The sequence below is a fragment of the Phodopus roborovskii genome, unplaced genomic scaffold (assembly GCF_943737965.1).
Source record: "Phodopus roborovskii unplaced genomic scaffold, PHOROB, whole genome shotgun sequence".
Taxonomy (NCBI): domain Eukaryota; kingdom Metazoa; phylum Chordata; class Mammalia; order Rodentia; family Cricetidae; genus Phodopus; species Phodopus roborovskii.
In genome coordinates this window covers 22,639,452-22,781,353 of record NW_026126459.1, presented here as the reverse complement: position 1 = coordinate 22,781,353, position 141,902 = coordinate 22,639,452, and the positions used below count along the sequence as shown (strand labels likewise).

Genomic DNA, 141,902 nt, shown 5'->3' with positions numbered 1-141,902 from the left:
CCCTAAGAGGGTTCCGCTATGGACTGGGTAACAGGCCAGCTACAGCCCTAGGCTCCAACGGAGCTGGCTGCCTTAGGGCTCTGTAGTCCTGTCTCCTCCTTGCAAATTACTAAATTAAATTTGTTTGCTTGTCTTTGTGTGTGCTGTGTGGATAGTGTATGTGTGTGGTGCGTGCATGTGAGTGTCTGAGTTCACATATGGGTTCACATACAGAACCCAGAACAGGATATCAAGTGTCTTGGTCTATGTACCATTCTGTCTTATTACCTTGAGAAGAGGGTCTCTCATGGAAGCCCACTGTTTTGACTGGCTGGTTGGCTGGTGAGCTCCCAGAATCCTCTCACCTCTGCTCCTCAATGTTGGGGTCACAGGCATAAGCAGAATGCCTGCTTTATGTGTGGATGCCAGAGGTCTGATCTTAGGTCTCTTCTTGACACCCGCTAAGCTGTTTCCTTGCCTGTTTCTTTCACTTTTTAACTGATTGTAAACATTCCTTGCTGACCAAGTCAAGTCACTCTTCTCCCTTTGAAAATATCCGAAGCCACAAAGCCTCAGTGGGAGGACAGACACCTTGAGAGGTGACCATTCCTTCAGGTGCATCCCGTGTCTGGGTTGCTTGGTACCCACCTGGGAGGGGGCTCACACTTTGGGGGGCTCATACCTTGGGGGGGGCTCACATATTCTGGTCATTTTGCCCTCCATTCTGTCTGAGCTTCTCTCTCTCTCTCTCCCCGTCTCTCTCTCTTTTCTCTCTCAGCACCCACCCCACCCCACCCCACATCACATCACACACTTCATCGTGCCTGAGTGTGAACAGGTGGTGAAACCCAGGAATGTAGGGCATTAGCTGTGGCCTCATTTGTAAAATTGGGACCCTGAGTTGAGTCATCTGGCCTCGAACCAGAAGTCTATAAATCTGTCTCACACCAATGACTGTCAGCTGTTCCACGGGGAGGGATATATTTTTTTAAAAAAATTTTTAATGTGCTGATCAGACACTTGAGACAAGCCCTGAGATTTCTCCCACCTCACAGGTCCACACTGCTAGACATCATTGAAATATTCATGAGGCTTGCGGCTGCTCTTAGCTCAGGAGAAGTGGGGAGATGCTGAATTTGCTCAGTGCCTGTGGCCTGTCACACTGTGACACAGGAGCCTCTTGGCTCAGTGAAGGAGCTGTCATTAGCGCCACTTAACCTCAGGAACCCTGAGATGCTGAGATATGACTGCACAGGGGGTGGTCCTCAGAGCCCTTGCTTCTGACTGCTGAGCCTGGAAAGCTTGCTCCAGTCCCTTCCAAAGGCACAAGCCCTGAGCAAGTCACTACACCTCTGGAAGGCTGAGCTTCCAGTCTAAGATGGAGATCAGCAGAGGCTGCCCACCACTGGGAGATGGCAGGGGACACTTGTTATAGTTGACATAGCCTAGCTCAGGTGGAGTACCTGGTACGTGCTAGCTACTATTACCTTCATGGATCTAGTTGCATCATACAACTGGGTACTGAAGGCCTCGGGAAGAAACTGAGGTCTCCCACTGCCAAGGAAGCACTCCAGGGCAGCAGTGCCTACTAAGCCTTCCTCCTGTTTCCTCGGGACCTGAGGTGCCTTCTTCCTTCATTTACTTGGGAAATAACTTGTACACCTTTATCTTCACTGTCCACCATAGGCCCACAACCCAGTCAGTCCTGCCTTGCAAGCGTCAGTGGTTTGCTCACCTCCCCCTTCAGACCCTCCTTAAAACTTCTAAAGTCCTCTCCAGCCTACAGGCCCAGGAGGGGTCTGCTCACCTCAGAGCCTCTGCTGTGGGGCTCCCGCTGCTTCAGACCCTAGACCTGAAGGTGTCCCCGAACCAACCACCCCGTCCCACTAAGCCACTGTTGTTCTCTACCTCTAGGCAGAGGTTTCAGTATGAGTGTGAGTCAGTGTGGGACCACTATCCACTTTCCCCTCCACACTGCAGGGGGGCTTTTGCTCACTTGTGCCATCCCAACTCACCGTAAGGCTCACAGGCTGGATACTCCTAGCTGAATGAATGTACGCAAGTTCCCAGGCAACACATCATCATGATGTTAGGCCAAGGTATGCTGAGAAATGGTCTTGCCCAGCGACCCTGGCATCGCCCACCTCCTATGGGAACAGCAACCACGCCAGCCTCCCAGTCAAGCTGCTCCATCCATCAACTGTGAATGCTCTTCACAGTCAAGGTCGTGCACAAGATGTGGCCCTCTGACCTAGCCTGAATTTTCATTGTTCCCAAGTACTGCCTCCTTGGACAAGAACCAACCTACCACCTTCCACCTGTTCCTATGGAGCTAAATGCTTACCCAAGGAAATGAATTCCTCCTCCTCCTCCTTTTTTATCTTCTTCATCCTCTTCCTCCTCACCACCCTCCTCCTTTCTTCCTTTTCCTCTCCTATTATTGTGATTATTATTATTATATTATTATTATTATTAGAGAGAGAGAAAGAGTGAGTGTGTGTGTGTGTGTGTGTGTGTGTGTGTGTGTGTGTGTATGTTCGTACAGGCTGAGAAGGCCATGAAATGAGAAAAAAAAAACATTTATTAAATCCTGACCTAACCTCAGGTTAAAACTGAGGTCAGCCTGACCCTCATACACAACACTTACTGAACTTTTGCTAACCTGTTATTCTGCTTTGGCAACTACAAGGCTTTCTGCTCCACAATCAAACAGAAACACCATGGCTTCACAACTGTGCCTTATTCTATTAAAGTTCATTGTGCTTGCTAACAACCTTTACAGCTACATCAGTGGGATGTGCCAAACGTGTGGGTTTTACCTTTATTATTCTCACTCAGCTCAGGGCCTCTAGACTTGTTGTCACAGGAGTGCATTCCCCCAGCCAGGTCTGTGGAGCTCAATAAAAACATCCAATTCATAAAGAGCTCATCCTGGTCTCCTTCTCTTGGATAAGAACAACCTAGCTACAACAATCAGAGGCCAACTTACTTTTGGGAAGTGGTTCTCTACTCAATGGATTCTGGGCATCCAACTAAGGTCATCTGGCCTGCATGGCAAGTATCTCTACCTGCAAAGGTGTCTTGTTGGCTCAAGAAATGAATTACAGTGGTAGAATTTTGAGCCTTGTATTATGCTAGCAGCCTAGGGCTGGGAATGGGCCCTCGAATCCCACCTCTTAGACAGGTGTCTTTGTGCCTGTGGACACAGCAGCTGGTTAGCCTTCTGTCTCCCCTGGGAGAGGCCCTCTTCCTTCTGTAGTTAAGCACAAAGTTGGTGCCTCAAGCTTTCCTTCCTCCCTACCCTTATTTGTATGCCATTCTGGTCCCTGGGAGGCCTCCCTCCCTTCAGCTAATATACATGGATCAGTCTGTTGAGTCTCACTCTGTGTTTTGAGATGCAAATTAAAAAACCAAATGGGAAAACAGCCCATTTGCCACCAGGGCTTTTTATCCTTTACCTCACAGCTTCTCTCTCTCTCTCTCTCTCTCTCTCTCTCTCTCTCTCTCTCTCTCTCTCACACACACACACACACACACACACACACACACACACAGTTAGTGCTGCTGACTGGAATGTTGGCAGGTGATGTTGGTTTGATTTTTATGCAGTTGACCATAGTTGCAGTGAACTCATGAATGCAGTGACCATGTCATATCCAGAATAAAGCCGTCCACAGCACTCCCCCCACCCCACACCCCACCCCCGCCTTCTTCAGCTCTTAATGTTCTTTGGTGGCCAAGGCTGAGAGCAGTGCCAACCTACATTCTGATCATAAACGTTTAAACTGTGGTTTGACAACGTGCCCATTTTGCAAAACACCAGCAGTGGGTTTCCCCCAGGTCATATGACCTCCTGAGCTTTTGACCAGGTTTATAGTACTAGGAATGAATTGTCTTCTGTAGAGCAGGTCTCAGAGTCACTCAGAAAGGGGATGGTTGCCCCAATAGTCTTCATGCCACTATTGCACTGGTGGGCACAGCTTGCCTGGCAGGTCAGTATTGTAACATTCCGGATTCACTGCTGTGGGATGCCATTGATGACTTTTCTCCCTCAACAGCCTGCATAGCACCTTCGGGCACGATGGAAGCTCAACAGCAGGAAGTTTTCAGGCCAGTTCTAGCTTGGTTTCTCTATGTTCTTCAACCAAAATGTGTTGTGTTTTTAGCAATCAGGTCTTATAATCTAGCAATAGCCTACTAATCTGACCTTCCAACCCATCATAACATCTCTCTCTTTGGCATCACCCTGACATTTACATTGTTGGCAAGCATCAATCATGCACAGACAGCCATCCCTGCTAGACCTGACATTCTAGAGACTTAATCTATTTATAGCATGAAGTGCTAGGTAGTGCAGGGTCTAAGTTTCCAAACACTGATGAAGGTCCCCTGACACATAATAAAAGACATTTGACTGTGGGTCCCCTGTGGGGAGGTGGACAGGTATCCTATACCTCTGTCTCCTCAGCACATGGCATGGTCCCAGAGCATTGGGGGTTCTTAATGGATGGTTATGAATGAATGTTTGTTAGGCTTGCTCTGTTATGGGCACTGAACTGAGCCCTAAATATATGTCTTCTCCTTGAGTCCTCATAATCACTGCCTGTGACAGGCATGCAGAGTCTTACCGAGTAAGTGAGCCCTATAGGCTGGGATTCCTGTGGTCTCTCAGTTCTTAACATGCACTAGGCCTCCATTAATACTTTTTAGATGCTAGGTGTAGTGGTACCTAACTTCAATCTCAACACTTGGGAGGCATAGGGATTGCCTTAAGTTTGAACTTAGCCTCTGCCACCCAAATTTTTACTAATTTTTTTTTTAAAAAAGTCATTGGATAAGTAAGTTAATTGATGATCTTTACAGAGGAGGAAGCAAGTTCAGATAGGCCCTATAGTCATCTAAGGTCATTCACTGGGTAAGCGAGGAACAAGAATTCACACCCATGTTGATCTGATTTCAACCCCTATATTCTTGGTTATTGAACTCCATCAGGTATCAGGGACAGAGCAGAGACTGGAGGATCAAGACACACAACCTGTACCTTTCCAGCACATTCTATCTGGTAGAAAGGTACACAAAGTGACACACATGATGGAAAGGGAACTCATGGCCATTCTAGGAACTGGGAAGAGCTTGTACCAAGACCCAGAGGAACACAATGACTTGTCAAGGCTTTCACTAATGAGTGGCTAAGTCTGGACTAGGACATGGGTTCCCAGAAAACTCTCATATATGTATGTATGTATGTATGTATGTATGTATGTATGTATGTATGTTCTGCTTTGCAATGGACTTGAACCAGGCTAAAAGGGAGTAGAACACAGTAAATGGAACATCAGGTTGTAGAACAGAATGAATGGAACACCAGGTTGTAGGCAGAGCCTGGAGACCCTACTCCTGATTCAGTGAGGGTCTGCTCCAGTCCCACCTGCTGGCTGACCTCCTGCCAAAATTCTAGTAGATCCTTGGCTTGGGGCCAAAAGAATGGCAGGGACAGGAGTGTGGTCTCACATCTTGTCAGCAACTCCTGCAGTGGATTGAGGTGTCACAGTTTGCTAAGGCCTGAACTCTCAACACCCTGTGCTTTACAGACTGTATCTGGGGAGGTACGATGTGTCTTGAGAGGAGGGGTGAGGAGATAGGAATAAACACCCCAGCAAAGAAGAGCTGTGCAGTCAAATGCTCTACCACTGAGCTACACCCTTCAATGAGGACTCTGGCTGGCAGATAGCATGGGAATGTGTTCTTCATTAGGGATGCTGGGATGGGGTTCCTATGTTGAGCTTTGGCACTTGTGGGGAGCAGCCATGGATAAGGGGGGGGGCTGTCCACATGACATCCTGCCTGAGCTGCTCCTGCCTGTGAGTTCTGGCTACTGTGAGACAGTGGGGTCCGCTTCTGCACTGGTCCCTATCACTGGCCTCAAAAGTATGGGTAGGATTGGGGTACATAGAGAACCTTCTGCCCCAAAGGAAAGAAGGAAGAGGAAGAGAAGGAGGAGAGAGAGGCAAGGACACCAGCTCTCTTCTCTTCACCCACAGGGGGCAGCGAGGGGAGCAGGCGGTGTGTAGACCTGACAAGATGTGGTCTGAAGCCTTCCTACCTCTCTCTATCTGCCCCTGGCTGTGTGAGGACCCCTGCCAGTACCTTGGGTGCCTGGGCTGAGTACTCACTGTCCTCACCCTGGCTGGTCCTCCAGCAAGTCATGTTATTTTCAGTTAGTCACTCAACCTCTTGGCCTGGCACTTCCACATCTGTAAGGTGAGAAGTGGCTCTGTCCACACCTTCTTCCCCCTCCCTTCCCAAGCGCTGACCTCCAACAACCTGGCTGGCACCTGAGCAGAAAGCAGAGCTGGGCTGGGCCGCCACGGTGTGGGCCTGAAAGGAGCAGAGAGGAAGTGGCTAGGCTCACTCCTACCCCCAGAAGAGCCCAGAACACACCTGCCCTATCCCACCTAGTTATCCTGGTGGACAGCTTTGGGGGAGGGAAACACCTGTCCCTGCCACCCCTCTCCTGCCTCAGCTGATGCCTCTGTCTGCCCACCCTCTTCTCTCTCTCCAAGGATATCCTCTGAGGTTCAGTTATCATCCACATGCTATTCAGATGGAGTCTAGAATCTTAGATCCAGCCCAGGCTGAGGTCCTGCGAATGGGCTTCAGGGCAGGAAGCGGTGGCACACACAGGCTGCATGGGAGGTCCTGCCAGGGCCACTCTCTCACGTCAGTGAGGCTCCAGTTGGCCATCTGTGGGTCCCCTGAGCACAGCTCTTTCTCCCAGCTAATGGTGGCCCCGTCCCCAGAGCCTCTGCCTTCAGGTCTCCATCCCGCAGATGTCCCCTCTTTATACTTAGCCTCTTCCTGAGTCCGAAGAACCCTGTCCAGGCTTCTTCTAGTCTTAGAAAACTTGCTTGTCAGTTCTCAAGCCTTACAGGGAATTTATTAGATATGTGGCTCCATCCTAAGTGCTTTTCCAATCTGCTGGTCAGAGAAGCAGCCAGTGGCAACAGAAGTTAAAAGAGTCAGCCCACCAGCAAGAAACCCCTGTCAATCTCAGACAGGCAATGTCCTGAGCCCACAGACCCTGGAATGTCTTTAGCTTCTGCTGTGCCTTACATGTTTGCTGCTGTTATCTTTCCCTGGTGTGAATGGTGGTGGAGAGTTCCCCACTCCCTGCAATGTAGGGTGTTTATTTCATGTGAACATCCCAGTCTACTGGGCATTTTTACCTGTGTATTATTATGAACATAATTCCTTCCTAAGTGTACTGTCTGATTGATAATAATGATGTTAGTTTAAAGAGAGTTTTGATGGATAAAAATATATACAAGAAAGTGTCACACAGCTAGAACACATGAGTTCCTATGTGGCTTAGGTTAATGATTAAGAAAAACAATTGAGTCCCAGTAGCCCAGCTAGTTTAAATCCTTTTCATCTTAATGTTGGGAGATGAGTTCACAGGTTTCAGAGTGCATCATAGCTGAAACAAAGCTCTGAAAATAACTTAAAGTTAGACTAAGATGTTTTTGTCAAATAGCTTTGAGGTGAAAAACTCAAGAAGTCAATCTAAAGTTTTAGAAAGACACAGAGTTGAGACAGGGACTCCTTAAAGTCAGGAAACAAGAACAAAGCAGCCCAACTGTTACTAGCTGACCTATTTTCCTTGCTAGAGTTGGTTGGTGACCAAAGGAGATGATTAATTCCTTATACCCTTTTCTGCCCTCAATCTCCTGACATAAAAAACTATTGATGAGTGGATATGCACCCTAAAGATTTAAAGTAGAGCTCACTGATTCTTTTTCATATACAAAAGTTTAGCTTTGTGATTTCTTTAAGATTCTTTCTAAGCTCACCTTCAAGATAAGTAATAAAGTGATTGGTCCTTTGTAACTGCAAAATGCAATCTGCCAGTTAAAGATCTGACTGAAAAGAATACCTTGCTTGACAGCATTGTTAATCTATAACAAGTTGCCTGGGTAGGAATGTATGTGGGTTCTTGGGACAGTTTATTTTTTACCTAAAATATGTTTAATGATATAAGGGAGATGGAAAAATGCAAATTTTTTTACCATTTGTTTTGTATTCATTGTAATCATTCACTTAAAAAAAAAAAAAGAATGTAATCACACTGTAATTCCTATATTGCCTGAAAAACTTTGTTGTGATATATAAGCTGTAGAAAAAAAAAGTATAGAGTAGAAAGAACACAGAGAGAACATGGAAAGATGAGAGGAATAAAGAAGGAAACATCAAGAGAGAGTGTGTCTTTTTACCCAACCCCCTCAGATAGAAAACCCTTAGTATGCACTCCAAAGCAGTGGATTCCTTTCTAGCCCTGTGCTGCTGGAGGCTGTACCCCAGGCAGCCATACCAATCTTAACTTGCTTAGTTCACACTGCCTTCCATGCACAAATGAGGAAAATGAAGATCAAACAAGTGTACCTTCCCTAGGGCCGGAAGGCTGCTCTGGTCTCTAGGTAGAGCCTGTCATCGAAGCCACCAGTGTCTGCTGGCCCTGTCATCAAAGCCACCAGTGTCTGCTGGCCCTGTCATCGAAGCCACCAATGTCTGCTGGCCCTGTCATCGAAGCCACCAGTGTCTGCTGGCCCTGTCATCGAAGCCACCAGGGTCTGCTGGCCACCCCTGCACCCTCACCTTTCCCCTTCTCATCCCCACCACATGCTGCTTCAGACCAAGCCTGCCCCCTTGTTGAAGAAAATGCTCTAACAACAAAAACCACACCCCCAGTTCCATCTTTGTGAAGCCTGTCTTTGAACTTGTCATTACCTAACTCAGAGACCTTGAAATTCCCCCTATGTTCCCACCTCCAACAAGCATAAGAGCAACCTCCCATCAGGCTGCTCCCTGCTTTTTCTAGGTACTAGTTTCTCTTAGCTGTTCTGTCTTGTCTTGCTTGTGCTGCATTACTTTCTTCCTGCTCAGTGAAGGTTGGGGACCTGAATGGGATGGACTATGCCTTGCAGAAAGGCTGTTGGGAACCCTCCCAGAGTGTTTCACACTGAGAAGGACTGAAGCATGAGGAATGAGTGTCTGGTGAATTATGGCATAGCTGAGCAGCCTGAGAGTGGAAACTAAGGATTTCACTGAACACCATTGGTAGGAGCCTTAAGGCCATACCAATAGCTACCACCAAGGGCTAATTGCATGCTGGTATTCCCTTAAATCTTTCCATGTGTAGTTACCCAATCTGTCTTTGGACCACTGACTAACTAACACTGCCCCCATGTTTAAATAGTGAGGAAACTGGGACTCTGGGAAGGGACCTTGCTTGTCATGCAGCTCTGAAGTGTGCATGCAGGATCCATGTCTGGCCTATACTCTGGCCATCAGATGCCAGGGCACACAATGCCAGGGCCACTTGTGCTGGTGGTGCCAAAAAAAAAACCCCAGAGGTATATAAGGACTTTGCATAGCATTCCTGGTATACTTGAGTATTCTTGGAACACTTGCCTTTAGTTCCCAAATATTTACATCCTATATCTGTGCTGTACACCCTCAGGGACATAGCAACATAAAGCATCCCCAAATTACTCCTCTCTGTAACTGATATTCTAGTGGAAGATGGAGGTGGAGGAAAGAGAATTCAACAACAACAACAAAATGTAAATCTAAGGCACTCATTGCTACTGGGAAAAGTAATGATGGATTAGAAAAAAAGGGACAGTGCAATGTGCCTGGTGGGGCATTGTGACTATGAGACAGGAAGCAAGTGAGGAATGGAGCCTCACTGTGCCCTGGGCAACAGGCCCAGCAAGTGCAAAGGCCCTGAGCTCAGTCAGTTTGGTCTGATCAGAGAAGAGCACAGCCAGTACAACTGAAGCAGTGTGCATGGAGGATGAAGAGCATGTGTGATGCCCAGACAACACCATAGCATGGCTTGCATGAAGCCAGGCTCTGCATCATGCCAGCCATCTGAAAAATATTAATAGCAACAATCCATGGAGTGCATTTCACACACCTGCAACTCAAACAAACAAACAAACCCAATCAACTCTGCTACAGTAGGATTAATGCAGAGACAGACAAGGAATCCCAGTGCCCAGAGACAGCAGCTGCATAGGGTGCTCAGAAACTATGTAACAAGGGAAGCAGGAATGCAAGCCCAGAGAGGGAGAGGACTGGGTCAGCTTGAGCAGCAGTGCTAGGAGTCAGGGACCACTTGGTGGAGGAGGGCTTGAGCTGCAGGGCCAGGGGACAAGATGACAGGGAGAATAGAAAGCAATCGGCCACTCCTCCTCTCCAGGATTTATACCCCACCTCCTAGGAGATTCCAACCCTTCAAGCATCCTGCAGTCAGTGCCAGCCCTGGGGCTTTGGGAGACAGGAGACAGGAGCCATTTTGTCAAGGATTCCCCAGTTTCTCACAACTCCCACCCTGGCAGAACTTCCTGTGTTCAGTGTGCTCGTGTCACCATTACCCTGGGGTCTGCAATCAACGGAGGACAGAGTCCTGCTCTTAGCTTCCTTTTCTTTCCATAGGGACATGCTGCAGCTCAGCGAGGGTAAAGACCTTGCCAAGGTCACATAGCCAATAGGTGACCAAGTTGGGACTTGAGCCCAACATTGAGATTGTGAATCTCACAGGGTTATGAGGGAAACTGCAAAAAATAGGAATTGGTGTTGACTGAGCCCAGAGGACAAGGCTGAAGAAGGCAGCAGATGGGTTCTGGAATGGGGAGAGGGTGGAATTGGAGTGATGGAGGCTGAGAGAAGTCACACAGAGAGAGGCTTTGGTACAGAATTAGCCATGTCTCCAGAAATGCCTGTCTCAAGGTTGAGATAGAAACTACATCCTCCCAGATGTGCCTGTGAGGCCAGGGGTGGGAAAATCAGCACACGGGGAGATGACAGAGTAGACAAGCCATCATAAACTTTCTCACTCTGTGGGGAACGATGAAATGGATGATCAGAGGAATGCTGAAGATGGAGACAAATCCAGGCCATCCAGACAGGGAGGGGGAGCAAGGCTGAGGCTGGTGGCTGCTTGCTTTGAAATGAGGCCCTTTGCTGGCTCTGTGTACTGGCAGACAGCATCAGCTGGTCGGGTGTCAGGAGTCCTGGTGCCTCCTCCCACCCCCGCGGACCCATCCATCCACCTGCTGCTCCACTGTGCAATGATCCCCGGTCCCCTGGGTGGCTGAAGTGTGTGGGGGGAAGCAAGGGAGGTGAAAGCCACATGTATTGCCTGAGCTCTCAAGTCCGCAGTCTCCTGCGCCCTCAGCAGCATCCTCGCAGGCCCTCCCCCTCCCCCTGTGTGCGGATGGTATGCTCCGGTAAGCCTGGCCCGGCTGCAGTGGATGTTGCTAGAATCCACGAGGAGGAAGGAAGAGACGCAGGCAGGCTGCAGTGACCCAAGCGGCAACCCCTACTTCAGAGACCCCTTCCTTGAGAGAGGACAACATGACCCAGGGAAAGGTAGGGGCATGTCCCCTCTGCCTGTACCATCCTCTGTTCTCTGAACCCCTGCCTTCATGCCATTCTGAGAGAGCCTTCTGGATCACTTTTAGCACCCCCTCCTAGCTCAAGTGCAAAGGTCCTTGTGGTCTTTGCTGATGCCAGAGACCCAAACAGCCCATTAAGGAATGGGCCTAGGACTTTTTCCAACCCAGAGGTTCTCCTCTCCAGTCTCCCACCCCTTACTGTGATCACAAATGCTTCACAGGTACCCCAGGCCCTGTTATGAGCAGGCTTGGGGGGAGGGAAGGAAAGAGAGAGAGAGAGAGAGAGAGAGAGAGAGAGAGAGAGAGAGAGAGAGAGAGAGAGAGGAGTCAGTTCTGCTTGGGAGCTAGGGTGAGCCTTGAGTGGCAATGCCTGTGTGTATTCCTTCAGTGCTGGACCAAACCATCCGCTGGGTCATCCTTCACCCCCTCCACACCACCTCCCCACCCCCTTCATTATTCTCTCTGGGTATCAGTATACATCCCCTATGGTTGGGAGTTACTATGGCAACCCTGCATCAGGGTGTTCTGGTTTTTGTTTTTGTTTTGGTCAGACATGGGAACTAGATGGAATAAAAATGTATCCTCTCCATGCCCCCACACATGCACACATGCACACACCTCACACACACACACATACACACACATGTACACACGCACACATACACCAAGTTTAGGTCTGAATTACAGGGGAGGGGCTGAGCGAGGACTTGGGTAGTGCAGGCGGCTTATGTAACATCAACAGCCTGTGGAATTATACAACAGCTAGGGCCTAGTGTGAACGGGAGGGTCCTCTAGCCCTCTGTTTCTAGGTGCTAAGGATTGGTCAGGGGAAACAGGAGAAGACCGTTGCCTACACCCCTCTTTCCCTCTGATACCAGCCTCAGAGCTAATGGCGTATCTCCCCGGACCTGCAGACCCTCTTCAAAGGCCTCAAATGATGTCATTGGGTGATGCCACTAACTGCCATTGGCCAGATGTCACTTTTGAATGCCTTCTGTGTGAGGCGGGGGGGGGGGGCAGAGCTTCTGGGGGGCTAGGTGGAAGGTTAGAGGCTACAGCAGCTCCCTTAGGTGTGCCCCTTTCCGTCTATATAGTGAAGGGAGTCAGGAGCCTGGGCTCCGGGCGCCCCGTCAGGAGGCAGGAGACCCTGAGCTGAGCATGGGACAGTGGGGCCTCCCCTTCCACTCCCACCCGACCCTACCTGTCAGGAACCAGCTCCACTTTCTCATCTGGGGCACAGATGCCTCTGTCCCTCAGCCCCTTGCTCCAGCACCCCACAGGATGTCTTAGGGGTTGGAGTGCTACGAGCCACCCTCTATCCCAGCAGTCCCTGAGCTTCAGCAGGGACCTCTGCAGCCAGGCAGCAGTGGCGCTTTCTGAGGCCAGGCCTTTCTTTGGTGTCTCTGTCTCCACACACATTTCCCTCCCTGACTCTCACAAGCAACCATGTCCAATGTGGGCAGGGGGCAAATCTGAGTGTAAGTGGACTGGAGTTCCTAGTCTGCCCCGAGCACAGTTCCCCTGGGTCTCTCTTGGTTCCCTGTCTCATGGGAAGGAAGGGCCTAAAGCAGGTGTCTTCTTCAGCCCCTCCAACGAGGACGACACTCTGTTGGTTTGTTCTGGCTGGGAAAGGCTATTTCTGTGGGACCTGCTCTCCCTCTACCCTATAGTGTCTCCCCAACCCACCATCCAGTTTTTTTAGCCCAGCAGAAAGCAGCCTGCCCCCAGGAACTGAGCCTGAGCCCTGTATAGGTGCCACTTGTAGAACCTGGGAGTTTGGATATCACTCTTTCTACCTGATTCTGGATTTCCTCATTTTAAAATTGGCTGAATAGCTGGGCATGGTGGCGTCGAGCTTCAACCCCAGCACTTGGGAGGTGGAAACAGGTGGATCTCAATGAATTTGAGGCCAGCCTGGTTTACAGAGTGAGTTCCAGGACAGCCAGGGCTTCATAGGGAGACCCTGTCTCAAAAACAAACAACATCAAAATAATGATGATGTAAAATAAAATTAGCTGAATACAGTAAGCAAGCTGGGAAGACAATAAAATGGGAGAACACTTTGTTCAATAATAGGTTTCCTATGAGTCAGGACATTCCCTGGAGCACAAGACAACTGTAGGATCATAGAGGCCCAGTCCCTTCCCCAGGTGGCCCTATGGCCTCCAGGGGCACTCTCATGAACTTTCTGCTTCCTGTCTCATCTATCTTCTCCTTGGCTGGCCCCTCCCCTTTGAGCTCGGTTCTGGGGGCTCTGAACCTGGGGGTGGGTCTTGTCTGTCCCACTCCCTAGCACAGGTTGCAAGAGCACTCAGGCAGATTCCAGGAATCCAGAGACTGTCCCTGGGAACGATACTACCTGTATCATCTCTCTCTGCCTCTACTCTACAGCTCTCTGTGGCTAACAAGGCCCCCGGGAGTGAGGGGCAGCAGCAGACAAATGGTGAGAAGGAGGCTCCATCAGTGCCCTCAGCGCCACCCTCCTATGAGGAGGCCACCTCTGGAGATGGACTAAAGGCAGGGGCCTTCCCCCAGGCCCCCACAGCTGTACCTCTCCATCCAAGCTGGGCCTATGTGGACCCCAGTAAGTATCTCGGCAATGGGGCACGAGGAGTGCTGGGTGCCCAGTAGGGGGAAGTTGCCCAGACCCTGCCTGTATGATGTAGTTGTGCAGAACACTTGTTGGAGGCTTCGGAGGGCTCTTCTGAGGGTAGGTGGAAGAGAATGGATGTCTAGTTGGGGTACTCTAGAAGGGGGACTCTACAAATCACTGAGCTAAGCCAATTGGAGGTGATGGATAAGGGACAAAGTCAAGTTCTCATCTAAAAAGGCCCTCACAGAAGGAAGGGACACAGACTGGGGATTGGGAGAGATCCAAGAGATCAGAAAGGGTGGTGAAAGGCCATGCCCTGGCCGTGTCCTTGGCTGTGCTGGTGCCGAGTGGGGTGCAGTGTTTATATTGCAACTGGTCTAAAAACTCAGTGGGGCCAGGCTTCTATAAGGCCTAGGGTCCTCAGAGACTTACTTCCCTTCCAACTGCTGCCATTATCTTCCCATCTTTTCTCCAGGTTTTGCAGGAGCAGGCAGAGTGTGGGGTAGGTGTGTGGGAACTAGCCTACATGGCTGGCCAGGCATAAGGCACCAATATATTCACCAATAGTGACAGTTCTATGATCCCAGCAGTAGCACCTTGGCTGTCTGGCTGAGCCGCCAGAAGGACTTTGTCACTAGCTATGAAGAGGGATCCTCTAAATACTGAGCCCCAGGCTGGAGAGATGGTTCAGCAGGTAAATGCACCTTGTCACAAAAAATGACCACCTAAGTTCCGTCCCAGGATTCCAGGGCAGATGGTAGGAGAGAACTGACTCCTGAGAGTTGACCTCTGACCTCCACATGTGCTTCATAGCATGCATGCACCCATATTATAAACACGTGCACATATGTGTGCATAACCAGTCACACAGACACTTGCATATAAAAAGAAATAACATTTAAATTTTAATTTTCAGACCTTTTAGGGTTTATATGCTGCTCCTCTACTGCCCCTCCCCCACTATGACATTCCCATTGCCAGCAAAGTTCTAGAAGGGTCCTGAGGACAATGCCCCTGGCCAAGCCTTTGCTCACAGAGCCCCTGCTCATGAGGAGCAAGTGGCCACCATGGTCCATGTCTCTTCCAAAAATACCCCTCGGTCCAGAGCCCAGCTGCCTCACTCCAATGTGACATACTGGAAGGTCAATGAAGGTGTGGTGGGGAGTTCCATACCCTCTCGTTTCTCCTGCTTGATAGCTGGGGTGGGCACTTATTTAAGAAATATCTAAGGAGCTATGGAAGGGAGGCTGATCCTTGGTGGCAACAGGTGCCAGACATTTCTTAGTATAGCCTGAGAAATGTCAGATATGAGCTCTTCCAGGGGACACAGAGTCTGTCCTCCCTGAGGTGACTGTCAATGGACACCTGTCACTGTGCCTTGAGTGCCTGGGAGTCAGAGAGCTGGGTAGCTCCCTGCCCTACTTATCGGGCTGTCAAATACCCCCTTTGGCCCACCCCTGCGCACCCCACATCTGTCTTCCTGGCCCCTTCTTGCTCTCCCTACTCTGGCCCCAGGAATGAGCTATCTCCAGTCCTCTCCTCCACAATGGTTGGGTCTCTGTGGAACCAAGCTCCATCCTACAAATGCCCTTTCCTGCTTGTGTCCCCATGCCCCTCCTCCAGCTCCTGTGACCAAGAATCATCAAGGGCTGGCCAGTCTTCCTGGCTGAACCATCTTACTAGCATGGGGCTGAGGACTTAGGGGATCCCTCCTCATAGCCAGTGGCTAAGTTCTTGCAGGCAGCTCAGCCGGACAGCCAAGGTGCTACAGCTGGGATTCCAGAACTGTCTGTCTTGGTGAAGATGTTGGTGACTTATGTCTGGCCAGCCAGTCAGGGAAATTTTCCTGTTATCTATGCAGAGCTCTGAAGAGTGTTGTGCATTAGCATGTGAGGAAACAAAGCAAAGTATGTCCCTCAGAAGAGCACAGGGCAGGAAGGCAGGTAACTGAACAAGTGTGGTCAGGCTGAGAAAGTGGTAGGGAGGATTGTTCAGGTGAGGAATGCTGGAGGACTCCACTCACCCTGGCATTGTTAAAGGAAACCCAGTGTGGTGTTAAATGTCTATACCTAGCACTCAGGAGATGGAAATGGGAGAATCAGAAGTCCAGGGTCATCCTCAGCCACATAGTGAGTTCAAGACCAGCCTGGTCTGCTTGAGACCATGTCTCAAAAAAGAACTTGAACCTGAGAGATGAGCAGAAGAGTCATTGAAGAGCTCCAATAGGGTAGTGGCATGATCATCTTCAAGAGACCAAGGCAGAAGCTATTGCTGGGGGGGAAGGGAAAGATAGCCAGACCTGATGGGGGCCAGCAGAGGGAACAAGAGTAGATACATGATACATTCTAGGACTTGAGGGTGGCCCTAAAGAGGGACACAAGGGCAAAGGCAGTGTGGTCCCCACCAGGCACAGAAATGCAGACTTTCCATCTTATCTAATTTGGCCCCTGTGAAGTGGCTCGTTGTCCCCAGGAGACTCAGAGAAGGCTGGTGATGTGCTCTGGCTACATAGCTTGTCCCATGGATTGGCAGATCCACCTGTGGGTCTGTTGGGCTATGGGGTCTTTAGTCCTGCAAAAGCCAGAGCTTTGGGACCCCACCCACTGCATTTTTGCCTCCCTCCCCACCAGCCAGCCTCCAGTGGCGCTGGTTCACAGTTGAGCACCAGCAAGCCCAGCCCCTCACCCATGGGCGTTAAAGTAGCCAGTCAGGCAGGATCTTCCGTTCTCGGACACTGGCCTGGAGGACTGGCTGTCCCTTGTTGATGCACAGGAGCTGGAGTGTCCAGGGATGGGAATGGGGACACAAGAGAAAAAGGAACGTTTGTATGGTGGAGCTTTGGTCCCCCAGAGCCCCAGCTACCATGCCTCGAGGAAGAGGACAGGAGGTAGCTTGTTGCTGGGGCCAGAGCAGGGAGAGTAAGAAGTGATCCGAAACAGCTGTGCGGTGGGCAGGATGGGAGCCAAAGCAGGTAGTTGACTGTGGGTCTGGAGAGAAAGACTTCAGAAGCCTTGAAAGCCTGACATGAGGCTGGCATGGAACTCTCATAGCCTCCACCCACCCACCCACCTAGGCAGCAGCTCCAGCTACGAAAGTGGTTTCCCCCCAGGAAACCATGAGCTCTTCACCACCTTCAGCTGGGATGACCAGAAAGTTCGCCGGCTCTTCATCAGAAAGGTGACTGCCTCTCCCCTGCTCTGGGCTGGGGAGAGGGAGGGGAACGGTTTGGGGCCCCGTGCTGGACTCCTGGAAGGACCTTAGCCCAGCCTGTCTGAATGAGGTACCTTTCCCTTTCTCCTGCCATCCCAGCTCCTGGCTGCTCCTGGCATGTGCTTCCAAGGCTTTACCCAGGGTCTTTGCTCTATGTCCCCTGGGCTCCTTAGGCTGCTTCACCTGAGGGTCTGGTGGTGCCTTTATTGTCCCTCCACTTGTCTCAGTCTGCCCAGTGACCCCTATGAAGGAGGGTGAAAGTGTCCAACAGGTCGGTCTAGCTTCAGATGAGTCCCTGGGAACTGGGGTCTCTCAGAGCCCAGGGTTCCCCCATTGATCATCCCTTCCCTCAGGTCTATACCATCCTATTGGTCCAGCTGTTGGTGACCTTGGCTGTTGTGGCTCTCTTTACCTTTTGGTGAGTTGGCAAAATGGACCGGCATCTTCCAGGAGGATCGTGGCCAGACTTAGGGCAGGGGGACTCCATCAAACCTCTCTTGGGATGTATATGGGTAGATGAGGGGCAGTGATACCTCACGCTGGGAAAGAACATTGGGTTATACCACATGTGAAGTCCCCCAAACAGTGTTGGGTGGGTCCTCCAGCCACGGTGTCGCTTGGCTCTGCTCCACAGTCACCGGTCCAGGCTCCCCTAGTCCAGCCTGGCTGTCCGGACCCCAGTCTCCCCTCCTTTCTCTGAGTCCATGTGGGGCAGGTACAGATGTTGAACACAAACAGACCTGGGGCAAACACTAACTCTGCTTGCCTTTTTCTACAGTGATGTTGTGAAGGACTATGTCCAGGCCAACCCAGGCTGGTACTGGGCATCCTAGTGAGTATGCCCCTGGAGACCCCTTCCTAGAGATGCTGTGCTCCATTGATGAGTCCAAACCACAATATTCCCACACCCCAGGGGGGACCCCAAGACTCCTACCACGGACAGGGGCAACTTTGGAGTTGTTCAGATCTGACAGGACAGCTGGAGAGGGGGGTGACAGTCCCCACACAGGTTTGCAAGGGTGGGGCTAGGGCCCAGGATGGAGACAGCCAGTAAGTTGACCCTATGAGGGAAGGGGCTGGAACACTTTGACCTTCTCTAATGATAATGTTGCCACTCTTATTAACATTGTTATTAATTCTTATGAAATTATTAATCATAAGAGCCACCACTTAAATAGTGCCTAATTAAGGGCTGGGCATTGTTTTGTGTGCTGGATGTACAGTATTGCATTTGATTCTCAAATCTACTGGATATGATTACCTCAGAAAACCTTAAGGCTCAGAGAGGTTGGGTAATTCGCCCAAGGTCACACAGCTAGTCAGTGGTGGAGCTGGGTTCAAGTTAAGGCTTGTGCTCTTAATCCCTCTGCTTGGCAGTCTCCCTTCCACCCTCTAGCCACTTGGCTTCTACTAGGCCTATACTTTTTAAGGAACATGGCAGGTGACCTGCAAGAGGAGGCTGGCTGGAGATTGTTTAGGTGACTTGGACCCTATTTCCTGGTAATTAAGAAATAATTTTGGATATTTCCAGACCAGAACCATCCTAGACCCAGAAAATTGTTTTTTACTTGGTCCCTGTTGGCATCCAGCGTGAGCCAGCCCTGTATTGGGGCTACTGGGCAGGAGGCCTCTACCTGTAGGGGAAGGTAATGGGTGTGTGGTGTAAGCAAAGGAGTTTACACAGGAGTTGTCAGAGGTGTTTGGGGGGGGGGATTCACAAGATGGCCCAGGGCTGTGAGAGGATTGGCTGAAGCCGAAAGCATGGGGGTGAGGACACTGAGGTATGTTCCCTGCATTAGGTTCTAGACGGACAGACAGACAGAGAGAAGGCCTTCTCAGAGAGCAGTGGGGCCCTTGTGGGCCAAGTTTCAAGAAAGAGCATGGCAGAGGAGTGTGCACACTGACTGGCCCAGCCTGTTCTTCCATAGGGACCAAGTGCAGAGCTGGGCTCAGCCACCAGAGCCTAGAGTGGTCTTAAATCAGGCTGAGAGTTGGCATAAGTGAGGAAATGTCCCAGGATTCCAGAGGTGAAGACTTTCCTAGAGCACAGGCTGGCGGGGTGGTTGGCATCCCAGGAGGGAGATCTTAGTCCTGAGGAGTTGGGAGGCGCTGTGTATACAGCTAATGAGGCCCGAGGGACTGCCACCTTGGCCAGCCCACACAGCAGGTTGGCATGGCTCCTAGCACGTCAGTGCTGTCTGGTAGGCTCAGGCCCCCCTGAGACCTTGGAAATGATGTCCTGGACCTCTCTTCTGTGACAGTCTGTGGGGCTCCATGTTCTGGCTGTGTAGTGGCGGGAACAGCTCTGAGTTCATTGTACTAAGAGTACGGAGTGGTGGGAGGGAGCGTCTGGCCTTAGGATGGTGAAGTTCAAGTGGGAAACAGTGATGCTCTGAGGTGGGGAGTGGAGCAGGTAGAGAGAGGTGGGAGTGGGCGTGGACTGTGCTCTCCCGGGATGCAACTGAGCACTGATGTTGCTGGGAGCTCCACCACCAGGAAACCTCCTCTTCCTGCAGAAGGCCAACCTGAGGGTCTACCCTGCCCTCCACACCCCTCTACTCTCCCTGTCTTACCCACACACACAACAGGCCTCACTACCTCACCTCCAATGCATCAAATGCCCCCTGAGGGCTCCCTTGTTTGTCTCCTCTTGTTGGGACGGCATTCATAACAGGGAATAAAACAGCTGTTTTCTATTCATGAGGCACCATGCCAAGTGTTTGACATATAGTTTTCAACCCTACTTTTAATAACCCTGCAGAGCAGGTACTGTTACAATCTCCATTTCACAGACGAGGAAATCGAGGCAGAGAGGAGCCAATTCCAGGGCATCGGAGCCAGGTAGAAAGCTAGAACTGCTTAAGGACCACGCGATTGCTCACTGTGATCTGCTGGCCCTAGCCCTGCCTTTGAGGGCAAGTCAGCTGCGGGAAGGCCAATGGGTTTGGTTCCTGGTCTTCACCTGAGTCTCAGCCTCTATCCTGACACAAATGGACTGTCCCAGGCCCTGGAGCTGAGACTTCAAAATGAAACCAGACTGTTCTCACTCACACAACCCCCACCCCCACCTCCCTGCCCCAACAGCCTCTGGCTTCCTCAAGGTCCCTGTTGTCTCTTTCCGCTGGGTTCTTGCCTTATTGTCTGATTGCTCCCACTGAGCATGGTGTCTGTAGCAGAGCAGGGCCATGAGAGAAGAGCAGGCAGAGGAGAAGTGTGAGGCTAGGGCTGGGGTGGGGGTGGCTGGGGAAAGCTGTCAGCCAGCCTCTAATGACAGGGATGGTGAGCAGTATCCCTGTTCTACAAAGCAGGGGACTATGAAATCCTTGTCCGTGGCCACAGACTCATAACAGGCACGGGATTTCTAGTACCAGACTCCAAAGCTGTACCGTAGTCTTGGAATCCTACCCTTCCTTTGATGCTTCTCTGAAGTGTTGAGGAACTAGGGAGCCCAGAGAAAAGGACAGGAGACCCTTGCCCTCAGGAAGCTTCCAGTCTGGCCAAAGTGACAAGAGACACACAGCCAAGTATTCTGTTATTGTCATAGTGGTTGAAGTGACTGAGCAGTGGCTCAGGTGAGACCTTAAGCAGCAGAGTACTTTTTCACAGGAGATAGGAGGATTCTGCTGTCCCACATGTGCAGAGTAGGCAAGGTCCTGGCACCTGACATCCAATTGCAGCAGAGCCTCCAGGTTGTAAGCTTACATTCCTGTACTGCCTGTTTTGTTATTGCTTCTGTTTGGCTTTTCCATTTCATCTAGAAATATTTGAAGAGTGCCTGCTGGGTCTCAGGCTCCAGGTTAGCTGTCAGGAAAAGAAAGCAAGTCTCAAACTGGCCTCCAGGTGCTACAGGGTCGTGGGGCCGTGTGAGCTGAGCTGGCTGAGGAGGGGTGCAAGCTGCAGTCAGAGTTGTGTCTATGCTGTGGAGGAAGCATGGTGGACGAGGGAGACTCTGTCCTGCCAGCAGAGTGCTAGACATGTTTTCAGGGTACAGAACAGGTTGTGATGAGAATCCGGGAGAGGGGACCAGGTGTGGCGACAGCAGAGCCAGGGGTGGGTGGACTGTGCTGCAGGCATTACTAAGTGTCCTGGGAAAAGGTATGATCTGGTCGGCCTGTAGTGTGGAGGGTAGAAGGCTGGGCTGAAGGCTAAACAGAGAAGAGAAAGAGGTGACCTAACTTCAAAGGGAGGTGGCAGGGATGGAGGGAAGAGTGAGGTCTCAGTGGGAGGGTGAACAGATCCAGGTGATTAATTGGGTGTGGCAGGGTGAGCGCCGAGAATGATGCTGAGGCCTCTGGCTGGGTGGCTTGATGGTTGCATGGTGCCCTCAGCAGGGGGGGTTCAGGAGCAGAGAGAAAGAAGAGCTCAGCTCTGTGCCAGTGAGTCTGATGCACTTCTGAAAAGCTACTGTTGCCTGGAGCATCTATTTGGCTGCCTAGTGTAGTGCTGAGAAGGGAAAATGGAAGCCCATCCTAAAGTACGGGTTCATCCTTTGGGTGAACCAGCCTACCTAGGTAGAGGGGGATGGGAGAAGTCTCCCTTGAAGAAACCAGCTCCTTCAGAGGCTCCCTAAGAGAGACTGAGGAGGAGTGTCCAGGAAGGGAGGAGGGAACCCAAAAGTGTGTCATTGTGGAACCAGGGAAGCAATAGGAGTGAGCAGACATTGAGAAGTCAGGTAGTGTAAGAACCAACTGAACGCAACAAGGTCACCCTGATGTGACCAAGCCAGCTCTCATTATGTGGGGCTGAGGCCAGGTTGTTGGGCTGGTTGAGGAGATGGAGAAGAAACGCTGTAGAGAATACAGAGAGTCCAGAGTTGCTGGAGCTAGAAACAGGGAAGATGCTGAGTGAAGATGAGGAGAGGCCAAAGAGGTTGACATGGGAGAAGAGGTGATTTCCCCCCCAGGAGTGTTAAAGTAAGCCATCGCCAGGCTTGAAGGCTGGAGACCCAAAACCCAGGTTGGGGGTATTGGGCTGGGAAGGGATGAGGACAGGGAGTCTGGCAGCGCCACGTGAGGTTTTCAGGTGATGGGCCAGGAGCCACAGGAGCCGCACCTCATTATCTCAGATCTTTCTGGAACATAGCAGAGAGTGAGGCAGTATGGGAGTTGGGGGAAGGAGGAGGCTGTCTGGAATTGCTGTTACGGAGGGCGGACGAGATGCTGGAAGGGTGGGGAAAGAAAGGGCTGCAGGGCCGTGCTGAAGGCCTGTTGAGGGTGGAGGCCATGCATTGGTAGCTGAGCTGTCTGGGGAGCTCATTCTCTATTTTCCATTGCCTGGTCTTTGCCCATTGCTTTCTAGAAAACTCTCAGCAGTCAACTACCCTCTAGCCACTTCCCACTGGACACGGCTACCTGATTCAGAAATTGATTCTACTACCTGCTCTGTCGGGTGCTGGCAGGCCAGTCCATGCTGATCCCATAGCCTGGCAGGGTAGAGCAATAAAAAAGCAGCTAACAGGAAGGCTGCAGGTAGCGATGAGAGAGGCGGCGCATAGCAGTGGTTAGAAGGCAGCTACCTGCACCCGCAGCACCTAGCTGTTAGTCCTGCATCAACAGGATAGTTTCATGACCTTGGACAAGATGCCTGACCTCTCTTGTAAAGGAGACCATAGTCTATGGAGAAGGAAGAACCATGTCAATATTTATTAAACACTGTCAAAACAAACATCAAACCCACTTCCCCTGGCCTATGTGTAAGTTTCAGGCCAGCCAGAGGTACATAGTGAGATCTTGACTCAGAAAAACTGTAAATAAATAATAAATAAAAATCTGCCCAGCACACAAAATATATTCTACAATAGCTTTTAGCTTGCTTTATACTTACCTACTGTTCTTGAGGCAGGGTCTCACATGGAATGGACTGGCCTTAGACTCCCTTAGTAGAGCAAGATGAGTCTGAATCCCTGATCCTCTCACCTGTACCTCCTGAGAGCTGGGATTGCATCACCACATCATGATGCCTGGCATGAGCCCTTGTGTGTGTGTGTGTAATGCATGCTTATGGGTGTGCACATATGTGCCTACGGATCGGTATGGGTGTGCATGTGTGCATGTGCATATGGATACTGGAAGCCAGTTTTGGGTGTTGTCCTCAGGAGAGCCATCCAACTCCTTTGAAACAGCATGTCTCATTGGCCTGGAGCTCCCCAATGAGGCTACAGTGGCTGGCGATCAAGCTGAGCCACAGAAAGCCTCCTCTCTGCATCTCCAAGTGCTAGGATTCCAAGAGCATGTTACCATGCCCATGCCCAGCATTTTCACCTGGGTTCTAGGGACTAAAGGCAGGTCCTCACGCTTGCTGGTGACTCACTTCCCCACTGAGTTACCTCCCCAGCCCCTATGTGTGACCGAGTGATCTACTCAGGCCCGGGCGATAAGCTTTCTAACTAAGGTTTCTTAGCCAGATGGGGTGATACAAGTCCGAAGTACCAGGACACTAAAGACTGAAGTAGGAGGATCACTGAGAGGTCAAGGCTAGCCTGAACTACACAGTGAGACTCTGCCTCAGAAAACACACAAACAACAGCAAAGGTCTTTGCTGTATCTCCCAAGATTAAATGTTCTAGAAGTAGGCTAGCCCCACCCAACTACCACTGTCTCTTTGGGGAATTGGGCTACCATCCTGCCCATTGCCCTGCCCTAGGATGACCATGCCCTTCCCTCTGCTCTTACTATCCTGCCTGATGAAGTCTGGGTAGGGGTAGAAGCTTAGGATCAACTGGGACTAGGTAGAAGGCCTCAGGAGAGACCCTCTGACTTGTTCATCTGTCTCTCTCTCTCACAGTGCTGTGTTCTTTGCAACTTACCTGACTCTGGCTTGCTGCTCTGGACCCAGGTATGACCATGATTTGGGGGCTACTTGTGGGACTGTTAGTAGGACCTTAAAAATCTGCTCTGAGCTCTGCCTTCCACCAGGGGGCTGTGCATCCCCTAAAGGGCCTTATCCCTCTCTGTCAAATGAGCCAGGCCCTTCACTTCGTGCCCCTGCAGTGGATAGGCCAATGGGGGCATAAGAGGGTTTGAATAAAGGGAGATTCCACAAAATGCACAGAGCCTTGCAGGCTGGAGTGTCCTCTGAGGCCCATGGCTTACCTTGCAGGAGACACTTCCCTTGGAACCTGATTCTGCTGACCATCTTTGTAAGTGACTGGGGTGAGCTGGGGGACAGATGCTGAGTGGGGATGGAGGAAGGACAAAAGCAGCATGGGGTTTGAAGGTCAGAGAGTCTAGACTGGAGATATCCAACATGAGGTTCCTGGTGCAACAGAGATGTTGAGCCCCTCTTCTACCAGAACATCCCATCCTCCCTTTGTGAATGGGATGAAGCTCCCCCTCCCCCTCCCCCTTGTGTTCCCAGTCTTTTGTCCTGGGGAGATTGTGTGGGACTTCCAGCCAGTTAGGATAATGAAGGGTAGGGGTCCTCCCAGGAAGAGATAAAGAGACAGCTAGCCTGAGGTGCCTGTGAGCTGTCCAGGGAAACTGTTAAGTGGGGCCTCGATCTTGAACAGAAACCTGTACACAATAATGCTATCTCAGTGTGAGGATCCTGTACATGGGATGGAGGCCCAGGCTCGACCCTGAGAGTGCCCGGGTCCCCAAGTCCACATGCAGTAGCAGTCCTTACCCTGCTCTCCTTTCAGACCCTGTCCATGGCTTACCTCACTGGGATGTTGTCCAGGTAAATGGGGCAGGGTGTCCTAGGCAGGCATGCAGCTAGGGTCTGGCCACACCTGAAGGGAACACTCGGCAGATCCCATCTTTCTGGGGAGCCATTGGCTAGGGAAGGGACTTGAGCAGACAGGCCACTTTGGCCTAGAGTCACCTCCTTAGGCACTATGTGGCCAGTGATGGAGTTGGGATGAGGACTGGAGGACAGTAAAATGATGCCACCTACTCTGTGGCTTTAAAGCCCCCCCCCCATGGTGTAGTTACCTGCAAACTGCCCTCAGACACCAGCATAAACATACCCCACTGGGCCTATTCTAGACCCTTCACCCCATTAATGAGCATCCATACAGAGAAGCCTGGGAGAGTTGAGAAAGGATGGTCCTGGGAATGGGATGGGTTGGGCTGACAGGTCATGAGGAGAGCTTCCTGAAGAAAAGGGTGGACCTGTGAGGAGGGTGGTGGGCGGGAATCCTGACTTGGTGCCTATCCTCAGTTACTACAACACCACATCTGTGCTGCTGTGCCTGGGCATCACGGCCCTCGTCTGCCTCTCAGTCACCATCTTCAGCTTCCAGACCAAGGTCAGCCCTGGGCCTGTGGGCAGAGGAGGGCAAGTGGATCAGGGGTGGGCACGTGGGTCAGGGGAGGGCACGTGGGTCAGAAAAGGAAGATGGGTCAGGGGAGGGCACGTGGGTCAGAAAAGGCAGATGGGTCAGGGGAGGGCTCATGGGTCAGAGGGTCAGGGGAGGGTGCGCGGGTCAGGGGAGGGCGCATGGGTCAGGGGACGGCTCGTGGGTCAGAGGGTCAGGGGAGGGCACGTGGGTCAGGGGAGGGCGCGTGGGTCAGGGGAGGGCGCGTGGGTCAGGGGAGGGCGCGTGGGTCAGGGGAGGGCGCGTGGGTCAGGGGAGGGCGCGTGGGTCAGAAAAGGAAGATGGGTCAGGGGAGGGCTCGTGGGTCAGGGGAGGGCTCGTGGGTCAGGGGAGGGCGCGTGGGTCAGAAAAGGCAGATGGGTCAGGAGAGAGAACATGAGTTGGGAAGGGCAATTAGGTCAGGGGTCCAAGTGGGGCTTAGGAGAGGAAGAAGATACACCTGGAAGAGGGCTATCCTGAGTTGTGGGAGTGAGCGCGGAATTCGTGGGTCTCAGTCTCTGGCCAGCACACCGCTGAGGCCCAGTACTGATGACCCCTGTGCCCTGCAGTTTGACTTCACGTCCTGCCAGGGTGTGCTGTTCGTGCTGCTCATGACCCTTTTCTTCAGTGGACTCCTCCTAGCTATCCTCCTGCCCTTCCAATACGTGAGTCTCCAGCCTCCGGGCCCCTGGAGAGGGTGGGGAGGGCCGGGTGCCCGGGAGCCCTGTTCTTCTACCCCTTCAGGGCAGGCCCGGGGCCAAAGCCCCGCAGCCCGCCACCCTGCCCAACCCTCCTGGCACCTGCCCTAGGTGTGTTGGCAGCATACACAAGCAAACAAGGAGGCTTTTCTTGGCAGGCCTGGACCCCTGCCCAGCTCCATGAGCCACATCCGGGCTTCACTTTCCCTATCCTCCCCTGCAGGTGAAGGAAGGGAAGGGGGAGAGGGGCCATAGCTGAGAAAGATACCCTGAGGCTCCAAGGACACCCCCCAGGGGCTCAGGGGACCCCCCGGAGGACCAGCCAAACCCAAAGAGACAGAATCTCCAGGCAGAGGGGAGGAGGCACTGGGGCAGGGCCAGACTCTCTACCCCCATCTCACAGACCACCCCCACCGGCCTGCCTGGAAGAGGGCCACCAATGCTGGGGGACAGACTGGGGACATGACAGGTGGTTTGAGTCCTGAGAACACAGGAAAGAAAGCATTGGGTTATTGGAGGCTCAGTGGTGGTCTCTTTAGCCACATTAGTACCATTGCATCTTGGCTGCCAAGCGGGGATGGCATCATCCCCTCTAACCTACCTTCATCCTGCCCAGCCCCAGCCTCCAGGCGGGGGTTGGCACCTAGTGTAGGATGTCAAGATTGATTCTGGCATTTCTTTGGCTCTTCCCGGGATCCTGTTGACGAAGGGAGGGACTGGAGCTGGCCTGGGGGCCTCTGTATATCTTTGATGGGGAGGGGGCTACAGGAAGGGGCCTCGGGACTTCAAAGAGCCCTTTATTGACCCACACTGAGCTAATGGGATGCCTGTGTTTCCAGGGATCTTCTGGGAAGTTTTCTGGAAGGGCTCCACAAAGGGCAGGGCTAACATGGCACCTTATAGTTGTGGAGTTTGCATGCACAATCAGGGTGAGCACGAGCTGGAAAGGGCACTGTTCCTGCCTCCTGAGCCAGGCTCCCCATGCCTGTCTGGCAGAGGCTCCAGGCACCTCCACCTCCATACTCGCTCTGAATTCAACTGACTTCTTCCACCTGAGTCCTTGCTCCCAAGGCAGGGACAGAGAGCTCTCCATGAAAGGGACACACAGCCCCCCAGATGGATACAGCAGGGATGAATGAGGGCAGCAGGGGAGCCTTGAGCCAGAAGGAGGAAGATGACAGTCAGATAGGATGAGTCACCCTTGACCAGCCTGAGCCTGGGGCTGTGTTTGGAAGAAAAAACTATCAGGTCTGTGGGAACTCCCTGCAGGTGTCCCCAGGATTACCCTGGGGTCTGTCTGTCCTACTACACTGTGAGCACCTAGAGAGAGCCCCTCTCAGTCCTGGGGAGAGTGATCCTGTTCCTCCATCCTCTGGACTGAGTCTTTCCCCAACCCTTGGCTCTTCTGCCAGCTGTCCTTTTCACACACTAAGCCCATCCTTCCTGTGTCCACAGGTCCCCTGGCTCCACGCCGTCTATGCTGTGCTAGGAGCTGGGGTGTTCACATTGGTGAGTTCCGCCCAGCTTCTGGGGCCCCCTTCTCCGCCCATGACTCCTTCACTCTGTATTTTCCTCACAGTCTCTCTGGAATGTTTTTTTTTTTCCAGCATGGGGGTGGGGTGGGGGTGGGGTTGCTGACACAGCACCACATTCAGGGATTCTGCCCTGTGTCCAAAACGTGTTGTCTGAGGGGGTACGGGAATGTGAGAACAGCAGGGTCGAAGGTGCCAGCCACTGCAGGACTGAGAGGGGCAGAGCTCGAGGAGATCCTACTTTGTGGACCAAGGTAGTATGGTCCCAGGACAGTCTGGGAAGAGTCACAAACCTGGTGAAAGGCTCCATTACAAATTCACTTAACAGGAATAGCTAACCTATGTATGTATTTATTTACTTACTTGCCTTTTTAAAACAAACTGACCTCACTGGTTGCACAAGCCTTTAATCCCAGCAGAGGCAGGCAGATGTCTGTGAGTTCTAGGCCAGCCTGGTCTACACAGTGAGTTCCAGGGCAGCTAGGACATTATACAGAGAAATCCTGTTTCGAAGAATCAAAAACAAACTAAACAAAAACAAGTTGGCCTTGAACTTGCAACCCTCCCACCTCAGCCTTCTGAGTACTGGTGTGAACACCTGGGGCTTAGCTAATACTGAGCACTAACTTTCCTGCAGCCTCCTGTCTTTTGTTCCTAGTTCTCACACCACACCTAGCAGAAAGGTTCCACTCTACTGAGATCACAGTGCAGAGGAAGCTCAGTGATATCAGATAACATGCCAAGGTCATCCTGGCATCCTAGGAAGTGGTAAGGCAAGGCTGAGAACTTGGATATCTGGCTCCAGGGGCCTATTGAAAGGCAGAGGCCAGGTGTGAAGCTCCTAGAAGCAGATGCTCAGACCAAAACAGATATCTGCCCAAGGCAGCACAACATATCCTTTGGCCAGATAGGCCCCGAGCACTGAGCATGTACCCCAGGATCACACAAGAGACAAACTGGTATCCATGACATGTTCACGGGAAACCATCCAAAAAGACAAATATTGCCAGTTACACAATGGCCAGACCTCCTCCCTCTCTAGTTTGGTCAGCTCTAAGTGGCTGTAGTTCCCAGTTTAGTTACAAATTGAGAGTCGTGGATAACAAGAATGTCCAGTACATCCCAAGGATGCAGATAACCTTGATATAAGAATTGCCTCTTCCACGTATCCCTTATGGTGGCGCACACTCGTAATCCTAGGGTTTGGGAGGTGGAAGCAGGAGGATCAGAAGTTTAAAGTCATCCTTGGCTACTTAGAGAGTTTGAGGTTGGAAGTACAGCAAAGGGAAGCCAAGCACCTTCCACATCAGAAGCCCTAGGGCTAAGCTGTCAATCTCTACAAGTAAGAGCCAGATCTGAGACAAGACTCAGAGGTGCTGTGCCTATTTAGGGCCGTTCCCAGTGTCAGCACTGGAGTTCCCACTTCTAGGGAACCCCTACATCCTGAATAAAGGGGGGAGCCTGGTTTCCCTGGTATGCCTGCTTCTGTTCCTGGACTAGCATTCCTTCTTTCAGATCATATTTCCTCAAGCAGAGATAATTGCAGAGAAGAAACGGGAGGAAGGCAAGAAGGCAAAAGCAGGGCCACAAACCCAGGCAGTAGCATCAGAAGGCCCCAGAGAGCTGTCATGACGACAGACGGGAGTGGGTCAAGCCAGGGTGAGGGGTCTGGTGGAGTTGGAGGAGAGTGGGCATCTATGGAGGGCTGGGCATGCACTTTGCTTCCCGAGGGTTGGGCAGCAAGCATGGAAACAGTGCGAGGAGGCTATGCGTGTGCGTGCGCGCACGCGGCAGGGCTGGGTGGATTGGTGCTAAGCCTTTAAGACTGCTTGATAATCTCTTGTGTTGTTAGAATAATCGCAACCACCTGTCCCACCCATGGTGCTCTGTAGAACACTTTCACAGCCATTGCTTCATTGCATCTCTATCACAATCCAGGGAAGGAAGCAAGCTGCCATTCTAAGAACCACCTTGCTCGCTGGGGCTGGCAGTCTCATAGACAGTAAAAGGACAGGGGTGTCTGGTGTCCAGTGCCTCTGTGGTCACCTGGGGAAGAGGTGTGTCCCCTCCCCGCCATCATCTTCATATATATCGCGTGTTGACTTCTCGACTAGACCATCTAAAGAGAAATAAAAACCACAAAATACTCTCAGCCCATGTCTCCCTGAAGCCCTTGCCCACTCTCTTTCCCCATATACAGCAAAAACTTTCAAACCTGTGCTCCTCCCCCACAGCGCCCGCCCCTCAGCCTCCCTTCCTCCAGCTGTCTGCCCCCATTCTCTCTTGGGTGCCTTTCTAACGCTCGGGACTGAAGGAAGGCTTTGTGCAGCCTAAGCATGAGCTCCTGCCGCTGAGCTTGCCCCGAGCACACTGAGCCCTCTGAAGAGTGCTGCCATCTAGTTCACGGGCAACCTCCATGGGGCCAAAGCCAGCAGCAGCCTCTGCCCTCCTGGGCCCAGCTCAGCAGAATCTGACTCACTCATTCATTCTCCCAGAAGCACCCTCCAGGCCTCATGCTTCTGTTTTTTTGTTTGGCAGGCCCTGCCATGTCCTGCCCTGGGTCCACCACCCCCCCAGGAACCCAAACAGCCTCAGTGTGTTGCACAGTATGACTGTAAATTCAGCTAGACTAAAATGTTCAGTAGCCTTGTCAGTATGCCCAGTCCCAGTCTAACAGAGCTTTATCCTCTAACACATGCAAACACCTTTTCCTGGGTCCCTGCTTCTGGGTTCTTCCCACAGCCTTTCTCCTTGTTCCCACTCAGGACAGATTCCTTGCCAGCTCTACTCCTTTCCTAACACATCACACTCCCCACCAGGTCTCATGGCTCTATCCCTCATCAGAGCCTAAACGCTCTGCTCTGCCAAGCTTCTTTCCCAGGGTCAGTTGCAGTTGCCTCCCACCAGGCTTGTTGCATGTCCCCCAAAGCTTCCCCCATCCCGGTCCGTTCACATCTCTGGTCCAGCTAGCAGGCAGGAGTGAGAGCCCACATGCCCCTGCCCTTGGCATCCAGCAGCTGGTTGCTTCCCACAGGCCCTCTTTGACTTCTTCCTCCCCCACTCTGCTGTGTCCACTCAGGTTCCTTGCTGCCTAGTTCTAACAGGCTCCTTCCGCACCGCACCCAGGGTTCCACACCGGATCTGCTCCTCTGTCCCCTGAGACTCCCAGCCGCTACCCCTTCCATGCTCTGTTTCCTTCACAGCAGAGCAAGCGCCCCCACACTCATGTCCTGCTCCCTCCTCCTAGATTCCCAACTCTAGCTAGCCCATCTGTCTCTTCCTCCTCGACACACTTCGGGTTCTTCTGATCTGTTTGGTTTTCTGACTCAAGGGGGATTTAAACTCCTTGAGAGTGGGGTTCACCCACCACTCTGGTTTTTTCACTGATGTGGCTTCAGCACCTGGAACGGCACAGTATACAGCAGATATCCGCAGACGCTTATGGGGTGAATGGGTACCTGAGGAGTGAGGTGGGGCAGGGCATGTCTGAGGTGCTGGGACAGCTCAGTCACCCAGCTGATTATGCACTGGCCTGGCTGCCTCCTGTGAGTCACAGGGAGGAGGAGGAACTTTGGTGTCCAGTGACCCCCATAATGTCTAATTCAATCAGTGCATCCAAAAGCCTTAGTTGGGGTCATCTTGAAAATTACATAAAGAGTAGTAGAGAGAGCACATGGGCGGGCCCTTCTGCTTAGAGAAGGGAAGACACCCTTGGGTGTCATGACACGTTTCATTCAGCAGCGCCCCAGAAGATCCCCGTGCCTTCTCATTAACCCCTGCATAGTGTCCTGTGCTGGCCCCTACTGGCTTCTTCAGTAAGGGACCCTCTAGCTCAAGCCCAGTGCCTCCTCATCTCCCACTTAACCTTTTGTGGATCAGTGACACATGGGACCCTTTCTCTGCTCTGCAGTCAGGCAAGACAGGGGGTACACGACACCCCCACCCCTGGCCTGATTACTGCCTCATCCAGGATGTGTGAGAAGAGTCAGATGAGGCCTTGAACCCTCCATGGGACCTTTCTTCTCTATTCCCACCAGCCTGGGCTTTGCAGAGACTGAGAACATCCATTGAGTCTCCCAGACCTCAGCTCCCACTCTGAGATTCTTCCATCTTTCTGTGTGGGCCACCTGGCTTGGAAGCAAAGGCCTCACAGGGTCCAGCCTTGAGAAGCAAGTCCCTCCTAGGTCTCTCCCATATCCAACCTTGGCACATTGCATCTTGACCCCTACCCCTTTCTGGATGCCAGGACTGCAATGCCAGTAGAGAGTGTGAGTCAGCTGAAAGGTATTGGCTCTGAGTGGTTCCACCACCCTCTCCCCTCGAGTGTCCTCTCCTTGAGTGCTTTCTTGAGAGGTTAAACCCATGGGCCAGGCTGGGGTAATGGGGCAGAGCTGTGGGGCTGGGCAGAAACTGTGCAGGGTGGGGACAAGAGTCTAGCTATTCTGTCTCTAGCAACAGCTGAGCCTTCAGGGTCCTACGCCTGGAAAAGCTACTTTAACAATGCCCGGCCTTCTCTGGGGTAGCTTAAGGTTTCCCAGCCACCCAAAGCAGGAAACCCAGATAAGAAATTAGACAAAGGGCTTAAGAAGTCAAGTGCACTAGGAAGAGAACCTTGCCTCCTGACCCAGTGCAGCCTGTTCAAGGACCTTGGGAGCCACTGAGAGTAAACACAAAAAAATGGAAGTCCCCACATTTTGGAAAAATCAGCGAGTAGCCAAGGAGATGGGCCAGAGGTTAGGAGGCCAGTTGACAATAGGGCTGTGTCTCTACATCAGGGAGAGGGTTGTGTGTCAAAGACTGAATGTTGTGAGGCCTGATTAGTGTGAATGAAGGGAAGTTTTCTCTATGGGGTACTAGACCCCCAATTTCGGGTTGCTGACCCCTATTGTACTAAGCCATCTGTTCTTAATCCCTCCTGAGGCCCAGAGAGAGCATTTGTGTACGCGTGCGCGTGTGTGTGCGCACACACACACACACTCATACACACACACACTTACCACACTCACACACAACCACATACATACACATGCATCCTTACACACATGCATACACTCAAATATATACACACATACTCATACTCAACACACTCATACTCTCACACGCGCACATGCACACATACACACACCACACTCACTCACACATACATACACACACATGTACACACAAAGAGTATCATAGTCCTCTTGATTCAGCCCTGCTCATTACAAGGTAGGGAAACAGAAGTAGGGGCTATGGACCTACAGAGGCCCTCATAGCCTGCCACCCCCAGAGGAAGCTCTAGAATGTTAACTCCATCCAGCCCCACAGAGGTTCTGGGCTCTCTGATACAGTTTAAGCATCTTGGAAGTTTAGGGGAACCCTCTAGCCCCTCCACCATTTCACCTCTCACTTGGTCTAGAGAGAACCATAGTGTAGGCCCGATCTTCCCCAAATCAACGCCAGCCACACAGGCCCAAGGTTGTCAAAACTCATTTTCTTGTTCTGAGAGACTATATGAACCTCAGAGTTTGTGAAGACTTTCCATTCTGTCACCCTTCTTCTGCTACAGGAGATGCTATCTCCCCAAGCCATGTGGAAGCTGCTGGCTGGCTCTGAGGTAGGGGGAGGGTGTGGTGAGCTGGCTGTTCTAGGTCTACTTCCTGATCTCTGTCACTGCATTGTCATCTCCTAAGACACTAATCCTCAACACCCTCTTCACCCCTGAATGGTCCCAGCAGCCTGCCAGGTGGAGGAGAAAGGAATCCCTGTCCCGGGGGCGGGGGTGGGGGTGGGGGTGGGTAAGGAGGCTGCAGAAACAGAGAACTCACTACACCCACCAGCCACACAAGGCAGGGCAGCAAGACAGGCATCCCAGCTCTTGGGTCCAGCATGCTGCTCTCCACGGCAAAGCCAAGCAGAGACATGATGGGCAGGGCCAATGGGCATGTAGAAAGGAGAAACCCTTCTGCTAGCCAGAGCACCACCACCAAGCCACATCCAAGGCCTTGTTCATCTTTACCACACCTTTGGCGAGCTTTGTACTTCTCTGTACCTCTCTTGCTTCATCTGTAAAATGGACCTAATTTCCCATACATTCACAAGTCTATTGTGAAGGCCATATGCAATGGAAATAAAAAGAAAGTGAGCACTTGGTACATGGCAGCCTTTACTGTCATTCTCACGTTAGGTCCAGGCTTGGGAACCAGGGCACCATGTTTGAAATGTTTCTATGGCAAATTCTAGCTGTGAGGGCCACTCCCATTAGGAGAGATCTCTCTGCTTCTGTTTCTCTAGGTGGGGCCGGTGATAGAACCTACTACCCCTTAGGGTGGCTGACTATGTATGGTGCTTAGGAAGAGCAGGGTATATGGCCAGTTATCAAAAACCCTTACCTGAGAGGAGCAGTGAGCTGCCCAAGGTCAGAGCCATGCTGTAAGGTCTCCCAGCCTGTGCTCTCAAGCTGGGCTTTCTAGTCTCACCTTCTCTGCTGTGGTCACTTTCACCCTGCTCCTTCACGGGCCTGCCTGGAGGTGTGGAGGTTGTCTGTGGTTTTTGATACTTCTGATACCTTAATCAGAGAAGAGAAAGACTCCCCTTTGGTGTCAAGCAACAAATGGGGCCTGGGCCTCCACTCAGCAGCCTATCCCCATTCCCCTGCTGCCCCACACTGCCTGCAGCCAGGCAGGAGGCACTGAGGTCTTGACAGGCCAGCCTCTTTTGTATGTGTGTGCATGTCTGTGTATGTTTACATGAGTGTGTGTATGTCCGTGTGTGCCCATGAGTGTGGAGCCAGATGTCAGTGTAGACAACAATCTTAATTGCTCTTGAGCTCTCACTGAACTTGGGACTAGCTCACCAATGCTGATAGGCTAGCTCCAGGGAATCTTCCAGTCTCTTCTTTCCCAGCACTTGCAATTCTGAACACATGACATGCTCAGTTTTTCTTTGTGCTGGGGATCCAAACTCGGGTCCTCAAGCTTTCTCTTTACTTTTAATAGCTCAGCCAGACCCACAGACCCTGGCAGCTTCTCTTCTTAAGAATCCAAAGCCCTCCAGGGGTGGCTATGTATACTTGTAATCCCAGCACCCAGGAAGGAACTGGGTGATTTGAGAGTTGGAGACCAGCCTGGCCTACATATCAAGATCCCATCTTAAAGAGAAAGTGGGTAGTAGAGCATCCCAAAGGCCAGAGTCACCCTCTAGTTCTAAAAGACGGGACAAAGCACCAGAGCGGCTCAGTTCTCTGCACCGTCTGACTATGAAGTCTGTGTTTCTCTGAGCAAAGGGTTTTGTTTGCACCTCTTCTTACTTTTTTCTTACAGCATACACACACATGTGCACACACACTCTGTGTGTGTGTGTGTGTCTCTGTCTCTCTCACACACACAGAGGCATTCACACATACCAAGATGTGTGCACCCCACATTGCTTCCCTTGGCATTTGGGATCAGCACACTGGAGCTGTCCTCTTGACTGTGTGGTGAGGACAAGTTGGTTATACTCTGTGCTTCAGTCATGTCAACTAGCAATGAGGACAGGGATGTGACATTTGTCACAGAGGCATATGTGAGTATTTAAAAACCAGTCACAAGCCTGTCTTGTGCTATTTTAATCCTTCTGTATATAAGTTATGCTTCATAATATATGAATATATCTACTCCTGGGTTACAGCTTTTGAAAATCTTACATATGGATGAAACACACCTTTTGACCACACTCCTTGCCTTCCCTGATGGTGACCATGATGGGAAGTTGCTCTCTGCCTAGACTGTTGTATAGATACACTTGCGCATGGGCTCTCAGATCACACATGTACTTTTATGCAATCGTGTGATAAGGACTTTTCTGCGGCTTGCTTTCTTCTCATGGTAGCAGATACCAGAGATATTTCTGCCTCAGTGCTGCGTCAGTTTCAACTGGCCCCTGTCAAGACTGGGTGGTTTCCAGTAAAGCTCTGTTAGAACCCGCCCTGCAAGAACGGCCCAAGGCTCCTGCACTGCGCTGGCATTTCTGTAGGAGAGACCTGGGCCACACGTTCTTTTTTATGCTGCTCAACACATTGCAGCCCCAGCTTTTTACATTCAGCCGTTGTCTGCTGATGGCCTCGCCACGGTGTGTGTGGCTCTCCCAGAGTGCTTCAGCCTCACCTCTGAGCCACGTTTGAGGGAGGTTCAAGCAACAGATATAAGCTTGATTCCCATTGTAGCAGGGTAAGGCCAGCTATGTGGCCAGAGTCTGTGTGGATCAGTGTCTCTCAACCTGTGGGTCATGACCCCCTTTGGGAGGGTTGAACAATGGTTTCACGGGGTTTACATATCAGGTTACATATCACTAGTTATGAAGTAGCAATGAAATAATTTTATGGTTGAGGGTCACTACTGTATTAAAGGGTCGCAGCATCAGGAAGGTTGAGAACCACTGGTGTAGAACAGGGGTGTGATGGGGTTCCAGCACTAGATACATAGCCATCGACAAGCCATTTTCCTCTCTAAGACCCCTGACCTGAATGGTGACAATGCTCACCTGCCAGTGTACACAGGGCCAGTGAGCTGAGATAATGTATTAGCACAAGGACTGTCACACACTCTACGTACATTACTCATATCCTAGCCCTGCACTGCCTCTGACAATCCTGTGCTGTCCTGCAAGCCTGTGCTCAGTTGGCTTCCAGGTGTCAACAGTTGACCTTAGTTTGCAACTGGTATATTAACTGTAAACAAGGTAGCAAGCTGCGGGCTCAGAAGGTTGGCAATGCTTTGGTCACCATGGAGTTGCTAGCTGGTTACTTTCCCCCTTGTAATGAATGCTTACAATGGGATTTTTAAAAAATCATTTTACATTTATTTGTGAGTGTGCTTGTGCACAGGCATGTCACAATGTGAGTGTGGAGATTAGAGGACAACTTATAGAAGTCATTTCTCTCCACTGTGTGGGTTCTAGGAACCAAATTCAGGCCACCAGGCTCGATAGCAAGTACCCTATCTGTCAAGCCATCTTGCTGCCCTTATGATGGAATTCTGATGATGTTTGTTGCCCTCATTAAACTGTCAGTTCTTTGAGGGCAAGTTTCCTGGACTATAGTAGGTGCTCAGTAAATGTGAGGGGGCACAAATAAGTAAAATGCTTCCAATTGGTGCTCAGGCACGAGGCTGCAGCTGTGCATGATAACCCCCAGGGGCAGGCCACCCCAGCTAGCACCATTCGGAGGAGCATCAGGGCCAGGGTCACACACAGGAGCAGCAGTCACTGCTGCTTTTTTTCCTAAGCCAGCTAGCTGTTGTGGGAGGCCACTGGGTGGGCGTTCCTTAGAGGGGCAGCCCCAAACCTGGCCAGGTCCAAGCCTTCTAGGTTGAAAGATTCTGTTTCATGGGCTCACCCAGGGGTGACCAGGCTCTGGGAAATCAACCAAGCACAGCTGATTGATAAGCCAGCTCAGCGATTTATTAACTTCTGCTTGGCAGCTGTGCCTGCTAAACAGCCCGCAGCATTTGAGCTCTGCCCCCCCCCCCCCCCCCCCCCCCGCTTGCTTGTTCTCTTTGCAGAGGAAATTTCACTTAGGAAGCCAAATCTCATTCTGCCAAGTAGAGTGGAGTAAAATGATAGCGAAGAATAATGGTAGTCGAGGCCTCTGTACAGTCAGTGGTGGTATGACCCTTGTTGCCATCCTGCTTTGTAAAATGAGATCACATGGCTAAGTTGATTCCTGAAACCTGGAGCAAGAACTCAAACCTCAGCCTTCCAGCTTCAGTCTGTGTTTTGTTTTGTTTTTTGTGTGTGGGGGGGGAGCTTGCCTTTAATGCTGCTGTTCTCCAGAGGTCCCTATCTTTGCGCAAAGGGCCCCCTTCAACCCTTGCCACAGCTCCCCATTTTCTTTCTGTTAGAAAGGACAGAGTCCCTTAGAATCTCTCTGCCTCCCTAATGTGCTGTGGGAGCCACCCGAGTCTCATTAGCAGTGTCTGCCTATTCCCAGGAGGATGCTTCTCCTTCAGACACGGCAGCAGAACCCCAGTAACAGCTACCATTCATTAGGTGCTGCCGCAGAGGACTGTGGGCCAGGTGCCTCGCACACGGCATGTTTATTGCAGTCTCACAACAGCCCGGTGAGGCAATCGCCCTCATCTCCCTTCACAGCTAGGGATTTCACAGGCCAGGAGGAGGTTCGCCCTCCCACCTGAGTGGCAGGACTTTGAGGCGGCTTCAAGACTGAGCTCAGTCACCCTCCTCCACTATACCTAGTGTGCCATGTGCTGGATTTGCTGGCGTTTCTGAACCCTGTGCTCAAATCCCAGGTTCGCCATTTCCCCGAATGAGTAAACTTAGATAAATATTTATCATCTCTGGCCTCAGTTTCCTCTAGTGATGGCAATTCTACTGGAAGGAGCTGATGTCTATAAAGTATATAACAAAACCCCAGAGTATCTAAGTGTGCATTTACCCTCAAACACAGAGCAGGGCCTGGGACAGCAGCATGAAGACTCTTACTAGAACGTTCCCTGCTTCAGGTAGCCCTCCCTAAGTGCCACACTCACCCAGGACAGACTCCTCGTTAACACTCAGTACTTCGTATTACTGTGGGGTTACTCTCATTTCACTAACAACACCCCCCCCCAGGTTTTTGCTTCAGAGGACAGGCACCCTGCCTCTCTGCTGCTGCCTGGAACAGAGTAAGCTCAGTGAATAGGTGCTGGATATGATTAGGGGTGGAAAGCGTTGGGAAAATTCCAAGCTCTGGTCTGTCGCTAAATTTCCAGGTAATAAAACCAGCAGCTTAGCCCCCTCAGTGTCCACGCTGATTGAATATCTGACTTCCTGTTCTTTCCTTTCTTCCAGTTCCTGGCATTTGATACCCAGTTGCTAATGGGTAACCGTCGCCACTCTCTGAGTCCCGAGGAGTATATTTTTGGAGCCCTCAACATTTATTTAGACATTATCTATATCTTCACCTTCTTCCTGCAGCTTTTTGGCACCAACCGAGAATGAGGAGCCCTCTCCATCCCTACCCTCCTCGAGAGAATGTCCCTTCCCTGCCCTGTCACCCTCTCTGTGCTCCAGCAAGTCCAGACATAAACTTGCTGCAGCCAGCTTGTGAGCAGCCACTTTCTCCTGCAGCCAGCCCTCACCTTACCTTCTGCAGCTTGTACAAATGCCATCCTTGGAGCCCTACAGATCTGAGGCCACATCCCCTCTGGCGCCCCTGCAACCCAGTTACATCTTCCAAATGGGACAGTCAAGGATGAGGGCACCTCTAGATTTGCAGACTCAGGGAGTGAGTGGGGGTAGGAAGGAGACCCCAGAAAACCTGACTGAGACTGTGACCCCACCGAGTCTTCTAGGGCTTCATTTCCTCTTTCAGGTTGAGCAGCCACACTTTGTAAGGAAGAAGGCTGAGGGCACATGGCTGCAGTGTGGGGATGGGGCTGACCCAGGATGTACTTCTCTCAGGGTTAGGGATGGGGCTGACCCAGGATGTAATTCTCTCAGCGTTAGGGATGGGGCTGACCCAGGATGTACTTCTCTCAGCGGCTAGGGCTAGTAGCTTGTTAAGGACCTGGACAATATAAAAGGAGAAGGAATGCTTCCATGGTTTGCCTCAGTTTGCCCTCCTGGGTCATAGGACGGGATGTGCCTAAGTGTGGGCCTGTCCTGAGCTCTCAGGCGGGTAAAGGCGAGCAAGGGGCACTGGACAGGGACCAATGATTCATCAAACTGCACCGAGAAGGCAGGGCTAATGCCCCATCTGTCTTTCTACCCTGTGCTGTTCCCACAGGCCTCAAGGGGAGCGGCGGGGAGGCCTGGTGGGAGCAGTTCTAGCTACTAGACCAGCCCTTGCCAGCGACTGTCCTTTAGTCCCTTCCCCACTATTTCCTAGCTTTCCCCTGTTCTCTGTCTTATCTCCAGCAGGACCTCCTGAGGCCCTGGGAGTTGAGGCGCCCATGCCCCTCCCCCTCCCCCCACACCCCCACTTCCCTGGCCACTCAGCCCAGAGTCCCTGGGCCCTCACCCCCTTATCCCTTTTCTCCTCCACATCTCTGTAATTTGGAAGCTGCCCAACTCATGGTCACAGCCAGGGCCAATCCCTTGAGCCTGTCCCATGTGATGAGGCCAGGGCTCCTTATTGGCCTCCAGGCGGCTGGGATCTCAGCCACCCTGTCCTGGCTGAGTGCCTGCTGGAGAGGGGACCAGGGGGCCACACCTGGGGCAGCATGCAGCACACATATGTACATGGCAAGCTCTAGGCCAGTGGAAAGTTACTGGATGGAGGCTAGGAGGCTCTGTTTGCCCCCAGGAAAGGGAACTAGGTAGCCTATCCATCCTGTCCGTCCCCGCCCTTCCTACTTCCAGCCTTCAAGAAATATTACAGAGGCATTTGAGATTTTTGCTCTGTATTGGATATTTGAGAAAGGAAGGAGCTAAGAACGAGGCAGGGGAGGTTGGTTTGTGAGGGGTAGTTGAGGTGAGTACAGCCCAGAAAGGGGGTCCTGCAATGGTGGTCAGCATGTCCCCATTGCCAAGGCAAAGCCAAATGACTCAGAAAGGATTGGTGATAAGTCCATTGTCATCTAGTAAACCCAGAGGGCTCAGCCCACAGCTGCTTTTTTCAAGGACACCTCCAGTCTGAGTCTGTGCTGGATTGAGACTTGTGTAGCCCATAAATGTGGTGGTCAAGCCCCAGCATCTCTGGGGGTTTGCTCCCCGCCCCCCGTATGTCACTAAGCCTGGCATTCCATGATGCTGGACTGAGGTTTTTCACTCCCTGGAAGTCATCTGATCTGGCCTTGCTGCCCACAGACTTGTGTTTCGTCTGTGACTGTTTCCGTATCTGCAAGATGAGTGTCTCCAATCAATGCCAATGTCGGGCAGGGAGAGGTACCAAGACACTTCCCCTGCCTTCCTCATCTAGTCACTCACCTTGAGTGCCTCTCCTAATTCTCTGACTTCAGTTCTAGAAAGGTTTCTAAGCCCCTTCCCCCACTGACCTGCCACCCTCACACTGGTTAGTTTCCCAGAATCCACTTGTCCAAGTCCTCCTCTTCTGGCATAATCTGTGCAGAGACTGAGGACTGAGAAATTTTTCCAAGGCTGAATTCCAAAAATTGAGGGAGGGGCAAGCCCTGGGCCATAAATAATGTGACCCAGGCACGAGTCACAGTGATCTCAAAGATGGCTCGACTGTAGAGGTGGGGAAGCCTGGCAGCCGGGTTCACTTCAGTCTGCTACCCAGCTTGCAGCTAAACTGGCAATGGAGCCAGAGAAAGCCTTGGTGGCGACCCCTCATAGAGCGGTGAAGAGTCCCGGGGACACCTGGGTGGAGGAGGAAGGGCAGCAGCAGGGTTATGAGAAACGCGGGATTATGAGAAACAGAAGCTGGGCAGGTGCAGCAAGCTGTGAAGGAGGAAGGGCTCCCGCTGGCCCCTCACATTTTTAGCTCGGGTGAGGCCGGACCTACGACGGGGTAGGTTGGATTTCATAAGGCTAGAGAGAGCCAGGAATCTCTCAATGATGAGAGCACAGAGTCCTCTGGGGCAGCGTGACCGATAAGGCGGTCCCGGGAAGGAGTAGCCACGTTAAGTCCCTCACTCCCCACACCAATTCTTGGGCCCGTGTACAGCTCTTTCAGTGTAGCCCAAGTAAGACAAAAAATTAAGAATCTTGGTTCTTCCATTCCATACCCTTCTCCTGTGGGAATCAGGGTCCCTCAAGCACCCTTATTTCAGAAGGCTGAGAAGGGAGCCGGGTGGGAGGATCAAGTTGGGAATTTTACACAAGGACTATGCTGCCCCCTTCTGGCTATTAGAGGGAAAGCAGAGTCTGGCTTTTCAGGCAGGGATTCTGTCCTTAGTGACAGTGGACAGGGGCCTCTGCCCTGTGTCAGAAGACAGAGACCCATCTGCCACACACCCAGACACTGCTGCCCTTTTGGCCTCAGCTCCCACGAGCTCCCCAGGGTCCCTCCTGTGTGCCCTTCTCTGACCTCAGCCGCTGAGGACCTGTGACTGATTGGAAATAATAAAAGCATTTACTAAGACACCTGAACTGTTTGCTTGTGGCCTCTACCAGCTTTGTAGAGTGTGTGACGTGTCACTCAGCAGTTGGATGTGGCTTTCATGCGGAAGCTTCCTGTAATTCCCATCTTTGTTTTCATGGGGAAAGGTGAGGGTTCCTCCTGCTCAGTAACCCTTTCCTGAGAACCTTCTGAAGGTGACCCACCTTGCCTGGTCCATGGGAGACTGCCCTTTTCCAGCCCTTCTGGTTATTCTGAACAAAAGTGTTTCCTTTAAATGGAGTATTGAGACATCCCAAAACAGCTGCTTTGAACCTATAAAACAGGCTTCCAGGGAGGGGGTGCTGATGTGCACCCCAGAGCCACACAGCTTATGGCACATGGGCAGAACACGGTTTGAGAACAGGGAGGGAGGGATCTATGCCAACCCTTTTATTTTACATAAGAGGAAACTTAGGAGCAAAAGTTTCAGTGACCAGCCTAAGCTTATGAACAAATTAGCAAACGGGAGTGGGCTCAGAAGGCACATCGGTTAATGGTTATACCACAAGGTTCCCATGACTGATGGATAGTTTTGTCAACTTGACACAAAGTCAGAGATGAGGGAACCTCAACTGAAGAAATGCCTCCATAAGTTCAGGCTGTATGCAAGCCTGTAAGGCAGCTTCTTAATGATCTTTTGTGGGGGGCAGGCCATTGCGGGTAGGGACATCCCTGGGCTGGTGGTCCTGGGTTCTGGAAAGTAGGTTGAGCAAGCCATTAAGCAGCACCCTCCATGGCCTCTGCATCAGCTCCTGCCTCCAGGTTCCTGCCCTGCTTGAGTTCCTGCCCTGATGTCCTTTGTTGATGAACAGTGATGTGGACATCTAAGCTGAATAAGCCCTTTCCTCCACAACTTGCTTTTGGTCATGATGTTTCATCAAAGCAATGATAACCCTAACTAAAACACATGAGTAGCCAGGTGTGTGGGAAGGAACACAATCACACTGGAAGGGGAATAGTATGCTTTTTCCTAACAAGATTTTAATATAAGTTCATTTGGGACCGGGAAAGAAGCCATAGCAGGAGACAGGGATGGTGAACAGAACGTTAGTAGCTCTTGTTAAGCACCCAGTACACACAAAGTATGCCATGGCCTCGAGACACAACCACCACACAGCCTCAAGTCCTGAGCAAGCTCTCCTCCCGCTTCCCTCCCTGCCTCCCTCCCTCCCTTCCTCCCTTCCTCCCTTCCTCCCTCCCTCCCTCCCTTTTTTCCTGTTTTTTGTTTGTTTTGTTTGAGACATTGTCTCACCACATAACAAACAAGTGATCATGAACTGGGCAGCTTAAAACAACAGACATGCTTTGTTCTTCCACAGTGTGGAGGTGATGTTAACTGCTAGTGTTCTTTAATGTCCTGTGGTACCTTCCAGTCTCCACCTGCTTCATCACATGGACTATTCCCTGCCTCTCCTCCTCCTTCCTTTAATGAGCAAGACTGCGTCTAGACCTTATAGCCTATTTCACATCCAGGATGATGGGCTCACTACCTGATCCTTAATCTAGAAAAAGATCCAATTTCCACGAGGCCCCATTCACATATAGGGCCTGGAGGGTGGGGGGAGGGGCGACTTAGGAGCTGGACATTGCGAGTAGGCCACTGTCTAGCCCACTACTCAATCCACTCCCTCTAGAGGCAACTGCTGACTCCACACAACCCCCCTCCCCAGACTGACAGAGCCTTCATTCCTGTTACTAGGCCCCCAGTGAAGCTGGACAGATTCCACAGCTTGACCTAGCTCACAACCATCTCTATTCAATTGTGTCTACTCCCAGAAAACCTGTTTGCTGACTCCCAGACTATGCCCCCCTACACCCCTCAGATAGCTAAGACACTTTATTCCCAGCTCTCTCCATTCTCTTTTCTGGGAAAAACTCCTCCAAAAGAAGCCAGCCCTAACTGTCCCTTGCTATAATACCTCTAGTCCCTTTTGTTGGCTTCTCTTTATCTCTTTAATCACTTTGTAAGTAACCCAAGTGCCCTGGGCTACCATGCTGGAGAGAACATGGGCAGATTCTCTTCCAGGAGCGGCAGCACAGCCTTCCTGCCATGTCTCCCAAGGCAGCAGCCACATGAGGGAGAAGCCAACTTGGAAGCAGCCACTCTAACTTCAGCTGCTCCTGGCCACAGGCACTGAGTCTTCCAGGTTGAGGTCCAAGATGTCATGGCACACAGACAAATCTGTGTTCTCTCCAAGTTCCTAATCCACAGGCCCTATGAGCACAGTTAAATGGCATGGTTTTGGACCACAAAGTCCGAAGTCATTTGCCAGGCAGCAGGTCCCCAAAATGATATGCTATGTGGAGTGGTGTATGAGGGACACTGAAATATGTTTTCCTAGTTCATACTGAGAGCAATCTTTCTCAAACCAACCCAGAACAGAGCTGATTTAGATGTAATTCTAGACCTCAGGCCTGAGGCCGATGCTATAATGGAATGGAATCGTGGGAGGTCATGGCAGGGATGAATGTATTTTGCTGGAGCTGGAGGGTAAACTGGAACATTTAAAACAATGGCTCCAAATTCTTTGCTCAGTGGAATGTGCTGGAAGTGATATGTATAAGTCCCAAGAGTTCCCTGACCCATCAGTTTTAGCGGAAATTCTAAGCAAAGTCGTCTGTCTGTCCCTCTTGGTTCATACACTTTCCCTTGAGCAAGTCATCGTGGCACTGGGTAGAAGGAGCTGCTTTCATTGGTTGTGAGTTATGTATTTGCTCCCAGCAACCATGAAGTACAGGATTGTGCAGGCCTGAAACTCCAGAACTGAGAGTAGAGATAGGTAGACTCTGGGAGCTCACTGGCTGGCCATGTTAGCAGGAATAGTAAGCTTCCAATTCAATGAGAGATCTTGTCTCAAGGTAATAAGGTAGAAAGATATAGAATAGTGGTTCTCAACCTGTGGGTCTTGACCCCTTTGGGGGGGTCAGTATCAAATATCCTACATACTGGCTATTTACATTATGATTCATAACAATATCACAATTACAGTTATGAAGTAGAAATGAAGTAACTTTTGGGTTGGGGGTCACCACAACATGAGGAACTGTATTAAAGAGTCACCGCATTAGGAAAGCTGAGAGCTACTGATACAGAGGATGGTATCCAATGTCCTGCTTTGGCCTACCTATGTGTACATTCATGTGCATTCACCATATATTACACACACGCAAACACACACACACACACACACACACACACACACACACACACACCGGGATGGCTAGCTACCTAGTGTAGTTGGAGCACACTGGATAAGGAAGGGGTTGGGGCGTGCAGACCTAGACATACGAGGAGACATGCTATGGAGAACCTGACATGCCTGCAAGGAAGGGAACTCAATTCTGCTGGCAGGAGGCAAATCAAATGTGGATGAGCAGAGGAGTTATGAAGTCAGATTGGCGTTTGGGAAGCAACTCTGAAATCTCATTCCTAGTTGTTTATCCTAAATAAATAGGAGGAACAGGGTTGTTCACATAGAAGTAAAAGTTGAGATGAGTAAATATTCAACAATAAAGGGCTTCTCAACAAATGGTGGTGTGCATGTTATTAAATATTTATCAACCACAAAAAATGATGAAACAGGTAAAAATTTACACAGTTCGAATATGAAACGCTGTCCACAGGCTCCTGTGTTAGTGCTGAAGTTTGGGATGCACAGGAGGCTTTGAGGTCAGGCCTAGATGCAGGAAATAGGTACTTAGTGGTGCATTGCTAGAACGTAAGGGAAATAGACTCCCGTCTAATTCCCAACAGAGTTCTAATTTCTCATGCCTGTAGTCCCTTCCCTCTACATCCCTGCCAGCACTCTGGTCTTTGGTCCCAGAGCCCCTCATTAACCCATCACAGCATCCAAGCCTCGGGGCTGGGTCTTGCCCCACCCCACTGCTTCCATTTCTCTCTGCTTTCTGCCTGCCACAAGGTGGGCTGCTCTACTACATGCTCCCACCATGATGTTCAGACTCTACCCTGCTCACAGAAATAGAAGGAGCTAACCACCAGACAAAGCCACCAAAGCAATGAGTCACAATACACCCTTCCCATCTAGAGCCGTTGATGTCGGGTATTTTGCCACAAAAAGCCTTACACTGCAAACCAATAGTGGCAGGAAGACCATTTCTGTGGCAGCACAACCATATGGATCCTCAGCCTTTATGGTTATTTTGCAGGAGGGATTTGGTAAAGTTTAACCAGCCTAGAAAAAGCTTAGAATGCTGTGATGGGGCTTTCTGAGTGATTCTGGGAGCTCAAAAAACCAGAATGTGTCTACAGACAGAAAAGATGATGTATGTGAGAAATTAGAACTTAGTTGGGAATTAGAATAGAGACCATTCTTGTTACATTCTGTCAATGAATCTGTCAACATTGTGTCCATTCTCTGAGACTCTGAGAGAGGCTGAATTAAGTAACAATCTAATTGATACAGCCACAATCTAATTGATACAGCCGCTGAGATTTCCAGGTGAGCCAGCACTCAGGCTGGGCATTGATATTACCAGTTGTTTTTAGTGGAGTTTACAGTGTTACAAATTTTGAGCAAAAAGGAGAGGGGAAAGATTTTTTTAAAACTTGCATTGTGCTTCCAGAATAAAAGTGTAAGGGCCTTTGTGATGTGAGCTGGCCTCTGCCATCGCCTCCCTGAAATGGATTGAAACCTCTGAAGCCAAAATATCTCCTTCCTCCTCTTGAGTGCTCATGTCAGATATTTTGTCAGTGACCAGGAACTAACACACACTCACAATGCTGAATGATGTGAATTTTAAAAGCAAATTACGAGGGGCTGGAGAGATGGCTCAGTGGTTAAGAACACTGGCTCCTCTTCCAGAGGACCCTGGTTCAATTCCCAGTACCTACATGGTGGCTCACAACCCTCTATAACTCAAATTCCAGGGGACCTGCCACCCTCTTCTGGCCTCTGTGAGCACCAGACACCAAAACGGTGCAGAAACATACATGCAAGTAAAAGACACATAAAATAATTTAAAAATTACAAAGTGTCATATATAGTCCCATTTTAATGAAAAAAATTGTTAATTCTTCCTTGTAATAAGTTGCCAACTAATAATATATATTCTCTTTTTAAATTTTTAAAGATTATTTCATGTGTATTGGTGTTTTGCCTGCATGTATGTCTGTGTGAGGGTGTTGGATTCCTTGGAACTGGAGTTACAGACAGTTGTGAGCTGTCATGTGGGCACTGGGAATTTAATCTGGGTCCTTTGGCAAATAGCCAAATAACCTCTGAGCCATGTTCTTGACCCCTCCAACTAATAATATAAGAAAGAGTAAAATAATTAAAAAAAATTATCACTTTGTAATAATCAAAGTATCACAGTAATGACTAACTTGGGCAAGAATCATCAATGGAAAAAACCTTTTCCATCACACTTTGATAGGGACTTGTTTTTCTTCCTATGGTGCTGGGGATGGAGCCAGGAAACACTCTACTACTGAACTAAAGCTCTTTGCTTTTCTCGTTTTTTTGAGACAGGATCTCATTACATAGCCTGAGTTGGCCTCACACACCTGTTCCTCCCACCTCTGCCTCCTGAGTGCTGGGATCATAGACCCAGCTATTTCCTTTTGTTTATACCGTGTTGTTGATAAACAATTTACATATGGATACTACCTGTGCCCATTTAACAAGCTCTGTCTGTTTCAGTGCTTCCAAAGAATGACACAACCATCCAGGCAAACCTAATCTTTGAGAGTTTTTTCCCTATGCTCATTACAGTTAGCACTCCAGCCAGGTTAGCCATAATTTATTTTCTGCCTTCAGAGATTTTCTTCCTTCCTTCCTTCCTTCCTCCCTTCCTCCCTCTCTCCCCCACCCTTTTTTTTTTTTTTTTTTTTTTTTTTTTTTTTTGAGAGAGAGTCTCACTGTCTGTGAACTCACTAGATAGCTAAGGATAACCTGGAAGTGTTGACCCTCCTGTGTCCATCTCTTGCATGTTAGGGTTACAGATGTTGCCAACACATCCCATTTCATCAGCACCAGGAATTGACCTGGGTATGCTGAATGCTAACAAGGAACGCTACCAAGTGAGCTATGTTCTCATCTAGAAATTTACTTATTTTGAATATCTCATAAACTATTCCACGGTATGAATCTACCATGCTTTGTAAATCAATTGAGAGACATTTAGGTTGTTGTCTCTTTTTTCTATATGTAATTATATTGCTATGAATATTCTTGTACATATTTTATGTGGGCATATTTTCTTTTCCTTTAGAAATATACTGGGGGCAGGACTGGAGAGGTGGCTCAGAGGTTAACAGCACCAGCTGCTCTTCCAGAGGTCCTGAGTTCAATTCCCAGCAACCACATGGTGGCTCACAACCATCTATAATGAGATCTGGTGCCCTTTTCTGGCATATAGGCAATACAGGCAGAGACCTGTATACATAATAAATAAATAAATAAATAAATAAACCTTTTTTTTTTTTTTTTTAATGGCACAAGTTGATACCATGTTCCTTCTGATCAATGTGCTGAAGAAAACACAGGTCTCCTTAGAAAATAACTGCTGGTGTGTGGCGCCTGCCTGCGAGCCCATGGTTCCAAGGGCACCAACAGGAGGACCTCTAGCTCCAGATGAGCGACATGATATCTGCCAGAGAATCAAGGCCTAGGTGAGCAGCTTAGTGGTGAAGTGCCTCTCTCTCCCTCTCTCCCTCCCTCCCTCTCTCTTTCTCTCTCTGTCTCTGTCTCTGTCTCTCTCTTTCTCTCTCTCTCTCACACACACACACAAACAGGTGTGTGTCTGGTTTCAATCTCTAGCACTGGAAAAAATAACTCAATAAAACATAATTCCACCAAGACGTGTAAGAAGTAAGAAGAGTCAAACATGACCAAATGAAGGCTGTGCTGTCAACTGATTAGCTTATATTCATCAAAAATGTTCTAGAATGTACCCTCAAAATATTCCTTTTTTTTTCCCTGTCTTCAAAGAAGAACATGCCCACAGTTGAATGTAAATAATATTAAAGGTTTAAGTCTTTGGTTTTTAAAAAAATATTTATTGAATATATACACACATTTTATATTTGCTTACAAACAGGGGAAACCCTAGGGGGATATACATTAAAATGTTAATTATGGGTGCTGGAGAGCACTCTATCAGTAAAGTGCATTCAAGAAGGTCTAGATCCACATAAAAAAGATACTGTGGCTGCAGGCTTTTGAGCCCAGTGCTGGGGAGGCAGAGACACATGGACCCTGAAGATCTGTTCATCAGTGAGTCCCAGGCCAGTGAGAAACCCTGTCTTAAAACACAAAGAAGAAAATGGCTAGAGAGATGGTTCAGTGGTTAGGAGCACTGGCTGCTCTTCCAGAGGACCCAGGTTCAATTTCCAGCATCCGCAGGGTGGCCCACAACAGTCTGTAAGTCTGGTCCAGGGGGATTCGATGCTCTTTCTGATCTCCACAGATATAGATACCAGGCATGCATGCGGTGCACAGACACACATACAAGCAAAACATCCCTGCATATAAAACATTTTTTTAAAAAATCAAGGTAAGCAACACTTGAGAAACAAGAGCTGAGGGTGGCTTCTAATATGCACGCACACACACCTATGCACATACTTGTACACACACACACACACACACAAATACACACATCTATGGTTATCTTCAGAAAGTGGGTAAGAGTAGGTCTTTTCTGAATATGATCTACTGAATTTATAGTTGTTTTAAAAAAAATTATTAGCCTGATGTTGGTGGCGCACGCCTTTAGTCCCAGCACTCAGGAGGCAGAAGCAGACAGATCTTTGTGAGTTCAAGGCCAGCCTGGTCTACAAGAGCTAATTCCAGGACAGGCTTCAAAGCAATACAGAGAAACCCTGTCTTGAAAAAAAAATTATTTATATTTTATGTATGAGTGTTCTGCATGTGTACTTGCATGCCAAAAGAGGGCATCAGATCCTATTATAGTTGGTTGTGAGCCACCATGTGGGTGCTGGGAATTAAACTCAGGACCTCTGGAAGAGCATCCAGTGCTCTTAACCACTGAGCCATCTCTCCAGTCCCCTGAATTTATAATGTTTACTGAAGAATTTATTAATGATTCTATACCAAATAATTATATTACTTGCATAATAAAGTATACTCTAAGGGAAATTTTAAAATTATATAAATAAAGATGGATGTGGTGGCTCATGCTTGTAAGTCTAGTAACAGGAAGCTGAAACAGAAAAATTGTGAGTTCAACACCAGCTTGGGCAACACAGTAAGTTCCAGGTCAAAGAGGTTTACAAAGCAAGCTCCCCCCACATAAATACAAATCAATAAAATGAACACAAAAACAAAAGCAAACAAACAAACAAAAACCAGAAAGATGAAGGAAGGAGAGAGACAGGACAGAGACACTTGGTATACAAGTGTCCTTTCTTGAATATTGTTTTCTTTGTGTCCTTTGTATCACTGTATTTTAAAGTGTGCACATGCCTGCTTACGTGTGTAAGTTTATGCACACTACTTGTGTTCAGGAGCCCATGCAGGCCAGAAGAGAGGAGCACTTACTGGAGACACTGGTAGACTCAAACACATTCAGAAAAATCCACAGATATTTTGTATAAGAATCAGAAAGGGAAGCTTGGGATTCCAGAAACATGGTCCCAAACATTTTCTTTGCCATAGCTTATAGTGAGCTTCTGACCTTTTCACTATAAACTAATATATGTCTATTATTGGAAGCTCAAAAAATATTACATTTGAAGAGAAAAAACACAGAAGAGCAGTTATAAGGGATGAGGGGATAGCTTAGTTGGTAAAAGTGTTTGCTGTACAAGTGTGAGAACTGTGTTTTCAGGGTCAAGGCTCTAAACCCTGTTCACCACTGAGATGTGTTGTACACAATGACTACCTTTCTTTTTCTGGCAGTTTTGCAGTTCTGAATGTTAACTGCTAATGTTAGTTATTTGCTAGCTTTCTTAATTTTCTATGTTAACTGCTAATGTTAGTTATTTGCTCACTTTCTTAATTTTCTAAGGCCTTATCAATAGCTTAGTAGGTAACTCCTCTCTGAGTGGGTGAGTGTTCTCTCCATGTGTTTACATTCGCTGGATGTTCTGCTGACTTCGTGTGCTAACGCCTTTGGCTCTCCCATGATCATTTGACTGCTGTGACCTGTGATGGCCACTGTGTAGATCTGCAGCTCGCTGTTGTCCCGGGGCCATCCTTCCTCTCCACTCTGCAGCAATCTTCACCATTCTCCTCTCTTAGAAACTTCTCTTTTTGGTGCTATAAGTCATAATTCATTTAATTTTTGTATCTTTTCCTGTGTGTGTGTGTGTGTGTGTGTGTGTGTGTGTGTGTACCATGGAGTGAGTGCCAGTGCTCATCCTCCATCTTGTTTGAGCCCAGGTCTCTCATCCAGCCTGCATACCCAGGCTAGCTGGCCATGAGCTTCTGCCTCTGCTCCCATCCCATCGTGCAAATACTGGGAATACAAATCTGTGCGTCCACACCCAAACTCTGGAGAGTTCTGGGGAGACTTTGGGTCCTCATGCTTCCGGACCAAACACTTTATCCACTAAGCCTTCTCCCCAGTACATTCTCTGAGTCATCTTGGGGGAACACATTCTGCAGCAGTTTTTTAAGAAAGAACTTACAGAAGAAAATGTCTGTAGCTCCTTAAATGTTAGAAATGTCTTCAATATATTTTGCACTTAATTAATCATTTGGCTGTGTGTAGGATGAAAGATTGAAAATCCTTTTCCTTCTGAATTATTAGAGTAGGGTTGGAGAGATGGTCAGTAGTTAAGATCATTGGCTACTCTTCTAGAGGACCAGAGTTCCATTCCTAGCACCAACAGGACAGCTTGAACTGCAGTTCCAAGGAATTCAGCCCCCTCTTCTGATCTCTGTGGGCATTGCATACACAGGGTGCACAGACACACATGTGATAAAACACCAATACACATAAACTAAAAGTAAATCTTTTGTTTTGGTTTGGTTTTGGTTTTTTGAAACAGGATCTCTCTATGTAGTTCTGGCTGTCCTGGAACTCACTATGTAGTTCAGGACAGCTTCATCTGCATGCCTTTGCCTCTGGAGAGTAAAGGCACATGTCACCATACTGCACCCAAAATAAATAAATCTTAAAAAATTAAAAATAAAACATAATTATCAGACCACTGTCCTGCTGCTTCGTGCTGCCAGCATCTCTGTCTAGAAACCCACTGTTACTCTGATTGTGAAGTCTGTTTTGATTCTTGAGACAGGGTCTCATGTAGCCCAGGATGACCTCAAAAACTGCTATGTAGCCAGGGATGACCCTGGACTTCTGATCCTCCAGCTTCAGCCCTGAAAACTAGAACCACAGGCATATGCCACCACAGTTGGCTTACACAGTTCTAGTGATCAATTGCAGGGTCTTGTGCATGTTCAATGAGTAATCTACCACTTGCATCCCCAGCCAAAAATCTACTTTTTAAAATGATTTTTCTTGGAGCTGGAAGTATGACTCAGTGGTTAGGAGCTCTTTCTGCTCTTTCAAGGACAGCAGTTCATTTCCCAGCACCCAGGTAACTTCTGAAAACCCTCTGTAACTCCAGTTCTGGGGGAACTGGGGCCCCCTTCTGGTCTCTGTGGGCATTACATGTGCATGGTTCACAGATACACATGCAGACAAACACTCATACATGTGCCATCATCGTTTATTTCAATTTTTTTTTTAATGTTGGGAGATTGAGGTTGAAGTTCTCTGCCTCTTCTTCCTCCTCTTTGTTTATTGATGTCTAATTGTTCAAGCACCATTTATTGAAAGGATCTAGAAATGTCCCATAGTCTCATGTGTCTGAAAGCTTGGTCCCTGGTTGAGGTACTGTTTGGGAAGGGTTAGGGGGTGTGTTTGGCCTTGATGAGGAGGTGTGACCTTGTTAGAGAAGATATGTCACTGGGGTGGGCTTTGAGGGTCAAAAAGCCCATGTCAGGCCAAGAGACTCCCTCCCTCTGCCTAACTCCTGTGACTCAAGATGTAACCCTCTCAGCTACTTCTCCAGCACCATGTCTGCCTGGCTTTATGCTTCCCTCCATGTTGATAATGAGCTGAAACTCCATACATATGAGACATGATAGTTCTTTTCCTGTGTGTTTGTTTATGGCAGGGTCTTGTTTTCTTGCCCAAGCTAGCCTCAAACTCACAGCAGTCATCTTGCCTCAGCCCTCTGAGTATTGGGATTATATTTATGTAGCACCTCACCTGGCTGAGAATTCTATTGTTCATTTGTTTGGAGACAGGATCTCACTATGTAGCCCTGGCTGGACTAGAACTCTGAGATCCTTCTGTCTCTGTCTCCCTAGTGCTGGAATTAGTGTATGCCACCACATCAGACTGAGAAAATTACATTTTTAACTTAAAATGTGTGTGTGTGTGTGTGTGTGTGTGTGTGTGTGTGTGTGTGCATGTGTACAACCTGTGGGAGTTAGTTCTTACTTCCTATACCACCCTGTGGCTCCAGGGATCAAACCAAGGCTATTGGGCTTATACACAAGCAATTTAACACCTGCTGAGTCATCTCTTTGGCCCTATTTTGAACTTTTTGAGGAGCCCCCATACTGGTTTTCATCATGGTGGTACTAACTCATATTCCCACCAAATGATACTCAGTACATGCCCTGTGAAGGACAAACACAGGCTTCCTGTGTAGCTAGTTGTTTAAGTTCAAGCTTCCAGGTCATTATAACCTGAGAATTCTTCAAGAGTCTAGCAATGATTCAAAAGTCATTTGGTCTTGTAAGATTAAAAAAAAGAAAAGAAAAAAAAAAACCAAACTGGGCTATTTTATTGCAGTTGGTTAAGGCAACTTATTTTCCCTCACTCACATTTCTCCCTGTGTTGGATGGCACAGCTGTGGCCATGGGCATTCTTGGCATCCATCGAAGGAAAGCTGACTTGGAAATGCCCTCCACTTGAGGCTATTACTACAAGTGTAGTCACAGACGTAGTTACTCCTCACTGCACACGTGTAGGAACATTTACTGCTGTATTCATATCCACCCATTACGTGAATCACCTGGGGTTGTGGCCTGTATGTCCACATCTGGGTCAGATCGGGGCATTAAACGTGTCCAACAGCACCTAGGATTGGAAGTCTGTGGGAGTGGAGAAGAATCAAGGTTTTAATATACACAAAGCCAGAATCTGGCCTGAGAAAAATTTACCAATCATCAGCCATGCAATAGAGAATTCCATTCCATACTAACGCCAGTGAAAATGAGTTTATCCTGTTGGCAATATACTCAATAATGCAGCACATGTAATTATAAAAGCACGGTGTGTGTGTGTGTGTGTGTGTGTGTGTGTGTGTGTGTGTGTGTGCGCACGCACCTGTGTGCACGTGAGAACTGAACACCTAGGGCCTTGTGCTTGTCAAGCTGGGCAAGAATTTCACCACTGAGCTATTTCCCCAGCCCTCAGTTTTTGAGACAAGGTCTTGTTATATAGTTCAAGCTGACCTTCAAGTTTTAACCTTCCCTCTTCAGTCTCTAAGTTTATCACCACATCTGGTTCATCCTTTTCTTTTTTAATGGAAATCATACAAAATATAATTTATCAAAATTCCTATGTTTAGGACTAGCAAAGGCTTAGTGGGTGAAGGAACTTACTGCCAAGCCTGGACAGAGAAAATAGATTCCCAGAAATTGTCCTCTAACTTCCTCATGTGCGCCATGATACATATGTGGCCTTATAAAAATTAGGGGCTGGACAGATGGCTAAATGGTTAAGAAAATATACTATTCCTACTGAACCGAAGCTCAGTTCCCAGTACCCATGTCAGGCAGCTCATAGCCAACTGTAACTCTGGCTCCCTGAGATCGAGTACCCTCCCTGCCTCCTCTGACACTAAGTGCCCTTGTGTACACAAACTGTTCCCACCTCATATACACACACTATAAAAAAATAGAATATTTTTTTACATGTAAAGAATTCCTATGTTTAAATGTTTGATCAGTTGGCACAAAATACTGTTCTCAGTGCAAATAAAAAGATTTGTATCAGGGGGCTGCAGAGACAGCTCAGCTCTTGCAGAGGACCTAAGTGCAGTTCCCAGCACCCCGGCAGGCAGCTCACAACTGTATAACTCCATGGGTGTCATTCCAAGGCATCCAACATTCTCTCTGTCTTCCTCAGACATGACATCCTGCACAGACATACATGTAGGTGTACAAAAATAAAATCACAATGAAAACATTTCTATTTTTAAAAGAAGAATTTATGGACTAAAAGAACATTTAATTATATTTTTAGATATATTTATTTTATATTTGTGAGTGTTTTGCCTGCACATATGTATGTGGACTGAAGGTTTTCCTGGTATCTGTGGGGATTGAAAGAGATCACTGGATCCTGGTCATCAGATCCTCTGGAACTGCATGGTTGTGAGCCACTATGAGGATGCTGGGGATTGAATCTAGGCCCTCTGTAAGGGCAAGGGCTCCTAACCACTGAGCTGCATCTCCAGCCCTAAAAGAGATTTCTTTTTGAGACAGAGTCTCTTGTGGCCCAGACTGGACTCAAATTCACCATATAGCTGAGGAGGACCACGAACTTCTGATCCCTCTGTCTCTACTTCTAGGATGCTAGGATTGCAAGAACTCCTAGTTTTTATGTTGTGCTGAGAACTGAATCCAGGACCTAGGCAAAAACTCTACCAACAAAGCTATGTTCCTAGTACTAGAAACTTTTAAAAACTCAAACATGAGGGGAAATTCTGACCTACTATGCTAAAAAGACTGATTTATCTTTCTAATCTCCTTGCTCTGTCTCAGAAAATATTTACTGTCAAAAGAGAAATCAGGGCTGGGTGGGGGGGGGGATGCCTCATGTGCAAAGCATAAGGGTTTGGATCCCTCTCACCCACATGTAAAGCCAGCTGTGATGACACATATTTGTAATCGCACCAATGGGAGGTGGCAGCAGAAGGTTTAGTAAGGAATTGTGGTTTGAATGAAAATGGCCCCATAGGCTTAAAGGAACTGGAACTATTGGAGGGGGGCTTGTTGGAGTAGGTAAGACTTTGTTGGAGGAAGTGAGTCACTGGGGACAGGCCTCGAGATCTCAGAAGCTCAAGCCTGGCCCAGTGTGTCTCAGTCCTTCTTGCTGCCTATGGATCAAGATGTAGAAGTCCCAGCTCCTTCTCCAGCACCATGTCTGCCTGCATGCTGCCATGTTCTGCCATGATGATAATGGACTAAACCCCTGAAGTGTAAGCCCAATTAAATGGTTTCTTTTATAAGAGTTGCCATGGTCACAGTGTCTCTTCACAGCAATAGAAGCCTTAACTAAGACAATGCCTTTAAAAAATAAGGTAGACGGCTCTTTCCATGGCCTCTGGACAATATGGTGCCATAGAAAGCCAAGAAGGCTAAGAACTCCACCTTGAGGTTTCATCTGGACCTTACTCATCCAGTAGAAGATGAAATGTTCGATTCTGGAAATTTTGAACCGTTTCTATGGGAGAAGGTTAAAGTCAATGGAAAAGCTGGAAACTGTGGGAATGTAGTTCACATTGAACACTTGAATAAAATCACAGTTGTTTCTAAGAAACAGTTCTCTAAAAGGTATTTGAAATATCTTACCAGGAAATACCTTAAGAATAATCTCTGTGATTGACTTCATGTGGGTGCATCCGACAAGGAGGCTTATGACCTTCATTATTTCCAACAAGATGAATATGGGTCAGAGTCTGAGGACTAGTTGGCCTTTGTGTGAAAAACAAAAACAAAACTAAACTAAAATTGGCCTTTGTCAGCAAAAAATAAAAATCACCATACTCTTTAAGAAAATAAGGTAGGTGGGCTGAAGAGATGGCCCAGTGGTTAAGAGGGCTCGCTGTTCTTCCAGAGGATCCAAGTTCTATTTCCAGCACCCATGTTGGGCAATTCAGAACTACCCATGGCTCCAGTTCCACAGGATATGGTACCACAAAGCCTAAGCAGCAAGTTCAAGTTGAAAATGAGGATTGCCCAGCATATCACAGTCAAGTAGGAAGCTTAGTTCTGACCAGCCTGTCTTAAGAAGACCTTCCGCTCTGTTAGGACAATGATTTGCTAAATTTATAAGAGACTAAAAAATGGCATCTATAGAAGTACGAACAGGAGACAGGCAGCACATACTTTTAATACCAGCACTCGGGAGGCAGAGGCAGGTGGACCCTGGTCTACAAGGCTACACAGAGAAACCCTGTCTCAAAAAATTAAAAAAAAGAAAAAGTACCAACAGTGTTCAAATAGGTCTCTAGGGACACCCCCACCCCCATGAATGGGTTTTCTTTTGTTTTTGTTTTGATTTGGATTTTGAAGACAGGGTTTCTCTATGTCACAGCTCTGGTTGTCCTGGAACTTGCTTTGTAGACCAAGCTGGTCCTGAATTCACAGAGATCTGCCTGCTTCTGCCTCCCAAGTACTGGGATTAAAGGTGTGTGCCACCACTGCCTGTGTTCGTTTTGTTTTAAAATTTTTTTGACATGATCTCATGGTGTAGACTAGCTTGGTCTTGAACCTGCTATGTAGCAGAGGCTGACCTTCAACTCCTGACTCTCCTGCTTCCAGCCCCCACATGCTGGGTTTATAATAGGCCACCATGTCCAGCTGAGGTCCTATTTCTTTTCCTCTCAGCTTTTACTTTGTACTGTCATTTCTGCCTGATTTCCTATTTCACTCTTTTCTTATAAGATTCAAAGACACAAAATAATGACCAAAAGTCACAGTGGAGTTGAATAAAACACAGTATTTTGCACAACTTCCAGAAAATCTAGGGAGAAAATCAACAGTAGTTCTCTCTGCCCTAGGCAGGTGTTGCTTGTTTGGGGCAGGGTCTCACTCTGTCTTCTAGTCAGACCTGAGCTCATTACATTACCTGTTCTAGTTTTGAACAACCCTTCCTCAGTCTCCTGAGTGCTGGAATGTCTTGTGTGAGCTGTGCTGGGCAGGTTTTGGTAAACTGAGTTAACCCTGTTCTGTCGCTAGAGGTGGGTGTCAGGTGTCTTTTGCAATCATCATCACCTTATCTTTTGAGACAATCTCTCAATGAACCTGGAGCTTCCAACTCGGATAGCTGGCTAGCCAGTAAACCCCAGGGAATCTCTAGTCTCTGCTTTCCCAGCTCTGGGATTACAGGCATGTACTACCACACCTGGCTCATCATTATGTGGGTGTTGGGGATCCGAACTCAGGTCCACCTGCTTACACAGCGTTTACTGACTGAATCATCTCTACATCCCTCAGCCCACTTTTTGTCTAACTTCATCTCATCACATCTCTTTCAATTTAACTCCTTCCTCCGTTCCGTCCAAATAGATACTGTGTGGTCACTGATGTGCAAGCATATCTGCACCAAGGTTAATGTACGTATAGGAGATTCAAGGCTGAAAAATATCATTGTCACAAGTCCATTCTTTGGAATGCCGTCTACAGTTATTGTGTCTGCCTGTCCCTCAGGACAAAGCCACCAGGTCTTCTGGCACTACAAATGGCCTACAACTTCCGTTCAAGTTCCTTTGTCACAGTCTCATCGTGTGACGGGACACACACATTCCCCAACCTACCCTAGACAACTAATGTCTCTTTTGGATCTTGCTTTGTGCGTATGAAGCAAAAGTTGGTCTAACTTGACCCCAACACACTCCTTGTTTTGGTCAGTTGGCTCAAGTTGCAGCCTCAACTTGGGCAAGTCCATTAAGAAAGAGGGGATGAATGACCGCAGCCTCCGGTAGGATGGCGGCCTCCAGGAAGCCCAGGGTCTTTCTCCCTACCTAGGCTCGCCATCCTTCTGACCTCCTCCTAGGCGCAGGCGCGCTGTCACTGCGCTCTCCCTCACCAGCCTCGGGTTCCGAGCTTCCGGTTCCGCCGGGACCCAGGGACTGAGGATGATGGCGGCGACTGGGAAGTTGGCAGCAGACGAGGCCGTGGAGACTGAGAATCCGGGAGTTCTGAAACCCGGGGCCGCCCCGTTCGGAAATTTCCCTCATTATTCTCGTTTCCACCCTCCCGAGCAAAGGCTCCGCCTTCTACCCCCGGAGCTTCTTCGACAGCTTTTCCCTCCCGAGGGTCCCGAGAGGAGGCCGATCCTAGGGCTCGACGTGGGGTGTAACTCCGGGGTGAGTGACGAGGGAGGGATCGGAGCGCTGGGAGCCAAGCAGCTGTCGCCTCCACGTCCCCCGTGGTACTTCTGGGCTGGGAGTGGCATCAAAGCTTGCCCGAAGTGGGCTTTTGAAGTATAGCGTTGACAGACACGTGCACTAGGGCCCTTCCACCGAGTTAGGGATTTTGAGTAATCCACAAATTAATTCCAAATTCCCGCCGGAAGGCGGGGGAGGAGGACCGTCTAATCTGAACTTCCGGCATCTGCCTCCTCTCCTGCTTTGCTGGCCTCCTGGCTGGGGAACGAGGGGCCCACATCTGGGAACACTGGTTCTTAGAAGAGAAGAGTCAGGCGGGATGGCAGAATCATGTCTGGAACTTGGGCTCCAGATATACATTGCAGGCCAGACCTGGAGCCAGGTACATATTTACTTAAACTTGTGCTAACAGTACAGCAGTGAATAGCAGAGAGGATCAAGAAAGAAAATAGATCATTCTGCCAGAGGAGAGAGGCAGTAACCACCCTGCCCACCGCAAAGTGTTTTTTCAGGCATGTAGTGGTTATAGTCAAACCACATGCAAAATAAGGAAATGCCAATCTCAACTATTTGTAGCCATTGGGATTTGTATTATTTTATTTATTTATTTATTTATTTTAATTTTTTTTGTTTTGTTTTGTTTTTGGTTTTTTGAGATAGAATTTCTCTGTAGCTCTGGAACCTGTCCTGGAGCTCGCTGTGTTGACCAAGCTAGCCTCCAGAGATCCACCTGCCTCTGTTTCCTGAGTGCTGGGATTAAAGGTGTGTGCCACCACCACCCGGCCCCACTGCATTATCTAAATGGAGCAGACAGTTTTATTCCATGATTGCAAATGCTTCCAAAGTTAGGGCCGATACCCATCACTCCAGAGTGGGATCTAGAGGGATATAAAGATCTTTACTCTGATGATGGCAGAAGTCAGGTTGCCCTCATGTAATGCTAGCATTCAAAAGACATGGGTGGGCATTCCTGCAAGTTCGAGGCTAGCCTGGGCTTTATAAGATCTGGTTTCCAAAAACTACAAAGAGAGAGAGAGAGAGAGACGTTGGTAAGAAGATAGAGGGGCTCAGCTGAGTAGAGCTTTGGATATAAGCAGATTGGCTTTGTGTCCCCGTATCCCTTGCAAACTTCACTACAATGTGGGAAAACAAATAAAAAGATTTCCTGAAAGGTACCCGGAAACCACCAAAGATTTTAAAGTTGAAAGCAGTATATATAAAAACACAATAGAAAGGACACAGTTGCAATTGACTAATGCAGTTGTTCCCAAATAGGCATTTTTTTTTTTTTAACATAGGGACTCACTGCGTAGCCATACTGCCCTCCATATGTGTAGACCTCAAACATACAGGATCAGACAGGAGGGCGGAAAATTTAGCCGTGTGGTGTGGGTTCTCGTGCCCTCAAGTGTGATTTACAGCATTAGCATGACTTCACGGTCTATTAGAAATGCAAACTCAGCCTTTACCCTGAATCCACTAAGTCTGTGTCTGCATCTCCCTGGGTGACTTGTACACCATTAAAGGTGGAATGGAGGGGTGCTAGGGATACAGCTCAGCTCTTCAGAGGACCCATGGGTTCCAACACCCTTGTTGGACAGCTCACAGCCACCTGTAACCCCAGTTCCAGGGGATCAGATGATCCCTTCTGGCCTCTCTAGGCACCTGCACACATGTGGCCCGTGTAAGCACCAAGACACATGCATATATATAAAGTAATTTTTTAAAAAGAAAAGTCTGGTGTGGAAATAGGAACTTAATGTAGCCTAAGTCTTAACTATGTTATGGCCATGTAACTTTAGATAAGTAAATAACCTTGATCCATAATTTCTTAAATGCAGTTTTTTGTTAACTATTCTGTACCCTCATAAAAGTACATAAAACGTAAGTCTGTACTGTATGATTATAAGGGAACATGTTTATGACCATTGTCAGTGGGAAAAAAAAGCATTGCTACTACCCTAAAAGTTCTTTATATGCCGCTTCCTACACAGGTGCCACCTGGCCTATTATCGCCTTGCTTTGGATGATATCTTACTCCTTTTCTATCCTAAGTAATATAGCTTAGCTTTCACACTTTGGGATTTCTTTTATAAAGTAGAACTTGCATGTCCAGTATGGCAGTACATGCCTATGATACCAGTATCTGAGAGGCTGCAGCAGGAGATCACAGACAGTTAGAGACCAGCCTGGTCTGCATAGTGAGGCTTGTTTGAAAGAAAGGAAGGAAGGAAGAAAGAAAGAAAACTTGCCGTATATTTTCATTGTGACTTGATTTCATATTGAACTGAAAATTAGGTCAGTAATAGAATTGAAAATATTCTATTTTGGTGCATTAAGCCAAGTTCCTCAACTTTATACTGTTACTAATATTCCATCTCCCCCCCCCCCCTTTGGTTTTTAAAACGAGGCAGGATTTCTCTTTGTGTAGCCCTGGCTGTCCTAGAATCTTCCCTGTAGACCAGGCTGGCCTCTGCCTCCCAGGTGCTAGGATTAAAGGCGTGTGCTGCCACTGTGGAGTATACCATCTTGGTGGCTGGTATTCTCACTTGGACATCTAAGTGGTTTCCATGGTGCATCTTCTTCACTGCATGAAAAGCTGCATAGGCAAGAACAGAAAACACCATGGAAGAATCTATGTTCGAATTAGTTGCAGTGGTTCAGTAACTGATTAGGTGTAGAGGAGTGAAATGGTGCCTCGTTGAGAGTGGGAAGCCTGCTAAGATGGTAAGAATCGTGTTGGTACTCACAGCTAAAAGGATTGACGGTGACTGGAGATGGTGAATGCTCAGACAGTGGAAGTGAAGGCTGTAGAGCTGAAGGCTGAGAGACAGATTTTTACAAGTTGATGCTTGCTGTAGTCACCACCTTCCTGATAAGGAGTACCACTCACACTTCTGAATCCCTTTCCTGTGGATATGAGACACCCAGAAAAAGATCATGAGTTTGTCAATATATTGTTTAAGCTGGAAGACACTGCTGTGGCCCCTTTGCTGCCTTTACCATATCATTTGGGCTATTACTTCCAACTGCACAACTCAATCTGTTGCCAATGTCAGCAGGATACTAGGTAGCCAGGCATGGTGTATGCATGTAATCAATCCAGCACTCAGGGGCAGGAGGATCAGAAGTTCAAGGCCATCCTCAGCTATATGGTGAGTTTGAGGCCAGCATGAACCACTTAAAAGTGACTCAAAAATTAAAAATTGGATATAGGGTATAGGTGCATTACAACCTGCCTCCCCTGGAGGGCGCTAAGAGTCTGCCTATGAAAAACTGTAGCCTCTTTAGGTTACTAAGTTACAAGCCTTGTATCTGGTACAGTCATAGGTAAGTGGTGGTCTCAAAAGATGAGATTTCTTTCCCATTCGTGACAAGGTTCTTTTGGATTCCTCTAGGACCTGAGTGTGGCTCTGTACAAACATTTCCTTTCCCTGCATGATGGGGAGCCCTGCTCAGGTGCCTCCAGAGACCTGCGTCTCCTCTGCTGTGATATAGACCCAGTCCTTGTGGAGAGAGCTGAAAAAGAATGTCCCTTTCCCGATGCTTTGACCTTTATCACCCTGGACATCATGGATCAAAGGAACAGGAAGGTTCCCTTGAGTTCTTTCTTGAGCCAGTTTGGGTGCTCTGCTTTTGACATTGTCTTCTGCATGTCAGTAACCATGTGGATTCATCTGAACCATGGGGACCATGGTCTGTGGGAGTTCCTGGCCCATCTCTCCTCTGTCTGCCACTACCTCCTTGTGGAGCCACAGCCTTGGAAGTGCTACCGGGCTGCTGCAAGGCGGCTCCGAAAGCTGGGACTTCATAATTTTGATCACTTCCGCTCTCTCACCATCCGAGGCGATATGGCCAGCCAGATCGTGCGGATCCTGACACAGGACCATGCGATGGAATTAGTGTGCTGCTTTGGCAACACCAGTTGGGACCGAAGCCTTCTGCTCTTCAGAGCAAAGCACACCCTAGGGACTCACCCAGTCCCTGAATGACTGACAAAAGAGACAGAAAAGAATAGACAAGAATTTTGAAGACAGTAGGAGAATGAAGCAGAAGCAGGAAGACCAGCAAACATACATTGTGAAGCCTTCATACCGAGAGTCATGCTCAAGTATCCTGGAGCAATTGGGCGGGCAGCCTCCAGACCTGCCAGAAGCTTTTGGCAAAGTGTGTGAAGCAAGCAACTGAAAGAATTAGTGTCAGTGTCCCAGTTGTTTGGATAGCCTCTGAGGGGAATGAATTCATAGAGCAGTGAGCTAGGCAGTCTGGACGAGACTGTGGTCCTGGGAAATGAAACTGCATTTAGAAGTTGTTTTGCTTGCTGGCCATAGGGTCTTGTATGTGCTAGGCAAATGGTCCATCTCCAGCTTTCTAAAGGATTATTTACAAAGAATGAGACTGGATTAATTTTAGAGTGTGTCATCTCTCTTTTTCTAAAATGTATTTTATGTGCATCGGCACTTTGCATGTATGTCTGTGTGAGGGTGTCAGGTCTTGGGGTTACAGACAGTTGTGGGCTGCCATGTTGGGAATTGAATCCAGGTCCTCTGGAAGAGCAGTCAGTGCTCTTAACTGCTGAGCCATCTCTTGAGCCCCAGACTGTGTCTCTGTTATTTCTTTGAACTCCTTAAATCCAATCTGGTGTCTTCAGGCATTTTCTGGGCTTACTAGGCCTGCTCTAAAGCAGAGCCTTACAGTGAAATCTGTAATGAGAGGTCCCGGACTGGCTACCAGAAGTGGCGGTAAGGAAACATCTTATCTTCCTAGAGCAGGCCAAGCCCCGAGTGTAGTTATAGGTATTAGAAAGATGTGCTAGCTAGCATTTTAAAAAAATACTTAGAAGTACTTAGCTGGGCAGGCAGGGACAGGAAGATCAGGAGTTCAAAGCCAATTTTAGCTAATTTGAGGCCAGCCTGGGCTATAGGAGTTGCGGTCTTAAAAAAAAAAAAAAAAAAAAAAAAAACACAAACAAAACAACAACAAAACCCAAAGTTGTGACAACAGATGTTTATAGCTTGGGGTAAAGCTTAATTGTAGAATATTTACCAGATACCTGTACACCTTCTTAGCCCCCACAAAAATAAATATTTTTAATTGTGAGCCCTGAGGTAGGTGGTGATTTGTGTTTGGTTCTGTGATACAGCTCGGCAATCTCCTTCCGTTCCCTTCTCTGTCTTTATTTTCAGGACTAGGGATCAAACACAGGACCTTGCACACACTATCAAGACTCTGCCATTGACTCCATTGAAGCCTGGTTTTGTTTTGTTTTGATGTCTGTTTTGTTTATTGACACAAGGCATCTCTAGATGTAGTCTTGTCTGTCTTGGAGCTTGTTGTATTGATTAGGATTAGGCTAACCTTGAACTCACTGAGATTCTCCTGCCTCTGCCCCCTAAAAGCTAGGATTAAAGACTTGTGTTGTCATGCCCAGCCTTGTCTTTTATTGTAGAAAAATGTATGTGATAACATTTGTCATGCTGGTCATTTTAATTTATGTATTTAATGTGTATTTTGTTTGTGTATCTGTGCACCATGTGCATGCAGTGCCTACAGACACCAGAAGAGGGTGCAAGATCCCCAGGCACTGGTGTTAACAGATGGTGGGGGGGGGGGTGCAGCAACTCCTGAGTCCTCTGTGAAAGCAGCCAGTGCTGTTGACCGGAGAGCTACCTCTCCTGGCCATTTTTAAGTGGACAGTGAAGGTTCTGACACAAGTGAAAGAGATAACACTGGCAGCTTAGGATTCCATTTAGCCTTGTGCGTATTTCCTGAAGAAAGGCCTTCCATTCCTGTTCCTTTGACTTACCCACACTCCTAATGGCAGCTCCACCCCCAGGGCTCCAGGCTAATACTCTCCTGAAGGAGTTATTAGGCATCTCAAATTCAAAAGGTCCCCAAAGAAAACTAATCCTGTTCCAAACTAATCCCATTGTGGCGTTCATTTATTGTACGTGCTAGAGACTTCAGTTGCCTCCACCTGTATACTCCCCACACTGAAGTAGGTTCAGAGTCCCCCAAATTCTGCCAAGAGCATGTAAATCCCGTTCACTGCATCCTTGTAGCAATACCTGCCTTCTGATGCATGTCCTGTCTTCAGCCATAGTTTTACCTGCACATCTGAAATAGCGCTCCTTTTCCTGAGCCCAGATGAGCTGAAGGATGCAGAGAAAGTTTTTGGAATAAAATATTAAACAAAGGTAAGGTGCCATTACTTTGGGATGACATTCTGTCAACATGTTGCAGGTTACAGTTATGCTCCTTAGAACAAAGACTTTGAAGGAAAAATGCAGAAAATATGACTCTTGCTTGCTTTTCAGGAGAAGGAAGTGTTACAATGAGGAGCTTTGACTGAAGGCCACCAAACATTTTAAATGTTGGCAACAGCAGGAATGGAAGAACAGGGACAAAGCTGTGAGTGGTCACAGTTGGAGACTGTAGATCCTTTTTTTTTTTACCTTTTGGTGTTTCTCAGCTGGCAGTGGTGGCTCATGCCTTTAATCCCAGCACTTGGGAGACAGAGGCAGGTGAATCTCTGTGAGTTCGAGGCCAGCCTAGTCTACAGAGTGAGTTCCAGGACAGGCTGCAAAAACTACACAGAGAAAACCTGACTCAAAAATACTTTAAATAAAAAAAAAAAAAAAAAAAAAAAAAAGACAGGGTTTCTCCGTGCATCTCTGACCTGGAATTTGCCCTGTAGTCCAGGCTGGTATTGAACTTCCAGAGATTCACCTGCCTCTACCTCTGCCTCTGCTTCTGCCTCTGGAGTGCTAGAATCAAAGGTGTGCACTACCACCGCCCAGCTTCTCTGATACCTTTTTGTTTGTTTGTTTTGTTTTTGTTTTTTGAGACAGGGTTTCTCTGTGAAACAGTTCTGGATGTTCTGGAACTCACTGTAGACCAGGCTGACCTCAAACTCACTGAGATCCATCTGCCTCTGCCTCCCAAGTGCTGGGCTTAAAGGTGTGTGCCACCATGCCCAGCTGTCCCAAACAACTTGATGTCGGCAGAGAATGGCCTCGGTGACCAAGGATATGCAGGGGCTTCATCTTCAGAAACAGTAAGACTGCTTCAACCATGAAAGCCTGTAGGCGTGAGACTGACCTGCTCACTAGTGACATGCTACGGAATGAATAGTTGCTTGGTCAGTTAAGAGGAACTGCTGTACTTCATTACAACCTGCATGGCAGCTAGAAGAAAATGAAATGTGTAATTAGTGCTTATAAAGATGAGGCCTTGGAACCAAGCAAATAATGACTGCTTAATCGTGTATGAGAGCTGTAAAGACCATGTGTATACCTTTTCTGCTTAATCGTGTATGAGAGCTGTAAAGACCATGTGTATACCTTTTCTCTAAGACAAGATCTTCCTCATATCAAAGCAGCGAGACAAAGGCACCGACACCAAGAGCGTCTTTAGGCCTCAAGACAGACAGACAGAGGAAGAGGCTGGAGATAGCTGGGTATAGGGGCACTCCACCCATAATCTCTGCACTTGGGAGGCGGAGTTTGAGGACAGTGTGGACTATACAGAGGAGCTGCAGGCCAACCTACACTATATGTGACAAGATCTTGTATCCAAAAAAATTTTTTTAGGTATGTAATCAATTATCTCCAAAATGTTTTCATTTAGCAGGAGAGTGGGACCCAACCACCCCTTACACTGACACTTCCAGTTGCTGGTATTTAAAAACATGTGTAGTTCGTCTCAATTTGGGTCAGCCATATTTCAGATGCTCATGAGCAGCATGTGGCAAGTTAGGTTTCATGTTCAGGTCTGCTTGTCATGCTCTTAGCTGCTGTAGGATAGGCCCGAGAGTAGGTTAAAGAGCCCTGGGCTTCCCAAGGTTAAATCCAGACTGTTTGTTTTGTTTTATTTTTTGAGACAGGGTTTCTCTGTGTTAACAGCTCTGGCTGTCCTGGAACTCTCTTTGTAGACCAGGTTGGCCTCAAACTCTGAGATCCACCTGCCTCTGCCTTCTGAATGCTGGAGTTAAAGGCATATGCCACCACCTCCTGGCCTAAATTCAGCCTGTTTTACAAGTGGAAGTTGGTCAGAAGAAGCCAACAGTAGCTAGTGTGACTGTGGAGCTTCAGGGAAGGAGTCTGTCAGCCACAGTGGGGACAGGAGACTCTGGGAGGATGATGGGCAAGGAGCTGTCCCTGTGAGCCTGAAGAAAAGGACCTCATGGCCAGAGCAAGTACACAGGATGGGCTGGTGACAGGCAGTCATCAGAATAGAGCAGTTGTAAATTTTGGAATATTTTCCACACATAACAAAATACTCAGAAGCCACAGGCATTTGACTGAAAGGGGGAAAAATAAAGTTTCATGAGAACCAACTAAGAAAATTATTTTATATCTGACAAAGGACTAATCTCAGAAGTTTGTGAATCACAGAAAATGACATTCATGGAAAATGGCAGGCCAGGGATGGTGGCACACACCTCTAATCCCAGCACTGGGGAGGCAGAGGCAGTCAGATCTCTGAGTTCCAGACTAGCCTATTTTATGTATCAAGCTCCAGGACAGCTGGGACTACATAGAATTGTCTCAAAAAAGAAAGGCAGATAAGCATTTATTTTTAAATACTTGGGATGTTGTTTGTTTTGAGACAAGTTCTGGTGGCTGGCCTTGAACTAATGGCAACTGTCCTGCTTCAGTTTCCCAAATGCTGAAATTACAGTGTGAACTACCAGGCCCATTGAAAACTTGCTTAATCTTGTTAATTACATCCCAGTAAAAACAATAAAGAGTTCATGTCTTGGATTAGTACAATACTGATAGGCTTCCGGGTTTTGTTATTGTTGACTTAAGAGCACTGGCTGCTCTTCCAGAGGACCTGGGTTCAATTGCCAGCAACCACATGGCAGTTCACAACCTTCTGCAACTCTAGCACTGGGGATCTGAGGTGCTCTTCTGACCTCCGTGGGTACCAGGTATGTGTGTGGTGCACTTAAAAACAAAATGCTCCGTGTGCATAAAACCAAGAAAATACTGTTTTGTGTACTGTTAGTTGGAATGTAAGTTAGTATGGATGTTATAGAGGACAATTGTCAATATTTATCAATATGTATACTATACTTAGAAATTACATTGAAAAGAATATCCTGTGGGTATACTCACATAAGTATGCCAGGGTACATATGTAATGTTAAAACATTACAATTACCTGACACAAGTGAACAATGAGGAGCAAACTATGAGATAGCCAAAACTGCAATTGCAAAAGGGAAAAAAAAATATGTCTGGGAGGTAGCTCAGTAAACTACTTGCCATGCAAGCACAGGTTTGATCCTTAGAACCCACTAAAAAAGCTAGTGGTGATACACTTTTATAATCCTATTGCCAGGGAAGGAGAGACAAGCAGATCCCTGGTGCTCCTTGGCCTGCCAGCCTAGTTCACCTGGCCAGCTCTGCTTAGATAATGGGACCCTGTCTTACAAAACAAGGTGAGGGAGACGGTTCAGCTGTGCTGTGCAACCCCAACTACCAAGTTCGTTCACTAGGACCATATAAGAAAAGTCATATGTAGTCCCACAACTTAGGCAGCGAGATGGCATGGGAGCCAGAGACTCATGGGTCAGTGAGCCGGGAGCACACAGCAGACACAATTAAGAGCTGTCCTGTCTCAACAAAATGGAAGTCCAGAACCAGCCCCTTAAAGTTGTCCTCTGACTTAGATGTGCACTCTCGTGGCATAGTGTCTGCACACTCAGACACACACATACACTTTTAAAAATAAAAATGAGGTTGGGGAAATAGCTCAATGGTTAAAAGCACTGGCTGCTCTTCCAGAGGTCCTGAATTCAAGTCCCAGCACAAGAATGGAGGCTCACAACCATCTATACCCATAGTCCCATGGGTTCTGATGTCCTCTTCCGATGTGCAAGATGTACATGCAGACAAAAGCATCCATATACACAAAATACATTAAAAAAAAAAAAAAAAAAAAAGGCTGCAACAACTAGTGTCCCATGTATTTGGGAGGCAAAGGCTGGTAGATTTGAGTGAGTATGACAGCCCAGTCTACATAGAGTTCCAGGCCAACTAAGGCTACATAGTAAGAGCCTATTCAAAAATGTCAAGTTGGGTGGCTACTTAGGAATGATACTCAAGATTTCCTCTAGCCCACCAGGTGGAGGTGGTTTACACCTTTAGTCCCAGCACTTGGGAGGCAGAGGCAGGTGGATCTCCGTGAATTCAAGGCCATCCTAGTCTACAAAGAGTTCCAGGATAGGCTCCAAAGCTATACAGAGAAACTCTGTCTTGAAAAACCAGAAAGAAAAAAGAAAAGGGGAAAAAAAAAAAGATTTCCTCTAGCCTCCATATTCACAGATATGCACATACTCACATGTGTATACACACACACGTGCACACACACATTGAGGAGGATATTGAGAAGGAAAGGTCTCAAAGATAAGAATGGTATGAATGGTAAGATTCTGCTTTTGGATGGATGTGGTGTATTAATGTAATCTGACCACTCAGAAGACTAAGGAGGCCTTCAAGTTTGAGGATTATGGGACAGCCAGGCTACACAGCCAGGCCTATGGCAAAGAAGGAATGGAAGAGAAAAAATTCTGCCATTGTTTCTTTTAAAAGGAGTAGACAACACCCAAGAGGCAGGGCATTGAGTCCAAGGCCAGCCTGCTGGGCTACACAGCAAGATTCTATGTCAAAAAAAAAAAAAAAAAAAAAAAAAAAACCCAAAACCAAATTAGGACAGACAGGGTGGCTCAGCAGGTAAAAGTGCTTGGCACTAAGCCTGACAACCTGAGTCAGCCCCAGAACCAACAGGAGAGAATTAACTCTGGAAGTTGTCCCAATAGCCACATGGACACAATGGCATGTGCCCACCATGACAACAAATAAACTTAAGAAAAACTTGAAAAGAATATATACATTCAAGATAATTGAAACACCCATATGAACAGGCTTAGTCATAGCAAAGAAGCAAGGAAAGGATAAAATGGCTCATTGCTGGAGATGAGAAACATAACCAAAAATTGCAAACGTTTTTGATTTAGAGTATATGCGCTTATTTTTATTGTGTATGTGTATATGTGTGTGTTGGCATGTATGTGCACACAGGGCCAGAGGCTGATATTGGATGTCTTCTTCAATCACTTCCCCTTATTTTATTATTGCATATGTGTGTGAATGTAGTGTGTGTGTGAATGCAGTGTAGATGTGTGAATGCCATGTGAGTGAATGCAGTGTGTGTGTGTGTGAAGGCAGGGTGTGTGTGTGTGTGAAGGCAGGGTGTGTGTGTGTGTGTGTGACTGCAGTGTGTGTGTGTAAATACAGGGTGTATATGTGCCAAGTGTGTATGTGAATGCAGTGTGTGCATGTGTGTGAATGCAGTGTGAAATGTTGATGCATATATGCCATGTAGATGTCAAAGGACAACTCAGGAGTTGACCTCTCCTTCCACTGTAGTTCCTGGGATCAAACTCAGGTCATCAGGCCTGCATGACAGTGGCATGTACCTGCTAAGCCTTTTTGCTGGGTTTTTTAAGATAGGGTTTCACACTGAGCCTGGAGCTCACTAATAAGGTAGACTAGCTGACCAGCAAGCCCCAGGGAACCTCCTGTGCCTGTCCCTGCCTCTGCCTCCCCAGAACCAGCACAAGCTGTCTCACACAGCCAACTGTTTATGTGGGTGCTGGGGATCCAAACTTAGATCCTCGTGCTTATACTGACAGAGATCTCCACCAGCCCCTGTGTGCACTGTATGAGTCTTGTGGGGTATACACACATACATACTCTGTGTGGTGTGTGTGTGTGTGTAAGATGCTGATGGTGGCCAGAGATTGTCTTCTTTGATCACTCCATCTTATTTTTTGAAACAAACTTTGTCATTGGACCTGGAACATATTGGTTGACTAGGCTAGCTGGTCTCCGAGCTCCAGAGATCACACTCTACATTGTTGCACCACCACACCATGCTTGTGTATGTGGGTGCTAATGATCTTAACTGAAGTCATCATGTGTGCATGGCAGGCACTCCACTGACTGCACACACTTTTAAAAGATTAAATTTAAATACTTTGCTAAATTAAGCAATGCCTTCCTAAACTGACTAAAACAACTCTTGTGCCTCATTCTTATAGTCTGCCTAGTTTTTTTTGTTTGTTTGTTTTTTTTTTTTTTTTTTTTTTTTTTTTGTTCTCTAACAGCACAGTCAAGATGCTTGGAAGATTTAAACACTTCCTGTCTCCATTACATGTCTTTCTCAACCGTTCAAAATCTGGTTTTGCCAGTCTCCAGTGATGTGTGGCTAAAGTCAACAAGAATGTCTGTCCTGACCCAACTTTCAAAGTGCTGGAAAAGAGCTGGTCCCTGGTCACCTGGCTTGGACTCTGGTCGTGACATCCCTCTGGTTTTCTTTCTTCTCTGGAGACCCCTGTCTAATGCTAGCATTCTTTGGGGTTCTGTTACAGCACCCCTCCTCCTGCATGATTTCCTCCACCCTGTGGCTTCAGATGCCCCCAGTTTTAATCACTCATAGATTTCTTTAGTCCAAAGTCTCTCTTGAGCTTCAAAATTACTTATCCAAAAGCCAACATTATTGCTTCCCATCCTTATTTATTTATTTATTTATTTAATGTGTATGAAGGTGTTTTGCCTTCATATAGCTGTGCACTGCATGCCTGCCTGGTGCCTGCTGTGCCAGAAGAAGGTGTCAGATTTCCTGGAACTAGAGTTACAGACAGTTGTGAGCCTCCATGGGGGTGCTGCTGGGAAATCAAACCCAGGTCCTCTATAAGAGCAGCCAGTGCTCTTAACCTCCGAATCATCTGTCTGGCTCTACCCCCCCCCACACACACACAGGTATATATTCATTGTACATAATGCTGGGTATCATAAAACACATGTATTTTAACTGTACTCAACCTTCCATACCATCCTTACCCCATTCCTGCTAGTCTTCTTCCCCGGTCTCTCGTCTGCTTTGATGCCATTTATAGAAATGAGTTTTAGCATCCTAATCTTTTCAGATCATGGCACACATAGAAAATGATGGGATTCTCTGTTGGATGATGCAATACAGCACAGACAAGGTAGTCTCTGAGAACTTGTGTTGTCCTAAGGATTGGGGTTCATGTGCAGTATGTGTTGTAGCCTCTCCTGAGGAACAGCAGCAGTTGGGAAAGAAGTACTCATCCCTGGAGAGGCATCTCCATTCAGATGTCTTCTGGGCATTTCAGTGTCAACCTGACTGGAAGTAAGTATGTCATCTCCAGCACCTTTTCTTGTGGGAATTCTTTCTGCCAATAGACTCGGGGTACCAGCCTTAGGGCAGAGCTTCTTGTCTGCCTTATGCTGCACTGGCTGTCCTGAAACTCCATATGTAGACCAATCTGACCTTGGACTCCCAGAGATGCTGAGAGCTGGGATAAAGGTGTGCATCACCAGGCCTACTGCTCTGTTTTCTTTAAGTCATCTCATACCCATCACTTCTCTTACTCTTCTACCCCAGACCACATCACTTCTCGTTTTTTCTCCTCAGTTGTTGTAAATATCTTCTTTCTGGTCGCCCTGACATCAGTCTTACCTCTGTCCACATTGCGACCACAGTGCTCTTTCCAAAATACAAATCTGAAGGTTTGGTGGAGCACTTCTGACCCCAGCACTTGGGAGGCAGAAATAGGCAGATCTCTGAGTTCAAGGTCAGCCTGTTCTACAGAGGGGGTTTCAGGCCAGCCACGGCTATACAGTGAGACCTTTTCTCAATAAATAAATAAATAAATTTTAAAGAAGGAAAGAAAGAAAAACAAGGGCTGGAGAGATGGCTCAGAGGTTAAGAACACTGGCTGCTCTTCCAGAGGTCCTGAGTTTGATTCCCAGAAACTACATGGTGGCTCACAGCCATCTATGATGAGATCTGGTGCCCTCTTCTGGTGTGCAGACATACATGTAGGCAGAACAATATATATATATGTATGTATGTATGTATTATGTATGTACATATTCTTTTTAAAAATTTAAAAAAAGAAAAACAATACAAATCTGATTATGCATCCCTCCAACTCTACCCCAACCCTCACTTAAAACCATGCAAAGGCTCTACTTTGCTCTTCGGATTAAGTATAGTTTTCACAGTGCTTACTTTTCCAAAGCCATCCCTACTACTTAGGAAGTCATCCTTAATACCATGTGCACAGTGCCTAAGCATAGAATAAAGGCTCAACAAAAATTTGGAGAACTGAACCCAGGACCTCACACATACTAGGCAAGTACTCTGCCACTGAGCCTTTATTCACTTTTAGAGATGGGGGTCTCATTTAGTTGCTTAAACTGGCCTTTGAAATCACTCTGTAGCCCAGACAGGCCTTGAACCTGTGGTCTTCCCAAGTAGTTAGCAATACAGGCCTGGACCACTGGGTCCAACTCAAAACAGAAGTTCAAGGATGTGAGCAGACTCATCATATCTTGCAGGTAAGAGATTTCAAAGTATATTGGCAATGACTTACTCCAGTTGAAAAAATGAACTGAACACTAGCCAGCTACTTTCTTCCTCTTACTAAGCAATAGTAGTAACAGCTAGATTGTGTCCTGGAGTTGATCCAACTTGAAGATCAGGCAGGTAAGGATGTTCTGAGAAACCAATTAGCAACCTAACCACAATTAATGCTCAGAATTCTAAATCTGGGTTATCCTATCAACTAGTACAACAACAGTAAAGTGACTATGATGTTAGCCTCTGGAGACTGAAGATGCTCAACACTGAATGGCTGACCACACAGTACCACAGCAGAGAACATGGGAAGACAGCTCAGAGCTTATGAGTACTTGTTCTTGCAGAGGACCAGGGTTAAGTCTCAGCACTCACAGGATGATTCGAAATCATCCATAATTTACTTCTGGGGGATTTGATGTCCTCCCCTGACTTCTGTGGGCTCTAAGCACTCAATTGGTGCAGACACATATGCAGGCAAAACATCCATGCCAAAAAATAAATAACTCTAAAAAACAGTGAGAGTATTCGATCCAAATGTTGGTGTGAGTAGTGAGGGCGTGGCTCTCCGAGGTCATCATTACTATACACATAGTTATGCCACACCATCACACCGGTTTGTAAACAAAAGCCTGCAGTGCCAGACAGCTAAGAAGTTTAGCTTGTCTTATTACAAACAAGGAAAGGACATGATTAGTGATGTATAATAAGAATGGAGAATCAACTTTGGGACTTCTAAGTTTTAATCGATTGATTAATAAAACTGAATCAAAATGTAGTAAGCTTCATCAAAGAAAATAATCGTGGAATATTGCTACAGTTTGGCTTCTTGTTTCTAAGGATGAAGGTCTGTGAAGCATAAAGTCTGCCAAAATCCAGGAGCCAAAGTATCAAGTGGGTAAGGCCTGTTAGGTTAGGAGGGCAAGGACATGCAAATGGTCTGCCTGTGTTTATTAAATAAGGGTAAACATATTAATAAAAATAATCTAGATGTTTGCTTCCAAAACATAAGTTATTTGCAAACATTCAAAAAATAATGAGAAATGCCTGGCAGGCTTAAGATTTCCATCCCAAGGCACAGGAATATAACAGATACACCATTCCTATTGGACTTTAGAGCCCTTTGAAGGAAGAACTGTGTCTAATTTTTGTTATACTCCCAGTATTAGCCCATTAATCCATATTCAATAAATATTGGATGATTGGGCAAAGATTAATCAGTCCAAAGATGCCATAATCAAGCTTCAAGATATATGGTGAAAAAGGAATGGAAGGCCATGGATTTGGCTCCATGACACAGTACTTGTTTGACATGTGTACAGATCTGGGCATGGTGGCATGCCTGCAATCCTAACACCTAAAGACTGAGACAGGAGGATGGAGAGTTTGAAGTCAGCCTGAATTACAAGTGAGACCCTTGTTTGTTTTCTTTGTTTTTAAATCCAAACAACTCTTTTATCCACAGTTCATTCTGCTTTCCATACAAAACTTCTTACATTAACTTTCCCCACTTCCTATCCATTTGTTTGCTATCCCATGCAGGTAATTAGCTTTTACCACATTCTTGTCCTGCCTGGGTCTTACTGAAGTTTTCTGTCTTCAAAATCCCACTGCTAGTAAGATGCTTTCTTCAGAGAGGAATTCGTAAATTCAACCAGACCACCCTATGTCCCCTTAGACTAATTTCACTCTAAGACTCATCCTGCACACCTATGACAGAAGCAATTTTAATAAAATACACATTGTGTCCAACGTGTGATATAGTTGAGAACCTGCACCACTAGGCCAGTTAGTTCAGTGCAGGTTGTGAAAGTTATAAATGATCCATAGATGGGCAAATAAGTGTTCAAGGACCAAAATTGAGACAGAAGCTATAGGATCACGGCAAGCTCGAGGTCAGCCTGGCCTATACTGTGAGTTCTTAGCCAGGTTATATAGAGACCCAGTTTTAACAAAACCGTAACAACAAATAGACCAACGAGAATGGTACTTAGCTCTTAGGATGTAAGGGTCTGAGTGAGTTAATAGCTTGTTTCCTTTATGCCAGTGGTTTGAACTGCACTTTGTGGCTAAAATCCAAGGCAGTAGCCTTGTTCAGCACTAGAGATTTGCCTGCCTCTGCTTCCCGAGTGCGAGGATTAAAAGCGTGAGCAATCACGTCCGTGTCTGCCTTGCCTCTTAAACCTGCATTGCTTTCCACAAACGTTGCCTGTTCCTCGCCCAGTTTTCAGATATCTGGGGAGGCCCCGACTTAGAAAAAAGAGAGACGGAGCATCTAAGGCCAAGGAGACACTCAGGCCTCTTCCCATAGATTTACACCTCACACATAAGCAGGAAAGCAAATTACAAACACGCTCTCAACCACACACACACACGTGCACGCCCAGACCCACAGACGCAGACGCGCATGCCCGTGGGCTCACGGGAACCTACTTAGTTCTCTCTGTTCTAAATGCCCCCATCCCAATCCCACTCGGCCCGGCCTGGCATCCCCAATCCCGGGCACTGGGAAGAAGATTTTGCCAGCCAGCTCCGGCCTGGCGAAAAGGGTTTTCTCCGTCGAGGGGAGGGGAGAGGCCCTTCCCACTCGGGCTGGCGGGCGGGCAGGCGGAAGCAGCTCGCGCCGGCCGGGCAGACTTAGCTCTCGTCCTGGGAACATCTGGCCAGAGCTGGGCGGGGCGCGCGCCCAGAGCGAGCGTGGATTGGCTGCCCGGGAGGAGGGAGGCAGGGTCTGGACGAGGGGCGGGGCCCGTTGGCCCCTTTAAAGCCTTGACATCAAGAGGCGGCTCCGGTACCCCCCTTTTTCTGCCCCCCCAAGATGCGGCCATGGGCCCGGCGGACCAGGCCTGCCGAGCTCTGCACCTGATCTCGGTGAGTTCAGGCCCCGATTGGCATTTAACGGGCTGTGAGGTGGGGGGCCGTACGCCCTGGGCGGGGGCCGAGGAGTGGAGTGAAAGGCTCTCGTGGCAGCCTCAGGGCTTGAAGGGGCAGCGAGGCTTCTGGCCCGCACCTCGTCGCCTGCCAGTCCCTCCCGCCGCACTCTCCCAGGAGGGGTCCTGTTGTGACTTTGTCCACCCCACCCCCTCTCGCCCCTAGCGCCATCCTCGCGCACACTCGGTGGCCCCGGAAGGGAAACTTTCGGGAGTGGGGGATGTTCCGGTGGCGGGTCTCCCTCCCTCTTTGGAAGTACTGACCTTGCCCCCACTGCGCATCCCACCCTACCCTTATCCCACGGTCCCGGTACTGTGTTAGCGGTGCTTGGTTGCCGACGTGGGGGGGGGGCTCTCTCCAGGGCGCAGGCGCAGACTGGAGCCTGGGGCACCCCTTCGTACTCCTTCCAGTCCCCGTGGCCCGGGGCTGTAGGGCGTGGGGGAGGCGGGGAAAGGCGGAGTGGCCGGGTCTTGGGAACAACCCTACTGAGGCTCTGAGGGGCTTTGGGAAGGAGGGAACCCGACAAGCTGCATGCTGAATAGAGGAGGCTGAGGGGAGAGAAGGACTGGGCTGGAGTAGGGACAGAGCAGCCCCGACAGAAAAGGCTTTCTGGGTTTGGGCTGGGGTGCTAAAAGAGAATGCAGAGAATGTATCTGTGCCTGATATTGCCTTGGTTTAACAGGCCCAGGAAAGCGGCTGTTGGGACCCCCAACTCTATCTTCACATCCTGGGCAGAAAGGCTCTCTTGTCTCTCATAGCCTTGGCGCTATCCCAAGGGCACAGAAGGCCTTCACCTCCCCATAGGTCTGGCTTTCCAGAAGACTCAGCCAAACCCACCCAGCCTGCCCAGCAGCTGCTTTTTAAAGGCTTGCTTCCCCGGAGCCAGAGGTCTTAGGCTTGAGGGCTTCCTTAGCTTTAAAGGCAATCTGTTATTCCCCTCTCCACGAACTCTGTCTTCCCTTCTCCAGCGGGCCCTCCTGCTTAAACACAATTGTCAGTCAGAGGAAGTGGTTGGAGACAGAGGCCTGGGACCAGAACTGGTTTGAGGAACCATGGAGAAAGAATCTGTCTAACTATTGTGTGGCCGGTCTTTTGAGGGGAAGTGAACATTGCACAATTGCTTTGTTGTAGACCCTCTTCTATCTTCCAGAAACCCCCTCCAATCTGGCCTGAAAGCCTGGCTGTCAGATTTTTGGACCCCAACTCCAGTGTGAGATGAGTAGGGTTTCTTGCTCCAGAGAAACCAGGAGTATTTTTGTTTAGGGAGGCATTCCCACAGAGATCATTCGGTTTTGCTTCCAGCGCCTGTACTCCAAGCCTAAGGTGTCTTTGGCTTTATAGTGTCTTCCAGCTCCAGCCTTTGAGAGAGTAAAAGCTTAAACAGGGAGGTTGCTGTCTCAGCCTGCAGAGGAGGAGGCAGGGAAGGTTTGTGTGTGGGCCCTGAGTACAGGCAGGCCTGTACTCCAGTCTGCTCTGACCTTGAGCAAGATAGTTTGCTTCTACAGGGCTCAATCTTCATCTTCAAAACTCAGCAGTAAAACCAGCAAGATGTGAAAATCCCTCCCACTGGTGGGTAACTGGAGAGGGGAGAAAGTCCTCCAGAAGGGTGACTCCATTAAGAGAGCTAAAATGCTGGGCTGCCGTTTGTCAGGGTTAGACTTTTGGACTGAGAGAATGACTCTTCTGCCTGTGAATAGTCCTCTTCTGCTCACCCTGGTGCCTTGGGATATGAACTCCTGCTGGCTCAGGTCTGGCCCACCCATCAAGGTGAGACATCATGACTGGGCCAGTCTTTTGAGTTGGATCTTTGGGGAGGGGTTGAGAGAAGAGGAGGAAGCAGCCAAGGGCCAGCAGGGTAGGCAGATTCCCAGGAGACAGTTTGCTTCTCAGCTGTTGGGACTTGTTTTAGGATGTGAGCCAGAGAGCCTGGCACATTCATCCACCCTCTTGTGGGAAGAGGGCAAGGAGGGCCCCACTGCTGTTGCCCATCCTACCTGCTAGCTCTACACACTGTACCTCTGTGTTCACCCCAGCTCCCAGGCAGCAAGGAGAGGCGCCACAGCCCTCTTACCCAGCCCCCTTGCCTCTTTGAGGTAGGGCCCTTTCAGGACTCTGTACTCCAGGTTAGGACTTGCTTTCCAGCCCAAGAGCCAGAAGGCTTCATGTTTATTTTCATCCTAAGTCTCCCAGGTGAAGGGGAATATTGTCTGAGACTGTGGTGGTTAAAGTGGCCCTGGATGTGAGGCACATTCTCCTGCATTGTCTTTTTCCTGTCCTGGACCTGGGGAGCCCTTTAGCCTCAGCCCCACTACCCCATGAGTAAGCCTCTGCAGAAGGCTTGTAGGTTAAACCCCAAGAAACCTCCCTCACCGTTGTGAAGCCCTCATAATGGATAATGGAAACTCCCAGGGAGGTCAGTTTCCCAGAAAGCAGTCACTGGTGGAGTTCCTATCAGAGTGAAGGATGCAGTTGTTGCTAGGCAGAAGCTGCAATCCTGTCTTGAGGAATGGCTTTGAGGCTGCCAGCCCCAGGCCCTATGAAGGAGAAAGGACAGCCTGGATGAGGGGTGAAGGGCCCTGGTGTGCAGACCCGAGTCACCAGAGCTCTGTCTCCCAGAAGGTGCGTGCCCCTTTTCACTCCTGCTCCCTTCAGCCCCTCCCCCAAGCCCTGATGCCACCACTGTCTGCCTTGACAACCCTCGCCCGAACCTGGCAGCCCCTCCAGCCTGTCTGGCTGCACTAATAGAGTGATTGGATTTTCTATACTTGAAGTTTGGGGTTTTTGATTGAACATGCAAATTTATGTAAATCAATCTGAGATCTGCTACCACATCAAAACAATGTAGAGCCTCCACAAGCTGGAAGGAATCTGAGAGAAAAATCTAGTCCAAGGCCCACCTTCAAGTTAAAAATGGCGAAACTGAGCTGAGTATGGTGGCCTTTGCCCTTTAATCCCAGCCCTCAGGAGGCAGATGCAAGCAGATCTCTGAGTTCAAGGCCAGCCTGGTGTACAGAGTGGGTTTCAGGACAGCCAGGGCTGCATAGTGAGACACTGTCTCAACATTCCTACCCCAAACAGGGAAACTGACAGAGAGGAATTGATTCATGTGGTGGGATTCAAGCCTCCAGTCTCTGGTTTTACATGGTTTTCTGCCTTAGTGTCTCATTGGCTGTGCTTAAATAAAAGAAATCCAGTTCTTGAACCTAGATAGCTATTTAGAGTGTTAGCCTAGAGTTCCCTGAGTGCTTTGGTCAGCTTTCTGACTGGCTGAAGAAAAGTTGGAGCACCAGAAGACAAGATCATTGTGGTTTCCTGCCCTGGCTTTTCCGGTTCCCTGGGAGCTGAGGTTTCTGTTTCCAGCATTGGCATAGTGCTAGGCACACGCAATAGCCTGTAAGTATATCTGCAGAATCTTGTTATCTGCAATCCTAATTTGAGTTTTCGCTGCTTCCCTCCTTGGGTACAAGTGGAAAAGGTCCACTGTGGGTTTCCACCTGCCCCCTTGAATGTCAGGCCAGCAGGGCGTCCTCTACAATGTCCTACAGCAGTACGAAATAGGCTTTGCTGTGGGAAGGATCTCATTATTTGAAGATCATTGCCAAAGGTAGATAGGTGCTACAATGATAAAGTTGGCTCCAAGAAACAGTTTTTCAGTGACATATATTTTCCCTGTGCAGAGGGTTGAATCCAGGACCTTACAAATGCCAGGTCCTGAACTGTAGTTCCTAGTCTTGACTTGCTCTTGCTTAGGTCCCCAGCTGCCAGTTGCCCCACTCCTTGTGACGTGCAACTGTGGAGTGTCCAGCCCTCTCTTCCCCTGTGGTCCCTTTGTCTAGGGATGCCTCAGGCAGCCATTGGCCTGCTTCCCTGTACTGCAGGACAGTGGAACAGGGACTCCAAGACAAAGGCCCTAATTCCCTGCCAGGGCTGCCCACCGGGTCCTGCTGTAGCTTGGTGAGAACACTTGGGATGCATATCTGTGGTCTGTCTGCACCTTCTTCCCCACCCACATCTGGAGAAAATGCACACTCCCCTTGAACATTTTCCCAAAACTGCAGGGGTGGAGCCGATGCTCTCAGTTCCCATCTTAAGCACCGGGGGTCTTAGCTCCACTGGAACAAGATCTTTCTCCCTGAGCCTCAGTTTCCCAGCCAGGGTTCATGAATTAATAACACATCATCACTGGGGTGTGGCACCTGCTCCATAATTACCGTTTTTCTCAGCTCGGGAAGTTATGAAGATGAAAGAGGTTTGAGGGGGGCAGGCTGTTATTAAGGTGAATTATCATTGCTGTTATTACTGATTTCTGAAAACCCAGTATGTGCTTAGAAGAACCCAGTTAGGTACAGCATCCTGAACCTTGTGCTGGTCCTTGAGCTCTGGGAGCTCAGCACTCAACTGAGCTTTTTCTTAAAAAAAGAAAAATTACCAGGCCAGGCTGTAACCCAGTAGTAAAGAGCTTGAAAAGCCCTAGGTTCCGAGTACTGTTTTTGTTTGCAGTTTGTTTATTTTAAACAGGTCTTTTAAAAGAAGGGTTGATCCATGCTGGTGTTGATATTGTCACCTGCAGCGCCTGAACAATAGGTGCTACTGGTCTGCATTTCTCTCCCATCTCAGCCTAAATTTGATTCTGACCCCCGAGGGGGAAGCTGTGAAGGACCCTGGAATTCTTGGGGTGTGGTCCTAGGAGCTAAGTTTCCAAAGGCTGATTCACTTTATACAACTGGGTTGATTTAGGAACTGTAATTGGTCCTTTTGTAACATCCCCCTAGAAATTGCCCACAGCAGCTCTGGCATTTCCAGAAGTCATTTGCCTATCTTTTGGTCTTTCAAGACAGGGTTTCTCTGTAGCTTTGGAGCCTGTCCTGGAATAGACCAGCCTGTGTCAAGCTCACAAAGATCTGCCTGCCTCTGCCTCCTGAGTGCTGGGATTAAATGTGTGTGACACCATTGCTCATCGTCATTCATCGTTTGCCTACTTATTCCCACCTGACTCAGAAGCCTTCCCTGGACCAACCTTCTACCTCTTGGCCCCCAAGCTGTATGTAAACATCTGATATGCAAACCCTGTGAAGGGTTTGTTTGGCCCCTCCCCACAGGTGAGAACTGCTACTCCAGATGGCACACAGCTTTTACCTGGCAGTAGCTCTCAGCAGCTTCTGAGTAGGGATACTGTGCCCACACCACAGACTGGGCACACAGAAGCCTCCTCTTACCCCGGAGAAGGAAGGGAATGAAGACATTGGTACCCATGGTCAGAGTCCACACACACACACACACACACACACACACACACACACCTACCTGGCCAGGGTGTCTCACACACACACACACACACACACACACCCCTACCTGGCCAGGGTGTCTCACCTCCTCCTAGGATGTTCTCTCTGCTTATTCGTGCAAGATTGTAGATGGACACAGCTGGGGGAAGCTTTAGAATGAACTTGGTTAGCCCATAGGGATGGTACAGGCCTGTAATGCTGGCAAGACTCTCACAAGGGCACTTGGACAAGTGGTTTGTTTTTTAATTGTTGTTTTGTTTTTTAAACAACTGCTTACTCTGTAGCTCAGACTGGCCTCTTGGAACTCACCACATTACCTAGACTGATTTCAAGTTTGTACTTATTCTTCAGCCTCCCAAGCAGTGGAGTACAAGTGTGAGCCACTCTCCACTTGTATATGTTTTATTTTTGGAGTGCTGGTGATGGATCCAGGGCTTTAAGGACATATCACAAGCAAAGGTTGTACTTCCAATGACTCCTTGAGACAGGGTCCCTCTTTGCAGCCCTGGCTGTCCTGTAACTCTCTGTAGGCAATGCTGGCCTTGAATTCAAGAAATCTGTCTGCCTCTGCCTCCCAAATGCTGAGATTAAAAGGGTGTGTCCAACCCCAGATAAATTGTAACATCTCAAAAGTTATTTTGGCCAGGCATGGTGGCACATGCCTCTAATCCCAGTGCTCCATGAGATTGAGGCCAGCTATATAGTAAAACCCTCTCTCCAAAAAAAGAAAAATTATTTTGGAGCTGGTGTTAGGTAGACCTGTGCTGGGGTCATAGCATGAGAGGTATATGCTACACTGGGAGCTTAGAATTTTGTTTTGTTGGTTTTGTTTGTTGTTGGTTGGTTGTTGTTTTTTTGTTTTTGTTTTTGTTTTTGGAGGGTGGTTTTGGTTTGGTTTTGGTTTTTTGAGACCTGGTTTCTCTTTGAAGCCCTGGCTGTCCTAGAACTTGCTCTGTAGACCAGAATGGCCTTATACTCACGGAGGTTCACCTTTCTCTGCCCCCCAAGTGCTGGGATTAGAGATGTGTGCCACCACAGCATGTGTGGCCTAGAGTTTTATTTTTCACTTGTTTTTTTTCCCACAAAGTTGAAAAATCAAAATAGTTTTTAAAAAGGCCTGCAGTGAGAACTCATGCTCTCATCTTCAGTCCCCTTCTCATAGATAAACTCTTCCTGGTTTCTCACTTAGGCATTCAGTTGTTTTGCTTCTGCTGAGGATCAAACCCTCTTCCACCGAGCTACCGCGCTCACTTTTTCCTTTTGAGGAAAGACCTCATTGTGTAGCCAGCCTAGCCTGATCTGGCAATAGAACCCTCCTGCCTTAGCTTATAGGCGTGTATCACCATGCTTGCAGAGTTTCTTTATACAGAAGCAATCACGCACACGTGTGTGCTCTCTCTCCCTCTGTCCTGCACTGGCAACTCCTGAGTGCTGGAGGGATTTCCCATGTGTCTGGCTGCAGGCTGCCATAGCAGTCACATGAGCTTCAGATGTTACGAGCAACAGACATTTCTTCCTGACAGCTTAGAGGCTGAGGAGTACAAGATCAAGCTTGTGACAAATATTCAGTGTCTAGCAAAGGACAGATTTCAGGTTCAACAACAAAGCCTTCTCGCTGTCATCGTATTCTCCTGTGTTAGAAAGTGTCTAGAGTTTTCCCTGGGAGTTAAACAGATGAAAGAGGCCTGAGGAGCCAGGCTGTAATTAAGGCCTCTTTGTTTTGTTTCTTGGGCCTCTGTGTTTTGTTTCTGTTCTTGTTCAAAATAGATCTCACTGTATTCCAGGCTGACCTTGAACCTGAACTTCAGTAATCTTTTCTCAGCCCCCTGAGTATTGAGATTACAGACATGAGCCACCACTGCCAGTTCATGGCCTCTTTTGTAAAGGCACTAATTTCATCTAAAGGTCACCACCCCTAACCTCATCACCTCTCAGTGACCCCGACTCTTTGTAGTCTCACCCTGAAACTCTAAGGACTTCACAGGGAGTGGTTTACAGAAACTCCAGCAGTAGCACCTACCTCAGGTTCCCCCACTTGATTGCAAATCACTGTCAGAATTCATTGGCCAAATCAAGCTTGTGACCAATCAAGCTGATCTACATTCAGATGCCAGGATTGGTGTCCAAGCAGCTGCTGAGGAATTTTTAAGCAGTGCAAGGCCATTCATGAAGCCAGCAGATAGATATTTTAGAGCTTCCTATCAAGAAAGTCCACATTAACAAGCACTGGACAGTTGTAAAATGCAGCTGTGATAAGGGCTGCAAAGAAAGACCACGTGCAATCCTGATGTGATTGTCACAGACTGTATACATGTATTGAATTAGGATACTGTACCCGTAAATCATTACAAATCTATGTCAACGTCAAAGAAAAGGTATGGACTGGAAGAGTAAGCACTTGCCGCAGCTCCTGCCCCAGCCTTGTGTGCACTCATGTGAGCGGAGGCGCGTGCCGAGCTGTGTGGCTGGGTACTGCTGGAAGCAGGCGTCTGGCCAAGGCTGCAGACATGCACCGTGTGAGCTAGAGTGCTGGCTCTCACAGCCTGGCTCAGTGGTTCTGTTCTCCCCACTTCCCAAGTGTGGGGACGTCCTAGGCTCTTGACTTCCTTTGTGTCCAAGGTAGAGACTCCCTCTCCTCTGCCAGATGGTGCTAATAGTGCCTCCTTCCTTTCTCCCCCACCCTGGGCTGTGCCTTCTGTTTCCCCAACCCTGGGCCCACAGCTCTGTGAAAGCTGAAGGGAAGTTTGGGGGTGTTTGCTCCTCACTTCCTCTGTAGACAGCACCTCACTTCCTGAGCCCCCTCCCCAGAAGGCAGCAAACACTCTTGGCTCTGTAGTCCCCCTTCCTCTCCTCCCCCACTGCTTTCCTGGAAAGCCCTCAGGCCTTGAGAAAAGCAACTTCAAAGCAGGCGGCTAGTTCCCAAAGGCACTGTGAGTGGCACAAACCACACCATCATCCTTCGTGGCCCAGAGGTTCTGCCCAACTACAACCCCTTCCATGATACCATCCTTCTTTACCCAGCTGGCAGATGTCAAAGTGAACTCAGTCCCATTTTACAGAGAATAAAATTGAGGCCCAGAGGTGTTCATGGCCTTTCTCAGTCTCTTCTTGGGTCAGGCCCTAGCCAGAACCAGAATCCAGAAGTCACACTTGCATTTGTAAACAGATGGGAAAGAGCAAAGGTGGGTCCTGTCAGTGACGTGGACCTAGAGTCCCCTCCAGGTCCGAGCTGCCAGCTTGACCCACTGGAGCTACCTAAGTGCACAAGGCTGGCCAGAGCCTGTTCCCATTACAAAGAAACCTACATACGGAGCTTGCAGGAGTGGGAACTGAGGTCAAGCGTGGAGAGCTGGAAGGCTATCTTTCCTGGGACTGTGGTGAGCCTCAACCAGCCAAACAATCACCTGGCAGTCATCCTAGATAGAGCAGTAGCCATTGTTTGTTCCATTGTTTGTTCCATCAGTCAGCTCTGCTGTCACCTTCAGGGTCCTCTGCCTAATTTTACTTTTGTTTGAGGCATCATAATCCCCAAACTCCTTGCCCTGAGCTCTGAGGGCTTTTTCTTTTTAAATGCCAATACCATCCTCTTTTGATTGCTGTAGCTTTGAAGTAGAATTTTCAGTGAGGCCTCCAATTTTTGTTCTTTTTGCCCAAGATTGCTTTGTTGTCTATTCATTTTTTTTATGGTTTCACACAAACATTAACATTTTTTTTCTGTTTCTGTGAAAATTACCATTGGAATTTTGGTAGGGGTTGCATTGAATGTATAGATCACTGAGTAGCATGGAGATGCCAACAGTCCGATCCGTGAGCATGTGCTGTCTTTGTGTCTAGTTGTTTTCTCCAGTTTCTTTCATCATTTTACAGGTTTCTAGGTAGAGGTCTTTTACCTTCTTGGTTAAATTTATTCAAAGTATTTTACTATTTTGTAGCTGCCATTTGATTTTAATTGTATGGGTGGTTTGCCTGCCTATAAGTTTATGCCTGCCTGGTGTGCTCAGAGGGCATCAGATCCCCTGGAAGAGAAGACAGTGTTCTTAACCCCTGAGCCATCTCTTCAGCACCTTAACTGTTTTTTTAAGGTTTAAACTTTTTTTTTTTTTTTTTTTTATGAGTTTATGAGGTTTGAACTTTTGGGAATAAGGAGTTGAGACAGGATCTTGCTGGGTGCCCTGACTGGCCTGGAGTGCACAGGGATCCGCCTCTTGTGAAGTTTCCTAGGAGTGAATTCGGCATCAGGATTACTCAGCCAGTACTGTCTACTCAGTGAGCGTCTCATCACCCATAACTTATTTTCTGTGTCACCTTATAGAAATGCTTCTGCTTAACACTCAGGAGGCAGAGGCAGGTGGATCTCTGTAAGTTCCAGGCCAGCCTGGTCTACAGAGCTAGTTCCAGGACAGATTCCAAACAACAACAACAACAAAATGCTGCTGGTTTTTGTTTGTTTGTTTGTTTGTTTTGTGTGTTTGTGTGTGTGTTACATCCCTTATTGAACTGTAGATTCCAAGAAATCCCAGGAGAGCTGATTAAGCTCTGAGTTAATTTCCTGAGAGCCCAGCTTTGTGTCCATACAGAAGGGCTGTTGGAAGTGTTGGAGGTAGTCACCAATGCTGGGCAGGAGCTGAGAGCTTTTGGGTTTTTTGTTTTTGTTTTTTTTTTTTTGTTTGTTTGTTTGTTTTTGTTTTGTTTTTTCACAATGCTGGAAATTGAATCCAGGGCCTGATATATACTAAGCTCTTCTACAACTCAATGATATTCCCAGCCATAAAATAAGGGGAGGGGGGCTCTTCCAAAAGGACAACCTGAAACTCAGTAGCAACCTGGAGTTTGAGCAGTGAAATAGCGATATACTATTGGATTATTACACAAAGAATAAAATGTAATTAATCCAAAATAATAGAAGTATAAAATTGAACAAATGGAAATAGATGGACCGTTTTCCCTTACAGAACTTCCAGTTAATGAGTGGACAAGGGATGAGAGAAATTGAACCACAATACTTCCCATAAGCAAGATTGATTGATGAATCTTAATGTATTGCCTTCCAAAATGTTAGTTGCAAAGAGAAAATGTGGACTTTTATGTTTGTTTTGTTTGGATTTGGATGTTTGGTTTTCGGAGAGTCTCACTATGTAGCCTTGGCTAGTCTGTACTCATTTTGTAGAACAGGCTGGCTGCAAACTCACAGAGATCTGCCTGCCTCTGACTCAGGATCAAAGGTGTTCAACATCAGCTGAACCAGGCTTTACATTTGATTATTATTATTATTGTTCTGTCTTGCTGGGGATTCCATCCATGCACAAATGGAAAACCAACCACTGAGAGATCCAGGTCAAAGCATTCTCCTTCCTGAAATGATCACACACTAAGCGACACTGTCTGCTAGGCCTCCCTAGGCATAACCAGCTTGATCAGTACAAACCCAAGTTAGGAAGACAGTCTCCAAAATGCCCCAGTTCCTTTCAAAGTATCCAGGCCCCGAAGGGTGGGGCAGGATTTAAAGAGCTGCCATGACCTGGTGACTGACTGCCCTGTGAGATTCTGGGACAGCAATAGGAAAGCTGGTAGGATGTGAATAAATTCTGTGATTTCATCTTCTAAAAATTGTTATGCTAAAGAGAACCATATAAAAGCCGGGTATTGGTAGCACACGCCTTTAATCCCAGCCCTCAGGAGGCAGAGGCAGGTGGATGTCTGTGAGTTCGAGGCCAGCATGATCTACAGAGCTAGTTCCAGGACAGCTTCCAAAGCCACAGAGAAACCCTGTCTCGAAAAACCAAAAGAGAAGTTGGAAGCTGAGAAAGTCCAGGACCAAAAAGATCCCCACAAGGGAATAACTGTTCTTCCACAGAATGGGGTGAAAGCATTTGTCCTAGGACATGTAAATTCGGATGTCTAAAAAATCCAATTTGAAAACGGACAGAGGATCAAATAAATACTTTAAAAATGGAGGGACTGGAGAGATGGCTCAGCAGTTAAGTGCACTGGCTGCTTATCCAGAGGACCCAGATTCAATCCCCAGCACCCACATGGTGGCTCACACCCGCATGGCAGCTCAAACTAATCCAGAGGATCTGACTCTTCTGACCTCTCCTGGGAACTGTACACATGTGATATACAGACTTAACACGCATAAAAAAAACCACCCACATTCATAAAATAAATATAAATCTTGGGGTGGAAGGAGGAAGGCTCTAAAAAATGGCCAGCATTGCAAATCACCTGGGAATTATAAACCAGAACAATGAAGAACTGGTATGGTAGTATTTAATCCTTCCTATCACTCAGGAGGCAGAGGCAGGAGGATCTCCTGTGAATTCAAAGCCAGGATCTACATAGCAAGTTCCAGACCAGCCACAACTAAATAGCAAGACTCTCAAAACAAAACAAGCTGGGTGGTGGTGGTGCAGGATGCCTTTAGTCTTAGCACTCAGGAGGCAGAGGCAGGCAGATCTCTCTGAGTTCAAGGCCAGCCTGGTCTATAGAGTAAGTTCCAGGACAGCCAGAGCTATGAAGAGAATCCCTGTCTTTAAACAAACAAGTAAACAAACAAAAAACATACAGCAAAGTACCAGTTCACACTGTCAAGAGTGACTGGGGTCAGGAAACCAGGTAATAGGCAACCAGGGTGTGAAGAAACTGCAACCCTCATTCTGTAGTGAAATGTTATCAGTATGCTTTGGAAGACAGTCTGGTGTTTCCTCAAACAGCTAGACCTAGGTCCCGTGGCCCAGCAGTTCCATAGATCCTAAGGGAATTGAAGACATGCAGCAGTACATAAATGTGCCCATAGATGATGAGATTCATACTAGTCAAGAGGTGGAGACAGCCCCAGTACTCACCTTCAGGTGAGCAGATGGACAAAACATGGGCTGTGCACACAGACTGAGCTGTAAAGCAATAAAGCTTACAACAGTGGTGAACTCTGAACATACTGTAAACAGGTTGAAAGGAGCCAGTCACAACAGGCCACTTACTGTGTGACTCCGTTCAAGCAAAATGTCCAGAATAAAGAAACCATAGAGACAGAAGACAGTGGTTCCCTGGGGCTAGACTGGCAGAAGCTGCTAAGGAGAAAGGCAAGAGTACAGAATGTCCTAAAATGGATGTGATTGGCACACGTACCCGAGTATAGTGAAACCTACTGAGTTGTCTGTACTTTTTGTAATCTGTGGGTGTTCTTTGAGGTAAGGTCTCATCTCAGGCCAGCCTTCCTTAAGAGCCTCTCACTTGTGCTCTCTGAGCGCACCAAGATGGTTGGGAATTCTGCTACCAAGCTTGGTAGAGTAAGTGCAGGAAGAAGTGGTACCCAAAAACAGGATAAGCGGCCAGTACTGGGAAATGCTGGTTGAAGTTGCTGCTGTGGTAGTGATGCTGCTCCTCAGGACAAGAAAATGGAAGAAGTGGCTTTCTATTAGTTTTAGTTTTGTTCTTTGAGGTGTTTCATTTGGTTTTGTTTTCTTGTTTGTTCCTTTGAGAAACTTGGTGTTATATAACAAAACTTTTCCCAGAGAGACACAGCACACACTTCTACTCACTCCAGATAGAGAATCCACAACAGACCAAAGTATGGATATCACCAAAGCCCAACTTGGTGAACCGTTCAGCTTTATTGGGGTTACGTACAGGAACAGAAATGACTCAAAGACAGCTGCATCACTGAAGCTGACTCCAGCATGACAGCCTGCAAAGCTGGGAACCTGGAACACACTACACAGCCTTCAGGCAGCTCAGCAGAGTGTCCCTTTCGGGTGCTTCGGGGTTTCAACCCTCTCCAAGCAGCCTGGCTGCTCTCTGCTTCTTCCTGGGACCTCTCTGGTCTCTGAGTGTTTTTTGCAGCGTTTCTCCTCTGGGAACCTTCATTGCAGCTTAGCTCTTTTGGTCTGAGACAGACTCAGCTTTTATGCTTACTGTGGGTAATGAGTGGGTAGGGAGGATTCCTTGTGCTGTTTTGTTGTTTTGAGACAGGGTCTCAACATGTAGCTTTCATGAGCTGGAACTCAGAGTGTAGACAAGGCTAGCCTTGAGCTATAGAGACCTGCCCTCCTGCCTCTGCCTCTGCAGCGCTAGGATTAAAGATGTGTGCCACCATGCCTGGTGGGTAGATTCTTATAGGACTAGAAAAAGAAATGTCACAGGAAATTGGCGGGAACTCCTGCTGCTGGCTTCTTACTCTTTGGGGACATGGGATGGGTAACTGACAGAAGTTTGAGGAGAGTAGAGAAGGAATGGTGACGGGAGCCACTCCAGCTGGAGGCCTTGATAGTAGCACAGCTAAAGTGACTCCTGGAGCAGAGAAGGTGAGAAAAGTGGATAAACAAAAGCTCGGACAGGAGTGAGTGTCCGCCCTTTCCTTTCCCTCTCCTGTGGATGTGCCATCAGAGGACCTGTGGTCCTCAGCCACTAGTAATAGTGGCTCTTCAAAACTGATTCATTCTGGGCTTGGCTTGTGCTTCCTTGGAATACCACGATGAGAGAAATGGAAGAGTAGGACCATAAGTCCAGGTCAACCTCAGTTACTGTAAAATTATGGATAGATGGATGGATGGATGGATGGATGGATGGATGGATGGATGATAGATAGATAGATACATACATACATACACACACTGATAGGATATGATGGATAGATGATAGATTATAGATAGATGATAGATATGATAGGATGAATGGATGGATAGAAGATAGATTATAGATAGATAATAGGTGGATATGATGGATGGATAGATAGATGATAGAAGATGGATTATAGATAGGTGACAGGTGGATATGATGGATGGATGGATGGATAGATAGATAGATAGATAGATAGATAGATAGATAGATAGATAGATAGCTTGATTTCTCAGATTAGTCATTGTTCCCACATGTGGTAGTGGTAACAGTGATAAATTGACCTTTTCCTCTCAGTGCTGGATGGCTTTTTCCGGGCAGGTGATGCTCAGGGACTATGCAGCAGCCCGGTTGGTAGAGTGCTCATCCCTTGGTTTGATCGCCAACACTGCAAAAACAGAATGAAACAAACAAAAACAACCAAATGTGATTCCAAGCCTTTTGGTGCATGAACGCTAGGCTTTTTTAAATTTTTTTTTTAAGGTGAGATTTATTTAGTCTATAGTTTCACAGGTTTCAAACCTTCAAACTTGTGGCAAGACAGGAAAGTGGTAGCCAGGGAGCAGCATAGAAGAACCCACTCTACCCTTTCGCTAAATATTTAAGACTTTTAAATATTTATTTCATTCACTTAAAAATAAGGCCAGCGGGGGGGGGGGGGGCTGGAGAGATGGCTCAGTGCTTAAGAGCATTGGCTGCCTTTCCAGAGGTTCAGAGTTCAATTCCCAGCACCCACATAGTGGCCTGTACCCATCTATAATGGGATCCAGTGCCCTCTTCTCTCATGCAGGCACACATGCAAATACAGCACTCATATACACAAATAAATAAAATAATTTTTAAAAAAGCAGGAAAACAGCTTGTCTTGGTAATGACAATTGATACTAAGCCTGAGTTTGATCTCCAGAAACCTAGTGGTAAAGGAGAGAACGAACTCCAAGAAGTTTTCTTCTACCTTTCGAATGCACTTGCACTCTCTAAGTGTAAAAACAGGTCTAGTAAGATGGTTTAGTATGTAAACACTTGCCAAGCCTGAGCAGTGAATCCGACACCCAGGACCACATGGTAGAAGGAGAGAAATGGCGCCTTCTGATAGTCTGTGCTCACCTGTGAGGGCTGTGTAGTGAGAGCAGTCTCAAAAAGAAAGGAAAGCACTGAGACAGAGAGGAGTGATAATAATAGTAATAATAAACCTCTGGGCTCTTATTCCTAGTGCTCAAGAGGCAGAGGCAGGAAGATCTGAGTTTCTGAGTTCAAGGTCAGCCTGGTCTACATAGCAAGTTTCACCCTGTACCAGGCTTTTCTTTTGGGCCAACAACTAGCTCCCAAATCATGACACAGAGACTTGTTATTAGTTTTAAATGCTGGGCCTAGCTTAGGCTTGTTTCTGTGCAGCTCTTTTAACTTAAATTAACCTGTTTCTCTTTATCTACCTTTTGTCTTGGGGCTTCTTGCCTTTCTTACTTCTGTCTATTGTCCTTTTACTGTTCTCTGTGGCTGGCTGGCTGGCGTCTGCCTGGCTTCTTGCCTCCTCCTCCTCTCATTCATCTCTTTCTTGAGCCCAGATTCCTCCCCTTATGTATCCTCTGCCCCCACCAGCCTTACTTAACCTTTCTCTGCCTTGCTGTTGACTGCTCAGCTCTCTATCACAACAATCAGATGCCCTGGGTAGGCAAGGTGAAACAGTTGCAACTCACCTTTTCATAATTAAACAAATACAACATAAACTAGAACAACACACATTTACACAGTTAAAGTAATATTCTGCAGAAAAAAAAAAAGCAACACATCTTTGCCTAGTGAAAATAATATTCTACAGGACTACCCAGCGAGGGCTATATAGTGAGAGCTGTCTCCAAAATAAATAAAGTAAAATAAAAACTTAAGAAATAATAAAAGTGAGAACATAGCTGGGTGGTGGTGGAGCACACCTTTAATCCCAGCACCCAGGAGGCAGAGGCAGGTGGAGCTCTGTGAGTTTGAGGCCAGTCTATTCTACAGAGCTAGTTCCAGGACAGGTGCCAAAGCTACAGAGAAACCCTGTCTTGAAAAAAGTTAAAAAAAAAAAAAAAGTGATAACATATTTTATGAAGAATAATTATATATTCTGAAACAAAAGGGGGGAAATGTCACTATTCTTGATTTTTGCAAATCTGGCATCTGATTTGGCAGGAAGCTAAGTGCTTCCATGTCAGTCTGTTGTCTTCGTTGTGGGCTACATAGTCTTTGGAGAATGCCACTGGAGGCACTTAAGAGAGAAGGTGAGGAATTAAGGCAGATGGTATCTTCTTACTGTGAAAATAATTTTTACCTTGTGGACTGCTTGACAGTGCTTCAGAGTCCCCAGACCACTCTGTGAGAGTTACTATTTTAGAACAATCTCCACCTAATGGGAAAGAGCTTGTTCCTGAGAGATTGGATCGCCCTAAGTCACATAGCAACTAAATTGTGGAGCTGGGCTGGGCTATGCCCCTGCCTTCTGGTCTGAGGTTTTTCCCATCTCCTTAGTTGGGCAGGGCTGGCTCTTGGCTGGCCTTTAGGGAGTGGGGCCTAGCTGCTTGGCTGCTGAGCCCCTGGTGTGTGGTCCTATAAATAAACTCATTGTGTTGAAACCCCTTCCCTCTTCCCACCTCCAACAGCTGCTATTTCTGTTGTTGGGTTGTGCCTTGGACAGGGAACAGCAGAGCTGTGAGAGCTGAGGTGAGGGATGTTGGAATCTAGAAGACTTCAGGTGACTAGTAACATGCCATCCTGCCTAGTAGGGTAGGCCTGGTCCTGCTAGTCATTGGGTTTGGAAGAGCTTGTACCTCTGTGGTAGGTTCTGCCCCTGAGATTTGGAGAGAGGGTGCGGTCAGCATTACTGCAGAAGGGCCCCTGTGTCTCTGTACCAATTGTCATGGGAACAGGACACTCCTCTCTGCCTTCTTTCTTAGTTCCTGTTGGAATTCTTAGGTACTTTGGGCCAGAGATGAAGTGGATTCTCTTCAGGTCTTGCCCTATCCCTGCTCACACCCTCTACAGCTCACAGCTACTCTTAGCTTGCTGTGTGTGTGTGCCTGTTGTGGGTGTGAAGGTTGCTGTTTACAAGAGAACTCCTGGGTGTGACAGGACAGGCCGAGATTCCAAAAAGCAGCTGGCAGGGGAGCTGAGCTGGTGTCCAGAGGGTTCTTTTATTTAAGTTTAGTCCCCATCTCCGCCTCCTGCAGCTGCCCACCACCCCCACCGCCTGCCCTCCTGGGAGGACTGTTGGGTGAACAGCTGGAAAGTGAGGGACTCCTCAGGGCCAGAAAGCCTTGGCTGATAGCCCAGGTGAAGAGACACTTACACACACACACACACACACACACACACAGAGAGAGAGAGAGAGAGAGAGAGAGAGAGAGAGAGAGAGAGAGAGAGAGATTTGTGTGCATGCACACCCCAGACCCTGACTACAGAAAAAGGTAGAGGAAAAAGAGGCCGGGGCACAGACCTCTGCCTTCCTTGGCTGGGTGACTAAAAGCCAGTATGGCAAGATCTCTTGAGGTTCAAAAGCTTCTACCCGTCCTAACCTTCTAGAATGAAAGGGGAGGCTGGGCTGAGGGCCCAGGGCTGTGCATGCACCAGACCTGGCATTAGGATTGGGAGATAAGAGTGGTTTCATGACTGGTTAGAGGTAACCATGACACAGTTCATTGCGATAAGTCCCCACGTTATCCAGGCATTTCTTTGTCTGTTTGTGGCTGGGTCTCCTGTAGCCCAGGCTACCCTGATTCTCTTATCTCTTCCTTCCAATACCGGGTATGAGCCAACATACTTTTGGTTTTCAAGTTTTTACTTCACTTATTTATTTTTGGTTTTCATTCATCTTGCTTTTTACGACAAGGTCTCACTCTAATCCAAGCTGGTGTGGTATATCTTACTTCATATCCCAGGCTCTCCTTCAACTTCCAGCTTCCCTCCTACCTCAGGGCCAAGATTACAGGTGTGAGCCACACACCTGGCTGACCAGACACTTCTAGCCCACAGTTTTGTTTTTTTATTCAGTCTCTTGCTGCCTGAGAGCTTTCTACTTGCTCTCCTTCCCTCTCCTCCCCACTGAGGTCACTTCCCTGAGTTGTGAAGTCGTGAGAGGAAGTGCCTTTTGTTTGCAGTTCTGGCAGAAACTTCCAGTTCAACTTAAGAGTTTCCAAACCCAGCTGCCTCATCCCTACCCAGCCTGGTTGGCATGTAGTATTCCCGATCCCACCTTTCTGATGTGCTGTGGAACCATGTGGAGGAATGTCTGAAATCTTGGGATCCAAGCCTGGGTTTTCCCCAGCAACTGGTGTGACTAAGCACAGGACCGTGGGGCCCCAAGGGAGGGGGAGAGTGCTTGGTCCCAGAGGCACAGTGACATTCCCCCATGTACAGCCTCTGGAGAAACAACTTACCCTGGCTTTAATGTGACCCATTGTCAAGAGAGTTCCGGTTTGAGTTTGGTTTGGAGCTGGAAGTAATCATGTCACTTGCGCATTCTGCTATTTCCCTGTACACTGAAAATATGTGTTGCTTTTATTGGTTAATGAATAAAGCTGATTTGGCCTATGATCAGGCAGAATAGCCAGGCAGAAAATCCAGAGATACAGAGTAACAGAAGGCAGGCTCAGGGAGATGCCATGTAGCCTCCTGAGAAGCAAAATGTGAGGTAACAAGCCACGAGCCTTGTGGTAAAATATAAACTAATAGAAATGGGTTATTTTAATTGTGAGGGCTTGTTAGTAATATGCCTGAGCTATTGGCCAGACAATTATAATTAATATTAAGCCTTAAAGTGGTTATTTGGGAACTGGTGGGTGTAATGAAAACCTCCATTTACATATGGTGCCCAACATTGGGTGCAACTTGTAGTGAGAAATCCATGTGCATCTGTTTAAGATTTATTAATTTATTTAAGATTTAAGATTTATTAATATATAAAAAAGCAAAAAATACACTCATGAATACAGGATATGGTAAATCCAGTTCCAGAGTCCTTGAAAAGCTGGGGACTGATCACACACTTACCACCCAAGAGAGATAGACCTCCTCCTTTTTAAGAGGTTACATTGGCAGGCAAGAAGTACCGTCTCTATCAGGCCAGATAGCCCAAGGTCATGGGCAGAGTGAATACTCATACAGGCCACAGGAAGTTTCTTTGAAAATTCTCAACAATAAGTGACTCTCACTATGTAGCTCAGGCTGCCTTCGGACTCGTGATACATCTTCCTTAAACTCTTAAGTGTCCCGGTTTGCGCTGCCACACTAGCTTTCTATACATCTTCAGCTCGGGCACCTTCAGTAGGTTTTGTTGTTGTTGCTGTTTCTTTCTTTTGGTTTTTTGAGGCAGGGTTTCTCTGTGTAGTTCTGGCTGTCCTGGAACTCACTCTGTAGACCAGGATGGCCTCGAACTCAGAGATCCACCTGCCTCTGCCTCCCGAGTGCTGGGATTAAAGGTGTGGACCACCAGTGCCCGGCCTCAGCAAGGCAGCTCAGGATGGAAAGTCATTTCCCACCTAGCCTGCCCACCTAGGCCCACGTGTTAGGAGGAGGGAACCAATGCCCACAAGTCCTCCACTGCCCTGCCCTCCATGTATGAGATGTGGGCCATGCTCAGGCACACTCTCACAATACACATACATGTAATAAATATAAAAAAAAGTATTCTGCTGCATGCTGGCCCCGCACAGAGGGGTAGACACAGGTACAGAAGTGTTCTCCTCAACACCAAGTCTAAGGATGGGGCTTGTCCTGTGTGCCATCCCCAGTACAGGCTGACAGCTTCCCGCCCTCTGCTGCTAGAACCCTGCACACTCCATCCCGAGTCGGGCAAGGCCTTTGGTGAACAGCCCAACAGCATTTCTCCCACAGTTGTAATGATCCACAGCCTTCCTTGACGCAACACTTGCAGAGAGCTGCAGGAGAGACTGCCACTCTGGGTGGCTTAGAAACATCAGGTCAGGGCTGGAAAGATGGCTCAGAGGTTAAGAGACTGGCTGCTCTTCCAGAGGTTCTGAGTTCAATTCCCAGCAACCACATGGTGGTTCACTACTATCTGTAATGAGATCTGGTGCCCTCTTCTGATGTTCAGGTATACATGCAGGTAGAATACTATATACATAATACATAATCTTAAAGAAGAAAAAAAAAAAAAAAAAAAAAAAAGGAAAGGAATGTCAGGTCATCCAGTTCATCCCTGTGGAACTTGGCCCCTGCCTCTGTGTCAGTAGATTTGGAGAAGGGTAGTGTTCCCTTTGGGATGTGCTGGATCTCCACCTACTTCGATCAGCACATAAAACTCCAGTGACCTCAAGTTCTGGCCCTCACTCCTGACTGGGATGCTTTGTTATCATTTTATGAAGTAAAATACCTTTGTCCTCTTTTTGGGTTTTGTTTTTATGTGAAGAACACAAGCTATTGGGCTTCTCCTAGCTTTAGCTTTATAATTTCTGAACGCAGGACCCTGCCCTATTTATCCCTTTCTCTTCGTTCACCTTCTCAGTGCACATATGTGTGCATCGTGCCAGCTGCTCTTCCCTGGCGTTGCTATGGAGGAAGCAAAGAGTGTGAGGCAGTGGGGAACGCTGGTGACCACTGGGTATCAGGAGCCGCAGAGTGGAGCTGTGGATAATATGCAGATACTGGAGTTGAAGGGTGAATGTAACCTGGGGCCTTCTGAGTCTTAACCCTTACATGTGTGTGGGAAGGGAAATACTTATTAAAATTGCTCTCATTTTTTCCCAGGCCCCCATTTCTAAATATATCAAATGAGATAATGTCGGGAGCAAATCGAGTTATACTAGGCTCATTTTACAATGTTAAAATAACAAAGGGCTTTATTTCTTTAAAGACATGTTTATGTGTGTGAGTGTTTCACCTGCATTGTGTAAGGTGTACCACATGTGTGCAGTGCCCCTAGGGGTCAGGAGAAGGTGATGAATCCCCTGGAACTAGTTACGGGTGCTTGTGAGTGGCCATGTGTGTGCTAGGAACTGAACTCTATACTTCTACAAGAGCAGCAAGTGCTCCTAACTACTGAGCTATCTCTCCAACTGCCAGGACCATACGTTTTTGTGTCATGTTAAAAATAAGTATTACAGCTAGGCATGGTGGCACACCCCTTTAATACCAGCACTCAAGACAGAAGCAGGTGGGTCTCTGTGAGTTCAAGACCAGCCTGGTCTACAGATAAATTCCAAGACAGCCAAAGCTGTTACACAGAGAAATCCTGTCTCACCCCTACATACATGCGTGCGCATTCACGCACACGCGCGCACACACACACACACACACACACACACACACACGAAGGGGGGAAAAAGTATTACATGGTTCTTCCTTTTCTGCCCACTATGGAATGCATGCACACAGCTAAAAAGGAAGACTTCTTGGGGCTGGGGTTGTAGCTCAGTGGCAAAATGTTTACCTGGTATGTTCCAAGGCCTCTGGCACTGCCCTCCCCAACCCCTACCCAAAAACCATCAGAAAGACTTTCTCTCCTTTGCCTGTTATTCTCTCAGAACTGCTAGCTGGCTCTTTCTAGTGGATAAGGCAGAGCCCTGTGTATACTGGGCCTACCCTGTGCTGGCAAGAACAGGCCAGGCTAGGCAGTGCCTAAGATAGATGGCCTGCATCTAAGATGAGAGTGTGGAGGGCCTGGAACTAGGGCTTACTGTGTATGAGCCCAAGGTCACAGCAGGCTTTGTACTGCCGGATCAGCAAGTGGTATTATCAGAAGTGTCCAGTGAGTTCACTATCAACACTATCCATTGCCTCATTTTGTCCTCCAACTGCCCTTTGTACTGAGTAGCCTTACCCCCATTTCTTAAGCCAAGAAAGTAACCCTCTGGGTCAGTATTTTAGCTCAAGCCTGTGCAGCTGTAAAGCTCCAAGATTTTCATACTGCGGGCTCTGCCGACTGTGGCCCCGAGGTGGGCAGAGCTGGCATGTAAGTTGTTCCATCTAGCTGACAGTAAAGCACAGACCACAGAAGAGGGGGCATCCGTGCATGTCCAGTGTGCTGTGTGGACCAGTCATGTGATTGTGGCAGATCTTTACCCCGAGAAAGCTGCTAACCCCGGCCAAGGTTATAAGAGAAACTGAGCAAGGATACAGAAGAGAGTTTGGACTGTGTGCACACTCACACTCAGGGTAGATTCCGTGCATACTAGGGCAACTCTTCCTCGGTTTGCTTTAAAATACAAGCACTGATAATAGCATTTATCTCCTATGATCTCTGAAGATTAAAGAAGACAGTGAGGGTTTGGGAGGTTACTAAAACACTGCATGGGACAGTTAGTCAAACCTGTGAGGCGAATGACTTCTGGCAGAGAACTGGGGACCTTGGCACTGACCCTTTCCTCTGCCCTGAATGCTTTTCCTATCCTGGGATTTCATCTAGACCTCATGCAGGCCTCTGCCTGTTGTCAAACCCTAGTGTTTCTCAGGCCCTATGTTGTCCGTTAATTAGAAGCTTTGAAAGCAGAGCAGCGGGGCTCTCAGCTTTCACCTCTGCCCTGCACCTGGCACAAAGCCACAGTCCACAAGGACCGAGAGAGTGCATCACTGGCATCATCTCTCTCTTTCTTTATAGGTGAGGTGACCAATCTGGCTGCCAGAGTGAATGTGCCAGCCTGGGTGAGGAACAGAGACTGGTGAGCAGCCTGGGGTCTGTGCATGCTGAGAGAGGAGACACTGTGCCTCCGTGTAGAGGAGCGTGAGGTTCGGGGCCTGAGAGCCTCCCTCTTCCGTGATCCAGAATTTCTAATTCCCTTTTATGGGGCTTTTACTGAAGCAAGGGGGAAGCGATGAGCCCCTTCCCACCAAGGTTCCCCATCTGCAGTGTATCCAGGGCTTTTGTGTCACTGGGCCCAAAATGCCTGATAGAAACACCTTAATAATGGGAGAGGCGTTTGGGCTTTTGGCAAGGATACAGTGCAAAGTGCCTTCATCTGGTGGCAAAACTGTGAGCTAATAACCGTTTACAACCGGTTTACAACCTGATCAGTTACAGCTGATCAGGAAGCTGAGAGGGTGAGTGTAGGGATGGAGCTATGTCCTCCAAAGGTCCTAAAGACTACATAACCTCAGCCAAGTGGTGGTACCACAAGCCTTTAATCACAGCACTCAGGAGGCAGAGGCAGGCAGATAGCTGAGTTCGAGGTCAGCCTGGTCTACAGAGTGAGTTCCAGGATGGGCTACAAAGCTACACAGAGAAGCCCTGTTGAAAAAAAAAAAAAAAAAAATCAAAAACGATTTCTTCAAATTGGTGTTATTTTGTAAACAGAGGCAGCTGATTGATTTGCCATTTTGTGATTGATCCTAGCAGAGAATTTGGTGTCTAGGCCCCTATACAGCATATGGGGAAGAGCTGGGTTTCTGTAGGCTCTGCCCCAAGAGGAAACCAGTCTGACCTTGAGTTGTTGGATTGTCACAGTGTAACAGAGGCCACCAAAGAGTTTTGTCATCCTCCTTATTTCTCTTCTTGCCTGTGAATAGCCTGCTAGGACCTGACTGACACCCAAGGCCATGGAGCAGCCAGCTGGAGACACCGGAAGCCTGAGGCCGGTGGCTGGTGACGATGGCAGCATGGAGCTGGGCACCTGCCATGAGCTTCTGCACCGACTTCGGGAGCTGGAGGTATGGTCAACGGTGCTGACCAGGACCCTGGGGAATCCAGGCTACCCACTCAGGGCTCAGTGTGGAGAAGGCCTGCCTGGCTGCAGGAGGCTAGACATTTTAGTGAAGTTTCCCTGAGAATCTCTTCCTTCTTTGTCATGATCCAGCTCAGGTGGCAGCTAGGAAACAAGACACATGCAAAGGGGTGAGCTATCCTATACCCCAAGTGTCTCCCCACCCATAATTTTATGGCCCTGCTGGCTTCAGGGAAAGTGGTGGTCACAGAGACTACTGAATAAAACAGTCAGATGATGTAGGGCCCAAGAGTTGACAGACAAGGTAAGCTCATCCACCCTGCATCCCTTTCCCTGAAGGAAGAATAAGCTGCAAAAGTTCCCTTTTTCCATCTCCCCGGTGTAGGCCGAGAACTCAGCGCTTGCCCAGGCCAATGAGAACCAGCGGGAGACTTACGAACGCTGTCTGGATGAGGTCTGTGGGGTGTGCCAAAGGACAGTGCTGGGGACAGGGATGGGTAGACACAACGCCAGCTCAGCTCCTGGGTTTTCTGTCCCCAGGTTGCCAACCACGTGGTGCAGGCGCTACTGAACCAGAAGGTGAGTGGGTTCAGGAAGCAGCTTATAACCCCACCCAACTGCCCCGAGACAGACCCAGGATATAGTCAGGAGAGCTATCCTGGGACTCCAGAGGCCTGCACAGTTAACCCTTCCCAGGGAACTAGGGAGAGGGCTAGGAGGAGCCTGGGAGGAGCTTGCCTTTGTCCCTCCCTCCACTTGGCCAGCCTCTACCGCCTCTGGCTGGTCCATTTTTCTCTATCAGGAGGCAAGGGAGGGTAGGTAAAGGCAGATCTGGTCTCTGAACTATAGGAACTTTGGTTTGGACTCAATGCCTTCCATTATGCTGATTTCTCTAGGTTGTGATGATCAAAACAGTGCTGATGCTATGAGCCCAGGTAGCCTTGAAATGTTTTCTGAGGATCACTGTGACACCGGCCACTTTGACTTCAGGCTCTTCCATGTCTTATGACCTTTTTTTTCCCCCCTTGACATGATTTGTAAGAGGGAGGAAGCCAGCTCCAAAAATGGTGAAAATGGCAGAGACACTGGCCTTTGCCGTCTGTTAGGATAGTATACCTAGAGGACTCGCCGCCCCGGGCTGTGGCTGTGGATGCAGCTGGCCAGGGTGGGGACGTCTGCTCATTTCACTGTTCCTCTCCTGCTTCCTCACCTGCGCGGCCTCCTGGATGCACAGGACCTGCGGGAGGAGTGTATCAAGCTGAAGAAGAGAGTGTTTGATCTGGAGCGGCAGAATCAGATGCTAAGCGCGCTGTTGCAGCAGAAGCTGCAGCTCACCGCCAACTCCCTCCCTCAGGTGGGCACACACTTCTCCCTTCTCCCCAGAGCCAGCATCTTCGGCCCGCTGGTATCAGCACTCCATTCTGCTCACCTCACAGGAGCAGAGTGTGAGCCTGTGGCCGTGTAGGGAAGGCCTTTCCAGACTGACAGACTTTGGCTGAGGGGAAACTCACTGAGTCCCCCTACAGACTTAGCTGTCACCCTGTCCCCAGGTTCTCCCTGTTCAGCCAAACAGCATCCTTTGTTGTTGTTGTTGGACGGGGTCTTGCTCTATAGCCCTGGCTGACCTTAAACTTGGGGCAGTTTTATCTTGCCTCAGCTACCCAAGTACTGAGATTAGAAATATGGCCCTCACTCCCTTCGTATCCCTTTTTATTGACAGAGAAAATTCACATTTGCTCCAGTCCTGTGTGGGGATTTGGGCGGAGGCTACAAATGCAGTTATTTCCAGCTCCCTGGAGGCCCCTGTGGCCACTGACGTGGTTTCTTCCTGGCCAGGGACAGGGCAGGGCTAAGCATAAGCAACCCACAGCTTTGTGTTACAGAGAGGACAAGAAAGGCTCATCGCCATGGTAACAGGATGTACACGGCTGCACATAGTGGCCTCTGGCTCATGCCTTCATGGGGGCACTGGTTTCTGCTGGCAGCCTGGACCCTGCCTGCCCTGGGAACAGTGGAAGGCTCTGGAAATAGGTCCAGGATTCAGGTGTCACTGATGCCACTCTGTCAGGAACCCCAAGGATGGGGTGAGACACAGAGAGATCGAGAGAGGTCTAGAAGTTGAGGACAGTGGCAGGTTGTTTCTGAGGGGCAGCCAGCCCCTTACCCCATCTTGACAAGAAAAGAAGTACTTTAGCAGGGAGGAGCTGAGCCGTGTCCGTCTGAACTTGTGTGTCTGAATACCCGGCCTGGTGCCTAGCCCTGAACTGGTCCCTATCATCAGGAGAGAGTCAGTTGTTCCTGCTCTGCTGTAGTGTCACTGTAGGAGTCACCCCCGGGGACCCCAAGGTCTTAGCCATCACCAAGCTTCCTCAACTTCAGTGACTGATAACGGAACAGAGAGCAACCTTAAGTCACTTAAAAAAAAAAAAAAAACTCAATGAACTCTGAGACCACTGAGGGTTTGGTCCAGTAGATCTATTTTAAGTTACCGTGATGCAATGGAAAATTACAAATCTTCGCCTCAAATAAACTAGGGTTGGGTTTCTAACTGAACTGCTTCTTAGCTAAGTGTGACCTCAGGCAAAATATCAAACTATATAAATTGTAGGTTTTTCCCCTTATATATAAATGGGCATAAAAAATACTTGCATCACATGTTGTTGCAAGGATTAAATGAGATAATATATAGTTCTTGGTCCACAGTCAGTAAATGACAACAATTTAGTGTTATTAATGTGATTCCCAGGGTGTGCTTCTCTGGGTTGAAAGCTAATTATGCTTTTCTTGTGAGCCATGCCTTTGCCAATGCCCTAGGAACTGAACTGAATTTCAAGGCCCTGTGGATATTGTATCCTGTGCTGGGTGGGTGTGGCCCTGGAAGGCTGAGGCCACTAAGAGGCATGTCTATTGACAACCCTGCTACAGTCAAGTGTGGCAGTGCTATGTATCCCAGGACGGGGGGCAACTAGCCTTCAGAAGGACTAGGAGGCCCAGGGAAATGGCTTAGTCAGTGGTATTATCACACTTGGGCAAATGTTAGGGCTTGTGTTTAATGATGCAGTGCACTTATAATTCAGGCTCTGGGGAGTTAGAGACAGGAAGATCCCTAGGGCTCACTAGCCGGCCTGCTCATTGAGCCCTAGGTCCCAGTGATGGGCCCTGTCTCAAAATCCAAGGCAGATGACTCCTGAGGAACAGCATTGGCATGCATCTGTGCGTGAGCATGCATCAGCGCAGGCGTACATACAGCACACGCGCACACACACATGCACACGCACACACACACGCACATGCACACACACACACGCACACACACACACACACACACACACACACACACTTAAGGTTCCTGTATGGAAATTAAATTGGACCTGTGTGTAGGCAGAAAGGAGAATGATAGCGAGTGTAGATGGTGTGGAGAAGGAGTTCCCCCATGGAAAGAACAGGAAGAGGGTGGCACACTGTCATTTTGGCTAGAGCAAAGGATGTGTGAAAGGATGGCAGCTGACAGGAGCTGGAGGGCTGTCTTGAAGGACCTGCAGCCTAGAGGGAGCAGATCTGCAGTGGGCAGAAGCCAGGAAAGAAGGCTCAAAAGTAATTTAGGAAAAGGATGTGTTAGCTTCCTTGTGCAAGACTAAAGAGCCTGAAGGGGGTCTGGACTGGGTCAAGGAGGGTCACTGGAATGCCAAGTGCTGTCCAGGCCAGAAACAGGAAGATCTGGGCTGCAAATGGCCAGAAGTGAGGCCCGGATGCTGCAGGGGTGTGAAGGCTGTGAGGGCTGAGGGTGAGTGAAGGGTTAAAGCTGACTCATTCCCATTCTGCATGCAAGGAGAATTCAAATTCCCTAAGACTGTGAGAGTGAGATGGGAAGCCCAGAATTAGACCTTCCCTGTTAGAACTTGAAAAGAAGATGTTCTATGAGACCATTGGGGAACACAGTATAATGGCTCTCTGCCTTTCCGTGTGTGTGTGTGTGTGTGTGTGTGTGTGTGTGTGTGTGTGTGTCTGTCTGTCTGTCTGTCTGTGTGTGTCTGTGTGTGTCTGTGTCTGTGTGTGCACGTGCATACCAGAGATCAACCTTGTGTGTGACACATCCTTTACACACTGTCCACCTTGTCCTGGAGGGATGTAGGAAAGGAAGAGGATGTCTCATTGGCCTTTTAATAACTGCAAGCTAGAAGGAACAGGGACATGCCACTGTGCCTGGCTCTTGTTTGTTTGTTTGTTTTTAACACATGGGTCCTGGGGATCAAAAAATTTAGGCTTCATGTTTCCATAGCAAGCACTTTACCTACTGATCTGTCTCCCCAGCTCAGCCTGCCTTCTCTAGCTTGTTTCTTTTGGTGTGTATATGTATGTGTGGTATGTATGCATGTGTATGGGCACATGTATGGATGCCAAAGGTTGGTGTGTCTTCCTCAGTTGCTCTCCCTACCTCATATTGAGGAAGGTGTCTCACTTGAACCCAGAGCTAGATGCTTTGGCTAGTCTATGTAGCCAGCTGGCACAGGGTGTCTCTCATGGGCTGGAATCACAGGTTCTCATGCCCTCCTGGCATTTATGTGAATGCTGGGGATCTGAGTCCTGGTCCTCACGTTGGTGTAGCTCTCTGCCCACTGAGCCATCTTACTTTCTTAAGCCCTTTCATCTCTGCATTCTCAGATCCTAGGTGATCAGAACAGGACCTTCATGGTTGTTTCCTTTGTAAGTGGGGGATGCAAAGTAGTGCTGGAGCCGAGGCAGGTACACTGGCTTAGACCCGCTACTGTCCTCTGAGCCTAGGACATCTTTCCCAACCCAAATCCACTGTGCTTGCTAGTCTGCTTTTCCATGCCACCTGGACCTGTTCTATCTTCAGATCTGCTTTTAGGCTTACCTTACTAGCAGAAGAGCCATTTCATGGTTGCTGGAGGGGCACAGTGTGTATGAATGCCTGGCTCTATGAGAGGACATTGACAACTGTGTGTCTCCATTCTTTCTGCAGATCCCACTCACCCCACTCCAGACACCATCAGAACCACCAGCCTCCCCATCCCTGAACGCTGCTGAGGGACTGGCCACCTCACTGCCTTTAGGACACTATGCTGGGCAAAGAGAGGTAGGAGGAAAGAATGTTGGAGTTTGTGCCTCACTGGCTAGAGGCTCCCCTGCTGGCTCTTAACAAGTCTAAGGGGAAGGGCTGGTTCCTATGCACAGACTCCAGTCCAGGCAGTAAGTGTGAGCCCTCAGCTCAAGACCAAGAAAAAGAGACCAGCCCCTTCCCACCCCACCCCCCAGCCATGGCCTGCAAGCAGATGTATGAAGTCACACAGCAGGAGTCGTAACACTCACACTTGCAGACTCATTCCATGCTGGGTACTAACTGCAGGACACCTTGGCGCTCTTTTCTCTTATGGGCTAGGTGTAATCACTATCTCATTTCACACCCAACACCCGGAAACTTAGGGGTCAGATGACACTGAAGGTCCTGTAAATGAGGACCTGGATTTGACCCACTCTGACTCCAGAATACAGGTAGTTAGCCATTGTAGCAGAGCAAGAAAGGCCTGCGTCGCAGAGAAGGGTTTGCATGGGGTCATCAGCAGGTCCTCTTGCCTGCTGGTTGGCCGACTGGGGAAGGCCCAGGCTCGCCTGCAGTGAATGACTTAGGTCTTGGCTATGAAACACCCTTCTCTTGAATATCTGTTCTTTCTGGATCCAGAAAACCAGGCAGACCTCCCTCCATGCTGGAACATAGAGGTCACAACTGTAGCTGGTCAGGCCTAGCAATGTAAAGAGCCATGGGGATGGGAGACTGGACATAGGGTAACCAGTCTACTCCAAGTGTGAGGTACAACGGGCTAAGCAGGGCTCAGCCACCCTTGAGGAAGCTGAGCCATCATATCCTAAGAGCTGCGAATTCATTTGTGGGCCAGACTAGGCTGTTCCTAGGATAGTCTCTTACATTTATCTTAAGGCCTGGGCCTTACATGCCAGGCACGCACAGTCCCTTCCTCATGCCTTCTTTCCCCCCAGGTGTGTTGGGAACAGCAGTTGAGGCCAGGAGGCCCAGGCCCCCCAGCCACTCCACCCCCGGTGCTGGATGCCTTGTCCCCATTTCTTCGGAAGAAAGCTCAAATATTAGAGGTGCTGCGCGCCTTGGAGGAGACTGACCCTTTGCTCTTGTGCTCATCGGCCAACCCCTGGCGGCCCCCAGGCCAGGGCCCCAGCTCCCCAGAGCCCATCAATGGCGAGCTCTGTGGCCCACCGCAGCCTGAGCCCTTGCCATGGGCTCCCTATCTGCTGCTTGGCCCTGGGAGCCTAGGAGCACTGCTGCACTGGGAGCGTCTCCTGGGGGCCTCTGGGGAAGAGGGAGGCATCCGGCAACCCTGGGCCCCTAGCAGGGCCCCACCACCACCCCAGGGCCCCAGCTCTGGCCCACACTGTGCCCCAGGCAGTAGCTCCTCCTCCTCTTCTGATGAAGCAGGTGACCCCAATGAAGCACCCAGCCCTGACACCCTGCTAGGTGCCCTGGCCCACAAGCAGGTGAATCTGGGCCAACTCCTTGAAGACACAGAGACTTATCTCCAGGCTTTCCTGGCTGGGGCTGCAGGCCCTCTCAATGGCGACCACCCAGGTGCTGGGAAGCCATCCTCACCAGATCCAGGAGCCCCACAGCTTTCCAAGTCCAAAGGCCTCCCAAAGTCAACTTGGGGTGGGGGTACCCCAGAGGCCAGCAGGCTGGGATTTGGTGCTACCTCAGAGGGCCAGGGGCCCCTCCCCTTCCTCAGCGTGCTCATGGGTGCCGGGGATGCCCCACCGGCTTCACGGCCTGGCCATGTCCACTCTTCATCTCAGGTGAAAAGCAAGCTCCAAATTGGGCCCCCTTCACCCGGGGAAGCCCAAGGACCCCTTCTGCCCTCTCCAGCCAGAGGTCTTAAGTTTCTCAAGCTGCCTCCAGCCTCAGAGAAGGTCCCCAGCCCAGGAGGCCCCCAACTCAGCCCCCAGCTCCCCAGGAATTCTCGAATCCCCTGTCGCAACAGTGGCTCAGATGGTAGCCCCTCTCCACTCCTGGCCCGCAGGGGTCTGGGTGGGGGAGAGCTGTCCCCAGACGGGGCACAGGGCCTGCCCAGCAGCCCTTCACCCTGCTCTACAATCCCAGACTCTGTGCAGCTTAGACCCTCCCAGTCATCTGTGTCCACTACACTGTCTCCAGGACCAGCAGCATCTCCCTGCTTTGAAAACATTCTGGACCTTTCCCGGAGCGCCTTTAGAGGGTCTTCCCCAGAGCCGACTCCATCCCCACTACAGATGCCCGCCTACTCACAACTGACTCTGGAGGTACCCCAGGCCCCTGAGGTCCTCAGGAGCCCTGGAGCCCCCAGCCCTGGCCTCTCAGAATCCTGCCCCTATGGGAATCCCCAGGACAAGAGTCTGGACAAGGCAGGTTCTGAGTCTCCCCATCCCAGCCGCAGGACTCCAGGTGGCTCATCCAAGAAGCCTGGCCAGGGATCAGGGCGGCGACCTGGTGATCCTAGCCACACACCTCTACGGGACAGATTGGCAGCCCTTGGCAAACTGAAGACAGGCCCCGAGGGGCCTCTGGGTCTAGAAAAGAATGGAGTGCCGGCCCGGCCTGGCACTGAGAAGACCAGGGGACTGGGACGGTCAGGTGAGAGTACTGGAGACATGCCCACCAGCACGAGGCCTCTTGAACAGACAGAAGCTAAGGGCATCCTGAGGGGAGCCGTGGCCTTAGGCACAAGCAGCCTGAAGCAGCAGGAACTGGGACTGACGGACCCTGGGACCCGAGTCTATTCCTCCCACTCCATGGGCGCTCGGGTGGACCTGGAACCCATCTCACCAAGGAGCTGCCTCACCAAAGTGGAGTTAGCCAAGAGCCGGCTGGCAGGGGCTCTGTGTCCCCAGATGCCCCGCACACCCGCAAAAGTGCCAACCCCAGCCCCTAGCCTGGGCAAGCCCAAGAGCCCTCACAACAGCCCAACAAAGCTACCCTCCAAATCACCCACCAAGGTGGTGCCCCGACCTGTGGCACCCTTAGGTGCCAAGGAGCCCTCCAAGGCTGACAAAGGCCAGGCTACACCCCCAGTACCTGGCCCCACTGACCCAAGCCAGGGCTCAGGAGGCCCAGCCCCACACTCAGCCATTGAGGAGAAGGTGATGAAGGGCATTGAGGAGAACGTCTTGCGACTTCAAGGTCAGGAACGGACACCAGGCTCTGAAGCCAAGCACCGCAACACTAGCAGCATTGCCAGCTGGTTTGGCCTTAAAAAGAGCAAACTGCCAGCTCTGAACCGCCGCACAGAAACTACCAAGAACAAGGAAGGGGCCAGTGGGGGCTCCCCACTCCGGAAAGAAGTCAAGACAGACACCCGGAAGCTGGAGGCTGAGAGCCTCAACATCTCCAAGCTGATGGCTAAGGCAGAGGACCTACGCCGGGCACTCGAGGAAGAGAAGGCCTACTTGAACAGCAGAGCCCGCCCACGGCCCTCAGGCCCAGCCACAGTGCCTGGCTCAGGTCTGGGGCAGGTGCAAGGCCAGCTAGCTGGCATGTATCAGGGTGCGGACACCTTCATGCAACAGCTCCTGAATAGGTGAGAGCCTGGGACCAGTTGGTAAATACTCAGTGGGCTGGGGCTACCCTGGGAGTTTGGACTTCCCAGAGGTCAAGGGAGAATCCAATGCCACCAAAGCCTCTGAGCTGGTGACCTGACCAAGAAGGAGGGTTAGGATTCAGAAGTATGTGGTTTACACACACACACACACACCACCCCCTCACCTTCCCCTCAACCCCTCACCCCCCACCCCTGTCCTCCTCCTCACTGGCTGGTGTCAGGCTCAGAAAGGCTAGCTCTCTCCACATACTACCACTACCTCTCTGCTCAGGTGCCTGCATATGCTAACTGAATGTAATTAAGTGAATGCCCCTCCTAACTAGACCGATGGAAGTCCATCTCAGGGAGGGGGCAAGAAAGATCCCTTTTGACTCCTGCCACTAAAGAGAGTCATGGTTTAGGGAAGAGCACCCACTTACAATGTTTTCTCCCATAGTGTTGTGGAATGAAATGGGGAGTATGCTTAGGTGACCCTGTTGGTATCTGTCTCCCTCTGAAAGCCACCAATCATAGGGTCTTTACCCTAATGACCAGGCCTAATCCTAGTCACTTCTGAAAGTTCGTACCTCTGGAAGCATCTTCATCTTTTGTTTGTTTGAAACAGGCTGTCCTGAAACTCCCTGTGTAGACTGGGCTGTCCTGAAACTCCCTGTGTAGACTGGGCTGACCTCCAGTTCAGAGTTCCACCTGCCTCTGCCTAGTGCTAGAATTAAAGGTGGGCAGCCCCATGCCTGACAGAGTTCCCATCTTTGTGTTTTTGTTTTTGTTGTTGTTGGTGGTGGGGGGTGTTTTTTGAAATAGAGTTTCTCTGTGTAGCCCTGGTTGTCCTGCAACTCGCTCTGTAGATCAGGCTGGCCTTGAACTCACAGAGATCTGCCTGCCTATTAAATGTGTGTGCCATCACTGCCACCTGGCCAGCATTTCCATCGTAATAGCTCATTAGGAAGGGCACATTCCAACACCGGAAGCCTTGGGAGAACTCTGGCTAACGCTGGACCTTAGCAGATCCTAGGCACCGACTTCCTCACATCCATTGTGCTGTTGTCCCTAGGGTGGATGGCAAGGAGCTGCCTCCCAAGAGCTGGCGGGAGCCCAAGCCTGAGTATGGGGATTTCCAGCCAGTGTCCACTGACCCTAAGAGTCCCTGGCCTGCCTGTGGGCCCCGGAATGGCCTGGTAGGCCCACTTCAGGGCTGTGGAAAACCTTCTGGAAAGGTGAGTTCTTAAGCAAGGGCTACGTTGAGGGCACCTGGAAGCTGCTAGTCTGTGTAGTGCCTACCACTTGGCCTCCCATACCCCCAGAAGCACTGTGGGGGACCTGGGAGAGTCCCTGGAATGGACACTCAGATCTCCTGTACCCACACAGCCCAGCAGTGAGCCAGGTAGACGGGAAGAGATCCCTTCAGATGTCAGCCTGGCGGAGCCTGTTTCCACCGCACACTTCACAGGTGAGCAGGGTCCCCTTCCCACATCACTCCCTGTCACCACAGCAGTGCCAGGTCCAGAGTGACATCTTGGTGCCCAGCCCTGGGTTGGGATGAAGATTTCAGTGGCTGCATAGGAATAATGGAATAATTCTCCCTGCCCTGCCTGAGGGGCACCTGGATCAAGCTGAGAGAGAGTTGCAGATGGGGCGGCGAGTTCTGTGGCACGAGCCTTTTGGGCCAGGAAGACTGAGTGGGACGTCCTGAAGCTGGGGACTAAGCCTGAGCCTCATACTTGTGTGCATCCTCTCCACAGCCTGTGGCTCCTTGACTCGAACCTTGGACAGTGGCATTGGGACCTTCCCACCCCCAGATCACAGCAGCAGTGGAACCCCCAGCAAGAATCTCCCCAAGACCAAGTCACTGCGCCTGGAGCCTCCTCCTGGGGCACCCCCAGCTCGGCCTCCAGCTCTCACCAAAGTCCCTCGACGTGCCCACACACTGGAGCGGGAGGTGCCAGGCATTGAAGAGCTGCTGGTGAGTGGGCGGCACCCCAGCATGCCAGCCTTTCCTGGACTGCTCACTGCTCCTTCAGGCCACCGAAGCCATCAGACCTGTCCTGATGGTGAGTGTCCCAGCAGGTGTTAGGACATCTCCAAGAGGATCCTTAGAGCTAGGCAGGCATCCACTCTCCCCTTCCTTCTCTTGGACAGATTCCTGTGAAGACCCAGGCCCTCCCCCACCTGTCCAGCTGGCCAAGAACTGGACCTTCCCCAACACCCGAGCAGCTGGCAGCTCCAGTGACCCCTTCCTGTGCCCACCCCGACAGCTGGAGGGACTGCCTAGGACCCCCATGGTAAGCTGACAGAAGGAAGAAGAAAAAGGTCTGGGGGACAGAGGGGAGTGACACTGAGAGACAGATGTCCCTGGTAAGGCATGCTTACAGCCTGAACCTCCAGAAGGTGAGGGTAGGCCTGCCCACCCAGCCCATTTTGGGAGAGGGCTCCCATTACTCCCTAGAACCGTGGAAGGACCGTGCATCGTCAGTTAGCTAACACCAGTCTGTCTCCAGGGCCGCTCAGCAGCCCAGGTGTGTAGGATGCTCTCTCAGTAGTCCTTCTTCTCTAGGCCCTGCCTGTGGACCGGAAGCAGAGCCTGGAGCAAGGCCGCACATCTACGCCTCAGGGCCCAGCATTTGGGGGCAGTCGTACCCCCAGCACGTCGGACATGGGCGAGGAAGGCAGAGTGGCCAGTGGGGGAGCTGCCGGGCTGGAGACCTCAGAGTCCTTAAGTGACTCACTCTATGACTCACTGTCCTCCTGTGGGAGTCAGGGCTGATGGACCACACCCACTACGGTTCCTCCGGAGCTGGAACCCCAGGCTGGGCCTACCTGGGCCTACTTTCACGATCCATGCCTTGGAGCCAGTGAGGCTCCATCTGAAGGGACCAAGGAAAAGGTGAATAAGAAGGTGACAGGAGTCCCTGGCATACCCCACTGCTGCTGTGGATGAGACAACCATGCTCAGCTCAGGGAGAGACCTCACCCCTGGTCCCTTGACTCCCAGAGTCAGGCTCTTCTCTAAGGGACTGGGGGCCCCAGGCTGCTTTGTCCCAGCTCCCACTTCACGCGGAGCCATCTTGTGGTGCTGGGCTTCCTGCCCGCCAACTCTGCCCAACCCGGCTGCAACCCTGCCCCAGAGCCCCCATGGAGCCAATTTTGGAAGCCCCAGGCTTGTGGAGTTTGGGGATGAGGGGGACGAGTTGCCTTCTCTCTTTGCCCTGGTCCTCCCTGCTGTCTGAATGGTGCTGCCTCCCTTCCCCACGTCTTTGGGGTCTGTTTGTCTGTCTTCATCTTTGTTTTTATATATATATATACACACATATATATAAAGGCGCCTGGTTCAGTCCCCACACCCAACCCGCATTGCGGTTAATTTATCTGTTGTTAAAAAGCGGCTGCTCTGCTTCCAGCCTCCGCTCCTGCAGTAACCCTAATAAAACGTGGAGGCCTCTCCCCACTGTGACTGTTGTGTGCCATCATCTCCCTTCATGCCAGCTGACAGGACCAGGTGGGGCACAAGGCTGGGCAGCCTTGGAGAGAGAGATGGGGAAGAGGATTGTGGCACTGCACTCAAGCCCCTCCGAGTGCCAGCTGGGCAATAGGCCAGTTAAGAGCAGCCTCTCTGGCTTTGCATGAAGAGAGAGCAGTCCGTGATTGCCCAGGCAGAAAGGGGAGGAGCCTGGTAGGAATGTTCTCACACTTTACACACCGTGCTGTCTTCCAGCTTACAAACCATCCCCCTATGGCTGTGGAGGACCTTTATCACCAAAGCTGCCGTTTTAAAAAACAGATCACTACAAAACTCTGTATTCCTCATCTGTGTATTAGATTGTGCTAGGCCAGGTGGTCCCCGCAGCTACTTTCCCCTTAATGTTCTGCAACCCATCCACATCTGGCCTCTCCCGTGCCCTTAGTTGATGTCATCATTGAAGAAATTAACAAAAGCCAGAACAGGGTCTGATGATAACAGTTTTGTGTAAGTTTGCCAGCCTTCGTGTCCCTGCCTCTTCCTAAATGGGCTGAAGGAAGTCTGCTGCCCCCTGGCTTGCCTCTTGTCCTACTATTGGCTAAGCCGGATGTGTTACATCATTTCCTATTAAACTGCCTTGGCCTTCAAGAGCCCATTCTTTTCTGGGATGGAGTTTGTCATGGTAGGCTTGAGCCTCATCTCTTTCCCTTCAAGGCTAAGACCAAAGGATCCTTCCACATCCTCATCAGGGTCTGCTCAGTTTGCTCCTGAGCTCTGTTCTTGGGAATTTGAAAATACCAGGTACCCCCATGGTCCTGGGACAGTGTGAGTTGACTGGAGAAATGTCCCAGGCCGTATGGGCCATGACCGTGCCAGGAGGCAGCCCTATCCACCATGGTTCTGCCTGATCCTCTGCAGGCTCCTGTCCTAAACAGCTGCCACCCACAGCCATACCATGCCCACCTCCCCTCAACCCCAGGAGGATCCAGTTCCAACTGAGACAATTGGTGGGAGAAGCATGTGTTGAGTTTATTGCTACTCCAGGGGACCCCTTCTCTTAGGCTTCGAGGAAGGCCTTGGCTAAAAACCTCCTTGATCCCTGGCTGAGGCAGAACACTTGGTATCTCAGTGTGCAACAGCTGCTTGCAAAGTTACTGTGACCTCACTCCTAACTCAAGAACAATGGACAAATGTTTGCCTTTGCAGAGTGCAAGACCTCGGCTGGCTTTCCCGAACACAGGAAGCTCAGATGCCAGACACCTGCCCTTCCCCCAAACAGCAGGCTATTAGCAAAGGGGCTCTACTTGCCACCGGCTTCCTTTGCAGGACATCCCAAAATGTTCACTGAGCTTTTTCTCAGGGATGCCAGCAGTTTCATTTTCTTTCCCTATCTATAGTTTGTTTTTGTTTTTCACATAGTATGTTTTGTTTCTTTTACCAAAAAAAAAAAAAGCTTAAAAAAAGAAAGTCATACTCAGCAGCAAACTCTAGACAACCTCTTTCCTCTAGACACCCTCTTCTAGTATACTCTCTTAGACTCTGGACACCCTCCTTCCTCTCGATCTTCCCTTACTCTCATTACCCTCCCTGAGTCTAGATACCCACCTTCCTCTCTGAGGTGCTTCAAGTGTATACTATCTTAAAGACACAAGTTCATAGTAGGTACTTGGGCAAGGCTTGTGATTTTAGGGGCCAACTTTTTTTTTTAACTTTCTAATTATTAAAAACATGCAAATTTGGACTGGTTCACAATCATCTGTAACATCAGTTCCAGGGTCTTGCTGTGGAAACATTAGGACCCTAGTTAGGATATCTGACCTACATAAAAGCCAGATGTGACCAGGCATTGGTGGTGCACACCTTTAATCCCAGCACTCAGGAGGCAGAGGCAGGCAGATCTCTGTGAATTTGAGGCCAGCCTGGTCTATAGAGCTAATTCCAGGACAGCCTCCAAAGCAATAGAGAGAAACCCTGACTTGAAGAAAAAAAAAAAAACAACAACAACAACAACAAAACAAAACAAAAAGTGAAAGTGTGTCTATAATCTAACCTCAGCCCTCGTGTGGGGGAAGAAACAGGCAGGTCTCAGGGCTTGGTAAGTACCAGTCTGGTCAGATGATGAGCTGTAAGTTCAATAAGAGACTGTCTCAATAAATAAGAAAGCAAGGCCTGTCAGTGATGGTGCACACCTTTAATCCCAGCACTTAGGAAGTAGAAGCAGGTGGATCTCTGTAAGTTCCAGGCCAGCCTGGTCTACAAAGTAAGTTCCAGGACATTCAGGACTGTCACACAAAGAAACCCTGTCTCAAAAACCAATAAAACAAACCAAACTAGAAAGCTGGTAAAACGGCTTAATGGGAAAAAGTGCTTCTTGTGCAGGCCCAGCTTGAGCTCAGCACCCAGATTTCACAGTGCAAGGAGAGAACCAACCCCTGAACATTATCCTCTGACTGCCCCACAGACTGTGGCATACACACTCATACACAGCACAGGTACATCCATGCTAATCATAAACTCAAGTGTTTACAAAAGCCAAGCGGAAGGCTGGGATTGGAGTTGTTGGTAGGGTTGGTATGTGCTCAGCGAGCATGGGTGAGGCCTTGGAGTGCATCCCTCGCATCAGTAAATCCTTGTGTGGTACTGTGTACCCATACTCTTAGCACTCTGGCAGTGGAGGCAGGAGGCTGGTCAAGACCTGCCTAGGATACAGGAGACACTTAGCTAGAGAAGGCCCGGGTCCACTTGATCAGTTAGGGGTTTATAATAGATGTATATGTAATAACAAGAAGAAAAAGGAACCATGAATTTCAAAGAGAGTATAGGAAGTCTTGGAAGGAGAAAAGGGAAGGGGGGAAATGATATAATTATGATCTCAAAAAAACAAAAGATGAAAAATTCAAGGAAGTAGATGAGTGGAAAGGGAGGCCTAGTGGAAAGGGAGGCCTAGTGGATGGCATAGACCAAGGCTGAGGAAGTTTAGGCAACAGGGTCTCTGCAGGCTTTGTAGTTCCGGCTGGGTTGGAACTCTTCATCCTCCTGCCTCAGGCTGTAGTTTTGATGAGATCTGAAGTCAGTGTTTGAGCCGGTCAGAGGTTAAAGCCGGTCTATAGAAGGGCTGTGATTCAAGCAAGACCTTACAGTGGGGCCAGAGAGATGGATCGGTCAGGGGAGAAGATCAAATGAGGCTCTTCCAGAAAACCAACTTTGGTACCCACACTGGATGACTCACAACCACCTGTAAATCTCCCTCCTGAAGGATCTGTTGTCTCTGGCCTCTCCAGGCACCTACACTCATTTGCAATCCCCCCCAAATATACAAACATACATACATATAATAATATGTATGTGAGAAAGATGGTCTCAAAAAACAAAAATAAGAAAACAACAACAGCAAGGAAATAATCTGAAAGCTGAGGCAGGAGTACCAAGCCAAGACCACACACACACACACACACACACACACACACACACACACACACGTTGCTACTCAGTGGCAGGACCCTTGCATAGCAACAACGCCCTGATTTGGTCCTAATGCTGAAAGATGAAGGAGGGAAAGGAAGACAAGGAAGCGTGGGCTGACTCCTGAAGTATGGGCGAGGAATGACTGACAGGATGGTGAACCAGAAAGGATCTTTCCCATCTCACACCACTGACATGAGGCAGGGGTGAAAATTGCCAGAGGAAACCCAAAGGTTTCAAGATGAAGTGGTTGAGAGCAGATGCGTGGGCAGGAAGAAGGCAGCTAGGGTCTTATGGTGGAACAGCCATCAGGAAATTCAATTTAAAGGTGGTGGCCCATGCCTTTAATCTCAGCACTAGGGAGTCAGAGACAGACAGATTTCTATGAGTTCGAGGCCAGCCTGATCTACAGATCGAGTTCCAGGACAGCCAGAGCTACGGAGAAACCCTGTCTGGAAAAAAATTTAAATTTTGATTCTTGCCTAGTGGAAGCCAAGCAGGGGCGTTTCTCTAAGGTAGGAGGTCTCCTTGGAATACATTTTATTTATCTTTCTTTTTTTGAAGACAAGGTCTCACTATGTATCCCAGGCTGACTGTGAATTCATGACAATTTTCTTGTTCCTACTGTGTCCTCTCCAGATCTGAAAGCATAGGGCCACCAAACCAGACTTCCATTCTCTAAGCAACAACAAAAAAAATCCTTTCTTGGCAACTGAGACAATGTTGCCAGTAGATGGCACGAGAGGCAGCGTCACGGTTTGCCGGGGCTGCACTGCCATCGTGTGGTTATAAGCGGAGATACAGAGCATCCTCCACCTCTTGGACACCTTGGGTGGGTTTCGCCCCTGTCCATCTCACAGGGCTAGAGCTATCCCTGCCAGTTCTCTCCACTAACTTTGCATCATGGGAGACACATTTCCTACAGCCAGTCTCAACGTATTGGGGGCTGACAAGGCAGCTGGACAACTCTGCGTTCCTTGCAAACACTCGTGAGGCCAGGATTTTCTGTCCTTTCATCCCTTCTCCTTTCTTTCTTTCTTTCTTTCTTTTTTTTTTTTTTTTTTTTTTTTTTTTGTTTTTTTGTTTTGTTGTGTTGTTTTTTGTTTGTGTTTTTTTGTTTTTGTCTGTTTTGTTTTTGTTTTAGAGACAGGGTTTCTCTGTGACTTTGGAGCTTTGGAGGCTGTCCTGGGGAAATGAGCTCTTGTAGACCAGGCTGGTCTCAAACTCACAGAGATCCTCCTGCCTCTGCCTCTCGAGTGCGGGCATTAAAGGCATGCATGAGCCACCACTGCCTGGCTTGTTTGGTTTTTTTTAAATCCAGACTTGTTGCATCTGCAACAGACACTCACCGGGTAGTGGAAAGCACTGGGCAGTCCTCGGGTGGACACTGGGTGTGAGTGGCATTGTGGACCAGGGTGCGATTAAGGCACTGACACAGCCACCAAATTAGTTTTGGGATGGGGGTGGGGGGGTCTTTGAGAGGGTTTTCTAGACAGACTTAAAGGATGTTAATACACTCTGTGAGATTCCTGAGGATCTGTCCCTCTGCCTTCCCCGCCAAAGTGCCCTCACATCCTCAACTTTCTGGAAACTGTAAGATAGTTATGCCTTTATGTACATCTAAATTGTTGCATGCTCCATGATTAATTTCCATACCAAGAATGTACAGTTTATTCAGTCAAAAATGGAAGAATAACTGAATTGTTGCCAGTTTTAGGTTATCAGAACTAAAACTGGAGTTGGAGATATAGTTCATTTGGTAGAACACTTGCCTAAAATGCACAAAGCCTGACCTGGGTTCAATTCCCAGCTCTGCATAAAACAAGATGTGGTGGCAAGTGCCACCAGAACTTGGGAGATGGAGGCAGAAGGGCCAGAAGTTCAAAGTCATCCTCAGCTACATAGTGAGTTTGAGGCTAGCCTGGACCATATGAAACCTTGTCTCAAATATGAAAATAATTAGCCGGAGAGATGGCTCAGTGGTTAAAAGAACACACTGTTCCTGCAGAGGATTGAGTGTAGTAGAATATTGTTTTAAGGTGTGTGACTCTTGTTTATGCTGCATTTGTTTTAACTCTGTGAAGCTGTGTTACTGTGCCTGTCTAAAACACCTGATGGACCTAATTAAGAGCTGAACGGCCAATAGTGAGGCAGGAGCAGGGAAAGGCAGGGCTGGCCGGCAGAGAGGAAAAAGAGGAGACCAGAAAAAGAGGAGGGGCAATGAAAGAACAAGGAGGGAGGCCAAGAGCCAGCCACACAATCACCCAGACAGTCATGGAGTAAGAAGAAAAGCAAGATATAAAGGTAAGAGTCCAGAGGAAAGGTAGACAGGTTCATTTAAGATAAGAAACAAGCCAAGCTAAGACCGAGCATTCATAATTAAGAATAAGCCTCCGAGTGTGATTTGTTTGAGAGCTGAGTGGTGGGCACCCCCAAAAGCCAGAAAATTCAAAAGAGTAAGACATTGCACAACGGTTGAGTTTGATTTCCAGCACCCACATCAGGCAGCTCACAGTTACCCGTGACTCTACCACGTGACAGCTCTGGCCCCCGCGCGCTCGCGGACACACATGGACACATACACACACACCGGTGTGAGCTACAGTCTTAATGAGAACATAGTCTCTTTCTCTCTAGGATACCCAGCATTGCTATTGCTGGGTTGAACAGTTAATGTAAGCGCCTTTAAAAAAGAAGTCAGGCAGAGCTCTGTGAGCTGGAGGCCAGCCTGATCTACAGAGTGAGTTCCAGGACAGCCAGGGCTACACAGAGAAACCCTGTCTGGAAAAAAAAAAGGTTATGAGCTGCATGGCATGGGTGCTGGGAACAGAACTCTGCAAGAATACAAGCTCTTAGCCATTTCTCTCCAGCCCTCTAAGTGGCATATCAGACAACACACCAATCACTCCCATAGTACAGAGGTTCTGAGTTGGAGGTCTAATTTATTTGATTTTATGAGGCTGCACTGCCCCACCCACCCCCACCCCATGTCACTGGCGCTTCAGAGGCCTGTTGCTCCACCCTTTCAACAGCACTCAGTGTTATCAACACCTACATATATGTATACACATACATTCACACACATATGTACATATATATTAGCCATGTCTCATGCCTGCTTTCATTTGCATCTCCCTAATGCTTGATGAGCTAATTGCCATGGCATCTGGATTGGCCTTGCTCCTGATCTCTGGCCTCCCTCCACCTCTGAGGTACTGGATTTATAGCTCAGGCTAGCCTAGAACTTACTGTATAGTTCAGGATGGCCCCAAGCCTCTAGCAGTCCTCCTGAATTAGCCTCTTGATTACTTTGATTACAGGCATGAACCACCACATCTGGCTAAAATTTTCTCTTTAATTTTTTTTTAATTCAAGATTGAACTCAGGGCATCACACATTCTAGACAATCCTAAAATTAATTGTAATCGATAAGTTATATAATTATTTCTATGATATTATAGAACAAAATCCCAAAACCTTTGGCCTCGCCCTAGGCATACTAGACAAGTGCTCTGTCAGCAAACTACACATTCAATGGCCTCAATTTTCTTAGTTTTCTACTTAGTGTTTTTTTAATTAAAATTTTAATTATTTTCTTATTTTTAATTATGTGTATATATGTACATCTGTGCATGGCTATGTGCACAAGTGCACTGCCCACAGAGGACTGAAGAAGGCATCAGATCTATGGGAGCTAGAGCCATATTGTGAGCCACTGGATACGGTCTTAGAAGCCTCCATCCTCTGAAAAGCAGGGAACGCTAATCACTGAGCCGTTTCTCCAGCCGCACCCCATCACTGGTTTTCACTCATGACATCCCCTGGGTGGTGGTACTTAATTATTGTTCCTGTAATGTCTTTCCTACAAATGGTACTTAGATCTAGAACTGCTTATGATTCAGATTTAGTTGTTTTTTTAAACAAACAAAACAAAACCCAAAAAACCTCCTTGGTAGTGTTGTCTACTTCTGCCTAGAAGTGCATTATGTCACATTACCTCTGTTAATAAGACCAGTGAAGGCTACCATCACTTGCCTTTATACATCACAGCTTTCACATTAGGGATACATTAGCACTGTAATGCCTTCATCCCTTATTTGGAATATTTCTGCATGGAAATGCTTGTTCATGTTCCTACAAATAAAGTTAGGATAGAAAAGGAAGGCCAACATGCTGTTTTCCTTTCTGAATATTTAGAGTGCCTGCTTTCTAGGCTCCTCCAAAGGCAACTGATAAGATTAAGAATATAGTGAAATGGGGCTGTGAAATGGCTTAGCTAGTGAAGCTCCTGCTCTGGAGCCTCATGACTATGGGGACAAAATGGATGCACACAGTAGAGATTCCGAAGCTGGGCCTCCTGCTGCCACACCTGTGCGGTGGCTAGTGTTGATCAACTGAGCTACACCGCAAATCCTAAAGTTATTTTTAAATTGACAGACATACTCAACACACATACAAATAACATTATACACACACAAACACATACGCACAGCCACACATGTACACAGACACATACACCACACACACACACACTTCGCTGTGGCTGAGGAGGTAGTTTGTCAGTGCTTTCTTTGCACATACAAAGCTCCTGGTCCACACACCCAGCACCAAATAAAACCAAATATGGCGTTGGCAAATGCTAGTAATTACGCCACTTGGGAGGTGGAGGCAGGTGAATAGGAAGCTCGAGGCCATCCTAGGCAATTTAGCAAGTTGGAAACCAGTTTGGGGTAACCTGAGTCCCTGTCTCAAAAGTAAACAAATAAACATGTACTTTGATTGTTAAGACCAGGGGGCTGGGGAGATGTGGTTTGGAGCACTTGTTCCTGGACGACTCAGGTTTGATTCCCAGCACTCACATGGTGACTCACAACCTCCTGTAACTCCAGTCCCAGTGCATCCAATGTCCTCTACTGACCTCCACTGGCACCAGGTATGCATATGACACATGCACACATACATATATGCAGACAAGACATTCATATACATACACTAAATCTAAACAAAAACAGGCATGGTGTCATAATTCCAGCACTTATGAAGTTGATGCAGGAAGATCATCAGGTCCAGGCCAGCCTGGGCTACATAGTAAAACCTGTGTCAACAAAAAACAAAAGATAAACAAAAAAAACCTTCAGTTTTCAGTTATGATTCTTACTGATGCTTGAATTGTTCCATGTAGCAGCAGTTTCCCTAGGTTTGTCTTTGAGTCTGGTACTACTTGTCATAGAGCTCACTATGTAGACTAAGTTAGCCCCTAACCCTAGACCATGTGGTGGGGCTCAGCTAAACTTTCTTTGGACAGAGCTTCCAGGCTCGTTTCTTGTCACAGACCTCTCAGCACCAGCAGGTGATCTGGTTCATTCCAGCTGGAAACAGGGACAGTCTGGAAAAGGCCATTTGCCTGCTTACCTCCAATAAGTAGCCAGGGCATAAAATCAAGCCAGCCTCTCTCTTGCTTTTGGGTCTTTCAGTGTTCTCTGTTGCCCTCAGAGAGCAGTCAACTCCCTAACGCCTCCTACTGGGGACCTTGCTAACTACTGACCTACTTATTTAGACGCCTAATTCCTATCTCCGGTTATTCTCCTTAACCCAGCAAAACCTGTGCTGTCCTTGCTGAGCCGTGCACTGGCTTGTGCCTTACTTGGCCTGAAGCCTCCATTCCTACTGTCTTCCTCCATTCCTATTGTCTTCCCCGATCTCTCTCCATCATACCTCTTTGACTTATCCTTCAAGATTTAGCCTTAGGTGTGTCATCTCCAAAGAGCACCCCAGACCCAACAAGACTGTCGAAAGCTCACAGTGATCACCTGTTCAAACATGCAATGGGCCGTGTGTGTGTATAGGTCTGCAGTCAGATGTCTCCAATTGCTCTGCACTTGATGAGGCAAATCCACAGGTTGACCTTCCAGCCAGGCAACTTCTTGTCCCGGCAATTCCATCTCTGCCTCCCAGAGGCTGCCCAGGCCAATTCTACTTTTACAAGAGTTCTGAGGACCTCAACTCCAGCCAGCTTGCACTGCAAGTGCTAATCCTCTCAGCCTCCTAAGCATGAGATATTTACAGTTAGCTCTCCAGTGCTAGTGGACAATACATGCCCAAGTGGGAACCATCTTATTAGATCCCACATCGGGAGAATGGCTACCCCTAATCCCAACACTGTTAGGGAGTGTCTTTAGTGAGGGTTTCTATTGCTGTGAAGAGATATCATGACCACAGCAACTCTTAAAAGGGAAACATTTCATTGGAACGGCTTACAGTGAAGAGGTTCAGTCCATTATCATCATGGCAGAACAAAGCAGTATGCAAGCAAACATGGTGGGAGCAGCTGAGTCTCCCATGTCTTGCAGGCAACAGGAAGTTGTCTGAGACATTGGGCAGTATCCTGAGCAAAGGAAACCTCAAAGCTCACCCCCACAGTGACACACTTCCTCCAAGACCATACTCCAAGGAAGCCATACCTAACAGTGCCACTCACTGAGATTATGGGGCCAATGACATCTAAACTACCACAAGGGAATCCTCTTCCATTGCTGCAACCCATGTCTTCCTCACTCTGGTTCTGGCTGGACAAAGTTCAGTTTATTATCCTCAGATTAGTGTTGCTAGGGAAGATGAAAAGGGTGTTTGCCTTGCAGTTCATACAGGCTGCAAAGATTATGGGTGAAGAGGTTTTGCTGAAATAGATACATTTTCCATCTCACCCAAAGAGCAACACTAGCTCAGGACAAAAAGGATAACAATGCCCCAGAACTCTCATTACCTGCACATGGTTAAGAGACTAAGGACTCTGGCACCAACTGCCTCTTCTGTTTTTGTTTTGGTTTGTTTTTTGTTTTTGTTTTTTCTGGGCAGGCATTTACTATTAGCTGGTGGTGTAACCTTGGCAGCAACTGAGCCCATATAGTAAATGCATCACCTTCCTTGGCTATTAAGACTACAATAAAACAGGGTCAGTGAGATGGCTCAATGGGTAAAGGGGACCTAAGGCCAAACCCTGGAACCCATACTAAGATGGAGAGAACCCACTTTAACAAAGTTGTCCGCTGACTTCCAAACATGCCACAACCCACCCCCAACAGTAAACTTAAAATGTTGAAAATGAAGGCAATGTTTAAAGCCCAAATAAAAGTACCTCACAAGTGGGTGCACTTAGAAGCCACTTTGCAGTGTGACATTTGTTAGCAATCAAATGTGGTGTGCTTGTGCTGGGGAGAGGATTCTGCAGTTAAGGGCACATCCTGTTCTTATAGAGGACTCTAGTTTAATTCCCAAGACCCACATCACCATTACAACTGTAATTTTAGCTCCAGGTGCTCACATTTTGGGGGGGGGGGGTGGCTTGCCTGTGCCTCTCCTTTCCATACAAGAATAAACTACATTTTCAAGTTTTTAGGATGAGCTTTTTTACAGTGAGGTGGTATGAGGGATTTTCTCAATTAGAGAAAAGTATGGTGCTTAGCTGGGATAGTGTATGGTGGTTTGATATGTTCCCCATAGGAACATTTGAACACTTGGTCCTATGGTGACCAAGAACTGTTTAGGAGAGTTATGTCACTGGAGGTAGACTTTGCCAGTCTACCTCCAGATTTTTACTATTTCCAGTACCTATATGCTCAGATAAACTCTTCCTTTTACATGTTGCCCTAGTCATGGTGTCTCATCACAGCACAGGAAGTAACTAATACTGACGATGGTTTACAGGGTCCAAATAGATCAACTGTGAACAACCTGAATGGGTAAGAGCAACAATAAGAATCCAGCTAAGCAGGTCAAGTAGAACAGACTGAGCTCATCTTACATATGCACTTATAGGGATTTTTATTCACTGATGCTCCTGGAGTAGGGTCTGGCCAGAGTGTTGAAACTCAAGTAATTGTGGGATGAGTGATATGCATTCCCCAACTCTGAAGCTGTTGCACATCCTAATTAACTGTATCAGCCACTACGAGCAGCAGAGGTTAGGGTGAGGAGAGGGCTCTGGAGGCTGGGGCATGCTGGGGTTCCAGAGTAGGAGGCCTAAGTGTGGTCCTTGCTTCCGTCTCTATGAGAAGAACAGTGAGTCCAGGAACTCCTGGCTCCCACCAGCAATATTCTAAACAGTAACCGAACTCTCACCCAGCCTGCCTTTAATTTAACACACTTAGACATCAGAAAAGGTTAAGGAATTTTCTTTATTTTTTACAAATTAAGACTATGTAGATATATTTTTTTAATCAAAAACACCTTTGTCTTCACAGTATGAGTTAAAGAATGCAGCCTGAGCTGGAAAACCAAAGAACTAGGAAAGAAAGTGGAGATGACAATGATACCTGTATTAAAAACCTGTTAGCATTTTCTTTAAAAGTAGTTTTATATCTTATCATTCTTGGCACTGTTTCTAAAGAAAACTCCTTTATCCCAAGCAAAAAAGCACAAGAGCTGGAGTCTGGCTTCAGGAGGTGGAACTAAGTTAGATCCTAGACCTTGCAAAGAACCACTATAATGGAGAGTTGCTGATGTCCCTTGTGGGCACAGGCTCCAAGGAGGCAGGGTGGAGGCAGCAGGCAAACAGGGCAGTGTGTTCAACTGCACTGCCCAAGTGACACCCTGCTTATAATGGGCTCTTGGTGGCTTGGTCCTTTGAATTGAAAACACAAATAGCCAGGGCCATGATAACTCCTGATGCCGCCTTTCTGTGCAGGCTGGTAGCCCATAGTTTGGTCACCTGGCTTCTGCCCAGACCTAAAATTTCTAGAAACAGGTGAACAAACAAGACTAAAGTGCATCTGTAAGTGAATATTACCTACGGCCTCAAATCTCTGTCTTGACACTTCCTAACAGTGTCCAGGCAGATGACAAAAATGCACTGAAGAGCTGTTAGGAGTGCCACCTTCAAGTTATCACAGTCAAGATCCCCTGCAAGGAAGTGCTCAGCTGGTGGAGACTTGTCCCTTGCTGAAGTTCTACAGAGGTTTTTCTGGCAGGATTCAGTACAATCAGCCCTGGGGCTCAACCATCCTCCTTTCCTATCCTTCCCCCAAGACTTAACCACAGCCGCCTAGTGGAGGCCAATCAGTAACAAAGGTGATAATTTTAAAAACCAACAACAAAACCAACAGGGAAACTTGAGAGCTGCCATCTCTACCCTGCCATACATTCTTCTTTCTGTACTCAGGCCTTCCCACCCCACAGATGGAAAGCAAGTAGAGTCCCTGAGGGCCACTCTGGTGGGAAAGGGAACACCCACAAATCCACATTCCCTTCAAGGCAAGGCAGACAGGTGTTTGCTAGGCCAATTCAGGCAGAGAGGAAGCAAAGCAGCCACCAGAGTCACTCTTTGGCAGGCTGATAACTCAGGACAGGAAAGCTCCATCCCAGGGCAAACACAGTGTCCAGGCTCTCTGGACTGTGAAAACCAAACACAAGGGTCAAGAGGCTCCAGCAACAGTCTGGGAGGGTCCGTCTGCGGAGATGTGGCAGGAAGGTGGACATCTGCTCCTCGCTCATCTTGGTGGACTGGCTGCCTGAGCAGAGCAAGAGGCTATGGATCGGCTGACAGAAAAGGGATCGTGGGAGAACCTCAGGAATGTGAAGCCAAACTCCAAACTATATTCACTAATCAGTTTTTTGATCAAAAAAATTCAAAATAGAGAAAACCACAAAGTACAAAAGCTTTTCTGATGCTTTTCATTATCATAGAACACGACACCTGTAATGTGTGCAGAGAAATGAGGGCGGGAGAGGAGTCAAGCTGGGGATGCCGGTGGCCGAATCACTTCTTTTCTTTCTTCTTGTCCTACAAAGAAAAACCATCTAAGTATTTCTCCCCTGACATGCAACTCTAAATGCATGAGTGCTGACAGAGGATGTGAAAGAATCTAGACAATGGAGAGGATGAGAAATGCTTGAACGAACCAACCTTGGGTGCAAGCCCAAGACAGAAAAGAAACAGAGCTCACCAACTGAGAGGGGAGCAGTTATCTCCACCATGTTCAGCCCAAACAGAACCCAACCCCACCCTGTCACGGCTCCCACCCCACTGCACCCACTGTCCTGTCCTCCAGAGTCAGGCTTATAAAGGAAAGCTCAGAGGGTCATTCATTCCTCTACCGTTGGACTACACTGACTAATACATTGTTTTCTGGGGGGAAAATTAAGGTTAACAATTGGACAGGACTAGAGAGATAGCTCAGTAGTTAAAAGTCCTGGCTGTTCTTGCAAAGGACCTGGGTTTGAATGCCAGCACACACACACAGTGGCTCAGAATTGGTTTTTGGGGTCATAATGGTCTGTAACTCGTTCCAGGGAATCCAATGCATGCAGTATGCATGTATACATGCAGTCGCCATGTATACATATAAATACATATAAAAACTTTAAAAAACAACTGAAAGAGATTAACAAGTGGATAAACTGATCTCCTGACAAAAGGACAGCTGTCATTGAACTTTTCAAAATCTCACATCTACATAGATATGAGCAGGCTCTCTCACGTGCAGGCTTCAGACTCACTAACCTTCTCATTCAAAGCCAGGATCAGCATGAGCTTCCTGAAGAGTGTAACAAAATCTAAGAAGAGGTCGATGCAGTGCCTGAAAGAGAATATCTAGTTCATTCACAGCACTCCCCACTTCCCTCAGCAGCAGCCCCCACTGCCAGGACACAGTGCTGCCCAACCAGGAGCCACTCCCTCCAACACCCCACCCCACTAGGAAACACTGGGATCCTTTTCAACTCGACTTAACAAATCCATGAGGCACCAGAGACCAGGCTTTCTACAGGCTTTCTACGAACAGAGACCAGGTCTGAACCTGTAACTACCAGTGATGAGACCTAAAGGAATGTCCCTCTAACAAATTCTGTGCACCTCTCATGGTTACCACTGAAAACAATAAAACAAAGCCCCTTTACTCCTGGATGCCTGGAAGAGGTAGCCAATAAAACTGTGCTGTGCAGGGGTCCTAAGCTCCACTCCAGTGACGAAGCTTTGTCTGTAGTGCTTGCCCAGCACAGATGAAACCCTGTATCTAATCTGCTGGCGTATGCCTGTAATGCCAGCACTCAGGAGGTAGAGGATCACAAATTCAAGGTCATTCTTAGTTACTCAGTGAGTTCAAGCCCAGCCTGGACTACATGAGACCACCTTCTTTCTTAAAAAAAAAAAAACCAAAAAAAAAAAAAACCCCCACATTTTCCCACATATGTACAGCCATGAAATGGAACAGTCTGTGTCGACCTTTATTCAATGCAGACCAGTTCTCATACTTACCAGATGTAATCCTTATCTCCATTTTCAGCCTTCTCAATAATGAGCTGAGTATCAAAAAGGACAAAGCCGCACATGACCAGCAGCCCCATATACAAGTTTGCCTAATAAAAGAAAGAGACACAGTTGCATGTGGTAGATGTAGTAGTGGGGAAAACAGCCCATTTCCTGCCTCTTACTCATTTTGAAAACACATCACATGCTAACCCAGGAGACAGTAAAGTTCTGTTTTCACTCCTTCCGGTCACTAATCTGCACTGAGGCAAACAGTCTCCTCAGCTGTGCCTAACCATGCAGAAGGTCATGTCCTCTGAAGGTTCTCAAGGTCTGTAGGGCATTGCCCAAACAAGGTGAGGGCTCTAGAGGAATCATCTCTTTGGACTTAGAGAAAGTATATACTGGAGATTCAGTATAAAATCTCACCTGGAAGAGCCAAATGGATCCAAAGAAAAGGTTCCCCAGCGAGGACAAGAACATGAGGCTCATGGCTGACATCAAGATGCCTAGTAAGACAGAGCAAAAGTTGTCACGAGAAAGCCAAAACAGGGCAAAAGTAATCCCATTAAGGCCATTTCTAACTGTCTCCCCAAAGGAAGGCTTTTAGAGACTTGACATTTCCAGAAAAGACGGTCTACTGACAGTTCTATAGAGCAGAGCCCGAGCTTGTCTTCCAGTCCCTACCTCCCAAGAAGAGGTAGCTCCGGCGCCTGGCATAGAGTGCACTCAAGCTGAAGCAGGTGAAGATCATGGCTGTGCCCATGAAAGCGGTGGGGAGGATGCTGTGAAAGAAAAGGCCATGAGTTGAGAGCTCCAACCATGTGCTCTGTATTCAGAAGGCATAGTCACACAGGTACAGAACACAGTAAAAGCAATTACCTGGGATTGATAGCAATGCACAACTCCAAAGCAGGGCCCAGGCCAACTCCTAGAAAACAAACCCCCAGAACACAAAATTACCACCAATTCTATTACAGGCATTCATTCTCATTAAAATAATAATAATAATGAACCAAAGCAATTCACTGTACCCTTTCCTCAAAAGAATAGATAACAGAGTCAATCCATAGATCTTTCTTTCTCTTAGCTCAAAACCATGGATATTTTCAGGAAGAACAGAAATTAGAAACAACAAAAGAGCAAGCAGAATGTCAAATGTCATGTGTCCTTGAGACTGTAGTATGGGCGAGATCAGGGACCCGGTAGAAGGATGGAAAATAGAGCCTGGCAGCCAGTGACTTCACAGTCCTGCAGGATCAAGTCCTTGGTAGTGAATGGCAGTCAGACTAGTTTTTCAGGGTGATCACATGGCAACGGGAGAGCAACTTGCTGCAGCCCAGTATTTCTTCTACTCTGGCTATTTCCTTCCTGATAATCTCCCCTAACACCTCCAATAACTAGTGTTCTCTGAGCCAACTCCTAAGTCCCCAATCTTTTCCTTTCTAAAATTTCCTAACACTGTACAGACTATCTATCCCTCAAAAGCTGGTGCATTTTAAAGGACTTTATTATATAGTTCCAATCTTGTTTTCTTCATGAGAACTCTAAAATAGATGACCATTTTTTTGTTTGTTTATTTGAAACAAGGTTTTCCCATGCAGCCCTGGCTGTCCTGGAACTCACTCCGTAGACCAGGCTGGCCTTGAATGCAGGGATCTGCCTGTCTGCCTCCCAAGTGCTAGGACTAAAGGTGTGAGCCATCACACCCAAGCAAGAGATGGATTTTTAACCAGACTCTGACTTTATGTATACCATTTAAAAAGTCTTGTATCTCATTCATTTGAGCCACAGCTATTTTTAGGTCATAGTTGCTAGCTACCAAGTACTATCTAAAAGGTGTTTAACTCTACATGCAAGACAAAGCAAAAACAAATAAAAAACCAACACTCAAATACTGGTGGGTACAGAGCAAGGAGACTAGAAGAGAGAAATCACAGCAATGTGACTTTGGGGAAACTCTGAGAGAATTGTTCTTAAAGTATTATACAGACAAAAAAAAATAGGTCACTTGGAAAATCATAGTTAAACTTAGGCTTTAAGGGGCTGGAGAGATGGCTCAGTGGTTCAGAGCACTGGCTCCTCTTCCAGAGGACCTGAGTTCAATTCCCAGCACCCACATGGCAGTTCACAACTGTCTGTAACTCCAGTTCCAGGGGATCTGATACCTTTCCATCAACACAAAGTTAATTAAAAAAAAAAAAAAAAAAAAACCTTAGGCTTTAATCTAAACAAGAACTAAAAATAAACATCTCTTCACATACCTGTGAGGAAAGCAAAGCCAGCGAGAAGTCCCAATCTTTTTTGCTCAGTTTCATGGCTATGAGGTGTTGCCATCAGCCAGATCATCAAGCCCAAGGAGCCCAAGGCAGAGAGCAGGCCAGCCTGTAAGAGCCAGTCAACAAAGAGACAGTTCAAAGTTTCATGTCTGCTAGGCTCAAATACTCATATGAAATTTCTAACATTTGCTTCTTCACCTAGAGGTAGAGAAAAATGTAGTAGGTTCTCAGAGTAAGGGGACAGAAACCAGAGGCCTGGAGGTGAGGGCTAAGACCATGATGGATACCAAGAGCACATTGCATCTGTAGGACAGCTTGTTCACTTAAAAGAAGGGAAAACAAACAAAAAAATATCAGTTGACTTGAGTTATCTGATCCCTAGGACCCAAGTGATTAAAGGAAGAAATGCATGCACTGTGGTTCACCCATGAGCCAAGCACACACACTCCTGGCTGATTATGGAAGGTTTGGGGGAGGGGGATTACAGAGGCTTGAACTTGGGACCTGCTCCTCTGCCCTGCAGTGCTGGCAGTACAGATGCACACAATGTTGTCTCCCTTCTAGAAGTTTAAAACTGCTCAGCTATTTTTGAATTTCATACAATAACATTACTTTTATAACAAAAATAAATCTTTTAAAAGGAAAACACACCCTCAGGCTATTAGGAGGAGATCACTGAGGATAATCAAGGGTACTGAAGTTCCTGCCATTAAAGAAAAGTGAAGTTCCATTCTTCTCATTGATAGGTGAAAAATTACACAGATACAAGAGTGGACGCTGCATTAGTAACTGAGTGTTCCTGCATCCCTTTGGACACATTTGCACAAAATGATCAACACCTAGCCTTACATTATGTGTTTCTTTTTTTTTTTTTTTTTTTTTTTTTTCTAGATGGGTTTCTCTATATTGCTTTGGAGCCTGTCCTGGAACTTGCTCTGTAGACCAGGCTGGGATTAAAGGTGTGCGCCACTAACGCCCGGCTATGTGTTTCTTTTTAAGGACATTATTTGTCATATACTGTGGATTCCCAGCTGCTGAGACAAGCATATTTTCTCCCTGAAATAAATCAACCATAATAGAAAGCACTCCAGCACCATGTTGTTTTTGGTAAAATTAGGAACAAAAACATTAAATGGGTAGATCATGGTGTTGTATTCCTTCAAGTGCAATGCAGCCATTTGGGGGTAGGGGACAGAACTTCTAGCCAGAACTACATAAGAGCCTATCTAAAAGTATAAACCAGGCTGGCATGCAGCTCTGTGGGAAGAAGCATGTATTAAGGCCCAGGTTCAAATTCTGGCACACAAAGGTGGCATTGGGCCTGTAAGCGCAACACGAGTGAAGCGTGATCCTAACCTCCACTGGGCATGTCATAAAAGATGACTCAAACTTCTCACTACTTTTCATGCTTGCAAAATGTCCTAGAAAGGTTGAATCCCCAAATGCAAAGTCAGTTTGTATTGAAAACTGAGTGCATTTTACATTCCTTCAAACAAACAACAAAAATGCAAAAATAACACACCAGAAAACACAACCTAGAACTTGCTTTGAACCCAAGGACCAAATGCCTCACCCCTCTGAGTGCCTGGAGCAATTTTTCATTTAACCCTCGGCAGAAGGTGCCTGAACAAAACAACAGTTCATTACAACAGACAAATGTCAAATATACCTCTGTATTTTTGCTAAAAACAGGCACTGCAAAGTTTGGCAACTTCAAACTTTTTGGTTCTTCTTAAAATAAAAATAAAAAACGTGCCGCCTTCTGCTGGTCAAACCCAAAGCCTAGGACAATGAGTTGCTGAAGGTTTCTCTCAAGCATGCAGCACATAATTAAATGGGTTAAGCTTGCACAAGTCCCAACCTTGCCTCCTCTGAATTAATTATATAACTGGTGTTTTGTTCCAAGCATTCCACAGTCACTGAGGCAACAAGAAGAAAAGGTAGGACAGGCACCATGCCATGAGTGCCAGCACCTGGTTCACGTGTGAGGGCGGGGTCTGCACGTCAGTTAACATCAGCAGCATACCTTGAGGGCCAAGTACCCAGTGGAGGGGATTTCTGTGTTCAGTTTCCACCAGAGGAGCACTTGGCAGAAAAGTTAAAACTACTGTTAGGGGCACTAAGGAGGGGAAATGGGATATTCTACCCTGTTGTTAAGTTGTTTTCTTCCTAATGGGGTCTGTGTTCTTACCTGAATGAAATGTGTGACCACATGGACATAGGCCCCTGCTGCCGCCACAAACATACAGAGTGCAAAGCTGGCATAGACCTTCTTCAGGTGCTGCTGTGTTGAGGGAGTTCTAGGAAAAAATGGTTATAATACATAATATCTAGACAAATCATTTCTCTGTAAGTGAAAGTTACATTAAGAACAGTTTGTGATAGATACTTTGGGAAGAACATATAATAAAAAAGAATGTTTGGAAAATGAGTTAACAGAATCTGCTAGAGAAGAACCCAAATAAAAAGAAACAATCAGTACCCAACCGGAGCAGGTGACTTGTTAGTGATGATACAGCAGCCCCTAGAATTTGCCTACTCCTACTAGGCTTCTCTGGAATCTAGCTGGTTTACTGACAACTATAAAAGTTACCCAACTAAGAAAAGAAACTAGATATGACAAGAAATGCAGCAAGTGACTGACTAGTCAAGGTTAAATCACTTACATATGGGAAAATTTTAAGAGGGCGTCAAAGTTGATCTTCCGATCAAATATGTTCATGGTTCCGAACTCTGCTCAGCACTCCTACTAAGAAGGAAGAAAACATATTTTATAGACACTGGGATATTTAAGAGCAGTCACATTAAACACAAAATAACAACAAAAAACAGTATACAAGCTTTGAAAAACTAAAAGTCCCCATTCAATTCCTTTTAGAGGACAAAGACAGGAACATGAAACCATCTTCTCCCCAAAACTCTTACACCATCTTAGAAAGTAATTACATTTTTTTTTTTTTTTTTTTTTTTCAAGACAGGGTTTCTCTGTGTAGCTTTGCAGACCAGGCTGGCCTCAAACTCAGAGATCCACCTGCCTCTGCCTCCTGTCCCAGCACTTGGGAGGCAGAGGTCAGCCTGATCTACAGTGCAAATTCCAGGGCAAGTTCCAAAGCTATACACAGAAACCCTGTCTTGAGCCCCCTCCCCCAAAAGATAGTTTACAAGAGAATTTTTCAATTAGAAATCTAGTTAAAGGAACCCATCCGAGTTTTGTTTGCTTTTTATTGAATGTGTGGGTAACATAACTGTCATGTGGAGGACAGAGGACAATTTCTGGAAGTTAGTTCTCACCTTCTACAGATGGTACTAAGTGTTAAGGACTGAAGTCTTGCTCAGCAAGGGCTTCACCAGCCTTGGAACAATTTTGTCACTGTTTCAAGATACTAGAGAACTAACTCTCACAGTACCTCAAAGATTTAAAAAAAAAAAAAAAAAAAAAAAAGCTATTCCAGTATATAAACCAGGCTGGTCTGAAACGCACAGAAATCTGTCTGCCTCCACCTCTGGAGTGCTGGGATTAAATGAGTGTACCACCATAAAGGAATGAAGTCAACTCTTGTACTAGGCCTTGCATTCTAACTATATACAAGCAGGAAATTTCCACTAACACATTTTTTAAAACTTCATGGAAAGTCACTCACAATTTTTTAAATTTCTGTATCTCCATGAACATAAAAGTATGCAAGAAAGAATTTTCTTTTTTTTTTTTACAGTAGTAGAACCTTTTAAAAAATATTATGTATACAGTATTCTGTCTGCATGTCTGCCTGCAGGCCATAAGAGGGCACCAGGTCTCATTTCAGATGGTTGTGAGCCACCATGCAGTTGCTGGGAACTGAACTCAGGACCTCTGGAGCAGCCAATGCTCTTAACCACTAAGCCGTCTCTCCAGCCCTAGTATTAGAACCTTTAAAAAATGTTATGGGTGTGGGGGCGGGGGACACGCCTGAGCATATATACATGAGAACCACATTCATGTAGTGCCCAAGAAGGCCTGATTACCTGGCACTGTAGTTGTAAGAAACTGAGTCACCCAAAATGGGTACTGAGAATCAAATAGTTCCTCTTTAAGAGCTGCAAGTGCCCTTAATTGCTGAGTAATCTCTTTAGGTCTCACCAAACCATCTAAGACATGGCCTTACTAGAGGCTCTGACTAGACTAGATCTTACTACACAGACCAGGCTGACCTTGAACTCAAGAGATCTGCCTGCCTCTGCCTCCCAAGTGCTGGGGTTAAAGGTGTGTGCCACTGTGCTTGGCTTCCTTGGAACCTTTCCTATAGAAAGACTGTAACTGTAAAAATTCCCTCTATATTCTTTTTAAAATTGTTGTGTGTATACTTGTGTGTGTGCAATTGTGGACATGTGCTTGCCACAGCATGTGTGTGGAGGTCAGAAGATGATGAGCTTGGGTCTTGGACCTCACCTTTCACTTGAGACAGTCATTTGTTCTTCACTACTGTTATGTGCCAGGCTAGCTGGCCTGTGAGCTGCTAGGGACCAAACACGGGAGCAACCATGCCTGGCTTTTACATGGGTTCAAGGGACTCACATTCAGGGCCATAACACTTTTGTGAGGACATTACCTTATGCGCCATCTCATCAACCCCCGATATTCTCTTAGATTTCCCAAATATTATTATGTGCCCTTTCCCTCCTCCGTATATAACAATATTTAATAAAGATTTAAAATATTTTCTTAAACTGTGTAGAGAGTGCTCTAGTACTTAAATGTGTACATCCAGAAAACTCATCAAAAGCAGAAAACTATAATCACCCGACTTAACAGATCTTATTCAGATTTTCCCAACAGTTCCATTTTAGAAACAAAGCAGGGCATCTATCACCCCTTTCCACTGTGATTCTTTCAAGTCAAACATGTGAAAGGTGCAACACACCTCCTCCAGACATATACTTAAAAGCCAAAAACAAAACCCAACCAAACCAAACCATATCCAGTTAAGATGGTTAAGTTTTGCTCCTTCTATCTCACATGCAATCCCAAACACACACACACACACACACACACACACACATTCAGTTTAAGAACTAAGATCTGATCAAGAGCTTTCTCATCTTTCCTAGAAACACACACATATACACCACAGTTCTTACTAAACACACAATGCCCACTCTATTCCCAATCTACCAAAAAGGGAGAGGGAAAGGCAAAGGACCATTAGTCTGCAACCAAAGTTACAATCCTAAAGTCAATTTCCGAGGACTGGTAGAAAGATGCAGTTTGTAAGGGTGACAGCGCCAGTGGTTTCCTTAGGTTCTCTTCCCTCAAAGGAAGCAATCACAAAGGTTCAGGCTGGCCTTCTCATCATGACCCTACTTACCTCGACTCTTGTTAATTTGGTTTAAGAACAGATCTGGTGAGAAGCTGCAGACCCTACCAAAGCTGCTGCTCTCCTCTCCAGTCACTGGCCTCTGTGCCCTCTTGGTCTAGATGGTGCAACTATTGCAGGCTGTTGCAAGGCCAAGCACAGTCTTCCACAACCATGATGAATGCATTCTCCAGAGAGAACACTTACAAGATGGTACAATCCAGCAACTGGAAAGTGTCTTTAAGGCTTCCATTAACACTCTTAATGACATCCCCAGAGAGAACATGCAACTTCCACAGCCAAGTTTCTCAGTAAGCACAGCAGAAGCACTGAAGTACCTCTTGCTTTCAATTTCAATCAGCAACAGCAATAGGGGGAGGGGGCATTAAATACCCAAGGGGTTGTTAGTCAGAAAGGGGCAATACTCATGTAACCAGCCCCTCTGAGGAAAAACTGTGAGAGAACACACCAGCAGAAACTCTTTTTTGACTGTCTCTTTTCTGGGGCTTTCAGTTGATTTAGAAAAAGAAAAAAGAAAAAAAGTAAGGCGGGGCTGGAGAGGGCTCAGCAGCTAAGAGTACTGACTGCTCCGTTACAGGACCAGGTTCAACCCTAGCACCCACACATCAGCTGACAGCTGTAAACCCCAGCTCCAGGGGATACAAAGCTCTACTGAACTCTGAGGGCACCAGGCACACATGTGACACATACACATATTTGAATGCAAAATACAATCTTAAAAAAAAGTCAAAGTATGTTTAAGAATGAGGATGTCAAATACTTAGTTTTTCCTTTATTAGTAACTTCATTTAAAATACTAATATATACAAAAACTTTCCCTTTTTTGGTCTTGGTGTGAAATATAGTCTCACTATGCAAGCCAAACCTCCAATCCTCAGTGTTCCAAGTGCTGGATCTGCATGTGTCACACCAGGTTAAACCGTCTCTATTTTTGTTTGTTTGTTTCACTACCTACAATTAAAAGGGGGGGGGCGGGGATCTGTGTAGACCAGATTGGTCTTGAACTTAGAGATCCTCCTGCCTCTGCCTACTGAGTGCCACCACACAGCCTCAGTAACCAGCCTACTTCAAACTTGAAGTGAAATAAGCTAACTACAGCAATGTTAATACTGTTAGTACAGAGGGTGGCAGAGCAATGAAAGGGTTAAGAGGCAAGGGTTAAGGACCTGACATCCATTCCCAGTAAAAACAATGTTGCCTCTCCAAAGTTGTCTTCTGGCCTCTACACACATGGTGTGTCATGTACACACCCATGGTCATACACTTCACATACATATACAACAATTAAAAATTTAAACTTTTAAAAAAAGTAGTAATGTATATGCCATATTTCATTTTGGAAATGTTAAAATGTTAAGGGGGAAAGCAGAATGGATGCTCTAGAGTTGTTCAAAGTGGGGCAAATAAAGGTATAAAGATAAAATGCTCCCTCAAGTTCCCCCACCCCCTTTTCTGAGTCAGGGTCTCACTATGTAGCTAGCCCTGGTTGGCTTGGAATTCACAAAAGAAATTCACCTGCTTTTAACTCCCAAGTGCTAGCATTAATGGTGTATGCTGCCATGCCTGGCCCTGACATATACATTAAAAAAAAAAAAAAAATCCAAATTAGGGTGTTTTATATGGTGTCAGACCCTCTTCTGTATTGGGCAATGTGTTGGATTTTTCTCTCATTCTTTTTCCTTCTTTCCTTTCTTTGAGACAGGGTTTCTCTGTATAACTTTGGAGCCTGTCCTGGAACTGGTTCTATGGACCAGGCTGACCTTGAACTAACAGAGATCCACCTGCCTGTGCCTCTCAAGTGCTGGGATTAAAAGCATGTACCACCACTGCATGGCAGGTTTTTCTGTTTTTAAAGAGGCAATGACTTTTGTTTTTGCCAAGGGAAAAAAAGAAATAGCCCAATGGTAGAACACTTGCCTAGCACAAGTGAAGCCCTAGGCTCAATCACAGATATTACAAAAATAAACACCATCTCAGTGATCTCAGTGTGTATGGGGGTCTAAACTGCTCCAAAATTCATTATAATACTTCAGATACAACTAAGACTATTACAAGGACTATAACAAACCAGGTATGCTGGCACACCTCTGTAATCTCAGGACTTGGAAGACAGAAGCAGGGTAAATTTAACTTTGAGGGTAGCCTGGGCTATATGATAAAGCTTAGTCTTAAGAAGAAAATCACTGGTCTATCTCATCATAAACTAACTCTAATTCATACAGAAACCCAGAAACCTAGAAATACTAAACTGAGATAATAGGAGGAATTATTTATACAAAATTAAATAAATAGCAGTGCTTTCTGGGGCATTGGAGAATTTGCTTATACTGCCTGTATAAAAGAAAAAGAAATGCTCAGATGTTTTAGTTACAACCAAAATCCTTTGGCTCTGCACCTCATTTTATGGCTCTATCTTTAAGGCAGCAGGAACTTGAAATAGCAACAGAACCTATCAAAATTTATGCACATACTGCTACAGTTTTGTTGAAGTGTCACCAAAACTGTGATGATGGGCAAACTCCTCAAACTACAAAACAAAAAGCAAGAGCTGAGAGGAACATAACTAATCTCAGCATGGATGGCTGAACAGAGTAGGGTGTTCAGCAGTGCTCTGGCTTTCATAGTTGAGACAACTAAAAACAAGACCACCCCCAGCCTGAGGCATGTCTCAGTGACAGAGCACTTTAGGACTATGATCAAGGCCCTACATTCAATCCTCAGGACTCAAAATACACACAAGCACATGCATGCACAACAAAACTTCCAAGCTTACTGAATAGTTTATTTCTGTGACCTCCTTTTGCTTGGCAGGATAAAGACTAGCCTGTCTTGTTAAATCTGTTTCCGTTCCAGGGACCCTTCTTATCCTTATCCTAAAACAAAAGGTTATTATCTAGTAGTGGTCATGCCTTCCAAAGTGTGTGTGTTAGCACTCATGCATACATACATACACACACACACAAACACACAAACACACACACACACACACACACACACACACACACACACACACACACACACACACAGCACCGGGGACAGCTCAGTGATAGAGTGCTTTCATAGCATGTAAAAGGCCCTACCCCACCACTGGAAAAAAAGACTTCATTTCAACACATATAGTAAATACAGTACAAATAAGGTATGCAAAAGCCTCTAAATCTACTCCAAACTAAGTATCACAGTTGAAAACTACAGGAGTTTCCTCAATGTACACAATCTAACAACATTAATAAGCCAAAGAAACACTATTTAGATACACTTAGATACTAGACTATGAATTACTTTGTTTTACCCTCCTGTTGAATTACTTCAACTATCTTGATTGCTTTCTCTGACTAAATAGGTAAGTAAAAGAAAAACTCAGGGCTGATGACAGAGTTTGATTCCCTGGATCCACATGTAAGAGAACCAACTCCTAAATGTTGTACTCTGACCTCTATACACATGCTCCTCCACATACAAGAAATGATGTCATTTAAAGCAAAGGGCAGGATCATCACTTTTGACTAGTTTTCAGCTACACTGAGGGTGTAGCTCTAACCAATCCCTAGTACTCAACAAGCTTCTAGCACTAACTTCACTGTGCTTCAGTTTTATCATTTACAAACCAGTTAACTACAATACTCTTTACTTCATGGGGTTGAATATTAAGTGAGACAGTACAACTAAGTGCTTAGAATATCACACTGTGCACACAGGACAAGCTCACTGCATGTTCACCTGCTTTTAGTAGACTTCTATTTAAGCCTGATTTACACAGATCATGTAATTGTTTAAAAAATAAGAAGATTTAATAGTTAAATAGATAAGAAAGAAGTCTAAGAAAACAAACTAAAATTTGAAGGATCCAGACAAATCCCATTCCTAGTTAAAACTGCTTTGTTTAAATAGCATACCTCTCCTCTAACCATTTACTGTACCTCCTGCCCCAGAGGGCCATGAGATGCTTTGAGACAGCCTAGTAACTAGGTGATAGATGGCCATGGTAGAGTTTGTTCAAGTTAACTTTGTTATTAGCTGATACTTTTGCTACTCTAAGAAATACTCAGCTCAGTTTCAAGACACCCAAGGTTTCTTGTTTCATCCAGGGCTGGGCCTATATCATTAAGAGACATGAAGTCTTAGAGCTCTCTCTCTTAACCCCAAACCCCCAGGTTAAGCTACCACTGTATTTATCTCTGGTGAGGGCTGCCTCAGAACCATTACTGAAGGAATGCCTTCCACTTTCAATTCTTTTGAGACAGGCTCTCTATGTATCCCTGGACATTTTGAAACTTTTTTTCGTAGACCAAGCTGGCCTTGAACTCAGAGGATTGACTGCCTCTGCCTCAGGAGTGCTGGGATTAAACCTGTATACCATTTCACTTGGCTCAAATTTACTATTTTTTTTTTAACTAAGTCTGAAACTACTGACTCTCCCTCTCTAAAACCACAACTCTTTGTCAGAAGTATAAGGTTTCAATGTCCTAAATACATAATCTTCCATTAGAAACCATTAATCCCTCCCCCATTAATAACTTGTTCATTCCCCCAAGAAAGAAAAAGCATAGAGCCATATGATGGCTCACTGGCTGTTCTCCCAAAGGACCTGGGTTCAATTCCTAGCATGCATATGGCAGCTCACAACTGTTGTTAACTCCAAGATCTGACACCCTCACAAATACATTTTGAGCAAAACACCAATGCACATTAAAAAAAAGAAAAAAGAAAAAGCATAAATTAGGAACAAAAGAGTTCTATAACTTCAACATTCCTTAGCTAGCACACTCAAGAGTGGAATCTACTCAAATGCAATCCAATCTCTACAGCCTGTAGTGAAATATTCACTTCTCTCTTGTCTTGAATACTACATTTGGGGAATGTGTGCTACCATGAAATTTGGTTAGAAACTTTACAAGAAAACTGGATGAAATAGAAAACATTTGTACCAGAGCCTATAGCCAAGTCAGACTAGCAAAGAAAAACTCAGAAGTGAGAACATTATGTGTGGCTTCCCCAAAGGAAATTAATACCCTTGGGCAGTTTATGAAATAAAATGAAACTCTTCAAGTCAGTATATTATCTTCAATGATAATAAGTATCAATTTGATCCCTTCTGGATATACAGGCACAGAGTTCAAATGGTTGAATTAATACAGCAGGGGGTGGGGGAGAGGTAACTCACAATCCAGTATTTAAGTATGTAAAAGTGCTTGACTTGTTACCTTAGTCGTTAAATTGCATAAGCTGAGACACAACCCATATTATCTTCACAATTAGTTCATGAAGAAAAGCAGGAAACATTCCCACATTCAAGTTTGTTTGTTTGTTTTAATAGCAGTATAATAGTGGCAAGAGAATTACTTCTAGGGTTACAAATCCTACCTTTTCCACCACATAACCTTGAGATAATAATTTTACCTAATTTAACCCCACCTTTAATTGTAACATACATTTGATTAATACCAGTTCTACCAACTCTCAGAAAAATATGTATGTCTGCCAGTGGTGGCTCATGCCTTTAATCCCAGCAGCACTCAGGAGGCAGAGGCAGAGAGATTTCCAGGTTCAAGGCCAGCCTGGTCTACAAAGTGAGTTCCAGGACATCCAGGGCCACATAGAGAAATTGCCCCCCCCCAAAAAAAAAAAAAAAAAAAAAGAAAAAGAAAAGTATGATTTCTTTGTAAGACTAACCCAACATTAGTACTGGTTTGACCAACATCAGAAAGTTAGAATAGGTGAGCCAGAGCCTGATTCAAGTTCCTGACACCCACGACAGAAAAGTACATTTTCAATATGGCAATGTTATAAACATATGTTGATTCCTACCACACTCATGTATTTTTTAGCCCTTCTACCAAGAACAAGAACTGTATCTGTAACAAGGAGGAAATACTGGAAATGCTAAGTATTCTAATTATTTTTCCCTTTTTCTAGTCATTAGGAAAGCCAGCTTCTTCGTTCAGACGAGAACAAGGTTGTGCAACCTTATTTCCACATGATGGAATAATGGAAGATCCAAGTTACAGACTATTTCTCAAGGACTCAATTCTCTACAATTCTCTACTAAAGGAAAATCAGAGAAGACTCTAAATGTCAACTTATTCTCCAAGCTGGAACAGAAACAATTTTAGATAATGAAGAAACATCAAAGAAAACAAATGTAACAATTAACCGACCTATGTGTTCAAAGAAGCCATGAAAACGTGATTATGCAATCCAGGGAAATCTTTCTTGACCCTACCCATACAGCCCCAAGATAAATTATACATAAAAATCAATAAGTAACTAGAAATTCTGCCATTGACCTTTAACCTTAAGTTCCTTGTGTTTCAGGCAGTTAGCTCTTCTGAAGTGTTACACATTCACAAGTGTTTGTGTAACTGGAGAGTCTCAAGTTCAAAGTGGTTTTGTTGTGGTTTGGTCAACAGAAGCCTGATTGGACAGGAAATGCAACCTGGCCTGGCATGAGACAGCTTGTTCTTGTTGGTAAAATAAAAAAATAAAAACAAAAGAAAGAAAGGAAAAAGAAATGCCAAAACCTACTTATCATGTTTAGTTAAGTTGGTCCAAGGGGAAAAAACGCCCATCGCCGCCCTTCCGGAACAAACTCTGGGACTCCCGACAGGGTTCAGGACCAAGCAATCTAGGCCACCTCACCTGTCCGGAAGTAATCAATCAGCTCACAGAGGGGCTGCTCCGTGGGGCTGGGAAGCCAGGTCAAGCCCCGGTCTTCTTACCTCCAACCTCTACCGTTGGCTTCCAAGTAACTAAGGAATCTCGCGTGTCACAGAGAAGTGTGACATCACCCGGCCCGCCGTGACAGGGCAGTCCGCCTACCCAGGCCTAACTTGAGTCCCCGACCCCGGTGGCACACCCAGGCCAGGCGGAGGGAACCCGAGAAGGCGCAGGCGAGCCGCGATGGCTGGGTGGGGTAGAGTGATCACAAACAACACTGCTTTCTCTTTCGTTTACCTCCAAGTCAGTAGCGGGGGAACCTGTCTTGAATTCAAGCCCTGAACTCGGCTGAGGGGAAAATGGTGGAAACTGAAAGGGACGCAAAAAGAGGGTCACTAAAGGGCCTTCGCCACAAAACCTGGCCCTATGGCCCGGGAGACCCCGCAGACTCGCCCCCGCCCCGCCCCCGCCGGCGCTGCTGCGCATGCGCGGCACTAGTTCCTCCGCGTCCCTCTCGGCCCAGCACCGATCTCGACGCCGAGCCGGCCTGGTTCCGAAGGACCGAGCTGTCCGAAAACGGAAGCCACTACCCCCTCCCTTAGCATCCCTCGCTCCGGGTTTGCCTCGTCCTGGCTTCGCACGTACCTTCTAAGTCCGCCACTCAAGAGCTCCCCAGCTCTGCTAAAACCGGATGTGCTCTGAGTCTCCCCGGGTTGGCACCGGAGCTCTACCCACGCCCGCCCCTGGAAGCCCCGCCTCCTGACCCGCCCAGGCACGCTTGCATTGGTCCTTGGCTGCGCTTCCGCCTTTCCATTGGCTTACGTTCATAAACAGCAGCTGCTTACGTCAGAGTCATCGACAAATGCACTTGTCAATCAAGACTGTGGCCACCAACCGGCACCGGAGCCACAGGCCTCCGCCTTCTTCCCCCTAGGAAGGAGGAAAGTCTGTCTGACGCCATCGGTAGAGACCCTGAAGTGGGATG

The 141,902-nt window shown here is 47.8% G+C and overlaps 4 protein-coding genes across 8 annotated transcripts; 3 read left to right on the top strand and 1 right to left on the bottom strand.

Annotated features, from left to right (window-relative positions):
- The first annotated feature begins 11,170 nt into the window (after positions 1-11,170).
- Faim2 (Fas apoptotic inhibitory molecule 2) lies at positions 11,171-38,847 on the top strand. The gene is made up of 12 exons (XM_051189879.1): positions 11,171-11,412; positions 13,830-14,022; positions 17,105-17,208; positions 17,595-17,659; positions 18,020-18,073; positions 24,025-24,075; positions 24,340-24,379; positions 24,881-24,918; positions 25,402-25,489; positions 26,107-26,202; positions 27,691-27,744; positions 38,577-38,847. Exons 1-12 carry the CDS (start codon positions 11,398-11,400, stop codon positions 38,724-38,726), a joined length of 948 nt encoding a protein of 315 aa, XP_051045836.1. The 5' UTR covers positions 11,171-11,397; the 3' UTR covers positions 38,727-38,847.
- A 19,799-nt stretch (positions 38,848-58,646) lies between these two features.
- Positions 58,647-64,163, top strand: Bcdin3d (BCDIN3 domain containing RNA methyltransferase). Its single transcript, XM_051189878.1, has 2 exons — positions 58,647-58,894; positions 62,314-64,163. The coding sequence occupies exons 1-2, from the start codon at positions 58,664-58,666 to the stop codon at positions 62,905-62,907; spliced, it is 825 nt and encodes a 274-aa protein (XP_051045835.1). The 5' UTR covers positions 58,647-58,663; the 3' UTR covers positions 62,908-64,163.
- Positions 64,164-76,104: 11,941 nt separating this feature from the next.
- On the top strand, positions 76,105-111,920 carry Nckap5l (NCK associated protein 5 like). Its single transcript, XM_051189877.1, has 13 exons — positions 76,105-76,246; positions 98,798-98,858; positions 99,703-99,843; positions 100,243-100,311; positions 100,398-100,436; positions 101,092-101,211; positions 104,842-104,955; positions 105,873-108,451; positions 109,524-109,686; positions 109,838-109,919; positions 110,212-110,520; positions 110,609-110,751; positions 111,024-111,920. Exons 3-13 carry the CDS (start codon positions 99,733-99,735, stop codon positions 111,231-111,233), a joined length of 3,939 nt encoding a protein of 1,312 aa, XP_051045834.1. The 5' UTR covers positions 76,105-76,246; positions 98,798-98,858; positions 99,703-99,732; the 3' UTR covers positions 111,234-111,920.
- Positions 111,921-123,543: 11,623 nt separating this feature from the next.
- On the bottom strand, positions 123,544-141,676 carry Tmbim6 (transmembrane BAX inhibitor motif containing 6). Of its 5 annotated transcripts, none has more exons than XM_051189872.1 (10): positions 141,563-141,676; positions 131,576-131,655; positions 131,101-131,209; positions 128,895-129,015; positions 127,513-127,561; positions 127,318-127,415; positions 127,060-127,139; positions 126,640-126,740; positions 125,887-125,962; positions 123,544-125,166 (listed from the first exon to the last, which is right to left on the bottom strand). In XM_051189872.1, exons 2-10 carry the CDS (start codon positions 131,629-131,631, stop codon positions 125,143-125,145), a joined length of 714 nt encoding a protein of 237 aa, XP_051045829.1. In that variant the 5' UTR covers positions 131,632-131,655; positions 141,563-141,676; the 3' UTR covers positions 123,544-125,142. The 5 variants fall into 5 exon arrangements, with proteins under 5 accessions (XP_051045829.1, XP_051045830.1, XP_051045831.1 ...); XM_051189873.1 differs by having other exon boundaries at positions 131,576-131,658; positions 141,563-141,670; XM_051189874.1 differs by lacking the exon at positions 141,563-141,676 and adding an exon at positions 141,117-141,179 and having other exon boundaries at positions 131,576-131,658.
- Between the last annotated feature and the right edge of the window lie 226 nt (positions 141,677-141,902).

Excerpts from the sequence above, each read along its gene's own strand:
- Tmbim6 (XM_051189872.1), bottom strand. The coding sequence starts at position 131,631 with ATGAACATATTTGATCGGAAGATCAACTTTGACGCCCTCTTAAAATTT. Across the intron at positions 129,016-131,100 it reads TGGTCACACATTTCATTCAG|GCTGGCCTGCTCTCTGCCTT; the intron begins GTAAGAACACAG and ends TGGCTCTTACAG. Across the intron at positions 126,741-127,059 it reads GATCCATTTGGCTCTTCCAG|GCAAACTTGTATATGGGGCT; the intron begins GTGAGATTTTAT and ends TTCTTTTATTAG.
- Nckap5l (XM_051189877.1), top strand. The coding sequence starts at position 99,733 with ATGGAGCAGCCAGCTGGAGACACCGGAAGCCTGAGGCCGGTGGCTGGT. Across the intron at positions 100,312-100,397 it reads ACGAACGCTGTCTGGATGAG|GTTGCCAACCACGTGGTGCA; the intron begins GTCTGTGGGGTG and ends TTCTGTCCCCAG. Across the intron at positions 100,437-101,091 it reads AGGCGCTACTGAACCAGAAG|GACCTGCGGGAGGAGTGTAT; the intron begins GTGAGTGGGTTC and ends CTGGATGCACAG.
- Bcdin3d (XM_051189878.1), top strand. The coding sequence starts at position 58,664 with ATGATGGCGGCGACTGGGAAGTTGGCAGCAGACGAGGCCGTGGAGACT. Across the intron at positions 58,895-62,313 it reads ACGTGGGGTGTAACTCCGGG|GACCTGAGTGTGGCTCTGTA; the intron begins GTGAGTGACGAG and ends GGATTCCTCTAG.
- Faim2 (XM_051189879.1), top strand. Across the intron at positions 17,660-18,019 it reads GTGGCTCTCTTTACCTTTTG|TGATGTTGTGAAGGACTATG; the intron begins GTGAGTTGGCAA and ends CTTTTTCTACAG. Across the intron at positions 25,490-26,106 it reads TCTTCAGCTTCCAGACCAAG|TTTGACTTCACGTCCTGCCA; the intron begins GTCAGCCCTGGG and ends TGTGCCCTGCAG.